This window comes from Mesocricetus auratus, unplaced genomic scaffold (assembly GCF_017639785.1).
Source record: "Mesocricetus auratus isolate SY011 unplaced genomic scaffold, BCM_Maur_2.0 Super-Scaffold_100011, whole genome shotgun sequence".
NCBI lineage: Eukaryota > Metazoa > Chordata > Mammalia > Rodentia > Cricetidae > Mesocricetus > Mesocricetus auratus.
In genome coordinates, this window is record NW_024429195.1 from 27,654,100 (window position 1) to 27,798,278 (window position 144,179).

Below are 144,179 nucleotides of genomic sequence, written 5' to 3' on the forward strand. Positions count from 1 at the left end.
TCTCTCTCTCTCTCTCTCTCTCTCTCTCTCTGTCTCTTTCTTTCTTTCTTCCTTCCTTTACCCAGGGGTGATGCAATTGAGCATTGTTCAAATTTCCATGAGTTTGTGATGTTTCTGCAATTTGTGTTGACATTGAATTCTAATTTTAAGCCGTGGTGGTCCGAAAGAGTACAGGGGTTTATTCCAATTTTTTTTTATCTGTTGAGGTTTGCTTTACTGCCAACTATGAGGTCAATTTTAGAGAAGGTTCCGTGTGGTGCTTTTGTTAGTTTCATTGTTTCTTTGTTAAGTTTCTGTCTGGTGGACCTGTCCAGTGGTGTAAGTGGGGTGTTAAAATCTCCCACTATAAGTGTGTGGGGTTTAATGTGTGATTTGAGCGGTAGTAATGTTTCTTTTATGAATGTGGGTGACTTTATATTTGGGACATATATGTTCAGAATTGAGACTTCTTCCTGATGGGCTTTTCCTATGGTAAATATGAAGTGACTTTCTTCATCTCTTTTGATTAATTTTAGTTTGAAGTCTATTTTGTTAGATATTAGGATAGCTACACCCGCTTGCTTCTTATGTTCATTTTATTGGAAAGTGTTTTTCCAACCCTTAATCTTGAGGTAGCGTCTGTCTTTGAAATTGAGGTGTGTTTCTTGTATGCAGTAGAAGGATGGATTCTGTCTTCATATCCATTCTGTTAGCCTGTGTCTTTTTATAGATGAGTTAAGACCATTGATATTCAGGGATATTAATGACCATTGATTGTTGATTCTTGTTTGCTTTGGATTCGTTTTTGGTGGTGGTTTTATGTGTAAGTTTTTCTCCTATTTCTGATTTCTGGTAAAGTTAGTTTATCTATTGCCCTTGTTATTTTGAGTGCAGTTAACTTCCTTGGGTCAGAGTTTTCCTTCTAGAACTTTCTGTAGGATTGGATTTGTGGATACTTATTGCATAGATCTGATTTTGTCATGGAATATCTTGTTTTCTCCATCTATAGTGATTGAGAGTTTTGCTGGGAATAGCAGTCTGGGCTGGCCTTGGTGGTCTCTTGGGGTTGGTAGGATATCTATCCAGGACTTTCTGGCTTTCATAGTTTCCATGGAAAAGTCAGGTGTGATTCTGATAGTTTTGCCTTTATATGTTACTTGGCCTTTTTCCTTTGCTGCCTTTAGTATTCGTTCTTTATTCTGTATGTTTGGTGTTTTGATTATTATGTGGCAAGGGGACATTTTTTTTTTGGTCCAGTCTATTTGGTGTTCGGTAAGTTTCTTGTACTTTCATAGTCATCTCCTTTTTCAGGTTGGGAAATTTTTCTTCTATGATTGTATTGAATATGTTTTCTGTACCATTGAGCTGGGCTTTTTCGCCTTCTATACCTATTATTCTTAGATTTGGTCTTTTCATGGTGTCCCATATTTCCTGAATATTTTGTGTTAAGGATTTGTTAGATTTAAGACTTTCTTTTGTCAATGAATCTCTTTCCTCTAGTTTATCTTCAGTGCATGAGACTCTGTCTTCCATCTCTTATATTCTGTTAGTTATGCTTGCATCTGTAGTTCCTGATTGCTTTTTCAGCCTTTCGAATTCCAGCATTACTTAGTTTGTGTTTTTCTTATTGTCTCCATTTCAGTTTTCAGGTCTTGAACTGTTTGAATTGTTTCCTTCATCTGTTTGATTGTTTTTTCTTGGGTTTCCTTGCTTTCTTTAAAAGGTTTGTTGATTTCTTGCATTTTTTTGGTTTGTATTTTCTTCCATTTCTTTAAGGGATTGTCTCATATCCTCTTTGAGGGCCTCTACCACTTTCAGGACATTGTTTCGAAGGTCATTCTTTTCTCTTTCATCTGTGTTGATATGTTCAGGTCTTGCTGGTTTAGAGTTTCTAGACCCTGGTGGTGTTATACTTGTTCCTCTGTTGTTGGCTGTGCTTTTATATTGCCTTCTTCCTATCCTTTCTTTCAGTGGGAGCTTGTGTGGTCTCTTCCTCTCCTTAAGTACTGGGAAAGGACTGGAAGACACAGGTGTGGGCAGACTCAGGGTGAACCTTCCTGGAGGCACAGGTCTTCGCTAGGTGCAACAAACGTCCAGGGAGCCAGAGCCGGGGATGTAGGGAGTTGGGGCTCAGAGCAGGGCCCCCATTCACCTGAAGCACAGGAAAGGACCAGAAGACATTGAAGACTGATGTGTGGGCAGACTCAGGGTGGTCCTTTTGGGAGGGGAAGGTCTTCTCTAGGTGCAGAAAATACCCAGGAAGATGGAGCCAAGGGATGTAGGGAGTTGGGGCTTAGAGCGGGACCCCCACTCACCTTAAGCACCCAACATCATGGAAAAGAAGCTAGAACTGCAGTGACCACAGCTGCTGCCTTGGTTCAAATTCGCCCCGGGGTACCCTTGCAAAGAGCCCTGAAAAACAAAATGTCTTCACCTTATTCTATACCTATTGTTCTTAGGTTTAGCCTTTTCATGGTGTCCCATATTTCCTGGATAGTTTGTGTTAGGGATTTGTTGTACTTAAGATTTTCTTTGGTTGATGAATCTATTTCTCCTAGTGTATCTTCAACACCTGAGATTCTCTCTTCCATCTCTTGTATTCTGTTGGTTATGCTTGCATCTTTAGTTCCTGATTGTTGACCTATATTTTCTATTTCCAGCATTCCCTCAGACTGTAGTTGTGCTTTTTTTTAAAATTGTCTCTGTTTCAGCTTTCATTCCTTGAACTGTTTGAATTGTTTCCTTCACTTGTTTGGTTGTTTTTTTCTTGACTTTCCTTGTTTTCTTTGATTTGTTTATTTCTTGCATTTTTTCGGTTTGTCTTTTCCTCCATTTCTTGAATTATTTTGTTTTTTCTTCCATTTCTTTAAGGGATTTTTCTCATTTCCTCTTTGAGAGTCTCTGTCATCTTCATAAAGTTGTTTTTAAGGTCTTTCTCTTCTGCTTCATCTGTGTTCAGGTCTTGCTGATGTAGAGTCCCTAGACTCTGGTGGTGTCCCATTGGTCTTTCTGTTGTTGAAAGTATTAATATATTGTCATCTTCCAATCCCTTCTTCCAGTGGGTGCAGGTGGGGGCTCTCCCTCTCCTGGTGGGTACTGGTCCAAGGTTCTCTTCTGGTGGGTGCAAGCAGGTCCAATACTCTGATGGCTTTCCTGTTGGGTGCAGGCAGGTCTGAGACACTCCCTCTCTTGGTGCGTGTAGGCAGGACTAGCACTTCGATGTTGGCAGACTCTGGATGGCTTAGCCTACCTAGAAGGATCCACCTGTGTGCAGTCCCCAGGAAAGAAGACTTCAAGAAGGGTAAGTGGGAGGCAGTCCAGAGACAGGTCCATACTCACCTCTTCTCGTGTGTTGAGGCTGGATTAGTACCACAATATGGTAGACTCTGGATGGCTGGGTCTCCAGGGGCAGGTTCACCTGTGCACAGTCCCCAGGTCAGGAGACTCTAAGGGGTTGTTTTCTTGGTACATAGTTTTTTTTGAGTTCTTAATGCATTTCAGATGTGTAGGTGATGATAATATTTCCCCCATTCTGTAGGCTGCTGCTTTGTCTAAATGGCAATGGCCTTTGCCATACAGAAGCTTTTCAGTTTCATGAGGTCCTATTTATTGTCTATCTTAGTGTCCGTGCTATCAGTGTTTTGTCCAGAAAGTCTTTTCCTGTGTCAATGGGTTCAAGGATATTCTTCACCTTCTGTACTATCAGGTTCAAGGTATCTGGCTTATGGTGAAGTCTTTGGTACATATTGAGTTTTGTGCTGGGTGCTAAGTATGAATCTATTTGGAGTCTTCTACATGCAGCTACTTGTTGAAGATGCTGTCTGTTTTTTTCCTGCGTATTTCTGGCTTATCAAAAATCAGGTGTCCATAGGGATTTATGTGTGGGTATTAAATTTGATTGACATGCCTGTTTTTGTGTCAATGCCATGCTGTTTTTATAGCTCTATATAGCAACTTGAATCAGGGATAGTTCAAGTTCCTTCTGCAGTTCTTTTATTGTTCAGGATTTTTTTTTAGCTCTCCTGTTTTGCTTTGTTTTTTAATTCTTTTCTCATACAATGTATCCTGACCACAATTTCCCTCTGTGTCCCAGATCCACTCCTCCATTTCCCTTCAGATAAGAGTAGGCTTCCCAGGGATGTCAACTGAATACAGCATTACAGGTTATAATAAAACTAGGCACAAACTCTATCAGGGCTGGGTGAGGCAATCTAGTATAAAAACAGTCCCAAGAACAGGCAAAAGAGTCAGAGACACCCCACTCCCAATGTTAGGAGTCCCACAAAACACAAAGCTAAAGCCATATTTACAGAGGACCTAGTGCAGACCCAAGCAAGCTGTGAGCCCCCATGAGCCCTGCTTTGTTGATTCTGTAGGCTGTTCTCAACCCATCTGGCTCCTACAATTCATCCTTGTCCTCTGGTGGGGAGTGGGTCGCTGAGATTATTTATAAAAAAACCGGTGTTCATAGGTTGTGAATTTACACCTGGATCTTTGATTCGATTTCATTGATTAATCAGTCTGGTCTTAAGCCAATATCACAGTGGATTTTTTTATATACTATAACTCTGTAGCACAGCTTGAAATCAGAGATGGTATTACCATCTCTGATTTTTTTTATTGTATAGGATTCTTAACTATCCTGTTTTATTTTTTAATGTTAAGTTGCATGTTGTTCTTTCAAGGTAATTATGTAGGAATTTTGATTGTATTGAATCTATAGATTGCTTTTGGTAAGTGGCTATTTTTTACTGTGTTAACCCTACCAATCCATGAGCATGGGGAATCTTCCCATCTTAAGGTATCTTCTTCAATTTCCTTCTTCAAAGACTAAGTTTTTATCATACTGGCGGTTCACTTGCTTGATTAGTTACTCCAAGACATTTTATATTAATTGTGGCCATTGTGAAGGGTGCTGTTTCTTAACCCATTTTTCATTTGTATGTAAGAGGGCTACTGTTTTGTTGTTTTTGTTATCTTGTATCCAACCACTTCAATTGGTGTAATTTTTTGGGTTGCTTATTTTTACTATCATATCATCTGCAAATAGCGATACTTTGGCTTCTTCCTTCCCAATTTGTATCTACTTGATCGCCTTTAGTTGTTTTATTGCTCTAGCTAGAATTTCTTTTGTTTTATTGCTCTAGCTAGAATTTCAAGTACTATATTGAATAGCTATGGAGAGAGTGGGCAGCTTTGTTTTGTGCCTGACTTTAGTGGAATTGCTTTGGGTTTCTCTCCATTTAATTTGATGTTGGTTACGCTTGCTGTATATTGCTTTTATTATGATTAGGTCTATCCCTTATATCCCTGATCTCTCCAAGACTTTTATCATGAAGAGATGTTAGATTTTGTCAAAGGCTTTTTAGCATTTAATGAGATGATCGTGTGGCTTTTTTTTTTTCATTTCAGTTTGTTTGTATGGTGGATTACACTGATAGATTTTCATATGTTGAATCTTCCCTGCATCTCTGGGATGAAGCCTACTTGACCATAGTCTGCATTCTCTTTGTTGAATCTTGTGTGGTTTGGGTATCAAGATGATTGTGGCTTCATAAATGAATTTGGCAATGTTCCTTTCATTTTTATTTTGTGGAATAATTTGAGTATTGGCATTAACTTTTTTTTGAAAATCTGGTAGAATTAAGTACTAAAACCCTCTTGCTTCGGGGGCTTTGATTGGGAGACTTTTAATGACTGCTTCTATTTCCTTAGGGGTCATCGGTCTATTGGTTTAACTTTGCTAAGTTGTATGCATTGAGAAAATTATCCATTTGTGTGTGTGTTCCCATATGAAGGTGACAATTTTCAAGATCTATATAGAATTGTATTGTAATTTTGATGGGGATTACACTGAATTGCTTTTGGTAAGGTAGCCATTTTTACTATGTTAACCTTATTAATTCATGAGCATGGGAGAGCTTTCCATTTTCTAATATCTTCAATTCCTTTCTTCAATATCTTGAAGTATTTGTCTTTCACTTGCTTCATTAGTTAGTTCAAGGTATTTTATATTACTTGAGGCTGTTGTGAAAGTTATTTCCCAGACTTTTTCTTCATTTGTCATCTATGACATTTGCCATATATGACTACTAATTTTGGTGAGTTAATTTTGTATCCAGCTACTTTGCTGAAAGCGTTTTATCAGTTGTTGTTTCCCAGTGGAATTCTTAGGGTCACTTATGTATACTGTTAAATCATCTGCAAATAAAGATACGTTGACTTCTTCCCTTCCCCTTTGTGTTCCTTGATATCCTGGAGTTGTTTTATTGCTTTGGGTACTATATTCAATAGGTGTGGAGATGGTGGACAACTTTGTCTTGTTCTTGGTTTTGGTGGAATTCCTTTGCATTTCTCTCCATTTAAGTTGGTGTTGGTATTTATTTAATTTTTTTGTAAGCTGCCTGGTTTTCTACTTTGCTTAAGACAGGGCCTCTGATATTTGCATTTGCATATATAAGGCTACCTGGCCTTTAAGTTTTTAGGGATTCTGCTGCCTCTGTCTCCCATCTCATCAATAGGAACGCTTGGATTACAGTCAACAGGCTTGTCTTGAATGCAGATTCTGGTGATCTCAACGTAGATACTCACACTTAAAAGTGCTTTACTCAAAGAGCCATGTCCCGATCTCTTTACTCTTTTTAAAAGCATTTGATGCATACCCTTACTCAGAAGGCAGACACAGATGAGTTCCAGACCAGCCAGGGCTATAGAGTAAGACCCTATGTCAAAAAAGCAAGCTCCCTGCCTCCCACCCCCAGCAGCAAAAGCCTTGACATTCCTATATAATAATGGAGGATTAACTTGGGAAACTAACCTGAAGCAAGCTAGCTAGGCACTGCTGGATCTGATGAGAAGACAAAGGATGAATCCGAATAATAAACACTCAAATATAGGGAAATCTTTATTTGATAAATTTCAGAAACTTTAAAAAACTAGAGCTGTACAGTATCAGTATGGTTACTGATAATGCAGAAAACTGAATGGATGACACTAGACAGGTACAGTGCTTGAGGCCACTAAACACTGCTGCAATGTCTCTAACTATTCACCCACATACGAACCTAGCAGTCACCACAACAAAGACAGCATCAGTGATGGTTTTTTAAATTTAATTTTTTTATTTAATTTAAATTAGAAACAAGTTTGCTCCACATGTCAAACCCAGCTCCCTCCCCTCCTCTCCCGTCCCACTTCAGCCCTCCCCCAACCTGATGGCTTATTTTTGAGAATATCATTCAAGTTATTTTGTATCAAACAGCAGTTTAATAATGCATTTTGTGAAAATAATTCACTTTAAGATAGAAATAAAATGTCTATAAAGGGAAGCCCAAATTAATACAACATGCATCTCTTTGGTTGGTTAATTTGTACCTGCTTATATTAGATTCCAAAGTGATTTCTACAGGGTATACAAAAACACAGAAGACTCCTTTTCCCTCAGGCTCCAAACTTATTTTGGAGACTCTCTGGTTTTAGTTGTAAAGTTTGTAGTAGCTTTAACCACTGTCCAACAAGAGTCTCAAGCATCTCAGAAAAGGTCAGTTCCTGAATATTCTGTAATAGAAATAACATCAGTTCTCATACTAATGACAGGGCTAACTACAGCTTTTTCAATAGGGTGATTTGTCTCAGTTACATTTCTCAGGAGATTGATGGGGTTTGGGTCAACTCTGGAAACTTTTCTGTATTCTAGAGTTTCAGACCCAAAGAAAATGCACAGGTAACAAAACCATAAATTCTGCACCTCTCCTTATCTCACAGCAAACACAGACAGTAGCAGTTTTTCACTGGCTAACAGCTGACTCTGTCCTGTGTGAGCCTGTACTGTTAAAGCTGAGCGGGTGCTGATGGGCAACTGTGCCAGCTAATTTGGTGCTTGCCATTATCTTCAGGTCTACAGCCTTGAGATGAAGAAAACAAATTTGAGACACTGATAAACTAACAGTAACATTTGGCATTGTACTCTCCTTTGACTGATAAAAGAAGTTGGTTATTAGTGTTGAACTATCCAAAGACTTGGACAGAAATACACAAGGGGGGGGTCTTCTGGCTTATTGTAGTAAGTCTTATATGAACATTAGCACCAGAATACTACAAAAATAAAAGCAAAACACCTGCACTGCATTATTATTCTTACATAAATGCAAGAAAATCACGCTCTTCAAAGTAGAAACTACTTTTCCCTTAAAAAGTTGTTCTGAGCTACAAGGCAGAATAAATATACTAGCGGATATCTTATTTGTTTACTGTGCTGCTGGGGATGGAATCCAGGACTTTGAACATGTGATCCAAACATTCACTGAACTGTGCCCCAGCCCTATTCACTGTTCTGTGGGATATATGTTGCAGGTGTGGGTTTATGCTGGCATTTGACCATTTCCTTAGCATACACAAAGTCATGAATTTGATCCTTAGCACCAAAAAAAAAAAAAAAAAAAAGATGGCTCAGTAGTTAAGAGCACTGACTTCTCTCCTAGAGGACCTGGGTTCAAGTATCAGCACCTACATGGCAGCTCACAACTGTCTGTAACTTCAGTTCCAGGAAATCCAATACCCTCACAGACATACAGGCAAAATACCAGTGCACACAAAATTTAAGAAAAAAATTGTTAAAAAAATAATACAAGGAAGGGCTGGAGAGATGGCTCAGTGGTTAAGAGTACTTGACTGCTTTTCCAGAGGTACTGAGTTCAATTCCCAGCAACCCACATGGTGGCTCACAACCATCTGTAATGGGGTCAGATTCCTTCTTTTGGTGTGCATGAAGCCCTCAAATACATAAAACAGATAAAAATTAATAAAATAATACAAGGAAGTCTTCTTAACAATAAAAATGGTGAATTGTCAAAATTACTAAGCCATTTGTAGGCCAGCTGAACTCTAGTCTTCTCTTGGTGATTTTGTAGTCCTTTTTCAATCAATGCCAGGCCAGCTGAACTTTGTAGTCTTTTGTCAACAATCAAAACCTAAGACAGCTATATCATGGCTATTCATTGCCACATTGTTGCATGTATACTCTATAAGACATTCTAAGGGATAAAGCATTTATTTTCTTTCTATCAACTATTCTACTGAATGTGTATGAAATATTTCATCTCTAGAAAATGAGTAAGAGTAATATCCCTTTTAAGGTACGTCCAGAATAATAGGCCATCTTAAATATAATTCTGTAATGTCTAAGTTAAGGAAGGGCTGTTTATAGAAATCAATACTCAGATAACATGGATACTATCCCTGCACTAGTGAAACAGATAAGCAAACAGATTCTTCATCTTTACTCTGCGATTCTTGCCTTACCAGCACAGCCAGAAGACCCACTCATGTGAGGAGGAACAAGTGGAGAGCTGCAGAACAAATCTGCAAGCAATTCCATCTTCCCAAGAGAAACTGATGAAGTGTCACTGCACTGTTTTCTATGACTTCATGTGTGTACAGAACCACATGGTTAGTGTAGGTGGAATTCATCAGTCACAAATCTTAAGACACTAGTTCTACATGAAGAAAAAAATAAGTCTCAGTGACAGATCATCTGCAAACTAAAATTTGAGATTCAAGGAATTAAGAATAATATGTATCTGACTAATCATCCATAGCATATTAATTTATTGCTGACGAAAAAAATTAGCATTTTGACTTTGTTTCATTTTCATTAAACAACCATACCCGACAATATACCTTACAATGAAACTGTAATAATTCACTTTATTGGGGCAGTTTGCTTTAAATATAATAACATAAAAATAACAACATTCTTAACAAAAATTATTTATTCTATAGGCTGGTTTACAGAAAGTCAAGTGGGCCATAGAAAGATTTTATGGCATATATTTTGATTTATATAATTAAATGTATTTGCAATATTTAAATACTGTTCAAACTTGTTTTTTTATTGATACAATTGAACTTTACAACATTGTCATAAAATTATGAACAGAGTCTTTGGAGAGGGCATGGATAACAAGGGGAGGGGGTAGTTTAAATATATTAGCCAGGTTGAGGCATGCAAAAAATAAGACAGGTTCAGTAAATTAATGTGATAATGGTATCTAATTTACCCACTACAGATTTTACATACTTGGCCACAAAATACTAGCAAACACCAATTTGAAATCTAGTGAATGGTTCTAACTCTGAAGTAAACAAACTATCTTTGCACTTGTGGGATTAGCTTCACTGGCTGTACTACAGCATCGTTAAAGAACTCTGGTGTCATACAAGCCTACTATCCACACTGAAGAAGAAAATGGTTAGAAACGTGCTCTCTTCATTTGCTCTGTTACTTAAAAAGCACTAATGAATTAACACAGGTCACTGAAGGACCAAAATTCCTTAATATTCACATTAACTTTCCCCATGAAAAGCTTCAAATATAATCTAATAAAAAAAATAGAGTTCTCAAGGCAAATCTTTAGCATAATTTACAGAAGCATATTTAAATAGAAGAGTCCCGAACCACACTAGTCCTAAAAATACATATACCTAGAAATTACCCCTTTCTTCTATCTTTATATTAAAGTATAGTGGCCCCAGCAAAGGCCGTGATGCCACCAGGAGTCCCATGAGCAGAAGGGACAAACCAGACAAAGAGATTGCAAGTATCTCTTTATTCCAACTTTTAGTATGCTCACATTCAAATTAAAAAGAATGGAGAGGGTTCATGTAACTGTCTGTTTCTTGTGGAACTCCAAGACGGTCTCAACTCTTCAGACAATAACTTCAGAGCCACTGTGGCCTTTTATAGGATGATGACCCCAAATCTGAGGAAGGTGAACTTCTCCCCAGAGTCCTACTGTCCCTTTAACAAGTAGATGAGTCCATTGGGGAGAGAGTCAAGATGCTCCTGTCATTGGTATAGAAAGGATCTGAAGCACTCCACAACCTTAAAGTAACAATAAGAGAAAAGTTTGTCTCACCATAATCTCTGGTTAGTTGAAAACCAACCAACCAACCAACCAACCAACCAACCAACCAACCAACCAACCAAAAAGTATAAACCAGAACCTAAAATGTACAACCAAAATGCAATTTAAATTTTAAAATAATCACTGATTCATTCCTAAATGCTAAAGAGTTCTTCAAATTAGCATTGAACCCTACTCTAGATTATACAAACCCTTGAGAAAAATTATGCTATATTGCTAGTTAGTTATCATACAGAAATTAGCCCAAATCTACACACTGATTTTCAGTATCAGTTTGTGCAGATAGTAACCATAAGGTGCTTCTGAAATCTCAGTAACTTGGTAAGAAGTAAGTACACAATTAAGAATTATACACATCCAGTTGCTAGATAGATAGATTCTGGGGAGTGTGGATAAAGAGTCTTCAGTGCAAACACAGAACTTAAGTTTGGAACCCCAGCACCTACATAAAAAGCTGAGCATGGCTGTGATGCTGGCACTGGGCAGAAATAAGCAGGTCACTGCTGAGAAATCCTACAAAATTGGTGAAATCTGGGTTCGGTGAGAGACCTGTCTCAATAAACATGGTTGAGAACAACTGAGGAAGGCACTGATACCTGCCTCTGGTTTCCACATGCATGCCTGCACACACACACACACTCACACACACACACAATGTACACATACACCACACACACATACACACACACTGTACATATACACCACACACACAGACACATACACAATGCACACAGACACCACACACACAGACACACACACTGCACACATACACCACACACACACATGCACACACACACTGTACATATACACCACACACACAGACACACACACAATGCACACAGACACCACACACACAGATGCACACAGACACCACACACACAGACACACACAATGCACATATACACCACACACACACACATGCACACACACACACACACTGTACATATACACCACACACACACAATGCACACAGACACCACACACACAGATACACACAATGCACATATACACCACACACACAGATACACACAATGCACATATACACCACACACACACATGCACACACACACACTGTACATATACACCACACACACAGACACACACACAATGCACACAGACACCACACACACAGACACACACACAATGCACACAGACACCACACACACAGACACACACAATGCACATATACACCACACACACACACACATGCACACACACACACTGTACATATACACCACACACACAGACACACACACAATGCACACAGACACCACACACACAGACACACACAATGCACATATACACCACACACACACACACATACACGCACACACACACACAATGTACATATACACCACACACACAGACACACACAATGTACACATACACCATACACACACACACACAATGTACACACACACCACACACACACAAATGGCAAAAAGTAAAAAAAAAACAAAACCAGCAACAATAAAAACTCATACCTTCAGTTTTACTGAACATCAAATCAGCTTGGATTTTGACATTACAGAAAAAAGTTCTTACCAAAAGTCTTGGAATTAAAAATTCATATTATTGGTCACTTTTGGATATAAATTCTACTCTAAGAATTTCATCTAAATTAGCATTAGTGTCACATAAATGTTTAGCATCAGAAAGGTATCAAAGACACTTGCAGATTCTTTACTAGTCTGAAAAGGCAACTACTGGCTGACTGACAAAGCCTTAAGCTAAGTAATTCAATATATAACAGTTCACTTGTAGCTGTCTCTTTGAATTAGCTGGATTTAACTTAAGATGAAGCAACAACTCCACAAGCAATCTGCCATGTTTAAAACACATGCCCTTAGTCTAAGGACAGGATCAAAATGACCACGTAATTTTATAAAAACTGAAAGTGTGTAACTTTAAATATATAGCACGCAGCTCCTACCACAGTCTCCATCCCTGTCCCCCAGACAGGGAGGGTTACAGCTAGATGCCCTGACTCCTTTATATACAGAATCCTGTTTCCCAGTGACTCTCTGTATGTAACTTAAGCTTAAGTCAGTGACCCCGCAAACACAGACAAGAAGGAAGCATCAATGCTAACAGTAATCTCCTCTTCGTGGTTTTCAGAGAAACCTAAGCCCCTCCACCTTGATTTAAGGAAAGTCTTGTTTACAACTCTCAAGCACTGAGAACTGCATCTGGCAGGTATTAGGCAGCCAACAATTATAAAGTAAACGAATAAAAGTGAGAATATTTCTTGCTGAGTATGAGGGAAACAGTATTGTTTTCATTGTAACTCCGTACACTCCAATGTCCAATTATAATCTGCAAGAATCCCACATTAGTTTTTCCTCTTTCCAGACACTGCTTATAGAGAAAAAAATTATCAGGTAATATATCTTTTGTTTTTCATCTTTTTAAAGTACACATGCACTCACTTTGACAGAATATTAAACACCTGAAACACCTATGGACTAACAATTTCTTCTTTCCCCTCACTCTCCTCTCCCAGGGCCTCCCAAATGCTAGGCAAGTGCTTTGAAATTACTACACCCCTATCCCTCTATTACATTTGATTTTTGAGACAAGATCTGTCTAAGTTATCTAGGCAGGCCTTGAACTTAAATCCTTCTGCCCAGGCCTCCCAAGTGCTAGGATTATCAGTGTATACTATATACTGCCATGATGATTAGTATCAATGATCAACTTGATGATCTAGAATTATCAAGGAGATGGCCTATGGGCACGTCTGTAGGATTATCCTGATTACATTAATTGATGGAAGACCCAAATTTTGTGTGGAAGCATAGCTTTCAGCAGGGGATTCTGGATTGTGTAAAATGGAAAACAAATGAGCTAAGCACTAGCATGCATTAGTCTCTCTACAGACTAGGGGTACAGTGTGATTGGTTGCTTTAAGCTGCTTTTCCCTTGATGCCCCTTAACACAGTCCCTGGACTATGCCCTTAACCAAAGACGCAGAATACACACTTTCTTCCTAAAGCTGCTTTTGTCACAGAGGCTATCATATCAACAAGATATGAAACCAAGATAATCACAATACTAGTCCCCTACCCGTGTGTGTGTGTGTGTGTGTGTGTGTGTGTGTCTCATGAAATGGTTTAAGATCTTTCTGTCCCAAACTCCCAAGTACTTGTGATGACAAGTAGGAAACTCATTTATACCTGCAAGTGAAGTACACATGGAATGTCAGTCATTGCTTAAGTATAGCTCTTGGTATAGAATGTGGCATGTCCTATTTAGCACCATGATGTTCCCTTGGAAACTGAGCTTGCCATAGGATATGTTCCCTTAACAACATCAGTTAAAAAATATACAAAGTTTTTGTGTCTGGATGGCAGAACTCAGCAGGCAGGCCATGGACCATATGGAAATTGTTTTACCCCTAGAGATGATCAACATTGGTAACTGTAAAGCAGCCCTGAGCTGCCTCATTTTACACTGGAGGGTTCAGCCTTGCTTCAAAACTGGACATGAAGCACAAATGAAGAATGAAGGCTGTTTCATATCTAAACAGAAATGCTAAAATTGTTTCATACGAATAGGGAGAAACTATGACTGTTAGGAATTTGACACAATGCTGATAGGCTTCAGCAACTGTCATCCAGCTCTTTGAGAAACACCAACCAACTCTGTACTACAGGATCATCTGCACAAACTTTTTGGATTGCTTCGCTACAAAGAGGAGAAAATGACAACAGTAGCCAATGGTATAATCCAAGATGCTGATGGCACTGTGCCTGGAAAACAAAGAACTACTAAAGTGAACATTTTATTAGAAAAACCAACTTAGCAAAAGAATGTGGAATAATTCTGTTTTTTTTCTTTTCTTTTTTTTTTTTTATGAGACAGGGTTTCTCTGTATTGTTTTGGAGGCTATCGGCCTTGAACTCACAGAGATCCACCTGCCTCTGCCTCTGTGGAATAATTCTGAGTGAACAGAAATACACCACCTTAAGGAAGACATGCTGAAATAAATCCAATAACTCCCAGGCAGACAGATTTCCAGTGGGGACAGTTAGAAAAATAGTGGTACAAAGAATGGGGACACAGAATGTACACAGGTGAGAGGAAGAAAACAAGAGCATACAGAAAACAGGGGGAAGACTCATTTAAAATTAATTCTAGTCTTTTTAATCACTAGCAAGTATGTGTACCATCATTAACGATAATTTTTTATTAAAGTAAAAACTACACAGAAGTTCTGTTACACTATCTTAATCTAAACCCCACTTGGTTCCAAGCAAGAAGGAATGCCAATAGATAAAATAGCAGTAAAAGACCCTTCTGAAATATGTTTTGGTAAAACTATTACCTAGTAATATTATAGAACTATCTTACAATTTTTAAATGTCTGTATGTAAGATACCAATACTCTGATACATTTACCTGCTCATAGCAGTCCGTTTATGTTGGATGAAAGCACTACTACATTACAGAAACATTTTTGGATCCTATGTTCTAGTCAAGTCAAGATTAGTGATGGTGAATCCATAGGCAGTGCACCAGAGTCACAGAACAGCCAAAGGTGAAGTAAGTTGAGAACATGTTCACATGAGACTATTTCATGTTATATGAATGATATCATCCCTATTAGTTTTCAAGATATAAACCTAAGTGATTTTACCAAAAGGCAAGAACAATGCCTCCTCACTCACTTCATTTATCCCTTAGGGTATGCTCAGGCTCTCCTAGGTCATTGATTTACTATTCCAAGCACATACTGGGGAGAATGGGAATTAGCATCTGTCTGCATCAATCACAACCTTTATCAATACCCAGTGTGTTGCTGCTTTGACTTGGGGAAGCAGTGTGAGACCAAACAAAGAGATTTCACTCTCTAGTACCTAATAATCCTCTACATCTTGGGTAAACACACAACGAAACAAAGAAGAACTTAAATGTAATTTACCCCAAAATAGAAATAGCCCAATATGATTCATAAAAAAGCTGTGATAAATAAAATTAAGAAATAGACTTGAGAATAGATAAAAAACCCTCCAGATTCTTCTGATCCATAATTTATCAAAGAAAATATCAGAAGCACTGTAAAAACATGTACTAACAAAACTTCTAATTGGACAATAAATGCCAAATAAAAGAAACTTACAAATCCAAACTCATTTTAAAACTTCACTACAAACATCTTAGGGAAGGAACATGGAACAGAGCAGCCTTTCCTGAGTAACCTGAAATCAAAGGTGAATAAGGAAAGCAAAGATGTTGGACACTGAGTGTGCAAGTTATTTTTGTAATGACAAAAAGCAGTAGAAAAAACAACAAAAACTGAACACGTAGCGGAGGACAAAACAGGAACATCCATAAAATAATAGTGAATAAAGTAGAGCATCAGGGAAAAGTGCCATACACACACTCCTATTCACTTTAGTCTTAGGAAGACTAAAACCAGCATTCTGTCCACTGGATGAAAAGTCTCCTCAAGGATGCCTTCTCTCGTTTTGAGTCAAAGGATCATACCAGAAAGCCACAAAGAGTGTTAAATCAACAGCAAGTTCCCTGTTTCACTGGGTAAAACCAGTGGACTCATCGGTATCTGCAGTGCAGATTCTTTCTGTCCCTTTACAGGGCACTCATTTGCAGCAAAAGCTACCTAGTGAAATGTCACACCTGCTGATATGGTTGGGACCACACCTTCCTATGACTCGCTCCAGCATTCTTCCAACAGATGTGCATGGGGTCTCTCCTGGGAAACAGCACATGGAGTCCAAGCACTTGACACTTGAATGTGCTTCAGTAAGCTGCAGAAGAATGAAAAGTTAGTTACTCATAGATTCAGACTGCATAAAACCATTAAGATATCAAAACAAGCATTTGATACAAACATACATGTTTCACTACAATATGGAATGTACAGAGCTCTTTGGAATTCTATCATATATTTAAAAATTTAAAGCCTTGTGTTCTAATTAGAAACCTAGTTAAATAATGGCATAGAGATGAATGGATAGGTATTTAAGTCTGCTTTATTATTTTGCCACTTAATAATTTGCTATGGTGAAGTTGACTCATGTCAACTACAACTTTAATTCATCTTGAAGTTTTGCTTAGGTGAAATGTTCCTGCAATTATGATTAAATAACAAATGTCTAGCAAATGAGAACAGTGGAGTATAAACTATCTTGCAGACTGAAAAATAACAACCTGGAAGGATGTACGTTGTAAGAATAAGATCAGGAACATGGATCTAAATTTGTCAAGCAAGTTAGTAGTACCATTAAGATTTAAAGTTGAATTTATCAAATTTCTAAGATTTATATTGATTCAGACATAAATAGGTTCAGCAAGATAATTCAATCCCATATTACTAACAACTTTAATTATTAAAATGATGTAAAATGGTCTGACCATATGGCCGAATGAATCCCAACCCTGGTTGTGCTAGTCAAGAGTATTTTTGTTTTGTTTATTGTCTGAGAGAGGATCTTGCTAGGTAGTCCTGGTTGGCTTGGAACTCAGTGAGTAGACCAGGCTAGCCTTGAAATCACAAAATCCATCTACCTCTATCTTCTGAGTGTAAGTAAAAAAAAATAGTTGAATTTATTTTCCTTTATGTACATAATTTCCTGCATGAGGAAGAAGAATGAAATAAATTAGGTAAAGTTCACATCTACAAGGTTGGGAATCACCATGTGCCACGTGAGGCATGGTAACAGAAGACACTGTGGAAACTCACAATGGACAGAGACACACATGTGAAATGTAAATAACCCGATATTCTGAAAGCAAGCAAATGGTGGAGTCCTACAATATCCGTGTATGGAGCCCCTGCTCATTCCAAGCAGTGGGCACAGAACAGGGTTTCTTGTTTGGCAAGTGTCTGTCTGGTCACACCCAACCCTGGGCTCTGCTAAGCACTGAGAAAGCAAACCCCACATATTCCTTAATTAATACATTGTGGGTTAGGACTTACTTCAGTGCTTTAGTTGTGTTTGTGAGATGTTTATATAAACATTCATTCTAAAAAGGAGAGGGGTTTCTATGGTCAAATAGATAGCTTGGGAAATGCTAACCCAACAAAGCTTCAAACTGACGTTAGAGTATCAGGAATGTGCTTAAGCCCCAACTGGTGGAGCCTGAACCCACCATTCTATAATCTATTTAATTTTTAATACAATTTATTTTGATCATGTTCTTTCTCCTCCCCCAACTCCTCATAGATCTTCCCTATCTCCCTACCCACCCAACTTCATGTTATCACTCATTCTCTCTCTTTCTCTCTCAAGAAAAAAACGACAAAAAAAAAAAATCTCACAAACAAAAACCCAGTAGGACAAAAAAAAAAAAAACCAAAACAACACAAAAAATGCAGACGCACACGCATGCACGCACACACGCGCGCGCACACACACACACACACACACCATGGAATCAGTTTTGTGTTGATCAACTATTTAAGAAACTGATCCCTTACCCCACCTAATGGTCTAAGAACTAGGAACCATTTACTACTACAGAAGTAATCAACTGTACAACAAAGGAATCTGGGTAATGCTGGCTTAGGCAATAGGTTCTCATCAGTTCCCAGTTAGGCTTTGCTGACTCCTGTGTTCCCCTATCTGCTCAATACCAGCCAATGATGGGGGTGTTGTTCATACCTGTGGGCCTGGGTAAATGCTATTATCTCAGTACAACCGGAAGGAATTTCTCTGGAGTCTGTCTATGGCTTTGGAGCATCCCTCCAATGGTAGGAGTCCTAAAAGACATCTGAGAAAAGGCACTGTGGCCATTCTCAGATGAAACAACCCTGCACTCACCTATCGAGGTGAGGATAAGGAAAAGGTAAAAGGTCAGAGTAGCAATGTGGGCCACAGGGAGATTGGTGGCTCAATGCTAACTTCCAAAGACTGTCACTGGGTATGAAGGAAGTGTTTCTGGTTTGGGAGAGACAGAGTTCAGAAAAACTTCAGAATAATTTGACAAACTAATCCTGTAACTGTTAAATCTAACAACTATTTAAAAATCAGGAATTATTTTCCATATATAGTTATATATTTTAATAACTCATTTTTATCACAAACATGAGAGTATTGGTACTTGAAGGCCAGGATATTAAAAAGAGGAACATAAAGCCTTATCTTTCACATCTTTATTTAGGAACTAACTAAGCCATCCCAAGAACTAGAGAGGAAGAAGGGTCTTGTCTGGAACTTCAAGTTTAACGTTCTATACTTTGCTCACAGTTGCTATTCAGTCAACTGACAAGGATTCCCTGAAAGTCACACCCACAGGTGATCTGCATGTTAGTGTCCATCTATGTGCAGAATAATGTTTGAGTCTATATCTGGTTTCAGGTCGCTAGCGGTCTTACATCACATAAACCTATGGCCAAATGTTAAATCCTAGACACCCAATAGAGTAAGCATTTCAAAACTATTATCTATAATGTCTTCTTTCAGATCATCTAATCAATGAAATAAAAGTACCCCCCCCCAAAGAAACAGGACAAATAGTTATAAGGAAAATTCAGGTGCATTGTAAATGCTGAATACTGCACAGCTATCTACAGAAACCCTTCTGATTGCCAGCAAACCACCACTTTCCTAGAGGTGCATCACCTTCCCTAATACTCAGAAGTAACAGCTCAGGCAGAGAACCTAGAGCCACAGCAGTCAGTGTAATGGGGTGGGATGCAGCTTCAGTTCATTCAGAGGATTAGAGGGGGGATTATATTTTTTAGGATTTATGACACTACAAAATTAATGGTGTGAGATCTCATCTGGTTGTATCAGGAATTAACTTTGAATATAGCAGACATTTTGATAATTACTATTAATGATCACTACTGCACCTAATTCCAGGTTCTTAGGCAACATCTCTCGAACTTCACCCCATGGATACTCAACATGGCTATGGCTGGCTAGTGAAAAATATCCATTTTTATAGATTTTGACTTCTGATATAAATGCTGACTTACTGGGCTTGTTTCCACATCAATGGAGGAATGCTGAGTTGCTGTTAGTTACCAAACAGTTTACTTAAATCTTGTATTAGAAAACTGTTTAACATTTTAAATGTTTTCACTACAATGTCATCAACTAAAGACTTTCTTAACTTTAAATGAGAATTGTCAAATTCTTAAATATTAGGGCTTCTGCTCATACGCTCTCTGTCTCTGTCCTCAATATGAGTACCTTGTCTAGACTTAAGGTTTGCTTTTAGAGAAATGTTTTCTTTTTGATGTGAAATCAAAGATCACAAATTATTGCTGAATTTCAAATTTTGTTAAGAATCACAAATTCTGTAGAATAAGCAAGAGCTGTATCTCCTCACACAGCAGTTAGGGATGGTTCAGGATGGGTGGCCATCTTATTCCAAAACTCCTGTTTCCAGCTTTATCAATCATCCTTCTGTTCTCTTCCCCTCTAACTGAAACAAACAATTCTAAAATGATAAAACTTTGAAAGACATTTACAAACATGAATGAAATATCTCCATGTTGGTTTGGAAGCTTTCTATATATGCTGTTTCATTTCAACACAAAAATAAGCACATAGTGAAAAACTGCATTGGCTGGAGCTGGGGAGAGAGCACAGCAGGCAAAGCGCTTGCTGGTGGGCATGAAACTGCACTGGAGCCCCAGAACCCATAGCAAAGTCCCCAATGTGGCACCTGTCTGTAACTCCAGTAGTGGGAGGTGCAGAAGGGCTCCTTTTCCTACAGTAACCTGGCTGGCTAAACCAGTTAGAACAGGGAGTGCCAGATTAAATAGAGAGGGAGACCCTGCTAGATAAAGTGGACAGGGACTGAGGAAGACCCCAGGATTGGCCTGTGGCCTCCACAAACAAACATCCTAGCCACCCCATTCACAAGTACACAAACTCCACATACACACACATATACAAAAAAATAAATGAAAAATTGTATTATATAACATTTCAATAACTGACTTATTCCTAGTTTCAAAGGAGACTGGAGAGCCCTTTTATATAAATGATATATTTATTCAACTTTAACGATATATTCTGGGACTTTCTAGTTTGGGTAAGGAAGAGCATCAGTATTTGTTAAACATTAAAATCCCCAATATATTGGAAAGGGTAAGTTCATATCCTAGGTCAAAAGGAGGAACCTGACTTGTAAATTTCAGGGTCCCATGCATCCCAGGCTGACCTTGAGCTTGTGATATAGTCAAGAATGACCTTGAACCCCTTCCTGATCTTTCTGACCCCATATTCTGAGTGTTAAGATTGAAGATGTCACTAGTTTATGCAGTGGTGGGACTGAACTCAAGGCTTTGTGCAGGCTAGGCAAGCACTCTACCAACTGAGCTACATCAGCCACCGAACCACAATCTTTTGAAACATATCAAATAAAAATGAAAATTCAGAACTTATTTTCTGAATTACTACTGCTACTACTAATAATAATTGAGAATCAATTAACTGCCCTCATTGAGGGCAATCCACTAAAAGAATCTAACTTATATGTCTCACAGAATAAGTCACAGTTTTCAAATTATTGTAAATGTTTCATGATCTGACTTATAGTAAAACTGAAAGAATTATTCTCTAAGTGGCTTTGTCTTCAAGTTTCTCTATTTGCTTATTCTAGATGAGACTACAGTATCTTCTTAAACAGAAATCACAATAAAATAACATGGAAAAATAGAAGTACTGGCAGTAGGACTTATCAGTACTACGAACCAAAATGATGCTTACACCTCAATTATATCTAGAAGTGGCTTGGATTTATTCTTCCAAAGAGGATTAAACTATTCCCATAACAATATTTTTTAGATTTACTTATTTCATGTGAGTGTTTTGCCTGCATCTATGTATGTGTACCATATACACATCTGGGGATGCTTGTGAGTCACCAAATCCAGGTCCTCTGCAAGAACAGCAAGTGTTCTTAACCACTGATCCATCTGCAGCCCCAAAATTAATATTTCTATAGAGATACAACTATTAAAATGTATGAAAAAGACAAGTCTGCTAAAAGCCACTCAATGTAAAACTAGTCTAAGCACACTTGCTCATTTGATTATCCAACTCCAAAGATAGAACTTCAGTAATTCAGTGTCTACATTAAGATATATACAACTATTCACGATTACAACTTCAAAGTGGATAATGATTTCAAAATGATAAGGCATGACATACTTTCAAAAGAAGTGGAAAGGAATAACTTCTTGAATGTAAGAAAACAGGCTGTGAAAACACCTTACAATGATAGAATCGGAAGTGAAGCATGATTTACCACTGTAAGTCCAAAGAAACATGAATAAGAAATTCAGGGATAAACATAAAAACATTAAGGGATATAAACAAGGAAAAGAACTAAGCCAAACAACATATGAGGAACAGTGAAGAATCAGTACAGTGAAATGGAAACGTGAGGCTGATTCTCAATGGCATACCCCAAGCATGAGAATGCAGTGTAGGAGTCCCCAAGAAGGCCCAGCAAAGTACTACCTAGTGCACGCAACAACTGTCCTGCTGGCTGCAAGCCTCAGCTAGCAGGTGCCTACTGTCCTCCCCTCTGTGCTGGCTTTCAGCAAATTCATATGCTGAGCCGACTGAACCCTTATCTTCTTCCATCTAGAAGGACAGAAAAGCAGTGAGTCTTATATTCCGAACAATACTCTTACAGTACATAGTTTAAAATCAAAGCAGTAGGTTGGGTTTACAATCTGTGAGGCACAGACCGAAGTTCACATAACAGCACAGGTACTGTCACAGGACAGAGAGCCAAGGAACTTCTTGAAGACAGCAAAGCATATCACACGAAGAGCCAGGAGTGCAAAGCTCTTAGAAGCACACAGCCTAGTAAAAACAAATGTCCTTTAGTCAAACACTACTTCTTCCGTAAAATTCAGTGCCACCAAGACTTGGCATCTGTCTTCTCACCCACTCTCTTTCCTCAGGACACTGCTCTACTTGTAACTCAACTGGAGAGCAGAAGGGCCACATGGCTCATAAATAGCACATGTGGAAAGAGGCATGATTTACTTGTTAATAAAATTAAGTTGAAATATTTCTTTAGGGAATGTCAGCTTTATTATTTTTTTAAATGTGTATGAGTGTTTTTACCTGTGTGTATGTATGAGCCTGATGCCTGTGGAGACCAGAAGGGGGTGTTGGATCCCCTGGAACTAGAGTTATAAACAGTTGTGAGACACCATTTGGGTGCTGGGAACTGAAATCAAGTCCTCTGAAAAAACAGCCACTGCTCTTAACCACTGAGCCATCTCTGCAGCCCAGGGAAGGTCAACTTATTTCTGTCTGGTTTTGGCTAAGAATGCTATCCTTTTGTTTTTCTTTGTTGCTGATTTTAAGAGTATTAAAACATCTATGTGTTATGTAGCAAACTCAGACTTCTAGGAAGGTGGGTATGGTGGGATGTGTATGGTACAACACACTAGAAGGACTAGAGTGTGGTAGCAGCACTCAGGCCAGCTGTGAGGACAGCAGTAGTCCTTCCTCTACAACAAGTAATCAAAGACTCTGCTTTCATGGTAATCTTTCAGAAGGTTCACTAATTTATTACAATATTCTAATACCTGGGATCTCTTTCTAACTTTCTTTCTTCATTCTTTTATGTCTAGTATTCTTTTAAAAATGTACTTGTTTTAAGCTAAAATATGTAAACATTATGATTAATCACAATACAAGTCATCTTCCCTTACCAAGAGTTGTCCAGTGTTCTTTCATATAATAAACTCTCCTATTGGCAGATCGTCAAACAGAAGATAGCTGATAATAGGAAACCAGCTATTGATGAAGTGGGACATATGTATTTGCCTCAACCAAAAGTAAAAATAGAACCTTCACATTTTGGATCTTGTAAATATGCAAAATGGTTTACCAACTCATTTGCTATACATAATTATTGTAGTTATCATTCAAAGTAAAACATCTGAAAAAAATTAAAGCCAATAATAAAAACACAAAAGGTTAGTAAAACTTTAGAATACCATTTAAATTATAAACTCATACTATATCACCTGAAGGTTAAATGATGTTATGTCAAAGCTATTCATTTGATCAAGTGAATAAACACAAATTAGAAATTTTGAGAATAAAAATAATTTAAAATATACATAATTGCCAGGATGGTGGCATATGCCTTATAATCCCAGCATTCACAAAGCATACACAGGTAGATTTCTGTGAGTTTGAGGCCAGCCTGGTCTACATACTGAGTTCCAGTATAGCCAGAGACCCTGTTTCAAAGCAAATAAAAACCCCAAATAAATAAATAAATAATATTATTAAAAGTTCTAGGATTTCAGTTTTCATTTCTTTCTATCAAAAGAGTTCTTGAGACTAGTGGTTATTTTTTGTAAACTTCCAAATTGGTATGGCTGTGGAGATAAGAGTTAAATATAAGACATATAATACATATTATTATGGATGCACTAAAGAACAGCAAAGATATGGGATAACTTATCCAGCCACTGTAGTATACAAAGACACACAGGCACATGTATTTAGATATGGGATACTTATCCAGCCACTATAGTATACAAAGACACACAGGCACATGTATTTATATCATGATTAAGGCAAGACAAAAAATATGGGCATCTCTCACTTCCAAGTAATTATAACTTAAGTTTAAGCTTTGTGATGACTTTTTAATTACCCAACATGCAGGAGCATTCTTACATATGACTATGACAAGCAGAAGCATTAGAATTATGCTAGAAAAGATAGGTATAAAGATATGAAACCAGGTACAGTTCTCTGTCCTCATGTTCAATTTCCATCTGAATTTTCAAAGAAGAGTGGATATCATTTTTATATGTTAATATATGTATTAATTAAGGTCAAATTAGAGACAGAGCTGTGCTAATAAAAATGCTCGACTCTTTATTGATGCATCTGCCCATCTTTTGAATATTACTTAATTGACCTTTGGCATGCATAAGGGTTACAAGGTTCTACTCCTACTCTACCTAAGTTTGCTCAGCTGATTCCTTGCCCTCGACAAAGGCTGCAGTGCGATGAACTCGTCACTTAAAGCAACTGTGTTGGAGTACATCTACAGGTGGACAGAAAAGGAATGGGACACACACAAGTCAGTGAGATGCATTCATCATCTGGGAGACAGACACAGGACACGCTTTGTAAATACCGAACACCTGTTCCCACAAGAGCAGGAAATATGCATGGCACACACACAACTGACATTTGTAAGATGCAGGTCTTAAAAACCAATCTTATTCTGAAGAGAAACACTCAAAGTGAATGCTGGCAGCCCTCCCTTTGATGTGACTTTTCTTGTAATCTTTGATAAATAATGAGGCATTCTGACAGTAGAAACAGAAATGATTACTGCTTACAGCAAAGGAATAATATCACATTTGTGATATAAATAAGATATACTATCTCAGTATAAAATGAGAAGAAAATCACTAAATGACAGCAACAGGCTACAAGACCCTTGAATGGAAGTAAAACTTTCCTTCCTTTCCCAAATGGGAACAGCCAGAATATCTCATTAATCACTGGATACTAATTTACATAGGAAAAAGGGAGAATTATTCTGACTTCACATATGATAAAATGTAAATTCCCTTTTTAATAAATTTTAACTTACATTAAAACAAATATATGGAGTATTTTTTAACATAAGTAACATCATACCTTTTGGATCAATAAGCAATCCCTATGAAAATGCACTGGAAGCTTTAAAACCATAGCGCAATTAGAGACAAATGGAAATAAACGTTAATATGTTGTTACTCTAATTTTGGGGGGAAATATAATATAGACCACAGGGTGAGAAAAACTATCCTTCACAAAGTCTAGACAAGTGAAGCTGGATCCATAGTTAAGCACACATACTTCTCGTTCTGAGAAAGAGTTCCGTTCCAGCACCCACTGTGGGTAGTTCCCAAACACCATTTATTCCATCTCCAGGGATCCAATGCCCTCTTCTGGCCTCCCATCACACCTGAACTCGGGTGCACATACCCCATGTCCCCAGACATATACATACAATTGAAAATTAGGAACAAAATTTTTTATTTGAAAAGCCTAAACAAATATAATAAACGTTTCGAAAGTAATACTTTGACTATAAATATTTATGTCTGAAGACCAAAAATAAATCTTTCCAATAAAGATTGAAATAATATATTGTAGAATGGAATTCTGTCCCTGCTAATGCACCTATACACACAATGAGACACAAAAATCATGTGACTTTTTTATGACCATTTAGAAGTTATGACAGAGTAATATTCTCATCCTCACCATTTTATATTGCATCAAATACACATTCACTAGAATTATATTGCCAAACTAAGCAAATGATAAATAAATGCTGATGTGACCAATGGAACCATTTCTTTAGCATTCACTATGCTTAAACATTCTTTCATTTAATCCTCACTGCAAAGGGCATGGAAGATATTTCTATCATAATTTCATCAATGAGGAAATCAAGGCTTGAAGCCTTAGTGATACCATGTGGCATAGCTGGTAGCTAAAGTAGAGTCAGTCCCCAAATGTCTTATCCCTAAGCATTAGCATAGTGTTAATGTCTGCTGTAGCTTAACAACATGGATATGTACCTTAGTCATAGCTAGCTGATGCAATACTGTGGCATTTGAAGCAAATTTAGTATCAGCTGGATAAAACTTCTAGTTTGATATTTAAATTTTAAATTGTAATTACTAGCAGCCATAAAAATTAATAGAAAAAGAAAAGTTAGAAGTATCACACTTAAAATACTGAAAAACTATTTGATATAGGAGTAAGTATTTTCCAAGAAAATAAATTTGTAATTGTAGTTACTCATCACTAACTGTTTTAACTAAGGAGTTACTGAGTATGAAAAGTGCCTACCTGTGCCTTTTCTGTACTTGTTGGATGAAGCTGCCGATCAAACACTTTCTTCACAACATCAAGAACCAGACAAGTAACAACCATTAGGAATATGGCAAACCACACTGGCCCACTTGACAGGAGCTGAATAAATACAAAGTACATATTCTGGGATCCCAAGAATGGCCTGCAAAGAAAGACAGCAGATTCATTAAAACGAACACTGGCTGCACACAGTATCACATGCCAGTAATCTCAATACCTGGAAGGCTAGGCAGAACCTTGGGTTTGAGGCCTACATAGGGAGACGTTGCTTTAGAAACAAACAATTGAAATAAAAATTTAAAGAGTTAAACCAAGACATCAACAAAACTCAAATAACTGAAAATAACAATTTTAAGAGTGCCTGAAATTTTTTCTAAATTGAAACTGGAAGAACTTAAATAAACTCATGAAATAGAATGTGTTAAAATGTAAAATCCAGTTTAATTATCTTTAACAATTATACCTTTCTATTAATAGGGGAATGGCAAGCTATTAATTAGATAACCATAGTTTCCTGGCAAGTTATAAAAAGAATAATGAAAAACAGACTAATGTAGGCTATAGAAGTAAGAGACCAAGAAACAGTGTGTAAAGAAATACTTTCTATTAATTACAAAGAAAAAAACTGGGCTGATGAGATGGCTTAGTCAGATAAAGCACTTGCTGCCTAACCCTGACAACTTGAGTTCTCTCCCTGGAACCCAGTAAAGGTAAAATGTGACAGCTGTTGCTGCAAAGCTGTCCTCTGACATCCACATGGGTATTATTACAATAATAGTGACAATGACAACAACAACTTCTCGATTATTCAAGTCTCAGACTGAAAGCTAGGTTTTTCTTTATAAACACACTCAAAGATGCTAGATCATGGTATTATGAAGGTATTCTTTTTGTTTTTTGTATATATCAACTTCAAGAGACTATGGGCAATATAGAAACAAATAGGGAAAGGTTCACCGACAAACAGTATTCTTAAGGGTATCTTTTTGGATTCCTTTTATGGAAGATAATTATCAGTCAATTCAAGTTCTTTGTGCTTACCTTTACAAAGTTTTGCCTGGTAAGTGAACCTAAGGTACAACAGACACATGCAATATGTATGCTCTCCAAAGGAAAGGTATCAGTCAACCATCACTTACCATATTATTAATCTTTCAAAAAGCCTACTAATGATCTACATTTAATGAAGATGAAGCATACTATTAACCTTTGAGAGAGATGTTACCAATAAGAGCTAATGGGTTTCTATGACTTGTTACATACATGAGAAAATAAAAGTAATATGGTTAGTATAAGAACACTTCTTATGAAGTCAGACACATGGTTTACAGCCTAGTTTTCATCTTTGTGACCAAGAGGCTCAGTGTTCATGTAGAAAAACGAGCCTTTGAAGATAAATTCAAAGGAATGAACTTACTAGTACAGTGTCTAAAAACTATTAGGAGCAGAATTTGGTCATCAAGGAATCCATCACAATAAATGTTCACTGTAATTCAATCAACATAATTAAGACAATGCAATCACTCACCAGAGAATCCCGCCATAAAACAAAGAAAATATAAAATAAAATATAATAGATCCCCAGGTAACAAGATGGTTGATCCAAGTCCAGAAATGAGTTTCCAAAGCCATCTAAAAGAAAAAAATGTGTCTTAGCACTATTAAATAGTTTACTTTAACTTCTAGATAAAACTTAAGAATTACACATATCAATTGTAGATATCTACAAGTTCCTGTCCCCTTACAAGATACAATATTAAAAAAAGAATCTAAATAGGAAATAGCGTAATATGTTTCTTCAGAAGGAAAGCAGTATTTGAATATCATGTGATGACATTACCTCAACTCTAAGGCACAAAATAAACTAGTTTAGATGATACACAGTGAAGCAAAATTTCAGTGATTTGCAACCAAAACCATATGAAGCTTTAGAATAGGAAGGAGAATTTACAGTGAAATCTAAATGATTAAAATTTAGTGAAACCATGTACTGGTTGAAAACAAAAAGGGAAACTATATATGACAGCTAAAAGATGAAGTAAATAAGATATAGAGACAAAGTGTGTACAGGTTTCTAATATGGTAGCATACCTTTACCGTGACTGTAATAACCATGACTGTGAAGACCAAAGTACCAAATGTCCAGTTTCCAAACATCTAAACACAAGAAACAGACTTATAGGTTATATATATATACTAATGTAATATATGTCATATTAATTACACTGTAAGGTGTAAGTAATTTTACTCTTTACAAAAATTATCTGAATTATTTAAGACAGATATACACATGAATGCTGATAATATTAATAAAGTTACAAGTATGAGAACAAAAATTACAAAGCTGTATTATGGTAACTATTCTGGATAACGGGCCTTTGGAAAATACCAGAAACCCAAAGATGGTTCAGAATTCAGAACTGTATACAACACACTGTGTTTACTTAGGATGATACAGTTGTGATTGCTTTATTCCTGTCCCCCTGCAAAAATGATAAAACCTTGCTTGACCACAGTTATTTTCTGAAACATTTCCAACTAGAAGTTATAGTAGAACATTTGCTACCATGTATCTGGATAGAAAATCTTAGTAAGCAAAAAGAGAAAAAAATTTAAACTTAAAGCCACTATCTGAAGAAAAAAGAAGTGAACTGTTCTTCCAATGATTCCACATAAAAAAATGGAATGTGGCTGCAAGTAATGTCAGTCGTAAGTATTTTTTGGTCTTTACAGTCCAAACTTAGAAAATCCATCACACATACACAGAATTCCCAAAGAATATCATCATCTTATTTCTATATTCAGACCATAAGTATGCAGCTTATATAAATTTAGTTTACAAAGTAGCCATAATCTTGACATTCATTTAGACTTTTATGTAAAAGGCTGATTTGTTTAATGTATACATTTTTAACAGTGATTATAAGACAAATTATTTAAGTTCCCTGACACTCACATCATTTGTAAAATGGACATTTACATCATATACAAAATGACAGTAAGTCTTACAGATGTTAGTAAAATGCAAAGTATGAAAAAAGAGTAGGTTTTTGGTATATAAAAAGTGAATGGCAGCCAGGTGTTGGTGGTGCACGCCTTTAATATCAGCACTCGGGAGGCAGAGGCAGGCAGATCTCTGTGAGTTGAGACCAGTCTGGTCTATAGAACAAGTTCCAGGACAGGCTCCAAAACTACATAGAAAAACCCTGCCTCAAACAAAACAAAACAAAACAAAACAAAACAAAACAAAAAAAACCAACCAACCAAACAAACAAAGAAAAACAAAAAACCCCAAACAAACAAATAAACAAAACAAAACCAAAAAGAGTGAATGGTAAATACATGTAATTATTAACAAAGGAAGAACAATATTAACATTCCTTTATTAGAGGGCACCTTGTAGTCTACCAAGAAGATACAAAATGTAAAAATCATACTTAGTCAATGCTTATTTCTCAATCTTTTAAATATGCAGACTCAGAAATTCCAAAAGTCAGTGGGTATCAACTGAAATCCTGGAGTGCCAGTCTCTTCAGGGATATGGGGGCAAGTACTCTACATGGCAACTTAGACCTTTGTTTTGTAAAACTACATGTCCTAATCCTGAGGATCTAGTTTTACTTAAGATATGCTACGTTATATTTCCCTAGAAAGAAGGGAGGCAGCATTTTGTTCGTCCAAGTCACATTTGGTAACTTCTTTTTGAGGGTGATTAGTTAGTTCATAAAGACCAGCTCTCTCCACGCTGATATCTTCTTCAGCTACAGGTGAGAAAGAGGGCATTTGGACATTATGCTAAGGAGAAGTGATTTAAGCTTACATTTTTTTTCAGCAGTGCTAACATTTTAAAAGCATTCTTCATTTATTTTTTACCTGGCCATTTCCAAGCAGAGATGTATCTTTCCCCACAAGAAAATAGGATCCAAAAAAGAAAATGAAGGCATGGCTGAATCCCAGGGTGGTCCAGTACAGAAATGCTTTAATGCTCAAGAGACGGTTTTTACTAATGTCCCTACAACCGTGTTTATAAAGAAAAAGGAATAGATGAGGTTCATTTTTTAATCTTCTGGGCAATTAGTTTAAACTGCTAGAATTTTATGATGGCTAAAAACATCAGAAGAAAGAATAAACCTAAATTTGCAAACAAGCATTTCTAATAATAGCATGTATCTTTATAATAGCTCAGTGTTCATATAATAGATTCCAGTATCTTTTCATTTGATAATAAAACACAATACAGGCATAGTACTTCAGTGTAATTGTAAAATATTGATTATCTGCATTATATCCTCTTCTTATTCAGTCACTCTGCCATGATAATCTCTTTAGTGAGATATAAGCTGGAGACAGCACCAAGGCTTCTCATTATCTTCATTTTAGAAAGTAACCGTTAATGAGAACAACAGACTGTCCTAGGTATCCTGGTACACTAGAGCATGCCACTCCACACCATAATGGGCTATGTCTGTAACTGGCACCTCCACAGCTTCCACAACAGTTTATAAGGATCATCAGTTGGGCCTGACAGGCTCGACATCTCTAGGACTACTTGGTTTAGGGGGAATTCTGGAAAAAGCAGGAACTATTCTACTTCACTTGCACTTAACTTTGATTAACACTAATAAATTAACGTAGAACATAAACAATTTTTAGGAACTCTAGGTACTATTAACAAATGAGTAACTTTGCTTATGTTCATGAGATAGAATACTATGTACACAGTAAAAGGATGGAAATGTTTACTCCTCAACACAAGAAATTTATGGGAAATCTCTCTTTAATATTGAAAAACTTTAAACCATGAAACAATAATGCTTTAGTATTTATACCAAGATACTACCTATACACATCCAATATTGGAAAATACATACCGATAGAGGGTAGGCTTGCTCTGTAATACATGAGGGTCTATATGTTGTTCCAAAAGACTATATATGAGAACAGGTAGGGAAGTAAAACAGATATTGTATAAAGTCAGGTACACGCTGTCATACAGTGTCTAAAAAGAAATAAATTGGAGGAATTTTCAGATTCTAAATGAAATATTTTGACTGCACATATAACAATGGAGAAATATTAAAAATAAGTACCTTATCTTTTCAATTTATACTAAAATTCATTTTAAAGTGTTTTAATTAATAAATGTGATTTGTTTTAGTATAGAACTTATACTGTTTCTAGATCTATATTGTCTGTGGGACTGAAATACTTTTCTGTTAGGCTTATTTGTTTTCTCATAATGTAGCAAATTGAATCTCCATCTCATGACACTCCAGTTTGGTCAGTCTGATGCAGTTTTACAGTCCTCCTATATGCATTCTAGGATCCTGATGGGCTGTACATCATTTTCTTGTCCTTTCATTTTCCCACCTACCTTCTTCTGTACTGCCTGTAATACTGAGCCCTCTTTTTTCCCATGGGAGCTATTTTTTTAAAAAAGTGGATTAAGTCCCTGATGATATCACTTCCTCTCAAGTGTTCTAGTTGCTACTGCTGGTACCAATGCTTTAGCTCTTTGCCTGTGGTCTATACTCAGCTCCTAAGGTCATTGTGCCAACTGGTTTTTGTCAACATAACACAAACCAGACATATCTTGGAAAAGGGAATCTTAATTGAAAAATGCCTCCAAAATAATGACCTGTAGGCAGTACTGCCTTGATTAACGATTGATGGGGGAGGGCTCAGGCTACTGTGGGTGGTGCCATCCCTGGACAGGTGGTCCTGGGTTGTCTTAGAAAGCAGACTGAGCAACCATGAGTGGACAAGCCAATAAGCAGTGTTCCTCCAAGTTCTGTTTCACTTATTGCCACAGGTTCCCACCTTGAGTTCCTGCCCTGACTTCTCTCACAGATGGAGTATGGCCTAAGAGCTATAAAATGAAATGAACACTTTTCTTCCCAAGTTGCTTTTGGTCATGATGTCTTATCACAATAATAAACACCTTAATGAAGACACTTATTAAATACTATCTCTTTGAAAACTCAGTCAAATATATCAGGTTCCTGTTGTCATATGGTCTTAATGTATTTAATTCTGGGAAGCTATTACTAGTAATCAATGTCTATGAAGCCATTTAAACAAAGCTCTGTATTGTAAATAGTCTCGAGAAGGAAGCAACTATGAAAAGGAACTCACAAACTTAACTCATAATTGAAGACCAGAAAAAAATGTAGCAATCATTTTAAGATACATAGTGAACTATGTGAAAGGATAATTATGTAAAGTCAGGTTTTTCTCCTTTTTTAAATTTAAATTAGAAACAAGTTTGCTTCACATGTCAATCACAGCTCCTTCTTCCTCCCTTCCTCCCCTGTCCCCTCCCACCAAGCCTCACCCTCCCAATCCCCACTCAGTTCCCCAGGGAGGGTGAGGCCCTCCATGGGGGATCTCCAGGGTCTGTCATTTTGTTCAGGGCAGGGCCTAGACCCTCCAGCAAGAGTCCAGGCTGGGAGAGCATCCCTCATTGTGGGATAGGCACCCAAAGTCCATTTGTATGCCTGTGATAAATACCGATATTTGGGATAAATACCCAAGGACCCATAGATTGCTTAGGCCTCCTCACTGATACCTGTGATCCCTGAACCAAATCACTAAGGCTCTCACCAAAAATTTAAAATTTCAGGATCAGGAATAAAAATAATGAAGTGAACCTTTATTAATTCCTTGGTCTGACTTGCTGTGGATTCTACGGAAATACCACAAATAGGTAAAAGCAGTTATCAAGGTCAGGAAGGTGAGTTGGTTATTAAGAGTACTTGATGGAGTTAACACTTAGCAACACATAAACTGGATGTGGTGCTGGGTGGTGGTAGCAACTCTCACTTGTTATCCTACCACTTTGGAAGTAGAGGCAAGCGTGCCACCAGCTCAAAATCATCCCTGACTACATAGTAAGAGGCCAGCTGAAGCATATACAACCTTGCATAAATAAGCAAACAAATACACAAATAAATGAGAATTAATGTCAGTTTGAAAAATAAGAGTTCACAATTAACATATATTTTGGTAGTTAACAGTAAAAAAAAAAGCCAGAGTAAATATTATGAATGTTAGGTGGATTAAGTTATACTTAGTTACTTACATAATAACAACAAAATGAAGTCTGTTTAAATATTTGTCAACATTTGAACACATCACTTTTCTAAAAAGACAAACACAAATTTCTATTTTACTTACTTGTTGAGAAAACAAACAGTAGAACTGATATAAAAACTGGGGTGTGATAAAGCACACATTCTGAAAAACAAGGCAAAATGGGAAGTAATTCAAATATTTACAATTAAAGTGAAAGAAGTCTTAAAATGGTTACTAAAGTATATAGAAATAGAACCTCAGTTGATAATGTAAGATACATTTTCTCTAAAGACACACTCATGGAAAATTAGAGCATACAACTCTCATTTTACTAAATCATGTCTAGAAACTGCTTAAGGAGTTATATGGGTATTATAATGAATATTCTTAGTTTCCAGCAGTTCCAAGCAGTAAAAATTACATTTTTAACTCTTATATCATAGATATTACAGTATGTAATAGTTGTTTATATTTCAGTGCTGTAAGCATTTGATATTTCCAAACTATTTATAGCACATAAGTGGAACTGTCATAACATCTTTCTATCTCAATATTTTTCTTATTACAAGTGAAGATAGAACAAGGACGAATAGCCCCACCTCCAATCACTCTACAGAAACATACAATCTACTCATGTCATACATGAAAGCTAGAACAGTAGGCTAGAAGAAACTGTCATATCATCTCATAGTAATACACATGTTTGTGTTCTATCACTTGCAACTATTAATTCAGAATACATACAACATAAGATATGCTGGTGTGGTAAATGTTTATTAGCAAGGTCTCAACATGGCTTCCAATGAGTCTCACCTTCCTTGAAAGGGTCCAATGAGACACATTATTTCAACATTATAATCTGTTTTCTTATACAAATAAACCCTCTGTAACTGAGAGGCTTATGCATTTACTAGTTTACCACAGGCTTACCGTCGAAACTTAAAAGATTAAGGAACTCTGCTAGGAATCCATGAAATTAGAGGTCCAATGAAATTTATCAGGCCAACGCAAATAGCTTTAAGCAAATTTCATTTTTGCAGCTGAATTTGCACAGAATAATACATTTAAGTGTAAATTTCTATGCTTGATACATTTACATATGGTAAGATTAGAGAACTTTCTGAATAGCTGTGTTTGTGTACTCTCATTTTTGATATTTATTGTGTGTGTGTGTAAGAGATAGAGATGATGGGAGAAGACAAATGGGAGACAGAAAGAACGTGCAAGTTCACACCATGGCACATATGTGAAAGTCAAAGGACAACTTACAGGAGTTCTCTCTTTCTACCATGGGGGTCCTTGGTTTGAAACTGGGATGTCAGGCTTTTTGACAAGTACCTTCACCCACTGAGCCCTCTCACTGGCTCAAAAATGCCTCAATAGTCCTTTCAAGCAATCCTACCCATGTCCTAGTGGCACAGACAACCATTGATCTGTAGTTGGCAAGCAATCAATTTATTATGAGATAGTTATTTTTGCTTAAAGAAAGTATTTTAAGAATAATTTGGATGCTGGAAACATTCTTAAGTTGGAATTTCAAGTTAAAATATCAATAACTGATTCTTATAATCCAATGAAACTCACCTTATAAAAAAAATACTGTACAAGAGTAGCTATTCTAATGTAATAAAAATGACCATGAACAAAAAGCAATTTGGAGAGGAATTTAAACCTAGCTACTGCATAGTCACTGTTTCTTGCAGCTTGTCTTCCTTCTTTACCCATGATTCCTGCAATAAAGGAGACAAAAAGGTATGCTCACTGATAATCAATATGTAACTTCCACAATATACGTCACTTCGATCTATTTATAGTTGTTGTAACACTGAATTCTAATATACAGCAGCTAGCAGCCATCCAAAGGGCTGTTCTAATTAAATATGCTCATAATAAGCTAAATATATGAAAGCTAACTACATAGCAGGCATGTAACATTAATTTTCAAAGAATCAGAAGAAAATAAAGATAAAAGCAATACTGAAAAGTTCAGCTCTAGCAGAGGCATCACACATACACTGATGAGTACAAAGTGCTAAACTTATGATGGACAGGTGGCTCTAGGACATCTTTCAATTCACCAGCTCCAAAGATTATAAAAAGATTAAATTTCAGATCAGAAATATGAAATCCATAAAAATAAGCGTATTTTTGTGATTTTTAAGCTATGGTATATAACTGAATGTGTTTTTTTAAAGTAAAAAATAGTTTTTCTATAACTTTTCAATAAAGTAGGTAAAAAAACGTACATCCTGAAAACAATGCATCATTTTACCTGGAAAATAAAAGTCTTCTTTTAAAAATATTCATTTTTATAATATTTTATTTTAAAATAATGAGTGACTAACCATAACAAACATTCAAGTGTGTGTGTGTGTGTGTGTGTGTGTGTGTGTGTGTGTGTGTGTGTGTGTGTGTGTAGTACTTGGCTTATTTGTTTAAAAAAGAAACCAATAGGTCTTACATACAAAACTACAAAGCAAGATGTTTTTTGTTCTCAAGAGTAAAAACTCTTTTTAAAAATTTGCAGTGGGGACTGTGGTGGTGGCACACACTTTAATCGCAGCAAATTAAGTATTTTCTTTGTTATATACTAAGCAATGTTGCCTTGTATATGTGTACCTGGGTATATCCACTTGCTCATGTACAACATGTGCATGTAAATAGTAGAAAAACACGGATACAAATCACCCTTCTCTGGCATGATATCATGCGTTTTGGCAAAGGGTCTCTCACTGCACCTGGAGCTTGTTATTTCAGTTAAACTAAGCTGTCCAGAAAACCCCTAGTGTCGGTCTGTGTCTACACCACATGCGGATGCGGGGTCACAGATACACACTGTGGCTGGCTTTTACGTGGGTACTAGAGATCCGAACTCAGCGGCTGACTGCCTAGGAAGAAGCACATTACCCTCTATATCATCTCCACAGCCCCTAAGTAAGTTTTATATGCTTAATTTATAGGATAAAATTAGCTAAAAATTATAGTTGAGATAGTTTAGAAACTACAAAGAAAGTTAATAAAGTTGAAATTTCAAAATGGCTATTATCCCAAACAGGGATGGTTGATTTTAAGACAAATAAAACTATCAGCCCTCAACTCTACCCATCACAAACATATCATGAAGACTTTTCCTGGACAAGGCTAATTCTCCTCTATGCTGGGAGTTTAAAGCTCAGTGGAGTCACACATATACTACTAACACTTCCCTTTCTTGTTCTTCATTTATAAAATAATGCTGACAGATCAGAGTAGGGTAAATAGTTCATTGGTGAACCACTTACAGTACAATAACAGTACACTGAATGCAATAAAATGATTCTATAATAATAATGGGAGCAAGGAAAATATTTTTGAGGGGTAACTACAGTATGGTTTTACAAATATAGAAAATGATAAACTATTAAAATCAGAAAAGTATTAGAATTTTTTGTTTTTATCAATGTTTGGTATAATTCTGTTCTCTAAAACTTTCTCAAAGTGTACAGACTAATCTTTAGTTTCACAAATAAAAGTAATAATAATTACAAAATAAGAATTTAAAACCTTGATAAGAACTATATAAGTTAGAATTTTAGAGTTTAAAGTGAAAGTTCTTTGTTAGGTATAAAATGGGATGTAAAAATAAAATTACTTTCACTATTAAGGGGATTAAGCAAAGAAAAATTCACAATTGTGATACCTTTAATTAAATATTAAATAATTAAAGTAATGTAAGTAGTAGATAAATAACAAATTTATTGTGTATGTATGCTAAATAACAATTGGTTTCTTATGGTGATATACTATCATGTACTGTCATACTGTATTTGTTTTCATTCAAACACTAGACATTGTAGTACTTTACAAAAAGGAAAATTCAAAACTAACAAGTAATTATACCACTTAAAAATTCAAGAAAAAAGTCAATCACCTATGCCAACATGTGCCTCTTGTATCATGCTTACATCATTAGCACCGTCACCAACAGCCAATGTGATCGGTTTCTCGGGTGAGATTTTTATCAGTCTTATTACCTGAAAAACATACAATGAGTTCATTCTTTGTGGTCAAGTTTCAACTTTCTTGTATTTGTGTAACTTTTTTCATATGAAGTTTTCTGCAGTAGTTTAGTGGTGAAGACAGCATTTGAGTTCACACTGGACAGTAATACAGTAAACTTCACTCTTTGAGGGGTATGGAGACTAAGGGTTTAAGAATGTCTTTCACAAGTGTTGTAACAAAATAGTTATTTTTTCAGATTTTAGGAATATATTCTAAAATTTTATAAAACTAACAACTTATTTGAATAAATAACTATACTTCACTGAGTTTTCAAACCAAAATTCTCAAGAAAGAAAATACCTGATAGAAAGAAAAGACACATTTAGTCTGATTAGTTAAGTCTCAAGATTTAAGAAAATATTATATTAGCCGGGCGGTGGTGGCGCACGCCTTTAATCCCAGCACTTGGGAGGCAGAGGCAGGAGGATCTCTGTTCAAGGCCAGGCTGGACCAACAGCCTCCAAAATAATACAGAGAAACCCTGTCTCGTAAAACCAAAATAAAAAAAATTATATTAAGTGAAATTAAAACAAGTTTATCTGGAATTCTTTAAAAATATTTTTAAACCTGTGTGTGTATGGGTGGGGGCAGTGTTGATACACATGGGACAGCCAGCATTTGGAGGTCAGAGAACAACTTTGTGGAGTTGGTTCTCTCCTTATACTTTTATGTGAGTTCCAGGTACTGAATCAACGTCATTGAACTTACTTGACAATATCTTTACCCACTGACCTTGTTCTGGGATTCTTGGATTTTATAAGAGCAGAGACATATCAGCTCTAGTTTTAATCTCCACACACTGTGACATATAAGTACTGTAACAAAATTACATGAATCTAAATAAACCTGGATGTCTGTGTGCAAAACATCCAGTACTTATATTTGTATTGCTAAGTATAAGATATTCCTTCAAAAATGTTATGAGATTATATTTATTTGTGTGTGTATGCATATGTGTCTATATGTTTGGGTGCCTAAAGAGAAGTCGAGGAACAACTTGTGGGAGTCTGTTCTTTCTTTCTTCCATGTGGGGCATGGGCTGGAACTCAGGCAGTTAAGCGTAGCAGCAGGTGCCTTTACCTGAGGAGCAGACTATCAGGTAAAATCTTAGACCTCAAAGTATTCCAAACAGTAGATTTATAAAAATTGTTTGAGTGGGTTTTCAGTTGAACCCTAGGCACCTGAAATTTAAACATTTCTTGTATACAGCTTTACATATACGGATGATTGGATTTCAGCTTTCCTAATTTATAACTGACAGCGAATCCTCCTCTTCTCTCTCTGACACTTTGTTAGTTGAGGCTGGCCTCAAACTTGCAATCCTCTTGCCTCAGACGCTTGAATGCTAGGATTTACAGGTGTATACCACTATGCTGAAGCTGATAACTTTTAACAAAGAATTGTCTTGTTTGTTCTGAACTTGCTTCTTTTTCTCCCCTTCCTTCCTCCTTTGAAGATGGTTTTTACAGAACTTTTTATGATATACACTTACTTTTGCCTTCTGTAAAGGTGCCATACGACAACACAATACAGCTGAACAGTTTCTGCAGACTTCCATAAATAGCTTTTCATGCTCCCTGAGTGCAAGAGATAAGCTGGTCCCATCCACTACCAGCCCATGCTGAATCACATGGTCTTCTGTAATTCTAGAAAAGAATACAGTTATATCCTCTATGTCACACTCTGAAGCCAGATTATTTACTTAATAAAATAAGAGTCTTAGTGAAAGATAGACAGTTCAACCAGACTACTATTGAATGACTCATGTCAGAAAACTCAATTGTATTGCCTAAAAGGAAGATAAAACATAGCTTTTGTACAAAAAGAGAAATGAGTACTACTAATGGTTAAAATATGCATACCAAAAAAGTACACAGAAGATCTAAAGAAAACATAATTAATAAGCTTTACATACTTGTAGTGTTATCAGCACTGTATCTTTATAATTTTTAGTATTTTAAGTAGACATTAAATTTTTGTTTGTTTGTTTTTTGAGATATGTTTTGTCTGTGGCTTTGGAGGCTGTCCTGGAACTCACTCTGTGTACCAGGCTGATCTCAAACTCACAGAGATCTACCTGCCTCTGTATCCCAAGTGCTGGAATTAAAGGCATGTGCCACCACTGCCTGGCTAGACTATTAATTTTTAAATATTTTACTATGTTTTAATTGACTTATTGTTTGTATATATGCGTATGTACTCATGTGGAAGTCAGAGGACAACTGAAAGAGATGGTGCTCTCTTGGAATCTCAGGGATGAACTCACGCAGTCAGGCTTGGTAACAGGCACATTTACCCACTAATTCATCTCACTGGCACAACGTAACTTTTAAAAACGAAGAAATAATTTTAGAAGGCATATATGAAGTAAATTATTTTGAGTAGTTAGTTTCTCCCTGATATTCTTCTTCTTAACTACCAACTCACCACAATGGGGTTCACATGATCCCAATAACACAATTTCCAAGATGAAGTGCCTCTATATCCAAGCAAAGAAGTTATACTGTCTTTTAAAACTCTCTCTCACTCTCAAGTTCCATGGTGGCAGTAAAGGATGTGAGCTCTCAGCTTCCTGCTACCATGCTGTTCTTGTATGGACTCTAATCCTCTGGAACCATAAACCCAAACAATGTGGTTCTTCTGTAAGGTATCTTGGCCATGACCCTTCATCACAGCAATAGAAAAAGAACAAATACTAAAGTTGGTGCAGGAGTGTGGGCTGTTGCTATGAAGAACATGACCATGTTGGGGTTTTTTGAAGTGATGTGAAAGACTTTGGAACTCTGGACTAGAAAAGCAGTTCAATGCTGTAATCAGAGCTCAGAAGGCCATCTTGTAAGATGGTACTACGGAAAGAAAGCGAAGCAGATAGAGGCCTGAATCAAGAGGTTTCAGAGGGACGCAAGGACTTTAACAGCAACAGGGATAGAGGATATGCCTGTGTTATTTTGGCAAAGAACCTGGCTGCCTTCTGTTTGTGTCCTAAGAAATTATCTGGGGCTAAATTAAAAAGTCACGGACTACTTTCTTTGTTGGGGAAATATCAGGATTGCATAGCATTGAGTATGTAGTATGGTTATTAATGATAACGCCTATACAAGACTACAATGAAAAAGAGCCAAGTAGGTAAGAAAGTAATAAAAAAATATAGATTTTGGAGAAAACACTAGGAAGCTTAATGTTACAGCCAAGACACTTAATAGAAGAGAGGCTACAGTTGTTAAGGAGATTAATGTCATTAATGAGAGGCCTGTTATGCACTGAAATAGAAAAGGCTGCTCTCAGGGCGTGGACAAATAAACTTCCAACTTGTAAAACACAGCCTGGAGTACTTTCTGGTTTCTGGCTATGGAACTTGGCAGTGTAGTCCATGTAGTGCTAGCTACAGAGGAACAAAGCATGCAAGAATGAAATTATATTCTTTCTCCATGGTTTCAGAGAGCCCTTAAGGCCAGACAAAATGTGGCCTTACCTGCAAAAAGGCCCCGAGAGGTAAGAGGACATAAGATGTCACTGATGTGGAAGCAAAACCGGGATTGTATTGGAGACCCCAAGATTTTGGAGGTACCAGGGACATGGGATATCTACCAAGGGGAGTTGTATAAGGGGATCAGAACCAGCCACACAGAGAGATTTATGCTGCATGGAGCAAAGCTGGAGGGGTGGAGCCATCTAAGCCCTTTGACATCAGAACAGAGCTACAGGACTTGGAGTTTGTCCTACTGGGTTTCAGTCTTGCTTTGATCCAGTTTCTCCTCACTGTGCTCCATCCCACCCTTTTAGAATAGAAATGTATATTCTTGTCACATGTTAGACATATGTAACTTGCTTTTTGAGTTTTACAGAGGCTTACAATTAAAAAGTGTTCTTGAAGTGTCTCAGAAGAAGGTTAAGATTATGAAAGACTGTAGGGACTTTTGCAGTGGGACTAAATGCATTTTGCATTGTGGATACAGGGACAGGGAGGAGAATGTGTTAGTTTGAATAAGTGTCTGCCATAGGCTTGGGTATTTATAAACTTGGTGCTCAGATGGTGACCCTATTTGGGGAGGCTTGGGGGTTCAGGAAGTCTGTCACTGGAGACAAGTTTGAGAGATTACTGATAGGCACCATTTCCAGTTTTCTCTTCCTTCACACTTGCAGACAAGGAGGTGAATGCTCAGCTTCCTGCTCTGATGGTCATGCTGTCCCTATCATTATGATTCACCCTCTGACACTGTAAGCCAAAATACCGACCCCCCCCATTCAAAAAAGAAAAGGGAAATCTCTTTAAGAAACCATCCTGAACTGACCTGAAAACTTCCTCCCTGCTGCCTAGTTTTCATAGTGCCAGAAGGTACCCTGTAGGCCAGTAGGGGAGAAAAGCCATTAGTGGAATTTCCCACTTGCATACTTTTAATACTGACAGACCAAGCAAGATGTGTCCCCTGGTAGAAGAGTGGCATGACACTTACGGGGTTAACCAACCAGTTTTGGACTAGAGTTGAGGACTGTTCCACAAGATGGAATTCATGCTTTGTACTATAAACTTGGTCAAAACCCCACAGCTAGGGAGGTCAAACTGTCTTCTACATATCTATGTTTACACCCTTAGATTAATACTGCATTCAACTGTGACCAGGGAAAGTTATCTCTGCAGTGGTCAGCAGTTAATACAGATACTCATAACTGGCTGAAGTGCTGAGAAGAAGGGACACTGAATGCTCAGCCCTAACTAAGATACCTGTATCAATCCCTCCATCCCCACTTAAGGAACAAAGAACACTGTGAAAGATGAGATAAAAAGAATGTATGAGTTTGGAGGATGGGGAAGAGAGGTGTGAAATGGTTTTCTAGACATGACATGAACATACAGAACTATAGTTAGCTAAATAAGACACAAGATCAATCAGCATTCCAGCAGACAGCACTAATTAGTAGTTTACAAAATTAAAAATAAAAGTAAAAATAAAAAGGACATGAACAGGGAGGAAGACATGCTGAGGTTACCTGGTAGTGGGAATAAGGAGTCTGGAATGCATGTGATCAAGATTCATTGTTTGCATGTATGAGTTTGTCAAAGAATAAATGAAAGGTATTCTGTTAATAATGTATCTCTTTAAAGTTGTTCTTTGATGAGATCTAGAATGCATTGATGCCTATATAACAAACATAAATAAAGTAATAAATGTATATTAACAACCACAGCTTTGCCTTTTGGGGATCATTTTCAAGGGTTAGTATCATAGACTGCAAATGAGAAATTACTGTGCAGACCTACACTGAAGTATTCAATTTGTTATTAAAAATTTGACTATAGGCCGGGTGTTGGTGGCGCACACACTTGAGAGGCAGAGGCAGGCGGATCTCTGTGAGTTCAAGGCCAGCCTGGTCTACAGTGTGAGTTCCAGGACAGCCTCTAAAACAATACAGAGAAACCTTGTCTGGAAATCCCCCCACAAAATTTGACTGTAATAATTGGGGACAGAAAAATAAATTTGATATGCTTAGAATAATAGATTTACAGAATAGACATAATTTAGAATATAAATTATTATGAAATAATCTTTGAACTGTGATATGTAGATTAACAGTTTGGTTATATAAAATAATCCAGGGGCTATCAAATGTTTTCTGTAAAGGGTCAAGAAACAATATGTCTTAGGGTCTGTGGGCCAAAAGGCAAAATTCAGGATGCTATATAGGTACTGAGAAAGAATCTAAATTTTGCCAAGTTTAAAATGCAGTGATAATTTAGTATATTTTGCTTGCCTTAATGAATTTATTCATTCAAAACCAAAAGCATTGTTCTTACATATCAATCTCTGAACCATACACAATACAAAGGTTAGAAATTAATGTCCTCACTTTCAGCAAAATGTCAGGTTGCAAAATCAACACCAACAAATCAGCAGTTTTCTTATACACCAAAGACAGACTAAGAAACCAGGGTAACAATCTCATGTACGATAGCCTCAAACAGCAACAAAAAATTAAAAAGACTAAGACCTATAGAAAGAAAACTTAAAAAAAAAAACTCAAGAAAGAAAACAGCAGATGATCAACAGACCCCCATAACATGAATCAGTATGATTAACATTGTGAAAAATGGCTATCCTACTAAAAGCAAATTCCACAAAATTCAAATGCAATTCTTTACAGAAATTGAAAGACAATCTTAAAATTCATAAGGAAGCATAAAGGACCCCAGAAGCTAAAACACTCCTGAACAATGAAAATACTACTGGAAGTATCAACATTACTGATTTCAAGTTAAATTACAGAGCCATAGTGGTAAAAGCACCATGGTACTGGCACAAAAACACAGTGATCAATGGAATGGAATCGAGGACCCAAAGTTCAAGCACTTATATATACTTTACTTTTGACAAAGACGCAAAAACATACATTGGAAAAAAGACAGTATCTTTAACCAACAGTGTTGGAAAACTGGTTCTCTCCATGTAGAAGAGTGAAATGTGATCCTTCTCTCTTGCTAAATGGATCAAAGTTCTCAATGTTATACCTGAAACTTCTAGAAGAAAGTGTAGGGAGTACAATCCAGCAGCTTTCTTATACACCAAAGACAGACTAAGAAATAAGATTTGGTAATGACTTTCTGATAGGATTCTAGCCATCCAGGAAATAAGATCAACAATCAACACATGGAACTTCATGAAATGATAGAGCTTCTGTATTGCAAAGCAAACTGAGGAAGCAGGCTACACAATGGGAAAAGATCTTTGCTAGCTGTACATTTGATGGAGGATTAATATCTATAAATTGTATGAATTCCAGAAACTAAAATATCTGTTTCTCAAAAAGACACATAGCTAAGAAACATTTTAAAGTATTTAGCATAATTAGGTATTAGGAAAATATAAATTAAAACACATGATCATTTCACTAGATGCTGAAAAAGCCTTTGACAAAACCCAACACTTCTTCATGATGAAGGTCCTGGAGAGATCAGGGATAACAGGTACATACCTAAGCATAATAAAAGCAATATACAGCAAACTAACAGCCAACATCAAACTAAATGGAGAGAAACTCAACATGATTCCTCTAAAATCAGGAACAAGACAAGGCTGTCAACTCTCTTCATATCTCTTCAATATTGCACTTGAAGTTCTAGCTAGAGCAATAAGACAAAAAAAGGAGATCAAGGGGATACAAATTGGAAAGGAAGAGGTCAACCTTTCACTATTTGCAGAAGATATGATAGTTTACATAAGTGACCCGAAAAACTCTACCAGGGAACTCCTACAGCTGATGAACACCTTCAGCAAAGTGTCAAGATACAAGATTAACTAAAAAAAAAAAATCAGTAGCCCTACTATATATAGACAATAAAGGGCACGAGAAAGAAATCAGAGAAACATCACCCTTTACAATAGCCACAAATGCCATAAAATATCTTGGGATAATGCTAACAAAACAAGTGAAAGACCTGTATAATAAGAACTTTGAGTCTTTAAAGAAAGAAATTAAAAAAGATACCAGAAAATGAAAAGATTTTCCTTGCTTTGGATAGGTAGAATCAACACAGTAAAAATGACAATCTTGTGAAAAGCAATCTACAGATTCAATGCAATCCCCATCAAAATCCCAACACAATTCTTCATAGATATTGAAAGAACAATACTCAACTTTATATGGAAAAACAAAAGACCCAGGATAGCCAAAGAAACACTGTACAATAAAGGAACTTCCGGAGGTATCACCATCCCTGACTTCAAGCTCTATTATAGAGCTATAGTCCTGAAAGTAGTGTGGTATTGGCATAAAAATAGACAGGTAGAACAATGGAATCAAACTGAAAACCTGATATTAACCCACACACCTATGAACACCTGATTTTTGACAAAGAAGCTAATGGTATACAATGGAAAAAAGAAAGCATCTTCAACAAATGGTGCTGCATAATTGGATACTGACATGTAGAAGACTGCAGATAGATCCATGTCTATCACCATGCAGAAAACTTAAGTCCAAATGGATCAAAGACCTCAATATAAATCCAGCCACACCGAACCTCTTAGAAGAAGAGAAAATGGAAGGTACCCTTGAATGAATTGGTACCGGAGACCACTTCCTGAACAGAACACTAGTAGCACAGACACTGAGATGGGCAATTAACAAATGGGACCTCCTGAAACTGAGAAGCTTCTGTAAAGCAAAGGACACACTCAACAAGATAAAATAGCAGCCCACAAAATAGTGAAAGATTTTCACCAACCCCACATCTGATAGAGGGCTAACTTCCAAAATATACAAAGAACTCAAAAAGTTAGTCACCAAGACACCTAACAATCCAACTAAAAAGGAGGGTATAGAACTAAATAGAGAATTCTCAATAGAGGAATCTAAAATGGCTGAAAGACACTTAAGAAATTGCTCAACATCCTTAGCCATCAGGGAAATGCAACTCAAAACAACACTGAGATAGCATTTTGCTCCTGTCAGAATGGATAGAATAAATAACACCAATGACAGTCTATGCTGGAGAGGATGTGGAGAAAGGGGGAACACACTCCTCCATTGCTGGTGGGAGTACAAACATGTATGACCAATTTGGAAATCAGAATGGCTGTTTCTCAGCAAAGTGGGAATCATTCTACCTCAAGATCCAGCAATTCCACTCTTGGGCATGTATCCAAAGGACGCACATTCATACAACAAGGACATATGTTCAACTATGTTCATAGTAGCGTTGTTAGTAATAGCCAGAACCTGGAAGCAACCTAGATGCCCCCCAACTGAACAGTGGATAGAGAAAATGTGGTACATTTACACAATAGAGTACTACTCAGTGGAAAAAAACAAATGGAATCTTGAAATCTGCAAGCAAATGAATGAAACTGGAAGAGGCCATCTTAAGTGAGGTAACCCAGTCACAGAAAGAGAAGCATGGTATGTATTCACTCATATATGGATATTAGACATAGAGCAAAGGATTACTAGCCTACAATCCACACCACCAGAGAAGCTAGGAAACAAGGAGGACCCTAAGAGAGAAACACATGATCCCTCGAAGAAGGGGAAAGGGACAATAACTCCTGAGCAAACCGGGAGCTATTCTCATAGATCCGTGTCTTATTCAGTCATTATCAGAGACATTTCCTTCTGCAACAGATGTAGAGACCCAGGACAAATGCTGCTTGTTTTCTTTCAGTGCAGATATCAGTTTTGGATCTTTAGATATCTGTGTTTCATTTGGAATACCCAAAAAGGTCAGGAAATTACCAAGGATTCATGAGGAGTGGATTTTGTGGGAGGAGAAATAGAATGTACTAGTATGAAGAATAAAGGGGAAAAATTTGGGTGACAGAAGGCAAAGTAAAAGAAGGGAAACTGGAAGGGATAATAATACTAAGGAATTTTCAGAAAAGTCCTATAGAAACCTACTACTCTAGAAACTTCTTAAGATATATCTGTACATGTATATATACATATATAGTGTTACCCTATAACAGGGCAGCAACACCCCTACTGGATACCAGAGGCTAATAAATAAAGAGTCCAGTCCCAGTAAAAGATTACTTCTTTTGGAATTGTTAGCCAGTAGGTCCCAGTTTGATTTCTCCATGTATGTATACTCATGTATCTTTAGTCATGGAGTCTTTGTTTGCCTTTCCATCAAGTTCTAGAGGATAACCAAGTACATTAGCAATACCAATTTTTGGGACCTCACCATCCAATAATTCCAGAAGTAATCCATTTTGTTTTGGTCAATGAACTTCAGTCTGACAATAGAAAATATTAAATGTCACAGTCTGATGTCATGTGTTGTGCTAAAAGCCCCATCATGTCACTCTTATAATGCACCAAGCAGCAGTGTAAAGAGATGAGAGAGGACCTTGTAAGGCTCAGTTGTAAATAGATAACTCAGACGGTACAATGGCAACATATATAGATATCACAGAAACAGGTGTATATGGCTATTAAACTCTCAGACAATAAATTCCCAGTTTCATATCATTTTTGTATCATTTAATAATTTGGGTTGCTCCTTATCTATCAAAATATTTAAAAATATGTATGGAGATATGGCTCAGTTATTAAGAGCACTGGCTGCTCTTCCAGAAGATTCGAGTTCAATTCCCTGCACCCATCTGGCAGCATACAACTGTCTCTATCTCTAGTCCCACGGGACCCAATATTCTCTTCTACCCTCAGTGGATATCAGGTATACAAATGGTAACACAGACATATATGCATACAAAATGGCCATATACATAAAATCAAACTTTAAAAGTGCTTTTAAGTTCAAATAAAATAAATAAAAAACCAAAACAACTTAGGTATGGGCTGATAAAAGTGAGCAGTGGCAAGTGGGCCCCCAGACATGCTATCTTACCTCCTGGCAAGCTGCCTCAATTGTTCTGCACATCCACTGTCTGATTTCTGGTTGATAAGTTCGAGGATATTCATAGCTCTATGAAAATGTCCACATGATAAACTCACACTAACAGCTGTTTCATGTTTGTCTCCTGTAAGTACCCATACTTTGATACCAGCCATTCTCAATGCTTCAATAGTTTCTCGAACTTTATCTTGTAGTCTAAAATTAAAAGACAAAAACTGGCAGAGGAAAATACTCCTATAGTATATGTTAAGTATAACATTTAAATTATAATCTTTATAGGAATATTACAGTGTATCAACATAACGGAACTTTTCTGTCATTATGCAGGAAACAAGAACAAACTACTAGCAGCCATCTAGTTCAAAGAAAACCAATGAATTACAATTTACAACCCTGTGTTTTAAGGGTATTATCATCAAAGTTGGTTTTTATGAACCCAACTAACCCGATAGCCTTCACAAACCTATCTTACTGGGAAGTGGTATAGGCGGAGGGAGTGAATTGAGGCTTGGTGTGTGGTAGGCAAGAAATGTGCCACTAGCAAGTCTAAACTTTCAAGCACAGATCTCTCCTCACCCAGCCCAGGGACAGAGGTAGGTAAGGAGAGGGAGGTAAGGTGCAGCACACATACAAGTCTAGGCATGAGAGATCCTGAATTCAGGTTTTCTGCTTTTGGATGAAGTCTCCTATAGTTTTTCTTTTAAATTAAACATCAGACTGTAGGAAATACAAGCCTATATAAGTTTAAGAAATCAAATGAAAATCCACATTTAAAATATACATGCCTTTGTAGATATAAGGAACAGAAGAAACCAGGCTTAATTTATGAAAATCAATTTGACTTACAAAATTCAATTTAAGATGCAAAATTGACATATATGCTGGGTTTAAAAAATGAACAAACTGTAAGGAGTTTATATGCTAACAGAGGAGAAAACCTTTAATCAAACAATTTAGTATAGCATAAAACATCAATAAGCAGAATGTTCAAAAAGAAGAGCATTTTCAATTAGGTTAGTTGTCAGAAAAGGATAGGGGTTAGTTATGAGTACATTTTATTCATAGGAAAGAGAAGAATCATTCAGGTAGAAGGCAAAGCCTTGCCAAGGAACACAGCCACGAACACAACAATTTGAGCCACAGCTGGTGTCCAGGAGACAACAGCCAGTGTGGCATTACTGAAGCATGAAGCAGATTGGGTAGTGGTAGAAGGTGAGGATGGAAAGGGATGTGAATGTCTGATGATGGCAAGACAACTGACTAAGGAATAGAAAAATGGAACAATAATACAGGTAAGTGTTTCCTTATTAGATATTTCAAATATCTAATGCTGGAATAAAACAGCATTATTCTCGGTAGAAAAATTAAAGTTTTAGTTTTCTATTTTGTTACAGAATGTTAATTAACAGTATTTTAGTATATTAGAAACTGTTGACTAAAATGGTCTTAAAAAAAAGACACTGACTACTGCTGATACTTGCCTGTCTTCCACTGCTGTGGCTCCCAGTAATATCAGGTCTTTCTCAATGTACTGGAAGACATCAGCCAGTTTCTCTTCCCGTCGCTGCAAGGCAGTCCTGGCCTCAAACAGGCGCCTATCTATATCGTCATACTCTTTAGTTGTAAACTGTCGATAAGCTATGCACAGTGTCCTCAGTCCTTTCTAAAGGAAAAGAAAAGACAGGCACACACCTCTAAGAGCCACATTTGCAACCCAACTTTAAATACCATCATTTTACCTTCACTTGGGAATTGGAACTACACAAACTTAGGAATCTGTATTTGAATATTTGATTATATGGACTTCAGATTTTCTTAATCTCTGAAAATTAGCATCCGAATCTAAGTATTTCTTACTATATGTTTTCCTTAGAAAAACCAAAAATAAATGTTCTAGCAATAGAACTTGAAAAGAGCAGACTTTAAAATACCAAATGACCACATATAGCAAATTTCTAAATAGTGTCACTTCCTGATTTGTAAATAATACACATAATTAACATTTAAGGCACCATCAGATATTAATATATGTACTAATTAATTCACTCTACACTAACTATATGTGGGTACTGTTCTAGATAATAAAGTCTTTTGCTGTGAGATATTAGGAGGTAGATTACAGTAACTGAAAACCAGTACAGAAGTAGGTAAGGAGAGAGGTAAACAATGTAGACATGGAAGTCCAGGCATGAGACATGCAGAATTCAAGTTTTCTGCTTTTGGATGAGTCTCCTATAGCTTTCCTCTTAAATTAGAGTCACATTACATAAAATTAACTCTCTTAATTAAAGAGTGCTGTGCAATGTTGTTAGTATGCTCACAAAATTGATCATCACCACTACAAGAGTATTTTACCCAGAGATTCCCTATCCATTAGTAAATACTCCCTTCTCTTTCCTTTGTCCAGTAGCCTTTGGCTACTACACCTGTTTTGTATGAATCTGCCTACCTGGGATCTTTTATATGAATATAATGTGTAGTCTCTTATGGTTGGTTTCTTTTAGCAATCTTTTCAATGTTCATTCATGTTGTAGCATACTTCATTTCTCTTAATGACTAAGTAATATTCCATTACAAGGCTGTATCATATTTTAACCGCTCAACAGTTGGGCACCTAGGCTTTGAGTATCCATTTATTATATCATGTGTGGATATACCTTTTCTCTTTGGTGTACTGTACACCTAGGTACATAGCTAGATCAGATTAACTTAATTTTTACCGATTAATTTAATTTTTACCTTTTGAAGAGTTTCCAAACTATTCAAAGGCTACATGATTTATACAGTGTGTACAATCTCTGGCTTCTCCGTATCCCTGGAATAACTCCATATTATTTTACTAACCCTTTCTGTCATGCTAGTTAGTATGTCCTCTATCACTGCGCCACACCTTCACATATTTTTCTTTATAAGTCAGGGACCAATGAAGTTGCCCCAGTTGCTCTTGAATTTTTGGGCTCAAACACTTGTGTGGTTTTTGCCTTCACACCACTGGCCCAGGATAAACTGAGGGCAAGGGGAAGGAAAGAAGAGGGAAGGTAAGGATGGAGAGAAGAAAAGAGAAAGAATAGACACACAGCCATTCAGAGATAAACCCCAAGGATTTGTGCCTCACTCTAAATCCCAAATACTCATATTCACAGTTTGTGTGGTACACACAACCAGAAGTCCCTTCTACAACAGGTTGAAAGAGAGTTACATGCTGCCAGATTAAAAATCAGGTTTTACAACAAGAATAAAGAGCCAACATTTAATGCAAAAGAACTAAGAACTACAGAATTCCCAAAACTTGGATAATCTATTAAAAAGACAAAACCTCAACTGTTTCACAAATATATTTTTGAAGTTTGTTTTTATTCCTTTTTTTAAAATAATAGTTATCTATACTTACCAAAGCAAATTCATCTACATGAACTCTGGTTTTTGCTATTTCTCCACCTATACATTTAGGAAGAATTGAAGATTCTGCTCCTTTAGCAAATAAAAGCTTCTCACCTAAAAGGAAAAAAATAATTAGTTATCAAGCTCATTATTATGTAAATAAATATTCATAAAAGCTTAGATTGGTTACCTGAAGGCGCCTGAACAATTACACTCATTCTTCTACGATCTGAATCAAATTCCAGAATGTGAAGCAATTTGTACCTAAAAATTAAGAAAAATAATCCTTAATTTTTAGAGTAATCATGTGAATATTTGGAAAGAATAAAAGATAAAACACAAGTATAAAGTAAGAGACCAGAACTGCATTAGCATGAGGATAGGCTCTAAATTATCAATAACAGTATTAGACACAAGGGAGATGGCATTAAGTTCTCAATAACTAACATATATGTTATAGACCTTGGGTCATTTAATTTCCACAGACACCAAGATGAAGACTACTAGAGAGATTAATGTTCAACAAGGTGTGTGCAGTAGAGAAGGACTGGAGCCCAGCTCTGCCCAGTTGGCTGATTCACCATCATTTCCCGTCCTAGCACATCTTAGCAATTTGGGGAGCAAATGCCTCTTTAGATACCTGAGAGAAAACTTAGGAGGATAACTGATGGGGGGCTTGAAAACATTCCCAGGAGTGAATGCTATAGTGATATGTAAGTAACGAATGTTCTAAGTTGACACCAAGTTCCCTCATGAAAGTAGCTTTAGAGTAAGCCTGATTTCTTTAGTATGGAAAGGGACAGCAAGGATTGATGTACATAAGCATCAAGCATTGACTAACTTAAATACAGTAGGAAAAGGATGAGTAGACTTGTGATCCTGAGTGCTTGAGCATCAATTCATAGACACCCATGTGCTGGGGTATAGTTTATGGCACAGCATTTACCTAACATTTCTGAGACATTTGTTTTGATCCCCAGTACTACAAAAAACAAGATTAAAAAAAGGAAGCATCCAATGACCTATGGAATCTCAACCCAAGAGTGTTTAATATAAATATATTAGCATATTCACTAAATAGCAAACTAAAATACAGCATATAAAACTGACAGTACTCTAGAGAAGAGGGTAACAAGTGTTTTACAGAGAATCAGATAGTATTTTAGACATTAAAGACATCTGCTGTATATTAGGACTTATTCTTGCATGCAAGGCAAGTGTTCTACTATTAAACTAAACCCCTGGCGTTTCTTTTCCTTTTTAATTTTGAGATAGGGTTTTACTAAATTTCTTGGGCTAGCCTCACTCTAGGGCCTAGGCAGGTCTTTAATTTGTGATCATCTGGATATAGCCTCCATGCTACCAGAATTAGTTAATATTTCTCCTTGTCTCCCTTACTCTTTTTCTTTCTTAAACAACTCTAAATGCAATCCGACATACCTCATAAGCTACGTACAGAAACAGACTGGAGGGCAGAACTGAACTATATGCCATAATTTGCTGATTTTTATTCTATACTTATACTTAGTATGGACTACAACATATTTGGAAGAATTTACCTTTCCAGTTTTCCAAGTACTTTAACCTCCATAGTTTCTTCAGAAATGCCTACAAATATAATACCAGCTCTAGGAATAAGAGGAACAGAGAATTAACAATATTTAAAGGAAGATATTTCATATTTCACACTATACCTTTATAACTTGAACAAAGTTATAAACACATTAATTGATAAGATGTATTTACAGCAATGCCTTTGAATAATATGACACTATTCTTAAGAACTTGACAGGTCAGACTACATCTAAAACAATGCAAAGTATTTTCACAAGTTCTATCACACAAAATTCATACTAAACACTTTTTAAAAGATCATTACAAGCAGGGTGTTGGTGGCGCACGCCTTTAATCCCAGCACTCGGGAGGCAGAGGCAGGAGGATCTCTGTGAGTTTGAGACCAGCCTGGTCTACAAGAGCTAGTTCCAGGACACAGCCTCCAAAGCCACAGAGAAACCCTGTCTTGAAGAACCGAAAAAAAAAATCATTACAAAAACTTAAATTTACATTTGAGAACTTTATATGACAGTTCTCTAAAGCTCTAACATTTATTTCAAGAGTATTCTCCGAGGATCAGAAAAACCAGTCTCAATCACCTTGCTGCAGCTTCCACGAGAGCCTTTTCATCTGGTGAAGATGCATAGTACTCCAGCTGTGCAGGTGCTAGGTTGGACTGCCAGGGACCATCACCGATGCCATCAGTTTGAACATTGCTGATCTGTACAGTATGGCAAAGACTGACTGCTTTAAAGAAGAGGTCATGTTCTTTGACCTGTAGAAACATAACATTCATGATCGAAGCACATTCCCAACACCATATAGGAAACCAGACATAAGACCCTGAGAGCTAAAACAATAGTGCTAATGACCTGGAGTGCCTGAGTAAGAGATGCAAATTTTGGATTTCAACTTCTTATTATTTTAGGAGCCTTTGGTATAACTGCATTTTTTGAAAGTCTAAACAAACTGCAAGCTAGGGAGGCTATGTTCTTGTGAAGAAGTAAGGTCTTAAACATAACAAAATATGTACTTTTTCTCTTTTCCACTTCAAGACAGTAACGGCATTTACTAACTAGTGAGCCAAGTCATTTAAGATGCTAAAGACGAGGTAAACTGGGCTTGAACTATAGTCTCAGAATAATATTTTGTGACAACAAATCAAGACATTTATTTCAAATACATGCTTCTTGCTTCACTGATAGGAATTTCCTGAGTCCATCTATTGAAGAGAATTCATAGGAAAACCATAATAACTAATTTGAAAATTGCTTACTAGTTCAGTTTCACTTTCAGGACTGGTTCTAAAAGAAGAACTGGCTGTGACATGTGCTGAGTTGTTGAGATGGGATAAACTACCAAGAAAAGGTAAGTTTCCTTCTGTGGAGTCTGGGGTTGGTCCTTCAGGTACAAGTCTACCATTGATTTCTTGGTATTTCATGCCATTAATTGAACACTCTCGAAATTGCATCTCATTTTCTGTCAGTGTTCCAGTTTTATCTGTAAACACATATTCCACCTAGAGAAACAGAAAACAAAAGAAACCTTTGTGATCATGGGTCAGTATTGAACAAGAAAAACTTTCTCCTGTTTTCTAATGTCTAGTCTATTAACATCAATATACCAAGGCTGAGAGTCTTACAATCTAATAAGTTATTATTGATGTAATAAAAATAAAACAATAAAAATATTCAAAATTTACATACATCTTTTGGTACATGTTAATTTATAAGATATTTCATGTCTATCTCTTGGTTATTTAAAATAGTATAATTTGACACTCATCATTGAAGTAAGGGTAGAAGGAAGGCTTACTAACTTAGAAAGTGAATAGGGGCCAGGAGAGAGGGTATAAAAACAGGGAAAGAAACAAAATAATGACAACAACAGAAGACATTAGGGATGAAAAGTAGTCAATAAAGGACAGAGGAAGTTAAGCTGAGGGCAGGAAACAAATACAGAGAAAAAATGTTTAAAATAATGTGTTTTAAATCCAAGAAAATTAACTCTGAAAGAGAAGGATACAACAGTGAAGTTGATAACAACACTAAGATGAGGATTTGATGACTGTAAGGACGTGGGAGAAGCCTTTTTTAAAAAGGGAGGCAGTGGGACAGGAGACAAGAACAACTGCTGTGCCAGCAGGAAGAGCAGGCCCGCGCCCTGAGCGAGCAGGGAAGATCCATGGGGCTTGCTGCTGCCTGCCAACCAGCTGAAAACTTCAAGCTCCAGGTTCACAGAAAAGTTCTGTCTCAAAAGGAACAAAGTAGAGATTGACAGAGAAGGACCCTCGCTGGTCTCCACAAATATGCAAACAGAATGCACCCCCCAACATCTCTCTCTTTCTCACAGACACATACACAATAAATATACACACATACACTTGTATACAAAACAAAAATACAACTAAAAAAAGGAAAGGACAATAGCCATCACAAGAAAAGCAAAACAAGCTACAGATCAGTATTTCTCATGAATATGCACATAATGAATACTAAGTCCAAAATACATACAAAAGATTATTTATCATTGAGTATATGAGACATCTCAGGAATCCAATTATTAACTTTCTGTGCACAAATTACCAGACTGAAACATGTCCTTTATTCTATTAGTAAAATGACCATCTCAACAGATATAGAAGAATCAATTGATAAAAATTCAATAATATTTATGATAAAACCACTTAGCACACTATAATAAAAGCTTCTTCAAAACTTGGTAATATCACAGAGTGATTTCCTCTTATAAGAAGAGATAGAAGACAAGATTGTCTGTTCTCATATGTTTTATTCAACATTGTACTGAAATTTCTAGATAGAAAAAAGAAAGCCAATTATCCGGACTGGAGATCAAAGAGACAAAGTTATCTCCATTTGCATACCAAAATACCTTGTATATATATCATCCAAGGGAATCCACTTAAAAATATATTAGCACTAATAAGTTCAGTGAGATTCCATGATAAAAGATCAATATGCAAAATCGAAGAATTAAAGTTGGATAATTGTTCTAACCAAGAAATAAAGAGGGTTAAGAAATTGTATTTTAAGGTCCATACTCTAGGGGACAATACTTGAGACACAGTAGGTCTACTATGTAAAATAATAACTTATTGCATGAGACCCAACATCAGCCTACACATGTAGCCTTAGCTATTGGGATGGCTGAGACAGGAAAATCACTTGAGCTCAGGTTTTTTTGTTATTGTTGAGACAGGGTCTCAATATGTAGCTCTGGCTGTCCTAGAACTCACTATGGAGAACAGGTTGGCCTTGAACTCACAGAGATCCACCTGCCTCTGTCTCCCAAATGCTGCTATTAAGTGTGTGTGCCACCATACCTGGGTCAGTTCAGAAGCTTAAGCATAGCTTGGGCAACAAAAAAAAAGGGCCCCATCTCAAAAAGAAAACAAAAATGGCCAATAAACTACTTACACATGGGGTTGGGGTGGGCAGATCCTAGATTAACTGTAGTGTTTGAATACACAGAGAGATGGTGAATATATTTATGAAGACTTGTTTGAGGCATATAAAACTAAGCAAGAAACAGAATTAACCCCAGGGGAAATAAAATGCATAAAGAAAATATAATTATGGTATTATGAAGAACAAATGAGGAAGTAAGAGTTTGGAAACAATATTATGAGTTTATATTAACACATATATTAATACAGACTCATAATATATATATTATATGTTATTATGTTTTATATATATATATATATATTTATTTATTTATTAGATGTCAAATTATAACACCACCAGAGTAGGCAAAGTGGGAAGTTTTGGGGTATATGTACAAAATGGTAAGGAAATAGTTGCTCCCCCACTTTTAATAGTTACTTTATGTTTTGAAAATTATGTGCTTGCCTGTGTGTCTCTGAGTGGGTAGTGCACACGAGTAAAGCTGTTTGTAGAAGCCAATGGCATTAGAGCTCCTGGAGCTAGAGGGAGAGGTAGTTTTGATTCACACCCAATGTGAGTGCTAAGAACCGAACTGAAGTTCGCTTAAAGTATGCACTCTTGACCTCTGAGTCATCTCTCTAGCCCCAGCTATAGCTTTATATTCCATAACTGATACTGTCTAAAAATTTTAAATCATGATAAAATATCATAAAGAAATATAGTGGTAAATATTGTATAATGGTAAATAATGGAAAAAAGACATTAATAAATAACATGAAAATAAGAGCTGAAGGAAAGTAAAAGGTGTTTTGGTATAAGCTTTATAATATTTTCAATTATATCAGTCTCTTTACATGTAATTCTCTGATAAAAAGACAATATCAGGATCATCTTCACCTGTCCAAGCTCTTCATTTAGATCAGAAGTATTGACTTGAGCTTTCTGATCTGACTCTTCATGATACAGATCAAGATCCCAGCCAATAAAAAACGATCCAAGAAATTTCTGCATTTCAACTGTCACATACAGAGAAATTGGAATGATGAAATTGTAGAGTACCAAAAAAGCAAGGAAATCAGAAATAAATCTCAGAATCTAGAAAAAAAGAGAGAGAAATGATTATTTGATGACAAAATACATGAAAATTATCAGAAAGTTCTTGTCTAAACTATCAACTATATTCTCAGGTAAACTAATATCATGACTTGAAATTCCTTGATTAAACTGTTTTAGTATTGCATTTCCTCTGCTTACTTATTCCCACAGCTCAATTTGTTACTTTTCGGAAGTTACCTAGCATGACGAAAACACCAAATTATAACCAGTCTCTGTGAAGTGTGCCAGCCACCCTACTACTCTTCAAAGGTCACAGCTGACTAAGCCATGAGTACAACCTAAGACATACTGGAACGCAATTTCAGGGAGAACGGTTAAGGAGCAGAACTGAAGAACACAGACTATATGGATAGACTATAGCAATAGTACAGCATAGCTGCCTTTTAATATGCATTCTGTGGAGCTTAAATGATACTGGTAATAGGGTCCTATACTGATCTGCTTTCTGTGGAGCTTAAATGACACTGGTAATAGGGTCCTATACTGATCTGCTTTCTGTGGAGCTTAAATGACACTGGTAATAGGGTCCTATACTGATCTGCTTTCTGTGGAGCTTAAATGACACTGGTAATAGGGTCCTATACTGATCTGCTTTCTGTGGAGCTTAAATGACACTGGTAATAGGGTCCTATACTGATCTGCTTTCTGTGGAGCTTAAATGACACTGGTAATGGGGTCCTATACTGATCTGCTTTCTGTGGAGCTTAAATGACACTGGTAATGGGGTCCTATACTGATCTGCTTTCTGTGGAGCTTAAATGACACTGGTAATAGGGTCCTATACTGATCTGCTTTCTGTGGAGCTTAAATGACACTGGTAATGGGGTCCTATACTGATCTGCTTTCTGTGGAGCTTAAATGACACTGGTAATGGGGTCCTATACTGATCTGCTTTGTTGTCTCCTGAGATTAAATGTTTTCTACTACATACATTTTAATTCAAATGGAAATTTAGAGAATGATTTTTTACCAAAATTGCAGGTTAAATTCTTGGTACATCAAAACTGTTAAGACTTCTTGAATTATTCAGACATGAATGAAAATAAAGATTTTCTTTAATTCATTTATAAGGTACAATAAATTATTTTTAAAGCCCTGAATTTGTAATACTGAAGTGGAACGCACATGTACTGACATATAAATTTTTGTGATCTAATTATTCAAGCCACGCTACTAGGAACACACAAAACTGTTGTCCCTAAACTGAAAGTACACCACTGCTAACACATTGATTGCTCTTCTGGAAAGACATCTTGCCAATACCAATGTTGTGATAAGACGACAGTGGTCCTTTGCATCAAATTAGCAACTATCCCCAAGTTTCCATAAGGTTAAATTACAATAACACAAAATACCTTACTACTATTTCTTTGATGTTCTGTTTTTTGGTTATACCAAGGTTCATCCCATTTTTCTTCAGCTTGCCAGGTATATTTCAAGATAGTACTGATGATGGCCTCAGAAACAAGGATTATTAGATAAATTATTAAAAATGTGTTCATTGATCTAAAACAAGGAAAAGAATATAAACATATCAGTACATTCTATGCTCATTTGATTAGAAATTAATACATATATTAAATATATCAAAACATATAATAGTTTATTATAGCTGTTTTAAAAGACAGTTTTTATTCCTTTTGTGATGGCCATTAAATAAACATAATTACCAGCAACCCAGTTGTAAAACCTATGAATCATACAGACAGCAAGATACATTCTAAAGTACAATGATGGCACTTCTATCTTGGGGGTTACCAGCAACCATCTTAATTGGACTTATGGCCTGCTCAACAGGAGGGAATTCATATCTGGTACTACACACATTGCCATCTGTAGCTTATTAGGTCATGACCCTAGAGAAGAACCATTTTCCTAAACCAGTATTATTTCCAGCTTCATTCTAAATACCTATCCTTACACGCACAGTAAGTGTAGCTCTCACCTCTCATCAAAGATGCTTTTTTTTTTTTGCAGCAGACAGAGAGAGTAACAGAAACCCACAACTGGTCAAAATGCAAAGAACAACTGACCATGAGATGGCCCAGCTCCATTTGGTACATTTACAACACAACTCCTATGTCTAAAGCTCAGGGACACATTGCAGAAGGCAGAAAAAATGTTAAGAGCCAGAGGACCAGGACATCCACTGTGAGACAGTGTTGGATAACAGTTTACTTTGAGACTGAGAGATTCCAAACTGCAAGGAAGTTCCTTAAGCAGAAAAGGAAACAACTTAAGACAACATGTGCCTTTGCCTACATCTTCATGAGACACTCTCCTTCTTGAATACATTATATCGTATTAAATCTTTCATCAATACTACTACTACTACCATTGTGTGTGTGTGTGTGTGTGTGTGTGTGTGTGTGTGTGTGTGTGTGTGTGTGTGTGTGGTGTGTCTGGAATCAAACCAAGACACAGCACTTCCTAGGTGAGTGTTTCAACACTGAACTAAATTGCCAACCCTTTGCTCTATTTTCAAATGTTTAATTGAAAAACCGCTCCTTCCTGTCTTAACTGCTTTAGTTTATATTCAACATTCTCTTATTTAAATCTAAAATTAGTATCACAGTCCCAACTATCAGCAGTTAGACAACAACTCCAAATCATTACCCCTAGCATTCTGAGGAGTTTCCTCTATCTGTTAGGAACATTAGCTCAAGCCAAACTGGGATTCTTAGCTTTGACACTAAAAATAATTCAAGACTAGCCAGTATAAAAGGAAATCTGGAGATTTTATTATATTTATTAAAGTCTTTACCCTGTCTTGAAAAACCAAAAACAAACAAAAAAAGACTTCAAACACAAACGTGAAAACAAGAGTGTTCAGAAAGAAAGTCTTAATATAGAATTTTTCATTGTTGACTGGAAAGTCTAAAGGGAGAAGAACTGCATCTCAGAAAACCTAATGCATAACAGATATACACTTAATATATATTTATAGACTGAGTCTTCTCAAGCAGAAATCAGTATATAGTTTCAAAGTGTCTTACAGCTCATGACTAAGACTTTATAATAATACCCTGGTGAACTTTTATAAATAGTAATACCCTGGCAAATTCTGATTATGATGGTATTAACTCATAGATACTCCCTCCTCCATGTCTATTATTATAACAAGCTTTCTATTTCAAGTTTCATACATCAAAAGTATGCACTCCTTCAGGTTTTGATGCTAGTTTCACCTGTGTACTACAAGGCTCAGTAGGTACTGCTGAAGCAACAGATTCAACTTTAAATTTTAAATCTTAAATTTGAAAACATAAATTTGATATGAAGAAATGTTTTATCACCAAAAACTCCAGACTACTATAGAGATTCACAATTATATCAACTGATACATCTGCAAACTGATCTCTACACATAAGGCTCAGGGAACACTGAAGGTGGGGGGGGTGGAAAAGTTCAAAGAGCCAGGGACCAGGATGTCTGCTGCTAGATAGTGGCCCCAAGACATGACATGGAAAATGCACCCATGAACTCTCAATAATATGACTGCCTGAACAAGACTGCATAATAACATTAGTTGCCATTCCAACATGGATGAGGAGAGTTCCCATGGATCTGCTCCTACCTGGTCAATGGCTGTTGAGAGGGGAGAATCAGTTTCTTGCAGAGCTAGGACCCCATATAGGTTATCGAGTTGCAAATGGTCAGCCCTGCACACGTGCACATACAGGCCACACTAAATGGGCTCAATAGGTAAATGCATGCGTATAATCTAAAAAGAGGCATTCGCAATAAACAAAGAAACTTCAAACATAAAGTGAACGCAATATGAATCTTCATGTGCACCACACACCTTCACCAACTGTCAACATGCTACCATTCTTATTCCATTTATACGCTTCCATTCCAATTACACATTTAATTTTTTTCTGTGGTTCTTTTATCTTGCCATTTCATAAATAGCTTTTTAAAGAACTCCCTGACTTGTAATATTTGAAATTTCGGACTCACAAAGAGCTGTAAAATCAGTGCAAAGAATTCCATAAACTCTCAGTATTTTTCCCACCTCCTGCCTCCTCCCCACCTTTTTAAAGAGTAATGATAGGGATCACACCCAGACACTTATGCTATGCCATGTACTCTACCACTGGGCTACATCCCCAATTCAATGGTGGCATCTTATGCAGCTGTGGCACATTATCAGAACCAGAAAAGTAACATTGGGATGTTCCAGGAAATAAGATCTGATTAAGATTAAAATTTACAAAACCTCATCTTACTGGTATGAAATCAATTCCACATACAGATTAACTGTCATTATAAAGAACTGTCCCATCATCACTTTTTAATAATACTTTAAGGACCAGCATGGTAGCACATGCATTTAACCCCAGCACTTGGAAGGCAGAGGCAGGTAAATTTCTGAGAGTACAAGGTTAGCCTGGTCTGCATAGTGAGTTCCAGGTTATCCAGGGCTACATAGACTCTGCCTCAAAAAAATAAACACTTCTATGCATATGAGTGTTTTGCATGCATATTATGTGTGTACACCACATGTGTGCCTGAAGTCCGTGGAGGTCAGAAGAGGGCGTCAGATCCCCTAGAACTAGAGTTATAAATGGCATGTGGGTGCCAAGAACCAAACCAAGTCCTCTGCAGTATCAACAAGTATTCTTAACCACTGAGCTGACTCTCCAGCTCCCATCACTCTTCACCTTTTCACTCACCCCATACTGAATCTGTCCCCTGGCAGCAGTAATTCATCCCCAACCTATACAGTTTTACAATTTTGAAAATGTTCTGCAACTGGAAACGTACAGCTATGCAATCTTTGAACTTGGCTTTTCCACCAAGCATACAATTTTGTAGCTTCTTCTGGATGATGCATATACTAGAACTTTTTCTTGCTGAATAGTGAGCTATGTCATAGTTGTACCAGACTTTCTGTTCAACTATTACCCATGTATGAACAATGGGATGCTTTCCCAGACTTTTGCTGTAATAAATAAAGCTGCTAGGGAAAGAAACTGTAAAATTATCTTCCAAATTGGGAACACCATCATTTGACATTCTTACTAACAATGTATGGGATCTAGTTTCTCTACCTCCTCCTAGCACTTATTATTTCTACTCTTTCGGTCTTGTTCCTTAAACAGTGAGGTAGCCTTACTGTGGTTGTGATATGATATTTAGACAATTTGATGTTGATTAGATTTGATTAGACGTGAACATCTCTCATCTGCTCACCTGACACCTATAGCTCCTCTGATAAAATGTGATTCGTGTTTTGGTCCCATCTAACTGAATGTCTGTTACTGTTTGGTTTAAGTTTGTGACATTTTCCCCCAGTCTATAACCTCTCTTCATACTTTCAAGTGAGTTTGAGAGCATTTTTAATTTAGATGAAGTTTAATTCATTAATTTCTTTATTCAGGAGTTATGCTTTTTGTCTAACAATTATTGCTTGCTTAAGTCCAGATCCTAGAGATTTGTATGAATAAAGTCTTTACAATTCTGTTTCATATTTAATTCAATCATCATTTTTGGATGGTAGAGACTGAGCCCATGGCCTGGTACATGCCCTCTAATTAGCAAAAACTCTCTGTTCCCTCACCTTTATTCAAAAGTTCCCCCTGGGTATTATAAATAATGGGTTTCAGAGTTTATAGCTTTCCACATTCCTCAGAAGAGTGTTGATTTTTGTTTTAGTGAGCAGTTAACTTTAAGCACCTAATGTCACTGCAATTTGGTCAAAGTAAAATTCTCTCTTCTTCCAGAATTCTCTGAATTCTATTGTTTGTTTCTTGTCAACTTGAACCTACAGTTTTATCAGTCATACAAGAAAATCTGGATAGCTTCTATGTACACATTTTCAAGTCAAGTCCATTATTTCCTATGCTGTCTTACATATCTTCCCCCAACTTTCTAGGTTCTCGTCTAGCTTCAACCCAGTAAAGAAAGAAAACATTTTCCCCATCTTATTTCTTCTACTTCCCTCCATTTGTCTTCAGGATGGGACTTCCAGTTTTGACCTGCTTTTGGTCATTCTCTATTACCAGTAGCCCAGGGTAGCCTCAAACTCATGATTTTTCTGTCTTTGCCTTCCTTCCTAGTATTAGAATTACTGGGGTGCTCTTACCATGCATAGTCCAACATTACTCGTGTGGTTGGGTGTGTGTGCCTGTATGTGGGTTTGCATGCCTACATAAACAGGTATGTATTATATACAAGTTTAAGGTTGGTATGTTCCTCTCTTGATCTGCACTTTATATTTCTGCTAGAGTGGCTGACAGGGATCTACGTGTTTCTACCCAGGAGGTTACAGGTTCACGCTACCACAACCAACCAGTTTTCTAAGTGGGTGATAAGGATAGGAACTCAGGTCCTAATGCTTGTACAGCAAGTATTTTACTCAGAGCTACTTACTTCCTCATACCCTACACTATATTTAGTCATATTTTAGTACTTACTAATAGTACTTACTAATGCTAAGTATACAAAACATAAGACATTATCCTTATCCAGTAAGAATATCATTTTGTGTATGCAATATGAAATACCTTTTTAAAGGATTTATTTATTTTAATTTTATGTATATGAGTGTTTTGCCTGCATGTGTGTAACTGCACTGTGTGTATACCTAATACCCATGGAGATCCCTTGAAACTGGGATTATAAATGGTTGTGAGCCACCATGTGGGTGCAGGGAACCAAACCTGGGTCCTCTGGAAGAGCAACAGCACTCTTAACCACTGAGTCATCTCTCTAGCTCCTGAAATATCTATTATTATATGTAGGAGTAAGGCACATATATAATTATGTGAAAAGAATTTTCTTACTTTTCTACTGCAGATCGTTTCTGTGACTTGCTCTTGTAATTTAATGCCATCTTAGTTTCCATTCCGGTGTATACAGCCACACCTAGAAAATAAAACTGCTATTTTAAATGCACTCACTAGCACTGTCTCAGTTTGTGTAATCTGTTTTGTTCTTGAGTCTTTTCACAGCTCTTATACACCTGCTAAGCCTAAAATTTTGGTGATCTAGGCATTCAACCTGCACCAAGTCTTGTTTCTCAGTTACAACAAATATTTGGATGAAAGGTATTAAGAGTTGATACTAATGGAATAAAGGGGTAGGAATAATAGATGACCATTGCATACGGTGCTAATGGTGTTAATAACAGTAAAAACAGAAAAACACTTCTGTTAAACTAGAAACCGTGAACCCAGAATGCCAGAATCTGGAGTCTACATGTCTCCGTAAGTACTGAAGAGTAACATCAATGTCTTTCAGAGTAAACCAAGTAAGCGCAGAGAAATGCCATGTGAGACCCTGAGATGATAGAGTGTGGTCATAATAGTGGGACTAAACCTATGATCCAAAACAAATTAGGCAAGATAAAACTGTAAATGTTCCTTCAAATTCCTAGAAATAACATAGGACCGATCAATTGCACCATTTTAGTTAGCATTTGACCTGGAATTTTGAAGACAAAAATCAAAATGGCACTAAAATTATGCAATTTTGAAAAAAAAAAACCTCAGAATGTAATGACAGAGAACAGGATGCTGACACAAACAATAGATTCAGCTAAAAGCATCCAAAGACCCAAATGCTTCTAAAACTACATAATTTGGACCCCTACTTTAAAGTAATAAGAACAAAAAGCATTATTCCTGCAAAGTCATATAAGATTCAGTGTCCCATGAGAAAATTTAAAAATCATGGAGGTTTAGTATGATTTCTGATATCAGAACATTGTTATAATTTTTTAAAAATGGTGGCAAAATTCATGTAACATACAATTTACCAGCTAACCATTTAACATGTATAGTTCAGTGGTGATAACACATTCACAATTTTGTGAAGTCATCTCTTCTATCTAACTAGAGAATTCTTTAATCCCTTTTTTGAAAAATGCTGGACCCATTAAGTATCTATCCTACTTTCTATTCTCTAACCCATGGAAGTCATTTAGTGCATCATCACTATGGATATACCCATGTGAAGTATCTCAAATGAAGGGAGAATATAATCTGTGGCCCTTTCTGCCTGGTTTCTACAGGGCAAGAACACCATTAGAGCTCTTCTTTTTGAGAAATAAAGTGTATTTCCCCAATAGTACCGGTTCCACATTCAGAGCTCAGTAAGAATTTGTTGGATACATAACTATGTGACTGAACGAGTCTGCAATTATTAATTCAATTGAAGAATAACATAACAGAATTGAAGAAGTGTTGACTTCCACCATGATACCAAAAAGCATTGACTTGTATCCAAGTTACTTGAAGTACACAAGAATTGTTTTCTTTGTATTCAGCTTCACAAGAATCCATAAACACAGTAAGGGGAGATTCTAGCACTACTCAAAAGGAAAGATCAACAACAACAAAACAATATTAAAACAAACTTTAAAAGAAAATTATTATATATTACATCGATTAAGTAATATTATGCAAATGACCATGAAATGCTATGCTTTTAAAGCTGCTTTACAGAGGCTGGGGATGCTGTTTAGTGCTATACAATGTGCATGCCTACTGTGTGTTACATCCTGAGTTCAGTACCCAGTACCTCAGAAGTAAGAGCAAAGCTTCATCTAAAGCACCAATACAAACCATACAAACAATTAAAAAAAACTTAAGTATGTACAAACCAAAAATTTCTTTTGTATTTTTTAATCTGGCTCCACGAAGCAAGAGACTCTCTGGTCCCAGAGGTCTAAAGAAAAAAGAAACCCAAAAGGCACTAAATATATTAAATTTTCAATTAAATTAAAAGGCATCTTCATTCAGAGGTACTTAACCTATAATTACAACAGTTTTCATACAAAATCAAAATCCCAGCTACTATAATACTTCCTGGGCTAATAATGTTAGTTACTATAACAACCAACATCTGCTTTAGCATTTCAGTAATTTTAATATTAATGGCAGGGTTAAAAAGATTGCTCAGCAGTTAAGAAAGCTGGCTGTTTTTTGCAAAGGACCCCAGTTTGATTCCCAGCACTGATATGGCAGCTCACAACCATATGTAACTCCAGTTCCAAGGGATCTGATATCCACTTCTGACCTCCGTAGGCACTAGGCACTTAAGTGGTGCACAGATACACACTGGCAAAACAGCCATACACATAAAAGGAAAAGTTTTAAATTAAGGCTTGTGACTTAAAAACAAAATTATATATTTAAATACACTCACAAAACAATCAATGTAAAAATTTAAACACAAAATAAAATTAAAAATTAAGCAGTGATTTAAGAAAACTTAGCAGAAGACAAAATTTAAATTTTGTTAGCAAAATTAACTACAGTGCAATCATAAAATTATCATGATATCTGCACAATATAAATGCATGAGTTCTACATAATTAAAATTATGTTATATTACAAAATATAATGTATAAAATATGTTAGTGTTTTATAGGCAAGATCACAAAACACTATCTGACTTCTTGTACTGTACACTTTTCAGGTACAAGCCTTCTTGCTGTTTGAATTTCTCTCCATAAAGGAGATATAAAATGACAAGCAATAACTGCAAAGGAAATTTTATTTTTTCAATGGTAACAAGATGATTAAGAGTTTGTCATGGATAAAAGATCTTTATTTTGTTGAGAGTCCTTAAACTTTCTGAAATGTACAAAAACTATTCAAATCAAATAAAACCTGAATCATTTATAAAAATATCAGCAAACCCAAATACTGTGGGGAAAAAATGTACTGAACAGGAAGGCCAGGCATTTGGGACATGTTTCCCAGGTACCTTTTACTAAAGAGTCCTGCTTGGGAATACTCATCTTTGCTATCCCAGAACTAGTATGGCAGCTAACTACTCAGCAGCTATAAAATACCTGTTTCACTGAAACTGCCCATTCAACATTCATTCCCTTTTCTACTCCCTAGCATGGTATTGGTTCTAACAATAAAAAGAAATGTATAAGAAACTGGAAGATCATGACAGCTTTCAAATAAATGACAATTCAGTAGTTAGCTGCAGTTGTTTCAGTAAACAACACACTTCATTCTTTCAGCCACACAGGAGTGGGTGTCCATACTGCTACGCTCCTTTACCAGACACAATATGTTAGAACACAATTCAGACAATGTATTCACAAAATTTTTGCCATTTCAATATAGAAATAAAAATAATGTAGCCAATACACAATGAATATGTCCCTAGAAAAGAGCTGGCAAAGCCAGATTAAAATAAAAGTTTAATAGCTAATTCTAAGATTGATTTTAAAGTAAGCTTTCAGATCAAAAGTAAAAATGTAATCTCATCCTATTAACAAATCTTTAAACTGACTCAAAGCCTCATATTTAAATGCCAAATTATACTGGGAAAACAGATAAAAAAGACCCCACTAAGAAAAAAAAAAAAACAACAGAAAAATGAGTATAGCAGTTCAGAATTAGTCACTAAGTATTTTAGCCTGTACTCAGTAAAACTTTGAAAGAAAGCCAGCCACAGGACTTACACTTGCTAAACATTACATAAAACATGTATCTTAAAAAAACGAAAACATTTTTGTAGTATGAGGACTGGACCCTGGACTTCACACATGGTACACTTGCTGTACCATATAACTGAACCCCAACTCACTTGACTTTGAGTATTGCAGCTTAGATGTTTAAGCATCTGAATTAAATCTGCAGTGCTTCATTTAAAAGTTGCTACCAAGGGCTATCAAAAAATACAAATATATAAAGCTACATAATTAGTATTATGTCATTATAGGGAGTGTTTCATCTTCACTTGTTACTGCTAAAACTTACTAGCTGGTGGCATGTTTCATGCTTTCCTGTGACATGCTATTTACTTACCTAATCATCTGTTACTTTTGGTCCCTCTATCAGTTTCCAATGACAATAATTAGATAATGTAATTTATTCTTACCTTACAATTTCTTCCATTTGTTGAGTTATTATCATTCGTCCCATAAATCTGTAAGAGAATGTGTCATATCACAAAGATGGATAACATGAAATCAATGGGCAGGATACATTTAGCATTGTTATTCAAATGAAATAAAATCGCTATGTGCGCATGCTTGTGCAGACCTGTGTGCACTCTAGCACTGTCTTATTCTTCTAAGGCAGGGTTCTTCTCCAAGCTTGAAGCCTTCAGTGTTTTAAGCAGGCTACCACCAACCTTCTACCCTCCTGGCTCTGTCCCTCACAGTACTGGTGCTACAGCACAAGAGCTTGTTGCTTGTTCTAGGACACAAATTGCAGTCCTCACCATTGCACCGCAAGCACCAGTTCCTAACCAAACTTGTATGGAAATTTCGTTGTTGTTATTTTTGTGCTGGGGACAAAAGCTAGGTCTTACAGATGCTAGGAAAGCACAAACTAATTGAGCCACAGCTCCAGTACATTCTTTATATAAACAAATCATCCAGTATTAGTACCAAAGTATTTTTTAAGTTAAATTGTAAATTTTAAAAATAAATTTTTATTGTCATCTCTATTCTAGCTATGAAGTAACAAATGAAATCTTTTCTAATTGTCCATGTAAATGTCACACGACATTATTACTATTATTAATCTACTCATCATAACATAAAATACTACATTAAAATGCATACATAAGCCGGGCGGTGGTGGCGCACGCCTTTAATCCCAGCACTCGGGAGGCAGAGGCAGGCGGATCTCTGTGAGTTCGAGGCTGGGCTGGACCGACAGCCTCCAAAACAATACGGAGAAACCCTGTCTCGTAAAAACGAAAAAAAACAACAACAAAACAAAAACAAAAAAATAAAATGCATACATAACTTAGCCAACATTGAATGTTTATGTATTTCTCTATAGTATACTAGTAATGTTCCCTGTGATCTTCAGATCCCTGGAACCAGATGAAATATTTATTAAATCCATTCAACAAATATCCAATGAGCAATTACTCTGTAATAGATAAGTAGTGGAGGTAAAGTAGCAAGTTTAAGCCTGTAGTAAAATCCTGATTTGTTTTAGTTTTATAATGTTTTGTGGTTAAAAGCTAGGATGAATGGCCTATTCCCATAGTGCACTTCCATAGTCTAGATTTTCGGCTCCATTCCACAACTAAAAATACCATAAAGTATACAGTTGATGCAACTACTTCACAGTCAAAAGCAATGAACAAAGCTTCAAGTTAATCTTTAGGTAAAGAGATTTCTAAAAAACATTTGTTATTTTTTGTGTTATGTACATGGGTGCTTTGCCTGCACGTATGTCTACGTACTATATTCATGCATGCCTGATGCCCAAGGAGTAGATGAATTATAGCATTCTCTTGCAAATGTTCCCTAGTGCCCTTCCCATTCCAGGTCCAAATCTTTTATCTGCTGAAGAACTTGACTTCATATTTCTTTCTGATTTCTCATTTTTACTTTCATCAGGTCCTTATATCAGGGAGTGTTGTTTTTATTCTCCTTGTTTCAGAGAAGTTAATGTATCCTGACTCCAGCCTAGACTTTAAATTTAGACCTAATTCAGCAGGTGTTTCCCTGAACACCTTTAAGAAATGATCCAGTTTTTTTGTTTTTGTTACCAGGCTAAAGCCAGGAAGGACTTTGCTGTCTTTTCCCACACGCGTCATTCCGGCATTGCAGCATGTGTCCAGCGAGTTCTGCCACATCACCCTTCTTGCAGTCCCTCATCCTTTCCTTCAATTCGTTTTTTCCAAAGTACAAACAACTGTGCCATTCTTATTTTCTGATCAGAAATATGAGCTATACACTGGCACACACATACATATTTTACAAACTCATTCTGCTAAAATAAGATGGCAAAAAGGAAATAACAGCTTTGTTGGTTAGGTTTTTATAATATGGATACCAGCTAGAGTCATCTGGGAGGGAAGAGAAACTCAACTGAGGACACGCCTTCATCTGACTGGCCTAAGGCAAATCTGTGGGGCATTTTCTAGATTGTGGACTGATATGGGAGGGCCCAACAGGCTGTGGACAGTTGGTACTTAGCTGTATAAAAAAGCAAACTGGGAAAGCCATGGGGAGCAAGCCCGTAAACACTGTTCCACCATGGCCTCTGCTCCAATTCTGGCCACCAGGTTCCTGCTCTGACTACCCTTCATGACAGACTATAAACTGCAAGATGAAATAAACCCTTTCCTCTCCAAGTTGCTTTTGATCATAGTGTTTATCAGAGAAACAGAGAAGCAAACTAAGGAAACAACCATTAGGAATCTCACTATTTAATACTGTTAATGCTTGGGCGTATATATGTACTCTAGGCTTCACATACATATATTTGAGCCATTAAACCCAAAACAGGGTCATGACATAGGTGTTGCTGGTAACATTTCCTCTCAACTTAATATATCCTATCAAAAGTTATTTACTGGGCTGAGGAGATGGCTTAATAGAGATTGCTATCAAGCATGAGAATCAAACTCCATACTTAATACCTAATAAATCTAGGTCCAGCAGTGCACACCTGTAAGCCCAATGCTGAAGAGACAGGACAGGCAGAACCCTGGAGCTCATTGGCCAGCCAGTCTTGTGCAATTTATGAACTCCAGTTTCAGTAACAGATTCTGTCTCAAGAAATAAGGTGGAAAATGACTGAGGAAGACATTGCACGTTGACCTTTGGTCTCTATAGGCGTGCATACAGGTGCACACACCAACATGAGCACATACATAAGTGCTCGCTCTTTCTTACACACACACATGCATACACAATCTAATATAACATTTTTAATTGGTACCTTTTGCTTATAATGCCATCAAATTTTGCATTCTGTTTCTGACTTTAACTGAAGGCCTCACAAATATTACTACCACATCAGATAAGAGTTTCATTTTAAGGGCCAACACAAATGTGTTATGAGAAAAGGCACTTGCTGCGAAGTTTGATAACTTGAGTTTCTTTCTTTCTTTCTTTCTTTCTTTCTTTCTTTCTTTCTTTCTTTCTTTCTTTCTTTCTTTCTTTTTGAGACAGGGTTTCTCTGTATTGTTTTGGAGGCTGTCCTGGAACTTGCTCTGTAGACCAGGCTGGCCTTGAACTCAGAGATCCGCCTGCCTCTGCCTCCCGAGTGCTGGGATTAAAGGCATGTGACACCAACCCCCAGCGATAACTTCAGTTTCTTAACACTCACATGTTAGAAGGAGAGAACAGACTGCTGAAAGTTGTCCTCTGATCTTCATAAACACACAGTGGCATGCACATCCCAAATACATAGTCACATGCACACAAAATATATAAGATGTAATAAAAATTTTAAGGAATTATTTTTATGTTTATTGGTTACAAAAACCAGGTCTTGTTAATAGAAGCTGAGCTTCTATTAGGATTTTATATAAAATTAATAGATTTTATAAAAGTTAATAAAATAAGTTTTATTATTAAAAATTTAATGAGACTCTATTAACATTTTACTTCTAATAGAAGCTGTTATGTGAAGATGAACTCACCAAATAACACTCCGTACCTGTATAAGTCTGCTTCTGGCTGCTGGCATTCTATCACAGCTATGAGACTGTCCAAGTTGGCAACTGTTTGTAATACTGCTGTTTCTGGAACTGACACATGTGTCTGAAAAAAATAATTAAAAGGATTAACATCCACCTAGATGTGACCTCAAATATCTTCTAGATGAAAAATAGACTGGAGATCACTTGCTAAGACAACAGAGGAGAAACAATTAGAAATAAGCAGGGACAAATGGATTACTGCATTTACTGGGATATGGAATCCATTATCAGACACAACTGTCTAAAGATTCAATATATCCTATTTAGTAGGAGAAATGTGCATTTATCACCCCTCCTTATTAGACTCTGAAAACTGGGCAAATTTATATTTGTTTCTTGACTAAAGATATATCAAGCTGGGCATGGTGGTTCATATCTATAATCATAGTATTTGGGATTTAGTATTGCCAGAATTTGAGGCCAGCCTGGGCTTAAAAAGGGGGGGCATCAAAATTATTAAAAGATTTTATTTTTCTTAAAACATTTTCCATTTCCACTTCCAATATGAACAAAGCCAGGATTAGATTTGTCCTTAAACACATAGTAACATTTTTTTTACTTTATAACTTTTTAAATTTTAAAGCTTACTTGCATACATGCGTATGCATGTCTGTGTATCCATTTGTGCAGATGAGAACAAAGATATCAGATAAGCATGTAATGGAGCCCAGCGTTGACCTGCTGAAATGGGGTCTCTTGCTGAACATAAAGCTTCCCATTTTGGTCTGACTGACTCACCATCAAGCTCCAGGGATCCCCATCCAAACCTCCCCAATGCTAGATCACAAGCATGTGCTGTTGTGCCTAACTTTTTATTGAGTAGATGCTAGGATCCAAACTCAGATGTTCCTACTGTGTAACAAGTACTCTACCAACAAAGTCACTGTCTCAATCCAACAACTTTTGTAATTTTAAAAAAGTTTCAGTAACTTAGAAAAACAGCCAGAACCTGGAAACAACTTAGATGCCCCTCAACAGAAGAATGAAAAAGAAAATGTGGTACATTTACACAATGGAGTAAAAACAATGACATCATGAAATTTCCAAGCAATGGATGGAACCATCCTGAGTGAGGTAATCCAGACTCATAAAGACAAACACAGTATGTACTTTCTTATAAGCGGATGTTAGATGTAAAGCTCCAGAGAAGCTAGGTAAGAAGGGAGATCCTGAGAGGGACACATGTATTGCCCTGGGAAGGGGAATTAGATGAGATCTCCTGGGTAAGGTGGGGTGAGGGAGTGGCGGTAAAGGTGAGGGGATGGGTGGTGAGAACAGGAGAGAAAGGCATGATCAAGGAGGAGAGGGACGGAGTGGGAGAGCAATGAAAGAGATATGTTGGTAGAGAGCTACTATGGGGTTAGGGAGAAACCTGGTGCTAGGGAAACTCCTAAGAATCCACAGGATGACCCCAGCTAAGACTCCTAGCAATAGTGGAGAGGGTGCCTGAACTGGCCTTCCCCTATCATCAGATTGGTAAATATCCAACTACCATCATAGAGATGCACAACCAAGCACCAGGCCAAGCTCCAGGAATCCAGTTAGAGAGAGAGGAGGGAATATATGAGCAAGGGAGGTCAAAATCATGATGGAGAACTCTACAGAGACAACTGAACCAAGTTCATGGAAACTCATGAACTCTAGACTAACAGTTGTTGAGCCTTCATGGAACGGAACTAGGCCCTCCATATGTGGGAGTCACTTGTGAAGCCTGGGCTACCTGATGGGCCCTTGGCAGTAGGACCAGGATCTATTTATTTCTGGTACATGAACTGGCTTGTTGGGGCCCATTCTCTATGGTGGGAAACCATGCTCAGACTTAATGCAGGGGGGGCTTTGTTCTACCCCAACTTAACATGCCTGACTTCGTTGACTCTCATGGGAGCCCTTGCCCATAAGGAGTAGATGGTCTGGGGGTAGGAGGAAGGGTGGGAAGGGTAACTATGGTTGGAATATAAAATGAAATTAAAGTAAAGAAAAAGAACACAACCAATAAAAACAAAAAAAAAACCACTTTATCACAACAAACTTAATAACATCACCAACAGGAAATACAAGAAACATTAAGCATTATAATCATCCAGAGCCATATGAAAACATATACACGAACAAACCTTCAGGTTTGTCTCTCCATCCAAACTAGCAGTTGTAACATGACATGACCCATCAAGTCGATCTGAGGACAGAAGCACCAAATCTGCAGGAAAAATTTCATCTTTGGCTATACGAACAATATCACCCACCTACAAGAAAATAGGAGAAAAGTGATTATACACACTTTAAAAGGCAAGGATTTGTTTTCATTCTGTTCTAGATAGGTGGCTTATCACAACATATTTTAGTTTGCGTGTATTTTTTGCAAAAACTCAGGGGCTCGAGCATGTGAAGCACACAGGTGTTTGACATACACAATACACACAGAGAAATTTATAATATATATAAAAATACATATAGAAAATCAAGACTAAAACTATGAATCCAAAATGCAATTTCATATGATTTTCCATATACATACCCGAATGTTTTTCGATCTAGTCTTTACAAGTCCACCACTTCTAACAACATAAACAGGAGCTCCATTGACTTCATTATCTGAGTTATGGCGCAACCAGTCTTCATAGCCCTATAAATAAAGAAGAAAAATTATCATACCAGAATATTTTTAAAGATACTTTATCAAATAAGAAAACACACACACACACACACACACACATACACAAACACACAATATAGTTTCCTAGTCACTTTCACCGTCCTCTCAACAAGTCCACTCCTCTGTGATGTCCTCTGTGTATGACCCACTCCCTTTAATTCTGGTTGCTGGCATGGGCATGAATGTGTCTTTGTGTGTGGGGGGGGGTGAAATAAACATCTGTCCTTATATCCATGGATAAACATCACCTCACCCCTCATCAAGAGAAGAACCTTTCTTTACAACAGAGACCACTACAAAAAACCAAAACCAATTAAAATGCAGAGCTGTGGAGCCCAGTCCCAATGGAGCTACAGAATACCCACCTACCTAACACTTAGGGAACATTGCAGAAGAGGAGGCAGAGAGAGAGTAAGAGCCAGAGGTTCAGGAAATTTGCTTGACATTGTGTCTGCTAAGCAACTTCACAAGCAAACCCATAAAGTCTCACCAGCATGACTGACCAAACATCAGCTGAACATGCCAAACTGCATGGGGAAAAAAAGGCTATGAGGTCGCAACAAAGAACTACAAGCAGGAGAAATTGTCCTCCCCAGGGAAGAGCACACCAGGTAAGAGCTGATTGTCCAGTGACGAACAGTCAACCCTGAAAACATACAAACAAGTACCATCACATGGACTCAAACAGATTATATTTAGAAACATATGTATGCATATATGAATGCAATGACAATGGATGAAAAAGTGGTCATGAATTTGAAGGAGAGTCGGGAGGCATATATGTACGTTTTGGAGGGAGGAAAGGGAAGGATGAAATGTTGTAATTAAAATACAATCTTTTTTTTTTTTTTTTGGTTTTTATGAGACAGGGTTTCTCTGTATTGTTTCGGAGGCTATCGGTCCAGCCAGGCCTCGAACTCACAGAGATCCGCCTGCCTCTGCCTCCCAAGTGCTGGGATTAAAGGTGTGCACCACCACCGCCTGGCAAAATACAATCTTTAAAAAAATGGAGGAAAATAAAGAAAAAAGAGGTAGAAATTATTATTGCACAAAATTATCTTCAGGGTAAGTACCTAAAGTGTAATAGGGTACCCCAGCCCCCCAAAAAAAATCACACCTATTGCTAAGGTTGTTGTTTGCTCTTCACAAACTGATGGTAAGGCCCTAAAGACAAAATTTATGACACTGAACTCAAAGAAGTAGAGTTGGTATCTAATTAGGTCCTCACTCCTACTCACTTACTAGAGTTTATGGTACATGAAAATACTTTGCAATCATCAATATTGCCCAGTTACAAACCCTAAGACATACAACAGACCTGCCTAAAAGATATACTGGTACAACAATGGCACAAATGTTATAAGAATAAGCAACAACATTCTGATTGGATTTAAGGCACACTCAATGAAGTGGAACCTATGCCCTACACTGCTAAAGTAGCCAAGAACCTGACTATAATAACAGCAACAAAATGATTCCTAATGACATACTGCTCTAGCCATGTATCACTGACTTGCTCAGCCTTCATCAATAAAGTTTCTGCTTGCAGTATATGTGAACCAACAGACACTGGACAATGTACAAAGCATGAAAGACTGTGGAGCACTAAATTCTAAATGGGATGTCTTCATCAAAGCCCTCCTGCCAAGGCTCAGGGAGTTTTACAGAAGAACAGGCAGAAACATAGTTAGAGCTGGAGGTGACAAATCAAAACATTGATATCTGTTTTTTGAAGCTCCTCTTCTTTGGAGGAAACATTTTGAGAAAGCACTCTAATATAATATAAGCTATATTATATTGGTCTACTTTAAACTGTAATATGTCAATTTTAGAAAAAGCTGAGAGTTAAGATATCATTTCTGAAGCTATGAAAAAGTTTACTTCCTTTTATAATTCAGATAACTAATAGCAAATCAGTAACAATAAATGTATTATCCTTTTAATGTCAGTTCATAAATTCTAATTCATTTTGCATTTTACTGCTAGACTCATTCAATTCATTGTTTTCATTGAGTAGCTGCTCATTTCACTGACTCTCAATGCTTACAGCAAAGGATCTTTCAGTTACCTTAGTATCATCATTTCAAAAAGTATCTAAGCACTCTTCTAAAACAGACTCAAACGGATGATCCTCCTTGATCATCTTTCAAATTTACCAGAGCAATGTATCTCACAATACATGATTAGAGAAAACACAATATACAATACAGCTGGAAAAGATGAAATTCAACAAGTGAGAAAAGAGCATTTGCCTACTGTAATGCAAAAGCAAAGGACAAACCAGATAAAAGAAGAGAACAAATGAACATTTACTTGGATAATTTCTCTCCAAATTGCATCCTATTGATTCATAGTGATGGACACGTAAACCTGAACAATATATGAAGCCCTTGTGTGTTTATTAAATGATTAAAACTCAGAGACTCTTATTACAAGAATAAATTTGGGGTCCTGAAATCTAGACAGACCAAAAGAAAGAGAATGAATAAATTGCATCAGAACAGATATTCACTTTGAACATTTGCATTTTACTCCTCTTGTCTTTACTGCCTGGCTTTTATTTAAATTTAGTGCTCATCTGCAGCAATGCTACTAACAGAAGTGTGAGGTACTTGCATCCTCTCTTTAGATTATATGTATTTTTTAACCAATTTTGGAAGGTGAAATGTGGTCAATTATTATTATTAAACTTATTTTGAAACTATCCATCCATCATGAGTTTTTCAATTCAGTTAATGGTATCATTTTCTAGTTAAATGCAGTCTACAGTTAGTTAAATATTTATTGGGAGTTAAGGACAAAAAACATTATATTTTATATTTTACTTTGCTTTAATAAATACTCAGTGGGCTTACTCATTCATTTTCTCAGTAAATGTTTATCAAAGCCCTCACACATGAATGGTTGCAGTCTATCACTGACTGAAAACACAAGTCAGTCTCTGCCCTGGGTGTGCTAAATATTTGAATAAAAATGATATGAACAAAGCATATTTAAAAAGGAAATGGAAGATGGTAAACAGCCAGGAAAAGCCAAAGCGTAAGTATTTGAAAAAAAAACAGAAGCTGATTTATGAAATTACCTGGAAGAACCTTTCAAGAAAAGGAGACAGCAAGTCATAAGGCTTTTGTGATAGGAGCATGCTTACTGAGTTTGATGATGAGGTGAGGTGAGAGTGTGGTTAGAAGACATTGAGTACAAGTAAAAATTGTAGGAAGTTAGTTAGGAAGCTGGGCTACACTGGGCATGTCTCCATAGACAACTAAAGACACTGACATTTGATGAGAATTCCCTGAACAGCTTTAAACAGAAGGGTAGCATGAGCCAATGTTAGGAGATCAATTCAACTACTGTATAGAAAGAGAGAGGCTAAAAATAGAAGTAAAGAACTATCAAGAGAATAAATAGCACAATGATCTAGGCAAGGAATGCCAGTCACTTAAACTAATTAGGTACATCTTAAAGGCAGAGACAGAAGCAAAGAACAATACTACCATTAATAAGCTAGGGAACATTAGGAGTAGCATGACTTCACAGGGAAAATACTATGAGTTTTATGTAAGATTTTTGTGAGGTGTTTAAATGGAAATGTACAAATGAGTGTGTGTGTATGTGTGTGTGTGTGTATGTGTGTTTATATGGAATTTTATAATGTAAACTTGAGAACATCAACATAGAGACTGACAAGAAATCACCTAGTGAAAATATAGAAGATAGGCCTAAAGGACAAGTATATGTTACTCTGATGAAATAAATGACAGTTGTAAAACTAAGAAAATATGTAACTGTATGTAGTGATTTGGATGCTTACTGAATTACACAAACAGATCCTAGTCTCCAATAGAAGAGAGAAGAAAGGGAAATTAAATTTGGTGAGCACTAACACTCACATTATCTATGTAACATTAATTCATAGTCTATAGACCCTTATCCTTTATCTTTTCAACCAAAATAAAGCAGGGTTGGTAGAACGCCTCAACAGGTAAAGGCACCTGCTACTTACTAAGCCTGATAACTTAAGCTCAATACTTGGAATCTACATGGTAGAAGGAAGAACAGACTCCAGTGAGTTGTCCTGATTTTTACCAGCACATAAAGGTGTGCACACACATGTACACACATATACACACTGTAACTAATTTTACATAAACAATAGGGAAAACTAAAAGTAATTAATACATCATCACAGATCTGCTAATTATTTATTAATTTCATTTCTCCACCAATCAACATGCCATCCTTAAATATTACAAAGCAGAGGGTTTTAATGTTGTTTAGGTAAGAAATGTAATGACCTCTAGGTCTAGTGAGGGGAATCATCTATCACTGAGACTGGATGTTTTGGGAAGTGGTAACAATATCAATTTGACATTTTAAGGAATTTATTTCTTAATTAACATGCTGGTCCAATATTCTATTTCTCTTATCCTTAATCTTAACGTCAATATATAATCTGGCTCACACACACACACACACACACACACACACATACACACACAAATCAAGAAAACTTGTAAAATTTAGAGGAAGTTCACATCAAAAGCAAATGCTCCACTATATAAACTTACATCCTTTTAACTATACTTCTTTTTAAACATCATTAAAATTACAAAAAAAATACTAATTTACTTCATAAATTAGCCTGTACATATATTTGTTTTTAGGATGGTTCCCATTCAAGACAATAATATATTTTAAATACTGAACTCATTCATGAGTCACAAAGTAAATCTGACACTTTCTTATGTAAACTGTTTCACAACAATTTTAATTTGGAGTGGAAATATTTAAGATTTCGGAGTGAATTTTGGAAGACCTAAGGCAGGAAGTATTAACATACCTGTTTTATGGCGGTTACTGTTATCACAAAGAATAATGGAAGTCCACTGGTAATTGGACTGGTAGGTGTATCAATCATAAGCTACATTTAAAGAAAGAATGAAGAAAATTACATATATTACATTAATACTTAAAGTATTATACTATTGTACAATGTATATAGTTTAGTTTACAACTTCACTTCTTGGCTACTTCAAAGGTGTGGTAGAGTCTTTCAATTGTATACTTATATACTGCTACACTAACTCAGTTACTATCTTTTATTTTCTGAGACAGGATTTTGCTACATGCACCCCTGCAAAATTGAACTACTGTTGATCCCCTGTCTTTGATGCTCAAGTACTGGGATTATAAAGGATGTACCACCATGTATAGGCATGTTGCTTTAACAGTTCTTAAGTTCTTCAATATTGCCTATGAGTAGAGCCACAAATGGATCTTATCTCATTTCATATTTCTTTGCACATCCTACTAACTATATGCTGAAAAGTCTACCAGCAATTTTAACCCAGGATTTAGGATGAACTGAACCCCAGAGAAAGAGAACTAGGAACAGAACATGGAAAATGATTTTTCCTACAAGTGGCTTTGTTAGACCCAAAAGAATCGGAGGAAGAGAGCTAGGAAACCGGTGCTGTGGTTATAAGTCATAATGAAGTTTCTACAAGTTGCTGAAGAAGTACTTGCAGTAATTACATAGGTTAGTAAGAACACAAATCTTATGATTTATTAATTTCCCTTAACTCTGACTCAGCCAATTAAATTTGCTCCATTCTATATGTATGTTGATTTTAGCAATTTGACAACTGCATACATTGCACGTGAATACAGTTAGCATAGTTTCATTTTCCAAGAAAACCACTAGATGCTCTAGTGATATAAAATTAGAAGTTCCTTCTCCATTCATTAAGAAAAGCATTTTAAACTAAATGTTTCCTAAAGCTTTAAAATGATTATTTGAGTAATTTTAACTTTTCTTTTGAAATCCTGGGTTCTAACAAAATTTTAATACTAAAGAAAATTCTAAGGTTTTATCAGAAAATAGTAACTGTAAGGAAATGATAATCACTATATTTACAAATTGACTTAAACTCGAGCTTCAATTTACATTTTGATATATATATTAAAAGCAAAGAAAAACATTTAGATTAAGAAGCTACAGAACAGTTTATAATAAACTTGTAAGTAAATCTAGAAAGGTACTCTTGTGAATACTTGAAAAATGAAGACTATTGTCTGGATATGGTAGTAAACATCTGTAATTACAGAAGGGCAGACACAGACAGATAGTGAGTTCATAGTCAGTCTAGACTACGTAGTAAGACTCTAAGTACATAGTAAGCATTACAGCTGGGATGGAAAGGTATCTGGGCAGTTGGGAGCCAAGGAATTCCACAAAGTCATATTGCATAACAAACCTTACATGAGAGATTTACTGGAAGGGAAAAAAATGGAAGTGTGGATGCCTCTGTCTGGGCAAGAAACAGTGGAGTACTAAACAAGATACAGGGCTTATATAAAGTTTCTTGGAGAGTGGGGTGGAACTTTTCATGGTGGAGCTTTCCAGGGTAAAGACTGGGATTTCATGTCCAGAGACTGGGCTTTTTACTCTGTAGAATGGGGGCAGGGTCCAGCAGTTAGTGCAGTTAAGAATGACTGTCCTGTGGCCTGGCCTCTAGTATGGTTTGAGGGGCTTACATTCCCTTCAGAGCTGTAGTTATTCATTGGTTTCAACTGCTAAGGATACCTTTCTTTCAGAGATGTAACACTTACACACACACACACACACACACACTCTTGTATGATGATGGTTCCATGGGCAGACATGTTCCAATAATGAACTGTGTATCAATAGCCAAAGCATTTATAATGAGGCAGGTATCTGAAAATTATAAGCAGTATTCCTGGCTTAGATTACAGTTATCAGTACTATGGCACACACTAGTAAAGAAACACAATGAAACTGATCTTAAAATTTATAGCTTATGTTGTAGAAATGTTGTTTGATTTAGATAATTTATTAAATACAATGGGGAAGCTGCAGAAGAAAAAAATCATAGTTAAACAACTAAGAATACATTGTAATTTTTCCCTACTGTAAAATATGTGCTTAGGCAGCAAGTTTATAAATAATCCACTGAGTGATAACACTTACCTGAACCAAAAATATAATAAGAAAATAAAAGTTTGCCACTCTTCTGAATTGTTCAAATAAATTTTTTGGTACAAAATTCCACACAGTATACTAAGGGGGAAAAAAAGAGAAATCAATAAAGAATATTTTAAAACAATATATACTACATAGATGCAAATACAAGAAAAGTAAAGTTGAACTTACTAATCTTACTCAAATTAATATAACATGATGCTACAGAAACTTTCTGGTTTCCAGAATTTAAGACTTTTGGGCTACTTCCTTTTTCCCTCCATTATTTATTGGCAATTTTATTATACTTTCAAAAATAAGATATGAAAACCATTAATTTTGCCATCTAGTTGTTGATATGTTTTAGAAGCTAGAGAAAATGTCTAAACGCTTAAACAACATATTTTGAATTTGTAACATAAAACTAAAGTAATAAAGACAAGAAAGCATTAATAGAAATGCTGACAAGATTAAAAACATTTTACTTAACTCAATGTCAGAACCAAATGAAATGACCTAATCAATTATTCTCTTTTTACATGAAATATAGAAAAATGACCTAGAATGTTAACGAAATAATTAGACAAGCAATCAATGGGCTAACCACCAAAACAATTTACAGAGGATGCAAAGCTGCCCTAGTGTCCTGAAGGCAAGACAGCTGAGGATAATGATCTAAAGCACAGGTGGACGGGAGCTAAAATCCTGTGTGCATATTGCTCTTACAGAGGACTTAATTCTCAGCACCTAAATCAGATGGTTCACAACTGGCTTAGGTGAGCCGCTCTAAGAAGATCTGAAGTCTCTAGTCTCCACAGGCACCTTCACTCGTATGTTTATATTCATACAGATACACAGAAAAATAATAATAAATACTTTAAAAAGTATGTATAAGTCTTTCATATATGTGTGGACCATATGTAACTGGTACCTGTGAGTGCTGAAGGCACTAGATCCCCTAGAACTGGATTACAGACAGTTGTGGGCTGTCGGGTGTATGCTGGATACTGAACCCAGGTCCTTTGCAAGAGCAGTAAGGGTTCTTAACCATCTCTCCAGTCCCAGAAAATCAATTTTAAAAGAAGAGATTTCCTGTGGCTAGCTCATAAAAACAAGGCAAAACTTAAAACAGAATTATTATTAGGATGCTTAAAAGTAAAGCAAAGAGATTCAGAGCTAAGTATTAACAGTTGTAGTCAAAGATGAAATAAATAAATGAAAACATAAAACAAAGAAAAAGCAGGAAAGGTCCTTGTGGTTTTGTAGAAAATGTCTCCGAGAATAATACAGGGCTCAAAAAGAGAATAACATCATGCCAGCCTCACTGAAGCTGGAGAGAATAGTGTCAGCAAATGTCTACACTCTTAATTGACACGAACTCAACATCTTAAAAGAGCAAACCTACATACTTCTCAGACTTTTATATGTTAAAAGTCAGGAGGGAAACAAGAAATCCAGCCAAGGTTCCATGGGAAGAGTCCACTGTGAGCTAGGAGACAGCCAGCAATACAGTTATGAGGTTCCAGAAACAACAGAGATACAATCGTAGGACACAATATAAGGAAACTTCTACTTACGCTAAAAGGTTTTAAAGAAAGTACTTATTTAAATATCTACACTTCTGCAACTCTGGTCAAAAACATTAAACCTAAACTTCTGTAAAAGAAAACAGCAATATAAAAGAACTTATTTAATCACAACATATTTTAGGACTCTCAGTTTCCAACACCAGCTAAAATGTTTTATGTGGACTTGTGAAATCCTAGCAGATAAGAATTTTAAATATTAGAATTTAACAGGACTCAGAGGATGTGATCTGAAAACCTCCTCCATGAAGGCTAGCTTCCATAGTATTGGAAAGTGGTATATAAGCTGCCAACAGAGGGCATATTGGCCACAACAATGACCAGCATGGTAAACTATTCCTAAAACTGTATCTTTATCAGTGGTAAATTCATATCTATATAAGTGGAGTTCATATCTTGGCAGTAACCAACATCTTTTTAATTGATCACAAGGTCCACTCAACAGGAGGGAAATCTTGCCTGGTACTGGAAACCTAGCCAGCTAGCTACCAAGGGCCAGGGAGATCATGGAACTTAGAGGAGAACCCAATACCACCACCTTCCTAAACCAGCATTAATTCCTAACTGTATCCTAAATTCTTTTCTTTGTATCCATAAATAATTGTAGCTCTCACTTATCATCAAGGAAGCATCTCTTTGTAACAGACAGAGATCACTGCAGAAAGCCACTGTGGGGTTTCCAGTCCCAAAGGATGTATCTATAACACAGATGTAAACCTAAGACTCAGGAAATAACATAGAAGAGGGGGTAGAAAGGCTTACAAGAGCCAAAGAACCAGGATATCAGCTGTGAGAGTGTTACAGGGAAACATGACTCAAGACACTGCAATAGTATGAATGCCTAAACAAGATCAGAACAAGGAAAAAAGCAACAACAGCAGCAGCAAACATGCTAACACACAAGGAGGAAATCTCAATGGCTCAATGATCCTACACCTAGACAAAGGCAGGTAATTAAGGAAAGCTAAGAGCAGTAGAATTAGTCTTCCCCAAGGGTCAGCCCTGAAGTCATAAAAATACAAGCAACATTAAATGGACTCAACAGGTTGTACTTATCCATGTAAAAGTAACAAAGAAAAATAGGTTGTAAATCTGAGAGGGAGTGAAGGTTGAGAGTAGAACATGAGACGAGCTGGGAAGAGGAATGGAAAGGGAGAAATGACTAAAATTCTATTTTAAACACAAAAATTAGACTTTAAATAACTTTAAAAAGCTATAAAGCATCCACAATACAGATGACTATTGGGGCATTGCACAACTGATCTACTAGCACTGTAGATAGAAGTTTCTGTCGCACCTGGTCCCACAGCCATTTAGCCTCAAATAAACATATAGAGACTTACATAATTATAAACTGATCGTCATTACACAGGAATAATATGACAGCAGAAAGAAAGAGAGGGAAAGTGGACTTTTGAACTAAGGTGACAGCTTAGGAAAGATGAAATCAGTGTTTGAGGGAAAGCATTAGTGTTGCAGAATAGTATTTTAATATGTGTTATATTTGTTTACACTGTGGAACATTTGTTTAATGATGCAAAGATGTGCTGCATTCTTTTATGTTGCATTTGTTTAACTCATGAAGCTGTGTTACTGTGCCTGTCTAAAATACCTGATAGTCTGTCTAATAAAGGGCTGAATGATCAATAGCGAGGAAGAAAGGATAGGTGGGGCTGGCATGCAGAGTGATAAATAGGAGAAATCTGGGCGAAGGGAAATCAAGGAATGAGAAAAGGAGAGGAAAAATCCAGGGACCAGTCACCCAGCTACACAGCTAGTCATGGAGTAAGAGTGAAAGTAAGATTACAGAAGTAAGAGAAAGATAAAAGCCCAGAGGCAAAAGGTAAACGGGATACTTTAAGAAAAGCTGTTTAGAAATCACCGAAGCTAAAGACAGGCGTTCATAAGTAAGAATGAGACTCCATGTACATTTATTTGGGAGCTGGGTGGTAGGCTCCCCCCAAAGATTAAAGAGTCCAAAGAGTATAAAAACAATCAACAACACATTAGTGTCTCTGGAAGGCAAGGAAAGAGCATACCAAGGTGTTTCTTGTGAAACCCTACAAGCAAAGACCAGGGTCTAAGTAAGAACTTTACCTGAAGTCTCTCTGATTAATATCCTCAATAAGTGCATGGTTTAATAAGGAGTCACTAGTCACATCTGGCTTCGACATTTCAATTAAAATACATTTTAAATGTTCAGGTCTTCAATTATACCAGTGCTATTTCCAACAGTCCTATGTGCTCTCTTACTAAACACTGTAACACATTTCTATCACAAAAAAGTGAATTCGGCAGCAATTCTCTATAATCTGCTTTAACAAACAAGACCTCTTCAAAAGACAAAGGAAAAAACAAGTAAGAATGAAGTACTACCTACATTAAAATATTTATAGGAGACACTAATAAATGAAACAAAGAAGTTTTAAAGTCACATGGAACAATTTGGGGAAAATTATTCAATTTCCAAGCACTAGAATCAAAGACTTGTGATAATATAAAAATGGCACTTTGTAAATGAGATTTAATAGTTAATCCACATAGGCTGTTGCAAAGGGTAAATGACATACTATGAGGAGAAACAGGTTCAGCAGATGGCCATCCAGTACAGTTGCAGTTGAAGACAATGGTCAACTGGTACCAACTAGCAGCCTCTTTTCTTTCACACATCGTGCTGAGTGAGATAAATCTATCAACCTTCAGTTTCTTGGCTTTTTAAAAGTATAAATGTATACTTGCACACATTCAGTAAATCATCTACCTTTTTGTTTTAGTTATCTGAGACAGAGGATCCCAAGCTGACTTCAATCTTGTTATATAGCTAAAGATGACCTTAAATTTAAGAGTGCTGGAATTACAGGCATACATCATAATGTTCAGTTTATGTGAAACTGAGGACTGAACTCAGAGCTTTGCACATGATAGGTAAACATTCTACCAAATGAGGTACAAATATATCCCCCACCCTACATCTGTAGTATAATAATAAAATTGTTTTTTCTTACCTTAGATGAAACGATCCGATTATCTATAAATTTCTGAGGCGTGTAAAGGCCATTCTGAGGAAATCTGTTGGCTATGTAAATAGTTCTTGTGTCACTTTGATGCGGTGGGTCAAAACCCTAAGACCAAACAACAGAAAAAGAATACTAGTCAACAAGCTAGCTGGTATAATATTTTACCATTGGTTCTAAATAACTGATCAGAATTACACATATTATTGGCCTTAAACTGAACATAGGCTGAATCCATTTAATTAGAACAGTTAAGCCAATGCTTTTCTTCAAAGGTAAGTAGGTATATTACCTTCAGAAATAAATTAGCTAAGTTACACCTTTAATAATGGAAAATAATTCAGTCTCAAACATGCTAGAGGAAAAAAAAATCATATGAGAGCTACCGATGTGTTCTTTACTGCATCCCTTGCTTTTCATTCCTGTGAATACCTTGCTTTCTCCTGTGATAAATTCTTAATGAGAGAAATAGATAATGTCTAACTAATATGTGACTACCATGCCTGATAGAAGTTTTATGCTTATTTTTAACCTCTTCTATATCCAGATCAACTTAGTTTCAAAAAGTTTTACTTTCAAAAGACTAAGATTCATGTGATGGATTTATGCCACCAATCATTTCTTTGAACCAGTTAATAGGTACAACTTTCTGAAATATAGACAGAAATATGTTTATAATATTCCCGGAGGGACATATACTCTGCTTAACATTCAGAAGACCATCTGTGTTGGTTAGTGTTTTGTTGACTTGGCGCAAGCTAGAGATAACAGGGTGGAGGGAAGCTCAACTAAGAAAATGCTCTCTGACTGATCTGTAGGTAAGTCATTTCCTTGATAAATGATTGATGAGCCTGGGTGAGACAGACATGGAGAGCAAGCCACAGGGAGTAAACCAGTAAGCATTGCTCCGCCATGGCTTCTGACTCAGTTCCTGCCTCCAGCTTCCTGCCATGACTTCCTTTCATGAATGATGGACTATACACTCTAAGATGAAATAAACCCTTTCCAAGTTGCTTTTGGTAATGGTGTTTATCACAGCAGTAGAAAGCAAACCAGAACACCATCTCTCCAAACATAGTAGTAAAAATAATCTCAGTATAGTGTCTTAATTACTTTTGTATAGTTGTGACCAAGGAAAGCAACTTATAAAAGAAAGTATTTAATTTGGAGCTTGCAGGTTTAGAAGGTTAGACCCATGATGGCAGAGCAAAAACATGGTGGCAGGAAAAGCTGAGAGCTTGTTCTGTAAATTGGAGGCAGAAAGAGAGAGAAAGCTAACTAGGAATGAAGTGGGTCTTTTAAACTTCAAAGTTGGGGCCCCAGTGACACACCTCCTCCTCCTAGGCCACACCTCCTACAAACAGTTCCACCAAATGGGAAACAAGACATTAATTAACACTGGCAAGTAACTAGTGCATCAACTCCCTTTAAGTCTGCATTAAAGAACTTAAAGTTTGGGTGGGTAGGGAGGGGAAGAGGTTCCAGAACAGTGGTTGTCAACTTGTAGGCCACAACTCCTTTGGGGTTTAACAACCATTTCACAGGAGTCACCAAAGACCACTGGAAAACACAGATATTTACATTACTATTCCTAACAGTAGCAAAATTGCAGTTATGAAGTAGCAGTGAAAGTAATTTTATGGTTCAAGTAATCACAACATGAGGAACTGTATTAAATGGTTGTAGCATTAGGAAGTGGTTCCAGGACACCCAGGGATACATGGAGAAACCTGTCTTGAAAACAAACAAACAAACAAAGAACACAAGCATACTCAAATAACTATAGACATGACTAGAAAGACAAAACCATATAGTTTATAGCTATAAATTTTTTTGAAATTTACTTTATTTTTACTTTGTGTTTCCCCCTGGGGGAGGGTGTCAGCATGCCATGGCATGCATGTGGAGGTCAGTGATCAATTTTAACAACTAGTTCTCACTTTCTACCATGAAGGTTAGGTACCAAGACTGTCAGTGTTGGTGGCAGATGCCTACCTGCTGAGCCATCTTGCAGGCCCAGTTGTAAATATAAGACACTCAGCACTGAGGAGATAACTTGATGGTGAAAGTGCTAGCCACCCAAGCCTAACCACTCAAGTTTCATTCTAGAACCCACATAAAGAAGCCAAATGCAGTGGTGCACATCTTTAAGACCAGTACACTTAAAGCTAGTCGGAATGCAGCCATAGAAGCATCAAGGTGAGAGGTGAGAACCAACTCCTGAGAGCTGCCCTCTGATCTCCACACACGTCCTCACACTCACTCTCTCACATGAAATCAAGTTTTAATGCAAAGTCAATCAAAATCCTTGATTCCCCCCACCAAGAATAAAAAAAACTGCTTATAGGTCATAAAATGAAAGAATAACAAAACAAAACGTGGGGAAGGATGATGGATCACTGGTACACCACTAGAGAAGTGAAACAGGAAAAAAAGAACAGAGGGAATTAAGAATGCCATTCATAACAGAAAAGGAAAACACATGTGTTAGACATCAAAGATGGCTAATTCAATAAACTGAGAGAGGAAACAATTAACTTTCCAATGGGAAAACACAATTTACCTTATTCTATATACAAAAATCAATCCCACTTATATTTAATTTGAATACTGAAAAGCTACATTTTAAGACAACTTGAAGAAAACAATAATAAAACAACTCTCTGATTTTAATAGAGGAAAGAAATTGTTAGGTAACAATGCAGAAATCAAATTTTCTGCAAAGAAACTTAAAATTTCCATATCAGAATAACAAACTTAAATAGAGGGCAAAGAATGGAAGATGATATTTATACCACATATAATGAAGAAGTGGCATCCACTATACAAAAGGAACAAAGAACAGAGGAACTACTTATGATGTTAATGAAAGCTGGAGCTACAAGTGGTTGTGAGCCACCCAACATGGGTGCTGGTGACCAAACACTCTGGTCCTCCACATGGGCAGCAAGTGGCTGTAATGGCTATTTCTCTGGGCTCCTGATGTCAACCTTTACTATCAATTTGATTTAGAATTACGATGAAAATAATCTCTGCCCATGCCTACAAAGGACTGTCTAGACTGGGTGAACTGGTGTGAGAAGACCCACCCTTAGTGTGGGCAGCACCATTCTTAGACTGGGGTCCTGCACTGAGTAAGAGGAGAATGGGAGCAGTCTTCCGTTTCCTAAATGCACATGGGACCAGCTGCCTCAAGCTCCTATCACTATGACTGAGCTGCCATGACCAAACACACCCTTCCTTACCTAAGCTGTTTTGCTACATTATTTTATCACACCAACAAGTAACTAATATATTATTCTTCAAAAATGGGAAATTTATCCATATGAATGAAATAGAGGTATAAACATTGCTCACCAACAATCAGGAGAATGCAAATGAGATTTTTTTTCATACCCATCAGAACACACACACACGCACGCACGCACGCACGCACGCACGCACGCACGCTTTTAATCCCAGTACTTAGGAGGCAGAAGCTGAGGCAGGTGGATCTCTGGAGTTCAGGTTAGCTTGGTTAGAGCCACCTGTCTCCCAGGTTTGGGAGTGGGAGAGAAAGACAGCAAATTGCTAGCAAGGATGTCAGGAAAGTGGAACATTTATTCACTCCTGGTGGGAACGCAAACTGGTACGGCCACTATGGAAATCAGTGTGCAAGTTACTCAAAATGCTGAAAACAGATCTACCATAATATCCAGTTACACCATTCTTATACCCAAAGACTGTATCTCACTACAGAAATACTTGTTTAACCATGGCTGCTGTATTCACAATAGTCAGGAAATGGAAACAGCTTAGATGTCCATTAAGTGATAAATGAATAATGAAAGTGTGGCACATTTATACAATAGAGCATTATTCAGCTGTTTAGACAACAAGACTATGAAAACTGCAGGTAAATGCAGGGGACTGAAAACAAACATCCTGCATGGGATAAGGGGAACCAAGATATACAAACACTGCAATTTTTCCTCCTATGCTGATGCTAACTTTTAAGCTTTACATATGTGCATTGCATTTGGAATACTCAGGTTAGATATCTAGTGAGTGGTCATGGGGGGTCCTTTCAAGGATTAAAAAAAGAAGAAGAATGTAGTACTATAAAGGGAGAAGGGGGGAATGGAACAGGAAAGATGAAATGGTTTGAGGGCTGAAAGGACAGGGTACAAGCGGGACTATGGGGAGGTGTAACTGACACTGAAGACCTTTTGAAAAAGTCACATAGAGACATACTATTGTGGAAGTTTCCAGCTTAAACTGAGCTTCTCTATAGTGAGATGACAGTATCTCAACTAGATAATCCATTACTAAATAAAGCCCCCAGTAGCGGGGATGGGTTACCTCTTTTTGAGTTGTTTGCCAATAGGGTCACCGACCCCCTCCCTCAATTACAGGCTATTGCCACTGCTATCAGTTACTCTCAAAAACTTGACAGTAAAACCCTACTGCTGAAAAAAACCAAACTTGAGTTATAGGACATATAAACATCCAGCTAGCACTCATCTGGAAACTTCATCTCTACTGGTTAGAGTTCACAGTGCTGCACACCACCAGAAGATCAAAGTAATCAGCAGCCCCACCCAGCTATGATCACTGAGAACTACAGTCACAACCTGCCTGGCAAGATATGCCGACTGGAGCAACAGCAGTGAATGTTAAGGGAGTAACCGACTGAATTTGCTTTAAGGCTCCATGAGATATGCGACACCGTTAATGAGGCCAAGAACCTGTGGCTAGTTAGATCATGAGCCACAGGGAAAAACCTACTTCTAACATGCTAAATGGACATGTCAATAAACGACTCTTAATTACTTGTTGCTATATCCATAGATCACTGTCCTCCCCACCCCCATCAGCAATTAGCACAGAGACCCACAACTGGCCAACATGTGCAGATAAAAGACCTCAGAGAGCTCAGCCCTGATTGAATGTCTACATAAAACCTTTCCCCTCAAGGTTCAGGGATCTAAGTAGAAAAGGTTGGACAGATTTTAAGAATGAGAGGTCATAGATGACTTCAAATAAACTTTTTCAGACACAACAAGGTAGACACTCATACAAATCATAGCGATTGTGAAAATATATACAAGACCAGCAAGATATCAAGCTACAGAAAACACAATCTCAGTATGGAGGAGGTGAGATATGTATGAAATCATGCCCTTGGCTAAAGAGCCGTCATTTGATTGCTGCCAGGAGAGGGAAAATAGGCTTGTTTCAATGGTGTGACACCTGGTGTACTGACCTCACTCTGGGGAAGGCCTTACACCAAGGTGTAAACTGTCAACACAAATTGCCTCCATGTGCTTTTTTTAAGAATGAGAAAGAGGAGAGGGAGGGGAGGAGAGAGAGAGAGAGATAACAGAAGGAGAGAGGGAGAGAGGAAAGCAAGGGAGAACAAGGGAGGGAAGCAGGAGAGGATGGAGAAAGTATGAATGAATGAATGAATGAATGAATGAATGAATGGAAAGTTGGTGGATGGGGAGGTAAGGGAGGATCTGGGAGGAGTTGAGGGAATGAATTTGAGCAAAATATATGTAATTCTCAAAAGAATTAATAAAAAACATTGTTAGGAAAAGAAAGTAGATTGGAAGTGAGAAGTGATCTAGAGAACAGGATGGAACACAGACCAAGAAGAAGGCAAGCAGGGCCCTGGGGAGGTTGCAAACACAGGAATTACATGCATGTCTAAAGTGTAAGATCGTTCTGGCTATTAACTGACAGACTGCAGGAAAACAAAGCAAACCAGGAAGCAGGAAAGAGGCAAGACTGCTTTAGCCTAAAGGAGGGAAGAGGAGGGAGAGAAGGGGTTTGGGTCATCATTTGCAGCAAGGAAGACAAGCATGATTAGCTCCCTCAAAATTAAAAGTGCACAAATTCTTTTCATCTTTCACGTCATAAGTATTTTATTTAAGTGACAAATAAAAACTGCACGTTTAGGACATACAATGTGACATTCTGAAGCAAACTATTCTTAAGATTCATTTGATCTCTCTATGATTTCCTCTCCTTAGACACTAATGCAAGAAAAAGGCAGTATACTTTAAGAAACTGCTTTCTAAAATTTGAGGAGGAAAGAAAGGAAAATAGAAATACATAGACTAATAGAGTAGTCACATTTTTATACTTAAAAGTATTTATCTTTGGAGACAGAAACATCATGATGGGGAAAATTAAATAATGTCTAAGGTTTGCTTTAAAATCAGTCAGGAGGTAGAGATACTATGAGAGGGATCCAGTAACACTGGTTTGAGCTAATTACCAAGTTGACTAAAGGGTAAAAGGGGGGGCTCATTATAGCATTTTCTATGCTTTTATTTATACTTGAAATTTCCCCTAGTATAGAGCATAAGAAACATATCACAAACATTGGCTTCATATAAGCATTAACTACATATGTACTGCATACATACATATAACATGTTTTGTTCCTAATTTTTGTAAAATATAAGATAAAATATAAGAGAATGACTCAACTAATGGTACTATGTACATTATCCTATTTATTCCTTTCTTGATGGCATTCTACTTCTAAATTAAATGTGGAAATATTAAAACCTTAGTGAAACTGGCATGTGATCTAAATTTTTCAGGTGCAAAGACAAATCACAACTTAGGATTTTCTGCAGAGGCTAACTCTTACTGTTAACTCAGACAGAATGTGGTACTACTGTGGTCCATATGTAGTTCAACCAACTTAAAACAGTAAGCTGGGAATGGTGTTACATGCTTATAATCCCAGAATTTTCGAGGTTGAAGTAGGAAGATAGTGAGTTCCAGACCAGTCTGGGCAACACAAGCAAGACGCTGTCTCAAAAACAAAAACAAACAAAACCAAAAATATCCACTAAAAAATGGTGTCTCTGCTGCATATTGTCATAGTCTCTAAGTTTTCTTTTTCTGTTTTCAATACAAGATCTTATTATATAATCCTGGAATTTTTTTATATAAGCCTGAAACTCTCAATCCTCCTGCCTCAACTTCCCAGATTCTGAAATGCCACACCTACAGCAGACTTTATTCTTGTTGTTGTGTTGTTCCCTAAATAATTCAGTATAACAACCATTTATACTACATTTGCACGGAAATATAGAGATAATTTTAAGTGAGCTACTCAATATAAAAAAATAAAACAGTATCCCAACTGTCTCTCTTAAGACAGTTCCCTCAGCCATTTTAACTGATTGGAAGCAAAATAAGTTTGTTGCATGACTTATTCACAACACTGGGGAAAGCTTACTTGATCCATTATAACCAAATATATAGAAGAATTAAATAAAAACACTTAACAATCCCCAAAACTAGAGTAAAAATAAGTCTTAATATTTCCCACACAGATATAATAAATATGCACTTCTTACTTTTCCACTTTAGATATATGTGATTTATTCTGTGAGCAGTAGCTCAACACAGCTATTACAAGCACATTTTCATGATTAATATATCTATTATTTTGAAAAACACAAGGTCATCCTTTTGTACCTGGAAAGGTATTTATATAATTGACTAAAACAGGAAAAACTACTGACTTTTTACATTTCATCTTCTGAAACTGCCAGCATCAACCCAAAATACTCGGATAAGTCAAAAATGTGTTTATTTTCCAAATCTTGAACTAGTTTTACTTCAAAAAAAGTAAACATACTAAAATTATATTTTTGCAGTGGCTGAGTGGGAAAGTTATTCTAAAATAACACCTATGGCCCCAAAATACAAGGATACCCTATACTGAGTTTGATAAAGAAAGTCCAGGAGAAAAAAGCAAAATAAAGAAATGACATCTACGATGTACATGAACTCAATTTTTAAAACGTTAGCATTTTAAAAAATAAGGCATTCCTTTCATTATAGCTATTTATTGTTGGGGAGTGGGCACATGCCACCACACAAATGTAAAAGTCAGAGAACAACTCTCAGGAGATAATTCTTCTACCATGTGGATCCAAGAGATCACACTGAGCTCATCAGGCTAGGAGACAAATACTTTTCCTACTAAATAGATATAACTGAGATATGTCACATTTTTCTTCTGTTTTTAAAAGTCATTATGTTTTAGAGTTACGAAAATTTAAACCTGAACCAGTCACATTTCAAGTATATTAGATAGAACTGTTAAGTAGGATAATCCTTTTTAAAATTTTATTCAACTAAGGAACATTTGGCAGTTAGGTACAGTGCAGGGAAAATTAAGATAACACAGGGAAGCTTAATTGCGTTTATAGACTAAAGGTAAAGAGAAAGGACACATATTCTCATGATAATTGAAGGGAAGTATAAAGAACAGTATCAAAACAACAAGTGAACTTGTTAACTTGGAAAAAGAGGACTTCGCTTTCTGTGACAGCAGAAAGAAGAGAAGAATTAAGCACAGACACAAGCAAGTGTGGAGAAGCACTCGATACTAAAATTGATGGACTTTTGGTTAAGGGCTTGCCAACTTTCTCAGTGAAGCAGAAGACAGTCTTCAGCCTCCATTCACAATCACCAGCACAAATCTGAAAGGACATTTATGAACAACTCAAGAACTGCACCCTACCCCCAGCTCTCAATCCTCCTTCTTCCACCTCCCAGACGCTGGGATTGCAAGCCTGGTCACCAGTTAAAGAAGCACCTGCCTGCTAGGTGGTGCTTGTGTGTAGTTACAGTCATTTTCTATGTTCTTCTGGGTTGGTCAGACTTAAATCTTATCACTATATTGTGATCACTATATATAAAACACAGAAATAATATTCATTATTTCCCCATCTATTCATAAAACATACTCAAGACTAATGTAGGGTTCTCATGAGTAAAAGCCTCATCATTTTCACATGAATCACCAGGATTTAGCATATACCTATACACAGTAAGTTCTATGAAAATATGGTGTTATATTGTCCTGTAAAGAAACCTTGTATATCATCAAAATATATTTGTTGACAAGGACTTTTGTTTAACAGTAGAAATCAGCACTGTACAAATAAATATGCTATTCAAAATACTATTCTCTAAATATAAACTTTTTTTTTTTTTGGTTTTATGAGACAGGGTTTCTCTGTTTTGGAGGTTATTGGTCCAGCCCAGCCTCGAACTCACAGAGATCCGCCTGCCTTTGCCTCCAGAGTGCTGGGATTAAAGGCGTGCGCCACCACCGCCTGGCTAAACATAAACTTTAATGGCTGCATGTGGAGAGCAGCTACCACTAACATGTCTAAAGCTTTGGGTTTGACTGGCAGCACTGGCAAGATAATAATTAATAATAATAATAGTAATAACAATACAGCAGGCACCTAATGATTCTATGCTATTATAACTGAGATGCTGTTAATGATATAATAATGGGTTCATATAGCATGCTATTGAAAAGGGGCACACTATGAATGCAGAGAACACCAGAAAGACATATGGCTTTTAACATAAAATAATTTGAACACCGTGTGTGTGTGAAATAAAAACAAAAAAAAGGATATTCCACATATTTTCATAAAGGGAAAATATCAGTTTTTGTCATGATTTTCATCATGCCATGCAGCAAAAATATTTTGGAGAGATAAGAAATCAATCACCTTTCAATTGCAATTAAATAAGAACACAAAACTGTCTCTGTAATAAAATGACAGTATGGTAAGTGAGATGTCTCAGGAAGCAAATGAGAGTGTCATCAAATCTGGGGACCGGAGTTGGATTCCTGGGACCCACAGGGTAGGAAAGAAATGACTCCCACAAGTTGTACTGATTTACTTACTTACATACTTTTACACACACACTCACAAAATAAGCAGTAATAAAAAACTTAAAAAACAAAAAGTATATTTTTGTTGGTGGAAGTATTAGTTGAAAGTCAGGATTCATATAGTGTTCTGTAATTGCTAAACAACCTATTCTTGTGACTTAGCGATTTACTCAAATTTTTCCATTTATCAATTTTACAATCAACCCAGTGAGTACTTATTAGAATAGCCTAAACTGGACTTTTTGAACTGAATTATTGGTGTAGCAACTAGAATGGCCATTTATTACTGAGTCGGTATAATAAACTTTCATTACTCTGCACACACCATCCTTCATTTGTAATTTAAGTGATTACACAACCTTAGTCAGCAATACAAAGTCCTGCTTTGGCACAGGTCTTAAAGACCTGATTATCTTAAAAGTGAAACCAGTGACAGGCAGCTAAATATCAGTGATAGTATTTTTTTATGTGTAGCAACTTGTTCAACTTATTTTGTTAAACAGTCCAGTAAGACAGCTGATTTATAAATGACCACATAGCGACTGGTTTTTCCTTCATCTGTGAACATGTAAAAGTCATTTTCCCCAACATTACCAGACTTCGGTCTGGAAAATGGGACTTCATTTAGGCCAACTAACACAAGTACCTCACATTGATACACAATGTCTTAACATACTGCAAAAATCTTGAAGAGACTCAGTTAACAATGATCTTCCTGCCACACAAAGCACCATCAGATAAACGTTGTTAAACCAAGCTTTCTTCACACGAAGTCTGAACAATCAAAAGCACACCAGATTTGTAATAATTAACTTCCATACTGTACTGCCGGTTTACCGAAAGAAAGGCAAGGTAGTCTAACAGTGTGGATCAAATGACATCATTAGCTTGGATTCCCAATAAAGCTGGGATACTTCAATTTGCAACAGTTGCTAAAAATAAAGGCCCACCATTTGTATGAGGGAGTGGCAGGCAGCTCTAGTTTTATTTAGAAGATTGCTTTATTTAAGAATGATGCCTACTGTAAAATAAACAAGAAGCTGGCTGAAATACATAGTTGTTAGTTTTTACATGAAAAGCTGTTCTACCGCAGGTGGAAAGAAAGAAGAAAGACTATTTTGGTCTCAAAGCAGTAAGTTTCTGCTTCGTTAAGATTCAGTACTGCCTTGAAACCTAGTAAACAAAAACACTGCAATTGATACAGTTTCGAAATTTTCCTCAGACTGAAGTGATGCCTGTCCTGTCACTGTTGCCTCCGCGTTGCATGTCCTAGGCTGCAGGTGCCAAGAGGCATGAGAGGTTTTCATCTGTGAATCATTTCTGGGAAAGGCGACGCTTTTTAGACACCTAAGTCACCCTGAGGTTTTTCTCTTTCTTTCTACAGGTAACCCAGTAATGTTCAAAAGTAACCACTGGTTCCAAGCCCGAGCGTTCTAACCGCCTTGAGGAGGGGTGACAGATTCGCAGAGAAGTTGCAGGGGTGTGCGGTGAGGACCTTCCGGCGTTCCTTCCTCCTAGGCCCAGGGGCCGGCTTCCGCCAGGAGGCCCAGAAGGACCTAGACCTCCTCGGAACCTGCACGAGCCTAGTTCGGGGTCCCGGATGGCCGCCTACCGTGCTCCCGGAGCCGCTGCCTCGGTTTCCTCGGGGCCCGCGCCATTCTCGGCCCGCAGCGGCCGCAGGCAGCAGCGCATCCCCGCGCGGTGGGGAGCCGGGGCCGAGGGAGAGCCGCGCTCCCCCGCCGCGGCCTAGCCCGCGCCGCCCAGCCCCAGCCCTCACTTACCAGCTGCTGCCGGACCCAGCGCCACATGCCCCCGCCGTCGCCGACGCCGTCGTGGCCCGCCGGACGCGGGGCCCAGCGGCAGCAGGTGGAGGAGGACGCCGAGTCTGACCGGAGCAGGCGAGCCCCTCTGGCCGAAGTTCCCGCTCGCCGCCGTCTCACTAGCCAAGTCGGGTCCCCATCCCGCCACCCGGGCCCCGAGGTCCTACAGGCGCGGCCCGGCTGCCAACCGCTCCCGGCGCAGCTGAGCCTCCCGCTGCGCCGCGGCCACCTTCATCTCTGACCGTTGTCACCCGAAGCACCGCCGCCCCCACAGCGCCGCCCCGCCCTCGCCGCCATGGCCCCGCCCCCAAGCCCTACGTCCCGCCTCGCCAACATGACCCGCCCCCAAGCCGTGCGCCCCACCCTCATTTGCTATGGATCCGCCTCCTACGCTGCCTCTCCGAGGCCAGACCCTGGCTATTTCCGGAAAGGTTTGTCTTCCCTCATTTGGGTACCCGGTACGTGACAAAAACCTGATTGCGAGCGCGGCTACACCCGCTCTCGCTGAGGTCCTTTTCTGAGTCCCTGTCAGCTGGCGGGCGAGGCTGCTGCAACTCCTCGCCTGCCCGGGAGTTGAGCAGGAAGTTCTCTACCCTGTTGCTGATCGGTGTCCGCAACGCGCATCCGCACCTGCGAATGTATGTGACCAGAAGTTCGTCCCCAGAAGCCATTAAATTGCCAAAGGCTTTCATTTATGGGACAAATATGGTCGAAATAAATTGTATAACGTTCTCAAAGAATTGGTGAAAAGATTTATTTTAATTGTCAAAGGCATGTAATTGCTGCATACATAACTCAGCGAGTCACCACAGCTGGCTAATGCTGGGAACTGGTTGAGATTTCTCTATGAGAGTTCAGCCGGCACCTTGGTTTCTGGAGGTACTGCTGAGATCCTGCCCCGATGAGCTAAATTTGGAAGGTTAAGAGAAAAAGCTTTCTGTAGAAAGCTAATTTCCCTGATCGCCAAACATGCGATGAAAACTACCTTGGAAGTACCCTGACCTAGCTAACAAGGGTGGGCATAACTGGTAAGAAGGAAAAGCAACTAGAACAAGTTTATAATGTTCAAAAGCAGCTCATGCCTTCTGTCGATGTGTCTACACCATGTGCTCTATTTTTTTTTTCCTAAATCAAAATATTTCACCAGCCGGGAATTGGAGGCACATGCCTTTAATCCCAGCACTTGGGAAGCAGAGGCAGGCGGATCTCTGTGAGTTCGAGGTCAGCCTCGTCTGCAAGAGAGTTCCAGGACAGCCTCCAAAACAATACAGAGAACCCTGTCTCAAAAAAACAAGAAAAAGAAAACACTTCACCATCATAGGTTTGTAATTTGAAAAGTAACATTGCACAAAACCCTTAATCTAAGCTACCGTGATTAGGTAATCGTTTTTTTTTTTCATTTCAGTAGGCATTCCTTATATAATCCAACATTGCCATTAGAAACTTTCTTCCCGATATCCATGGCCTATAAAATCAGCAGTGGAATTTTTACATTATAAATTATCCAACTTCAGAATATAGATACTTAAAGAGAAAAAGGAATCTTTTTTTTTTGTCCCAGAGCCTACTGAATACTATAGTTCTAATTCTTTAATGGAGGTAAAAACCCTCCACATGTATAATTATCAGTGACTTTTTATTGCATGTCTTTATTGGAGACAGGAATGCATGCTGTGGTGAGTGTCTACAGGGCAGAGGAAAACTTTTAGAGACCAGTTCTGTCCTTCCACCACTTGGGGCCCAGGGATTGAACTCTGGTCATCAGGCTTGGCTGCAGGTGCCATTACCTGCTGAGCCACCTTGCTAGCCCTGTGGGTATTTTCATTGTTATTTGTTTTAACAGTTAGAAAACATCAGGTTGTATTGGACAGTGTAAGTAATAACTGCTATGTGAAATCGTGGTTTCTGTTGTACATATACACATATGCCTCCACACAATGGAAAAGGAATTCCATCCTGTTGCTAGTGATTGGGAAGGTTTGGAGGGACACATGAGTTAAGGAGTCAGATACCAGGTATAAAAAGAAAATGTTTGGAGTTAGTAATATCCATTTATTCCGTGACTGCTTCTTCAGTGTCTCAGCATCAAACTGTTGTGTGAAAACTGCCTAAAACTATGAAAGGGCACAAAGCCCACTTTAGAGTGGCCTCCTCTGCTCTGGATGGAGTTTATAATCTAGTTGGAAAGAGAAGCCACAGAGTCAAGTCATTCAAGGAACACTAATTAAATCCTTGAAGTATTGATGATAGCCAACAATTTTGGAAAATTGATGTGAGCAATAGCAATTGGGGAATGTGTTAGGAAAAACTTATAACAAATCATCAGTTTGTTTGCTTGTTTGTTTATTTATTTATCTCTGATTCTAGGCAAACACTTTACCACTGGACCACATCTGAATTTAACCTGAATTTTAAATAGGAGGCTAAAGAAGGAATAGGCTTTGCAACCAGATGAACTGCGCATGACTGAGTGAAGAAAGCTCTGGATGCATAAGACTCTGTAACTAATTCAGGATAAAAAGTGGGGCTGGATGAGTAAAGTGAAGTCTAGTATACAGAAAAGCCTTCCCTTGGGGGGATGAGAGCTTCCCAGGTAGCCATAATGAGGGAAACCCTCCTCTCTAGTCTTCACTTTATCTAGCTATCCCAGAGTTCATAGGTATTTGAGACAGAGTTGTAGACAACGAGAAGGGAGCAGCTGGATGCTCAGGACAAGGTCCTTCAGTCCTCTCCAACCCTTCTTTTGAGGTGGAAACAATCAACAAACCCAGCTGAGGTGATCTTTTGCAAGTAGGGAAAGTTGAACATTCCAAGATGGCAGTTGCTTGGCTCAGAAAAAGTCACTCAGAGCACTGGAGAATTCCTAGAGTTTCCTAAATAAGAAAACAGTAGGATTTTTCTCTAGAGTGTTGCTCCACAAGCATTTTATGTGGTAGGCTGGAGGGGGAAAAGGAGGCCGGACAGGAAATTATGCACTGGTAGAATAAAGCATGTGTAGAAAATGCTACACTGGCAAAGGGTCAGAAGTAAAGCCTGTCACAGACCGCTGTGCATGTGTACCCTGGAAACCTGAAATTTGAGCCATTTCAATGAGGTGGCAGACACTCCAACAGTGATTGTCAGCATCATTTAACAGTTGTTACATTAATGATGTATATGGTTCCTTCATATTCATGTTAGCATAATTATGCACTAGTTATGCTTGTGGGATGTGTTCATTCTCAAGAGAAAAAAAAGCCAAATATCTCCTAACTTGGTATAATAGGCATTCTTAGGTATAACAGGCAAAGGCATTTTTCTTGTACAGACCATCTTGGTTGAAAGTCATAGCTCATTCATTTTGGTACTCATGGTGTCGAAAGAGTATTCAGTAATTGTTCGTTCAGTGGACCAGTGACACCAATGATGAGTAATTGAGGAAAGAAATATCTAGAATCATAATAACAATCAAAACAATACAGAGTAAAGCATAGTGAATGACTTAAGTAGACCCTAAGCTATGGGAGACCAATGATCTCTATCCTTTTAGGTTAAGGGCAATTTCTATAGTGTGCCTCCCTGACTCTTCCAGGGTCATATCCCATGAAGGACACCGAGTCTATTCATTGTGTTGCCTCAATTATTTCTATAGCAACAGACTCTTTAATATGATAGGAAAATATTTTTAAATCTTATTTTTGAAAACAGCAGCTTACAGTTTTCCTCATAATCACAAATCCACATTTGACAGGATGGTTCTAAGGGTAAAGGTACTTGTGTCCAAACCTGATGACCTACCTGACTTCAATCCTGGGAATTGAGGAAAGGAGAAAGAGAACTGACTGCTGCAACCTGTCCCCTGATGTCCATGCATGCACTGTGGCACATGTGCTTACACCACACACACACACACACACACACACACACACACACACACACACACACAACACACACACACAAGATAAAGATAAATAAGAGATTACAGAGTAGTTCACTTAGGAAAAAGTCCTTCTGACTAATTATTATTCTAGGAGTTCTAGACAAGACTTTATACAGAGAAAAAAAAAAGAAACGGTGCAAGCTTTTCCTGACCTGCATAGGGTTAGACCCATTATGACCTTGTGAAGACCTGCTCAGAGCAGCTGAATACAACACAGTTGTATCCTTCCTTGTGTTGGAAGAGGAAAGGACATTCTCCAGCTTGTTGAACTGCCTGCAGTGTGCTCCAGGCTCCCAGCTTTGTGAGCTGTCACCCATGCTTGGGTGGGCTTTGGTGGTGCAGCTGTCTTTGAGTTAATTCTGCTTCTGTAAGTAGTCCCTCACTCATACTCCTGGAAGTAACTCCAATAAAACTCACTGATTCACTAGATTGGACTTCCATGCTACTTTGGTCTGTACCGCCCTCCCAACCTGGGGTGAATAGATGTGTGTGTTGCATATTTCCAGGAAACGTCTTGCTGTATGACACCCCAAACAGCCCTTAGATATCTGCAGTGAACTATGTGATAAGAACTCCGTTTCAACTTTTTGGACTACTTGTACAAACACATACTGAATTTCAAAGCTACTGTGAGAATTAGAATTCATAAAAATGATCTCTTGAAAGGCAAGAAAACAGGAAAGCATAAATATATTTGCACCTCATTTCTTCCTGACTTTAAGTTGCCCTTTAATAACATGATACTACTTTCGGACTCACTGGCCATGGCATTCATGATTTATTAAAACAAACACAAAACCAAAACCCAGAATGAAAACAGGTTTATGTATATTTGCTTAGAGCAGGAACTATGATGAATTGTGAGCAACAGTTTCAGTGGCATTAAATCAAGTTGCAATAATACTGGAATCTGTAAAACTGTTATTGTTAAGGTTGCCTCCAACACTTAGCAACTTCCAGCACTGCACAGCTGAGCCAACCAAACAACCTTCCAAAGATACTGCTTTTGCAACGTCTTGATTTTCAGCTGCTACAAGACACTTTCCTTGCTTCAACTTACATAGTTTAGTTTGAGATTTTGGGTTTCTGTTTGTTTTTATCAAAATGACTGCATTAGGTAGGAATTCCTAGTAATTGCTATATAAATTTTTTCTGGGCTAAAATTGTTTTTTATTATTTTTTTATTTAGGTTAGAAACAATCTTGTTTCACATGCCAATCCCAGCTCCCTCTTCCTCCCCTCCTCCCCTGCCCTCCTCACCAGGTCCCCCAGTCCCCCACCCAATCTCTACTTTGATCCCCAAGGAGGGTGAGGCCCTCCATGGTGGATCTCCAGTAACTGTCATTTCATCCAGGGCAAGAGTCCCAGCTGAGAGAGCCTCCCATATTGTGGCATGGGTTTTTTAAGGAAAAAAAATATCTTGGATAAGCCAACAAATATTTTCAGTTTTCTTAAATTTTACAAGACATTACTGCACCTGTATTTTGTCTACTGGAGCAAATGAATGTGCTGCAAGTTGACAGCACAGGTCTGCTTTGCCAAACTTAAAGGCTCAGTTGAAAGAAGGGATGTTGATGGGGGATTGCTGAACATGTGCTCCCCCCTTTTTTTCCCAAAGTCTAGGTTTTACCTTTAGGTTTTAGAAGCTCTATCAAAATGCAATCTTTGCTACTCTTGTGACTCTTCTGGTTATTGTCACAGAGCACACAAATAGTCTTAAGTACATGGACTGTAAAGAGAAGCGGCCTAAGGATCCCATAACTTTGTTTTTATTGGGGGAGGGGTACTGCTCAAAATACCACTTTTTCATCAGCTGTGTTCCTATACCAGATACCCAAAGAAATTCATTGATGGCACAAATAACTGTACCACTGTTTGAGCAACTCATTTGTTTTGCAACCTCGTGGGTATTTTGAAGTTTGTAAGCCAGTGTGCTTCCTGTCATTGCTGCTTTGGTGGCTTATCAGATCCCATGGTGTACATTTGTAATTTTTTTTACCTCAATTTATTATTTTGTCTGCTCTTGGTTTGACTGATGATTGCCTTTGTTTGTGGTCTCTTGTACTACTCACACTATTTACATCCTAAAAGCAACCTTCAGTCTTCCTGAATAGAGAGAATAAAGGAGAATATACAGTAATCATTTATGAGTACAGATCATAAAGATTGATCTTGAGATTAGAGAGAGCCCTGGATCAAGAAGTCTAAAGATCATATGATTTCGTTTACTTCTGTCACAATTACAAGCTTTTCCTTCATCACAGTGATTCTAAATGTTAATCTGTAAAAATAATGTTATGAGAAGATCAAATGAAAACAAAATGATGAGTTAAGACTGTAGCTAGGCCACTAAATCCCCAGAGATCTGGAGGCTGCCCCAAACTATCCAGGGCCAGGAGAGGTGAGTGCAGGGCCTTAGCCTACCCTTGGAAGTCCTTAACTGGGGCATGGGAATGTTGCACCACCATCCTGCCTACCGAAACCCAGAGACCTGGGGACAGCCCCAAACTATCCAGCACTGCATCTGCCACCATTGGAGCCTTGGCCCCACCTCCACTGGGAGAGGAAGAGCAACCATCTAAGTCACAGGCCCCACCTATACGATGGGAGGAAAAGAGACCCCCTGAATCACAGGCCTCACCTGTCCTCACTGGAGGAAGAGATGGGTAGATGACAGTACAAGGTCACAGTCAACAACATGAAGAGTAACATGACACCACCAGAGACTAGGGATTCTACACCAGTAAGACCTGAACATCCTAACGCAGATGAAGCAGAAGAAAATAACTTTAAAAATAACTTTATGAAGATGACAGAGGCCCTTAAAGAGGAAATGAGAAACTCCCTTAAAGAAATGAAAGAAAAGACAAACGCAAAAATGGAAGAAATGGAGGAAAAGACAAATAAAAAATGCAAGAAATCAACAAATCTTGTTTTTTTAATTTTTTATAATAACTTTGTAGTTAAATTAGAAACAATCTTATTTTACATATTAATCCCAGTTCCCTCACTCTCTCATCCCCCCATGCTCCCCTCAACCAATTTCTTAAAGAAAGGAAGGAAAGCCAGGAAAAAAACAATCAAATAGGTGAAGGAAACAATTCAAACAGTTCAAGACTTGAAAACAGAATGAATACAAAGACACAATGCATCCTACTTCTACAAACAAGAAACATACCTCAACTTCAAAGACAGACATTACCTCAGAGTAAAGGGTTGGGAAATGATTTTACAATCAAATGGGCCTAAGAAGCAAGCTGGTATAGCTATCCTAATATCTAACAAACTAGACTTCAAACTAAAATTAATCAAAAGACATAAAGAAGGGTATTTCATACTCATCACAGGAAAATCCATCAAGATAAAGTCTCAATTCTGAACATTTATTCCCCAATTACAAGGTCACCCTCATTTGTAAAAGAAACATTCCTAAAGCTTAAATCACACATCAAGCTCCCGACATTAATAGTGGGAGACTTCAACACCCCACTCTCACCACTGGACAGGACTACCAGACAGAAACTTAACAAGAATTAAATTATTACTAAAATTTTGGCGACTAATTATTTTGATATCATTTCTAATCTTACATTGGAAGTAGAAGATTTGAAGCACCTGAAAATAGAGTACACCAGTCACATGCTTAAAATGAGACTTTACTACTGCCCAAGCAATTGACAGATTCAATAGGCTGGGTGGGATGGTGCACACCTGAAGTTACAGCACTCGGGAGGAAATTTTAAAGAAAATCTGGGCTACATAGAGAGTTCCAAGTCAGACAGAACTACAGCAAGAGTCTGTCTTTCAGAAAGAAAGAGCGTTAATTCACAAACTCTTCCATCTACAATGGTGACCTCTCTGAATGACGTGCTGGTGCCATAGTGGCCCAAAAGCTGTGGGCGTCACCTATCACTCTCTGATTGGATATAAGGCCCACTCCATGAGATGAAACCCATGCCTGACATTTGTCAGTTAGCCAAGAATCTGAGACTAGGTAGGCTATGGATGCAGGGGGAAAACCAAGCACTATTGTTCTGCTAAAGGAACACAACAGTAAAATGACTCCTAATGACATTCTGCTGTACTTATAGGCCAGTGTCCTGTCCAGCCATCATCAGATAAGCTTCTTGCAGTAGATGGGAACTAACACAGAGATAACTGTGCAATGTGCAGAGAAAGAGACTTTGGAACATTCAATTCTAAATGCAATGCCTTCATTAAACCCCTCGTTTCAGGAATCAGGGAGTCATGCAGAAGAGGAGACAGAAGGATTTTAAAAGCAGCAAGGATGGAAGACAACAAGCAAACAGTGCCTTCCAAACAGGAATAACAGTACGGCACTCCTGTGACCTCAGAAAGATGGTGGCAGCATGCAAGGGCCTGCGTAGGTTCAAGCCAGATGAGGTGCTGAGAGGGAAACTGGACACTAGCTCCCATCTCTGATGAGAAGATTATTTCCGATGGAAACCACTTGCAAGAAAAAATGTAGTTTTGTCCAATTTAGTCTCACTGGGTATATTATCGACACTTAAGATAGGCCCCATGATCAGCAGCAGATGGCCAACACAAAATAAACTCAATGGTGTTTTTGGAGATCTTTTGACTCACAATGCTTTGTTTGAGAATTTCTTATCTTACAGGACTTTTGCTTATATATTATGGTTTCTGGTTTTGTGTTTTATGAAGGGTGGGTGTGCGTGCACGCGTGTGTACATGCGTGTGTGTGTGTGTGTGTGTGTGTTTCTTGTGCTTTTTCCTTTGTTTGTTGTATCCTGGTTTGTTTGGTTGTTTTTTTAATTTCCTATTGCTTTTTAAAGAGAAAGAAGGCATGAAGTTGGAGGAGAGCGAGGTGGAGGAATGTGGGAGATGAGGGAGGGGAAACCATGATCAGAATGAATTATATGAAAAATTATTTTCAATAAAAATCCAAGTGATATATTAAAATGTAAAAAATAAAAATGTTAATTCTGTATTATTACTGCTATTTAATTAGCACAGTTACATTAGACAGAACTTAGAATCCAAATATCGCTGAAATAAGAGAATGCCAGGTACATACACAAAACTAGCAGTATCCTGTGGTGATACCTTGCTTGTACAAATAAAGCCTGTCTGGGGGTCAGAGAATGGAGCTTGCCACTAACTAGCCATAGAAGTCTGCAGGTCTTTACAGATAGACATGAAGTGAGGTAACTGAAGAAACAGGATATAATCAGAGAGAAACAGGAAGTCACTGTCTTGTCTGCTGAGACTCTAAGGTGGTATGGTGTGCTGTGGCTTGCTCATTCTTTCCAATCTCTCAGCATTTTTCTCTATATCTGACTCCAGCTTTTTATTATCTAGACCAATTAAGAACTCCATTTACAGTATCCAACTTCATTATTTCCTTCAGACATTACTAAGCAGAGTAATAGTCAATAAACAGCATACAGAGACCTTGCCACAAAAAGGCTGGCACAGTTAATATGTGTTTAATAGTCAAAGAGGAATCTGAGTGCTTCTTCAATGGTGCTTTTAGGTAAGACCAGCATTTTAATTGGTAGACTAAAGCATGTTGACCTGTACAACATGGATAAGCCTTGTCCAATAAGTGTGAGGCTAAAATAGAAGAAAATAGAAGAGAAAGACCTTGCAATGGTAAGAGGAAATTCTCCAGTAGACTGCATTTGGACTTTGTTATCCCCTTTTTCCCTGCTGACTGGTTCATATTGTAGACTTGTACTTACCAGCCTCAACAATCACATAAGCCAGTTGCTTATAATAGATTTCTTTAGCTAAATGATAGCTAGATAGATAGTAGCTGATCGATAGATATACAGATGATAGCTAGTGGTTGATGGATAGATAATAAGTGATAGGTGATAGAGAGATGATGCACGTATCTCATTAGCTGTTCTCTGCAGAACCCTAAATAATATGAATTGATTTCAAGATACAGATTTCAAGGAGAAAGAAGGAATATTCAAAATACCACAGAACTTTGCAACACTGACAAACATTTTACACGAATGTGGCCTTTTTTTCCCCCATGAATCATGTTCCTAAAATAACATGCTTCTAAAAATCATGGACAGATGATTCGACCTGCTTTATTTTTATCTTGAAGAAAAGATCAAAAGAAACAGGTTTTACATTGCCATAACCAACTTCTTTCTGTGTCATCCGTTGGAAATATAGACTACTCTTTTACTCCCTTAAGGGATAAAATTAATTACTTTATTTATTAAAACAAATTGGCAGGCCCCATGCTAGACACTGCACCTATGCCCTGACTCTAAGGAACTAGGTTGGGAACCAGACAAGTTGAAACCATTGTCTGACGTATTTGAGGCACACCCCATGTTTAAAAGGTACAAAGCATTGATGTCTAAACCTACAGAAGAATAAGGAAGATGAGGTGCATATTGGATCGGCACAAAAGGAATCTATCTTCCTCTTTCTCTCTTCTTCTTATTCCAGAATCCCCACAAGAAACTCATGTGTTCCTAGGTAAATTCATATTCCTTTCCCTTGCCTTTGCAGGATTCTTGAAGGGTTGTCAAGTGACAGCATGAATGGCCCAAATGCAGATGCACCCTTTGCTCTTAGGGATTCCAGATTACTAATGTGTCTTTAATTCCAGTAGCAAACTTGCAGACAAAGAGTAATTTACATCTCCATTAGATTTCCACACTCAATTGTGGAGCATGAAATTGTAGCAAACTCTCCCACTCTCCTCTTCATTGGATTAGTTTTTCTTGTGAGTCATCCCTGAGAAGCTACATTTATAACTTGTTCTTCATTGACACTACTGAAATTAGTTGATATTGTACAGACCCTTTACGTCTATTTTATCAGTCAAAACCAAATTTAATTATTTCAGTGCCTACAAGAACTTAGTGCTCAAACTGGACTCCAAGGGCAAGTTCAAGTTTTCATGAAAGGCCTTCCGCCATTAGTTCTTTTACTTTTCATCACAGAATCTGGATGACAATACTAGGGAAGCAGATATTTTGAGCCAAGATAGACATGCAACTAACTGCCCAGGGCTATGCTGACAACAGTATAACCCAGTTATGCTGTAACATAGTGTATAACAACAGTACAGTGCAGTGTTTTACTGTTCGGGAAGGTTTAGCAGCTTGAGTGCTGGAGAGGTGGCATGGGACCAGGTTCAGATGTTTTTTATGTGGGGGTCGGTAGCCAAGGGGGATCAGATTTGAAGAGACAGAGTGTACACTTCTTAGTCGGGGGCATTTTAAGACTACATTGTAAACAGATGTGTTTTGAAGAAAGACATACCATACTAAGACCCTGGAGAGGAGGCAAGCCAGGAGACAGTGAGGCTCCACAAGCTTGCTGAAGTTCTGAGCTGGAGTCCAGTCTCCTAGAGATTCTCACTGAGATGTGAGCAGGCAGCCAGGGCAGGCTGCAAACCTGGCCAGCATCAGTGATGGTCAATAGAACAGTGGCGCCTTGGTGTTAATTTGGGTTTCTGGGTTGGCTTTTCATCACATGGTGTTAGAGGAGCAGATACTCTTCACTCCCAGAGGAGAAGCAGGAGGCTCTAGCTGTCAAAGGGCAAAGCTTCCAGCTAGTTTTGATATAATTCACAGCCAGAGATCATGGCTGATAACCAAGAACCAGAGACTGAGAATAGCCACCTATGGGAAAAGCTGTTAATATATTCTATACTCCCATGTCATGGTTCTACTGATTTCTTGTTCAGAATTCAGTCACATGGTCACAAGAAATCTTCAAGAAAGGCTGGGGGTTATTACTCAGATAAAAATAAAAGTTCTGGGATTGGAGAGATGGCTCACAGATGAAAGGCAAAAATCTCAAAGTAGTTTTGATTTGTGGTTCTCTGATGGCTAAGAATGTTGAACATTTCTTTTAAGTGTTTCTCAGCCATTTGTATTTCCTCTTTTGAAAACAGTTTAGATCGGCACCAGATTTTTAATTTGGGCTGTTTTCTTAATGTCCAATTTTTAAAAATTCTTTATATATTTTTGAAAAACTATGAAATGATTCATTAATTTGCATCTCATTTTTACACAGGGGCCAAGCTAATCATCTTCGTATCTTTCCAATTTTAGTATGCGTGTTGTCAAAGCGGAGCTGATTTCCTTTTACTTTGAATACAAGTTATTCTAAAAAAAGAGGAGATCTCATTCAGGATCAGCTAACCCTTTCTATCAGAATCACCTTATTCCCTGTAAAAACGCTGTCTTAAAAACCCTGCTAGACATGGCAATGTATGTTTCTAATGCCAGCACTTGGGGAGACCAAAGGTCATACTATGCCAGAACAAAGATCTTCATGTCATAATCAGAGCACAAGGGACTTGTAGCAGTGAAAATGAGGTAGTTGTTTTAGGGTTGTGCAAAGAACAAGCTTTGCAGTTCTGAGCACACGCCCTTTCTCCACTTCCTCATTGACTGAGGAATCAGGAGGGTTCAGCCTCACATGCCATCCAGGGCTTATCTCTCTGCCAGCTTAGATTTATCTTTTTCTAAAAACAAACAAAGCCAAACAAAAGCCTGTGAGTAGGTTCATCTCTACACCTTCTACACTGTTTTAAATCTTACCAAACACTTAACCTCCTCGTCAAGAGTCAGCTGTTGTCACCAACAGCTGTATTCCATACCCACAGTGTCTACACTGAGCATCAGCTTTGAAATTTCCTATAGGAGCTAGAACACCCGATTCTTAGTTTCATCTTGCATTTCATGAAAATAAACCTGATTTCTCTGAGTTATTTTCTGGACAAATAAAGTTATAAAAGGAGGATGCATTTGTGTCTGCATTTCTAGGCATACAGTAGACATTCTTTAAAATGTTGGCTAGCTTTCCTCCCTACTAATCACCCTCTGTCCATTTCATTGTTTTTCTATTCTGTTTTGTTTTGTCTTTTCAGACACAGCTGTGTAACCAAAACTGGGTTTAAACTTAAAATTCTGCTTTGTTCTCCTAATTTCTCTTTTTGGCAATGATAGGCACTCATCACCACAGTCAGATTTCCAGGTTCTTTTTTTAAAAAAATGTTTTATTTAGATTGCTTAGTGTGTGTGTGTGTGTGTGTGTGTGTGTGTGTGCACATATGAGTGCAGGTAACCATGGAGAGCAAAAGGAGGTGTTAAATCCTCTGCAGCTGAATTTACAGGTAGTCGTGAGCCACCTGGCATGCGGGCTGGGAAGTGAACTCAGCTCCCCTGAGTAAGCACTCACACCTAACTGCTTCAGCCCCTCCATATTCTTTGTATTTTTAAAACTATACTTGTCAATATGTGGTGTCATACTAGCTACACCAAAAAAGGTCAAATCTTAAGTCCTAATTGAAATTCTCTTGACATTCTAACTCAAAATTAATTTGATAATTTTTAAAATGAAGTTTAAGTCAACAACTAAATGGCAATTTAAAAAATCATTCTAACATAATATAATGCAGAGATAGACCAGTTTGATACTTATACTGAAGAATGAAATTAGGAAACATGAACGTCTGTTTTCTATAGTTAAGCCATTATTTTTCTACAGGGTCAAAAAAACCTTTGCATGGACAGTAAGAGACAATCTACGTCACACTATGCCAATAGTTTTAAATGTTGAGCCGGGGCATCTCAGGCAGGATACACTGGCATGGCTTAGCATGATGCTTCAAACTGGGGAGGAGATATGTGTTCAGGATCAAGTCTGCAGTGGAACTGAGGTGCAACAGTAGCAAGCACTGCTGGAGATGCCTTGGATCCATCACATTTGACTCGAAGTACGTTTTTTATCGTTGATTAGTCAGAGAAGCCTTTTACTGTTGCCAAGATTTTCATGACCGTGAAGATTCACAGTTTGATCAGGGGGGATGAGCTGACTCTGGGTAAGGATACTCATGGGCATGTCTGAAACCCTGTGGTGGAAGCAGAGAATTGACTCCTGTGGTGGCTATTCTTGTTTATCAACTTGACTGCATCTGAAATGAAGTAAAACCCAAGTGACTGGTGTGAGGGATGTTATTTATTAATTAAAGCGTTTGAAGTGGGAAGACCCACTTCTAATCCAGATCTTGGAGATGGGAAGATCTGCTTTTAATCTAGATCACATCTGCTGGCAGCCTATACAAAGGGTGTGGCAGAAGGAAGCTTGCTCTCTCTCTTTGCCTGCTTGCTCTCAGTCTGGCTAGCAAGTTCATTCCTTCACTGGCATTACAGCTCACTTCTTCGGGATTCCAGCACACTGAGGACCAACTGAGACATCCAGGCTTATGGACTGCACAACTACTGGATTCTTGAACCATCTATTCATGGGCAATCATTGTTAGATTAGCTGGATCACAGTTTGTATGCCATCTTTGCATATCTCTAGCTGTCCTGGAACTCGCTCTGTAGATCAGGCTGTTCTTGAACTCACAGAGATCCACCTGCCTCTGCCTTCCAAGTGCTGGAATTAAAGGTGTGGGTCACCACTATCTAGCACCGTACTCTTTTTGTATATAGAGAGATCCACTCTGTAAATTCTGTTTTTCTAAAGAACCCAAACTAATATGGGTCACATGAAAGTTTTCCTGTGACCTTCACACACACGCCATCGCACATACATGCATATATACATGTAATAAATAAAAACTACAACATAATTTATTTCAAAAATCTCCATCTAGAAAGAAGAATTATGGAATATTAGTTTAAGTTATGTTACATTCATTTATGCTGTGGAATATTTGTTTAAGTATGCAAAGATGCGTTGCTTTATTTTATGTTGCATTTGTTTAACTCTATAAAGCTGTGATACTTTGCCTGCCTAAAATACCTGATTGGTCAAATAAAGAGCTGAATGGCCAATAGCTAGGTTGGAGAGTGACAGGCAGAGAGAATAAATATGAGGAGAAATCTAAAGAAAGAATAAGGAGAAATGAGAAAAGGAGAAGGAGAGGAGGATGCCAGGGACCAGCCACCCAGCCACACAGCCAGGCAAGGAGTAAGGAAGGAAGGCATATAGAATAAAGAAAGGTAAAAAGCCCAGCGTCAAAACATAGTTAAAAAGAAATGGGATAATTTAAGTTAGAAAAACTGGCTAGAAACAAGCTAAGCTAAGGCCGGGCATTCATAGGTAACAATAAGTTTCCATGTATTTATTTGGGAGCTGGGTGGTGGGCCCCCAAAGAATAAAATAAAAATAAAACAGCTATAAAGAATGTCCCACTTACACGTTTTTTCCAGGAGGGACAGGCTGAGGGAAGCTGTGGATGGAGTGCCTGCTCTTCCAACTGCTGGTTTTCTGACTACATATTTGTCTCTGTGTTCTGAGATGAGCATGGCTTGAAGAATGGGGACCAAAACAAGTTTATCAACCAGCCCACAACTGAGTAGGAAGAATGGTAAATGTGAGCCTTGAATTTAAGTCCTTTACCTTGAACACTATCCCACAAATACTAGGTTTTATAGTTGTGAAAGAAGTTAGGAGAAAGGTAAAGAAAATTAAAATGAAATGGCCCCTAAATCTGGAGGTTTATATATAAGAACAATAGCCAGGTGCTGAAGTAAAAGTCAATGGAGACCACACCATGGGTGACTGACTCCAGCTGCTTCAGCCTTGCTCCAGGTTCCGTGTCTTTTAGGTGATATTGATATGCGTTTTGGCAGCTAATGAATGATAATAAAACATCCCATGTATTCACAATAACTGCTTCATTTTCTGCCTGTTTGCTGGTGTGGTGTATCCGTGATGGTGAGTGCTTTGTTTGGCTCTTGAGTTTCGTCAGACGTATCTTTTCCTCCCAGTTAGATTGTAATATTATTGAAACGTCCTCCCTTCTCTCTCTCTTCCTCTTCACTCCTTCTCTTTCTTCTTGTTTTCCCTTCACTTTACTTGTTTCTCCTTCCTTTCCACATAATTTTGTAATGGCAAGGGGGAAAACTACACTGATGTTTGTGTTTCTGAACTGACTGGTAAATAAAATTTAATTTCAGATTATGTAGTAATTTTAGCCTATTTGCAATCTATAATTATGTATTATTAATGAGTTTCCCAGTTTGGGCAAGAATCTATACAAATCAGTTTCATTTTCAGTTAAGAGATACTGGCTTACATTTTTTTCTTTTGCACTAATCTCAATGTCTTAAATTTGTCATGCTACAAATGGTCTCTGGCATAGAGCAAAGGAGTACCAGCCTACAATCCACACTGCCAGAGAAGCTAGGAAGCAAGGAGAACCCTAAGACAGACATACATGGTCCCCTGGAGAAGGGGAAAGGGAAAGGATCTCCTGAGTTAATTGGGAGCTTGGTGAGAGGGGAGAGGGAGTTAGAAGAAAGTGAAGGGGAGAAGAGGAGGGGAGAGGAGGGCAGGAAGATTGAGTCAGGGAAGAATAGAGGAGAGCAAGAAAAGAGATACCATAACAGAGGGAGCTGTTATAGGTTTAAAGAGAAATCTGGCACTGGGGAAATTTCCAGAGATCTACAAGGATGATACCAACTAACAATCTAAGCAATAGTGAAGAGGCTACCTTAAATACCCTTCCCCAATAATGAGATTGAGGGACTACCTTATGTGCCATCCTAAAGCCTTCATCCAGTAGCTGATGGAAGCAGAAGCGGACACCCACAGCTAAACACTGAGCTGAACTGCTGGAATCCAGTTGCAGAGAGGGAGGAGTGATGAGCAAAGGGGTCAAGACCATGCTGGTGAAACCAATAGAAACATCTGACCTGAACAAGAGGGAGCTCATGGTCCCAGACTGATGGGAAACCAGCGTAGGACTGTTCCAGACCCCCAGAATGAGGATGTCAGTTTGGAGGTCTGGTTAATCTATGGGGCCTCTGGTAGTGGATCAGTATTTATCCCTAGTACACAAATGGACTTTGGGTGCCCATTCTACATAGAGGGAAACTCTCTCAGCCTAGACACATGGGGGAGGGCCTAGGCCCTGCTCCAAAGGATATGACAGTTTTTGAAGATCCCCCAGGGAAGGCCTCACTCTCCCTGGGGATCAGAAAGGGGATGGGATGGGGGGGTTGGTGGGGAGCAGGGGAGGAGGGGAGGGAGAAGGAACTGGAATTGACATGGAAAGCAAGTTTGTTTCTAATTTAAATAAAAGACAGAGGGGGAGAAAGGTCTCTGGGGTTGTGGTGCTGCTTTCTAACTTGAGATTGGCCCTTGCTCAGCCTTCCTCAGCCTTCTGACAGCAGCAGGTAGTAGCAGTGCAGAAACCCAGAACTGGCAAAGGGCTGGCAGTGATGGTGGAGTGCTTGGCCTTAAATGGGGTATCTGTGTCAACCACGTTAAACCCCAGGAAACATCTCAGGGGGGAAAAAAATAAAAGAGCCAGAGGATGGGGCTGTGCAGCAAAATGATGTATTCTGGATGTAACAGAGTGCTTGTACTCATGAACTCATGGCAGTTGTAGTTATCTTAACAAGACCCACACAGATTGAGCCCTTTCAAGTTCTGTCATAGGTGGAAGAAGACACCACGAGCCCCCATCCCTACCTGAAAGATGATTGGCAGTTAATGGCTTCTGGGATATGGGACTGTCATTTTCTTCAGTAATGTAGTCACTGACAAGTTGCCCACACTTTAATTAATAACCCCACCCATGCTCATATAAGCAACTCCTGGCCACATAGAAAAGGAAATGGGAGGAGGAATTTTGACGCAGAAGAAGAAGGGAGAGGACCTGGAGTCCAGGAGCCTGGGTTCGGTGCTAGGGGCACAGCAGGCCTCCCTTGAGTCCTCACCCCCTCTTTTGGGCACAGTTGTCAGGTGGTGCAGGTCCCCAACATTCTCCTGAATCCATCTGCTCAGTGTCCCAGACCTCCACTTTCTCTCTCTTCTGCTTTAAAATACTTTACTCTGGGGGGAGAGGGAGTCTGCTCCAACCCCCCTGGGCTGTGTCTTCTAAGACTTGACTTTCAAAAGCTTCGATGGTACTGTGTAGTACCTGGGGCAACAATTACAAAGGAAATCCCCTGTTTGCTAAAACTAGAAGAAACAAAACAGGGAGCAGGGATTTGGTGAACTTCAATTGAAATAAAAATCATTGTCTTTTTAAAAAATACCCACTTATTTATTGTTTATTTATATGTGTATGACTGACTGTCTTGGGGCATGTATGCCTGTATGGAATTGAACCCAGGTCCTCTGCAGAAGCCGTGGTTGCTCACAACCACTCAGCCATCTCTCTGGCCCCCACCTTGTGTTTTGAGACCAGGTCTCTTCTTGGCCTGGGGTCCACTCATTTTCCTAGACTTCTGGACCACTGAGCCTGAGGGATCTGCCTGTCTCTGCCTTCCTTGCCAGTATATATGTTGCCTATTGACATTTATCTCTTCTTTGGGGCCACCAAAAGTGAATTCATTTTTCCCCTACAATTAAGCAGAGACTATTATATGTATCTGTATTTTCCATTGAAGATAAAAGAATTAAAGATTATAGGTTTCTTCAAGCACCCCCATACTTCTTGGAATTGAACAGTTTAATCCATTTATTCTCTCCCTTCCCTCCCTCCTTCCTTTCCTCCCTTCCTCCCTCCCTCGTTCCCTCCCTCGTTCTCTCTCTCTCTCCTTCTCCCCTCTGTGTGCATGTGTGTGTTTTGAGTGTATACATGCATGTGTGGAGGTCAGAAGACAACTTGGGGGAGTTTGTTATTTCCTTCTACCGTGTGTGTTCTGAGGATGGCACAAAGATTACCAATAAGATTACCAGGTTTACCCTAGGCAGTAGATCAGTATTTATCCCTGGCATACAAATGGACTTCGTGTGTCCATAACACAAAGAGGGATGCTCTCTCAGCCCGGAATCTTAGGGGAGTACCTGGACCCTGCCCTGAGAGAAATGACAGACCCTGGATATCCCCTATGTGGAAGGAAGTGGGGATAGGGTGGGAGGGTGGGGGGATGGCAGAGGGTGCAGGAGGAGGGGAGGGAGAGGGAACTGGGATTGACATGTGAAGCAAGCTATTTAAAATTAAAGTAATAAAAAAGATTACCAGGTTTGTCAGCAAGCACCTTTACCCAGTGAGCTGTCTTGCTGCCCCCCTCCCTCTGCACTAGAGCTCAGACCTGGGGTTATATCTATAAAAGATAAGCCCACCTGTTCTACTACAAAACTGCATCTCTAGTCCAAAATATTCATTAGAAGCCAATAGGAGCCAAGATGCATTGAGTGTGTATTATATAACAGCAAAGTGTGTATGCCATTTCTGATCTTTATTTTTAAAAAATTAACCCATATGCATCCTTTACAGTCAATGCAACTAAAATTTGGCACACACCAGTAGGGAGATAATGATCGACACATAGTAACAGTCAATACATATGAATTTCCCATCTTATATTCAGTAGAATTTTGGAAGACTTTGACTCAATTCTTGTGTTCTTCTTTTGCACCCCCCAACTTCATATAATCAACTTAAGGAAATCATTTGGCTCCTGGTGAAACTTCTTTTCCAGCTTTGTATGAGGCATACATTTTGGTCATTAAAGCCATTCAAAAGAATCCTAAAGAATTAAGATAGAAGACTTCATTTTTTTCAAATCTTCAGACTATCCTGAACCATGCCTTTAAAAATGTGGTCATCGTCGTCATCATCATCATCACTATTACAGTTTTGAGGTCTGCTTCTCCCAGGGAAGAAGCACTGTTTCACATATGAAGAATGCACCTGAAAACTGAGTTTTATCTCTAGCTGAAGGGCACAAAAATGCAGCTCTATTTTAAGCTTCACACATCACAGTTTCTCTTGCAGTCAGTGCTACCTAACTTAGCAAGGGGAAGGGAAAGACAAAGTCCCTGTCTGAGTCGTGGTAGGGATGCTGACGGCAGCTGCCCTTTTCTCCCGAACACATGTATTTGGGGAGTTAGTAAACAGACATGTGCGGTTTGCACCTTGCTATTTAAGATGTACCACTTTAACTCAGACCCTTCAAGCACTAGCTTTGCCATTCTGGCTAGTCTCCTTGGGCTTGCACTTCTCTGCACAGGTTGCACTAGCACAGCATATCTCGGTGGTTCTCGAACTTTGAAGCAGATGCTGGTACCTGCCAACAGACAGCTCTTATCAGAAAGGGAAGATGGGAAGAATCTTGCATCTGTCCTCTTAAAGGGTAAAGACCAGCTTGATATGTTTTATGACCATTGGAGCTGAACCAAGTGCTCTAACTCTAAACCAAAGGACAGATGGACACACACACACACACACACACACTTTAAAAGACAAAATCATGGTGCCTATACAAGTAAACATCAACTATTTTATTTAGTAATTAATTAATGACAACCAATACAAAGTTACAAGCAGTACAGAGGAAGGCATAGGATTCATAGGTCAAGAACAGATATGTATTCCACAAGATAACACAGATTTCATGCTTATGGAAGCAGTTTTCTATGTTACTGTACGACTTTTGGAGCTATGGTTATCTTCCAGAGACATAAGTACTGCCGGATCTTACAGATTCATACAAGGTGTACCAGATAAAATATTCAATGTCTTACCTCCCCCACTCTCTCTGACACACACACACACACACATACATGCACACACACACACACACACACACACACACACACACACACACACACATACACACATTGGTCCATTTCAAAATCATTCGAATTTTAGAAGTCAACATGGTAATATTTTTATTATTGAGTTATTCATTTCCCCCCACACTCTTCCTTCCTTCCTTCTCCCCTTCCACCCCACATATTTCCCCCACATTCCCAATTCACTCAGGAGGTCCTGTCTTTTTCCATGTATGTCTCTCTTAGGGCCTTCTTTGTTACCTGGGTTCTCTGTGGTTGTAGTCTGTAGGCTGGTTGTCTTTTTTTTTTTTGGTTTTGTGAGACAGGGTTTCTCTGTATTGTTTTGGAGGCTGTCAGTCCAGCCCAGCCTCGAACTCACAGAGATCTGCCTGCCTCTGCCTCCCAAGTGCTGAGATTAAAGGCATGTGCCACCACCGCCTGGCTAGGCTGGTTGTCTTTTGCTTTATGCCTAATATCCACTTATGAGTGAGTATATATTATATTTGTCTTTCTGGGTCTGGGTTACCCCACTCAGGATGGCTTTTTTCTAGATCTATCCAATTGCCTGCAAATTTCAAGATGTCATCATTTTTTTTCTGGTGAGTAGTACTCCATTGTGTAAATGTACCATGTTTTCTTTATCCGTTCTTTGGTTGAGGGGCATCTGGATTGTTTCCAAGTTCTGACTTTTATGAATAATAGTGCTATGAACATAGTTATGCAAATATCCTTGTGGTGTGAGTGTGCCTCCTTTGGGTATATGTCCAAAAGTGGTATTCCTGGGTCTTAGGATAGACTGATTCCCAATTTTCTGAGGAACTGACATACTGATTTCCAAAGTGGCTGTACGAGTTTGCACTTCTACCAGCAATGGAAGAGTGTTCCCCTTAATCCACATTCTCTCCAGCAAAAGCTTTCATCAGAATTTTTGATATTGGCCATTCTAACAGGTGTAATGTGGTATCTCAGAGATGCCTGGATTTGCATTTCTCTAATGACTAAGGATGTTGAGCATTTCCTTAAGTGTCTTTTAGCCATTTGAGATTTCTCTGTTGAGAGTTCTCTGTTTAGATCTGTACCCCATTTTTTAAATTGGATTATTTGGTCTTTTGCTGTCTAGTTTCTTTAGCTCATTGTGTATTTTGGAGATCAGGCCTCTGTCAGTTATGGAGCTGGTAAAGATAATTTCCCATTCTGTAGGCTGTCCTTTTGTCATGTTGACCATGTCCTTTGCTTTACAGAAGCTTCTTAGTTTCAGGAGGTCCCATTCTTAATTGTCTATCTCAGTGTCTGTGCTACTGGTGTTATGTTTAAGAAAGTGATCTCCTGTGCCATTGCATTTAAGGGTACCTCCCATTTTCTCTTCTATGAGATTCAGTGTAGGAACTTAAGGCCTACCAGACCTAGAAAGACAACCTGGAGTTTAACAGTCGCTGTCAGTTGTTCTGATCTTGCCCAGCCAATCAGGGGCAACTACATAAAGTCAACGGAACAGAACGCCTGGGTCTTGGGATCTATGTAAGCTTGTATCCATTGTTTATGCTTGCATCTGTAGTTCTTATCATTTACCCAGATTTCCCATTTCCAGACTTCTCTTGGTTTGTTTTCTTTATTTCCCCTATTTCAGTTTTCAATTCTTGAACCATTTCTTTCACCTGTTTGATTGCTTTTTCTTGGTTTTCTTTAAGGGATTTGTTGATTGCTTCCAATTTTTCTCCCTTCATTTCTTTAAGGGAATTTTTCATTTCCTCTTTAAAAGTCCTGAATCATCTTCATAAAGTTATCTTTAATGTTGTTTTCTTCTCCTTCATCTGAATTGGGATGTTCAGGTCTTGCTGTTGTAGCACCACTGGTTTCTGGTGGTGCTGTATTGTTCTTTGTCTTGTGTGTGTATTCTCACCTTGTTGTCTGCCCATCTCTTCCAATTGGTACAGGTGGAGCCTGTGCTTCCGGGAGTCCCTCTTCCTCTAATTGGTGTAGTTGGGAGTTGAGACTGTTGAATGTTCCTTCAGGTGCAGGCAGGACTGAGCCTTTGGTGATTACTCCTCCAGGCATAGATGGGCCCAAGGCTCAGGTGGTTGTTTCTCTTGCTGCAGGCAGATCCGTGTCTCTGGTGGTTACTCCTTCAACTCTCGGTGGAGACTCCGTGATCGCTGGTTTAGGTGCAGTGGGGACTGAGGGTGAGGGTCAGGTTCTGGTGATTGAATAGCTTCTGCTGCTGTCTCCTGGCTCGGTCTGGGGCCCATGGCGTGGCTTCTGCTGTTTCCGTGGCATGGGCCGGTAATGTGTTTTTATGAATTCTTTCCATGCCTTGGAGCAGGCATCAGTGCTCTGGACTCCAGGTAAGGGGTCAGCTGAGCTGTAAACAGCTTTAGTGGGATTTGCCCAGAAGAGTTCACATAGTTTACTGCTTGCTAGCCATTCTGGTGTAGCTAAAAGAGAACAAAATTCTTACTATGACTGTGTCCACAGCACCAAGTACTAAAGCAATAGGCTGAGAAGAATTGTGAGGGCTAAAGTTATGTTTTAAGTTTAAATTACTGTGCTTAGGAGATATTTAAAATAAAAATGCCTCTAACCTATAAACCCCACTTGCCCAAGGACAAAAAACTTCCTGGAATACTGGGAGCTAGTGTTCAGGTAAGTAAATAAGCCATGATTTTAGCTTCTGTAAATAAGCATGGTTGCCCCAACTGCTCAAGATGAGCTTGATCACACCTATAGGTTAGGATGTATGTTTGCCCCTGTTGGATGAAGGTGGGAGGCATGTACCTTGTGGGCTTTGCCTTTATAAAGCCCAGGCTAATTAATTTGTGGCCATAGTCTGGGAATCCTAGGTGTGGACCTGGCCAGTGTCTATCATTCTGGTCAATGTCTAATAAAGCTTGCTTCAAATTTGGCTAAAAATTGTTGTAGTTGTATTCTCATAGATGTAATTAACAGAAGCAACATACTCTACAATATGAGAAGACAGAGAATAGTCTATTTTAAAAGCAACAACTTCATTTAGATATTTATTTAAATATTACTAAATATGAATTGCAAAGATGGAGTAAATTTTGAACTGAACCACTGATAATAACCAGAAATCAAAATATTGAATTGTTTCTCAATTAATAGGAACATTAAAGAATGTCTTTCAAATGAATGGATTAAGGAATATATAGCACACACAAATGAATGGATTAAAGCATGTAGGAGACACATACTATGTTATGGGAGATATCAGGCAGTTAATGATTAAAAACATTACTGTATTTCTGATTTTGTAATGTTTATGATGTTTTTCAAAATTTATAATTAGTTTTTATTTATTTTCTCATTATAAATAGTAATGTCAATACAGTTTCTATCTTTTCCAAGCTTTCTTTATTTGGATTGTCTACAATGTAATGGTAGCCACTGCCTACTATGTCTGTCTGTTCTATGCAATGAAGCATGGAATCAATACAGTCCCTGCTGGTGAGGTGAACTAATAAGAAGGATGGGGTGAAACTGAGAAGTGATATAGGCAGTGGCATTAGCAAAGATACACAGGATGGGAAGACCTGGGAGAAATGGAGGGACAGAAAATAATTAAGAGTGAATCAGACAAAAGGTTTATGTTGAGTAAAAAAGGAATTTTAGGCTACCTTGGGTAGGAGACTGGAGTGTCAGACTGGGAGACTGGAGTGTCAGACTGAGGGAATTTAACTTCGTCATAGTCATAGGAGAGTGCTTTGGACATCTGTTGCTTTGCCTGCTCAGAATAGATGCTCTATTCTGGAATAGCACCCTTATGTTCTCTGGCAACCCTGCTTTCCTATTCTTACTCTGTGTAATTCGGGAGCACCCTCCTGACTCCTTGGTCACTCCCATGATTTGGATATTGTAAATCAGAGAGTCTTGGGAATTCTGCTGAACAACTGACAGAGTGCTCCCTTGAATAATGTCTCATTTCTGCTGTACCATTGTACCTGTGGAGACTTAGGAGGAACTACCTGAAGATGGAAGGAGGCTGATATTTGGTAGCATTGGTTGTCTTGATGTCATTACTTCTGCAGGTACTTATCCTTGCCATTTGGGTGTGCAGCAACACATTTCCTTTTTTCTTTTTCATTTGATTTTTTTCAGCACTTGGGTTTGAACCCAAAGCCTTGCATATGTTAGGCAACCACTCTACCACTGATCTATACTCCCAACCATCGAACTGTGTGGCTAAAAGTTTGATCAGTATAGGCAACACATGATTGTGAACAGGATTTTATGAAGATTAACACAATGGCAGATGGAACATAGAAAACAAGGTGTTAATCATAGAAATAAAAAGAAAAGAAAAGGGAAGAATATTAAAAGAATGAAGAGAAATTGGTAGTAGGGAGAAGTGGCATGTGATGTAACCCCAGATGCTTGGGAGGTTCAAGCAGGAGGATCCCCTGAGATCAAAAGAGTTTGGGGTCAGAATGGGCAACAAAGAAAAACAGTCTCAAAATTTAAATAAGAGATAGTAGGTAGAACAGGAAGAAGAAATAACCTTTGCTGAGTGAGTAATAGTGCCACTGATAATAATTTGTGAGTGAGAAAGGGTGCCAGGTAGTTAACAGGGCATTTGATGGAGGAGCCTACAGTCCACACCTTTGCTGGGTAGGGTGCAATGTATGTTTTAGTGGTGTTCCCATTGGTGCCCATGCAAATAACCCATAACCTGTATTCATATAAGGAAGTCTCATCACATGCACGCGCACACACACACACACACATGCAAGTTAGGAGGAGGAAGGGGATCAGAATAGGTATTGGAAGGGGTAAAAAGGAGGTAATAGGGGTAAATATGATCAAAATACATAATATATATGCATATAATATGAGGTTCATTATTATGAATAATTAATATATGCTAGTAAAACTGAAATAAAGTAGGTGTTGAGTTTTCTTACAGGGGTAAGACTTTGAGATGATAACAGGAAAATCAAATGGAAATATTTCAGAGATAGATAAATATAGAATAAAAGCCCAGAAGGAAACTCAGGATCCAAGTTATATATATCCAATATATAACTGTATGGCCAAAATGAATCAGAGTGTCAATCCGAGTGTGTGTGTTCCAAGTGAACAACATAGTGAAGTAACAGGCAGGACCATTAAAAATGATGGGGTGAGGAATAAACCATGTCTCTGCTAGACATCTGGTCTACCTTAAGTGATTCAGGAAGCCAAGTCATCAGATTGAAACAGGCCAATGAGTTAGTACAGCTGTCAAATACCATGTAGCCTGAGGTAAGCAGATGAAAGACTCAGATGTAGGTGAGATTTATCTCCAAGTGGGCGTGGAGAGGAAAAGGGTGGGGAGCAAAGGAAACAGGTGGAAAATCAATGAGAAACATCACTTGGAATTCAAAGATAGAGAACATTTCAAATGGAAGGGTCCCCAAGGGTAAAGATGGCCATGAGGCAATGTGTGTACTACAGGGCTGCCAGAACTCTGCAAGTGGAAACAGGTTCTGTTTGCAGTGAAGGTGACATAGAAGAGGAAGCTGTGGGTGGAGATCAATGGAACAGCTTAACCGGGCCTCTTTGTTTTATTTCTGAGTTATAGGAGGTAGGTAAAAGAGAGAGGTGTGTGTGGCTCAATAGAATAAGGAAGAAGGCAGGACCAACAGGGTGGAAACTGCAGATGGCAAAGGTAACAGCACTTTCCATCTGGGACTGACTAAAAATGGGAAAGAAAAGGTACAGAGGGATGTGGGAGGCCTGGAGAAGGGCCAATGGGCTGGTAATGTTGTCAGCACAGGTAGGCAGTGCCAGGAGGTGTCTGCTCCATTTACCTTACTCTGGGAGTCGTATTACTGTGGAACATCCAATTACTTTTCTCCCTGTGAGGCCTCACAGAAGATTGCATTGCTGTAGAGTGATGTTTGTAAAAGAAGAAAGAACAGAAGGAAAGAAAGCAGCGCGAAAAGGACCTAATCTGCTTCATGCTTTAGCCATGTAACCCTTGATGAAAATATGGTGACTCCTGATGTTGGTGTGACAAGAAAAGAAGAAGGCAGCCCCATCACAGCATAATCTATGCAGTGCAACCAGCACCACTTCTGTAGAGTAAAAGTACAAACGTAATAGAAGGTGGAACAACTTTCGTAATGTGCTGTGAAATATGTACTCTGTCTTCTGGGACCGTCCCCAGGGAAGCCAATTATCAAGTTTGGTAGGTGTGGTTTACTTCTGTTAGTAATAAATCACTTGACAAGAAGAAAGACCTGTTATGAGTCAGAGGCATGACAGAAGTTTCACTATCAGATCCAACTTCTCCGAAGCAGAACTGGAGAGACCTGTTTTTGAAGGAGCACTAACTTTATAGTAGTTGTCGCCTCCCTCTGTCCCCCATTATCCTTTAAGCCAGTGACTTTTGCCCTGGAAGAAACTTAACCCAACCAGTAGTGGAGGGGATGATGGCCTCACCTGTTTTCCACCCCCTTTTAAATCATTTGGTCAGCCAACTCCTCCAACTTGTTCCTTCCTGGCAATTCCTGTTCCTGGGCATACTCCTTTTCGGATCTCTGGAAGGAAGCCCTGTGGTGGCAGGACTGAGTAGGCTGGTGATAGATGTAGGGTAGGCATCTTTAAAGACAGTCACTTCAAAGAAGCGTGAGACCAAGGGAACTGCGGAAAGCCACGCTTACACTTGTAAACGCAAAAAGAGGATGGGGGCACATAACTACTTCTTACAAAACAGAATTTCTGGAACAATCTCAAATGCCCTGAACTTATAATGACATAATTGAATGAGAATCTATGAGTATAACATGAAATTATCCATAGACATGGGGTCCTAACAAACCGTGGATTGCTTTTTTGGAAAGGGCCAGTATTCCCTCTAGGGTGTTTGAAATGGGAGACTCTTTATTTGCTGAAATTGCTGGAGTGCTACAGGCATTTAGAAAGTGTGGGGTATTTGAACAGCAGTGCTAAACTTCTTGCCTACAGAGAAAAAGCAACAGAGAGAGGGGCTATTCTGAGTGTTAGCACCACTTTGCTAGCAGAGATCTGGCACAACAGAATATTCCCTTTTAGCATTAAACCTCATGGTTTTTAACTTGATGAATCATTTTTTTAAAATACAGTCCAATTATGTTGGATTTTATATGTGTGAAAGAGATAGTCTCTCCACACATCTCAAGGTGGCCTCAAACTGACTATGTAGCTGAGGGTGACCATGAACATATGATTCTCATGTTGGGATTACAGGCATATACCATCATGCCCAATTATATGTGGTACTAAAGATTAAACTCAGGGCTTCCTGCATGCTAGACAAGCATTCTGCTGACTGAGTTACATCTCTAGACCTAAGTTTGTTCTTTCATTCTTTCCTTTCTTTCTTTCTTTTTCTTTCTTTTCTCCTCTTTTTTAATTTAAATTAGAAACAATCCTGTTCTACATGTCAATACCAGTTCCCCTTCCCTCCCCTCCTCCCCTGTCCCACACTAACCCCTTCCTATCCCCCCTCTGCTCACCAAGGAGGGTGTGGCCCTTCTTGTGGGACCCTCAAAGTCTGTCACATCACCTGGAGCAGGGCCTAGGCCCTCCCCCAAGTTGTTTATTTCTTTATTGATTAGTTTCAGTGTCATTTTCAAATGTGAAGGACAAAATAAATACCAAGGAATGGATCCAGCAGTCCTCCTCTCTCTCTGTTCCCCTAGACCCACTCCCTCAGACTGTAGGCTGCAGCCTTCCTTCCCACTGTGCCCTTGCCTGCATCTCCTGTGAATCCCATGGACCATCTCCTCCTAACCCCTCTCCCTACTATGTGTCCTTGCATCCCGGCCTCCAACACCAGCAGGCATTGCCTGTAAATACAGCAGCTGAGCAGGCCAGGAAAAAAAGGCAACACACAGCCATCACACTCACTGAAAATCCAGAGAGGGAACAGAAATCAAAAAAGAAAATACTGACCCAACAAAGACAAACCCAGAAATCAGACACCAGCATAAGAACACAATCTGTAAAAGCCAGGACACTATGTCTCTACCCAAGCCCAACTATCCTAAATATACCTGAAACACACACACACACACACACACACACACACACACACACCCCACACACACAATCTTAAAACCAACTGTGTGAAGACGGTAGAGATCCTTAAAACAGAAATGAGTAAATTCCTTAAAGAAATCTAGGAATACACAAATAATTGGAGGAAATTAACAAATCCCTCAAAGAAAGCCAATAAAATATAGTTGAAGGAAACAAGTAAAACTGTTCAATACGTGAAAATGGAAATAGAAGCAATAAAGAAGCAAAAACAGGGGGTTTTGGAAAGAAAAAATTTAGGAATTTGAATAGGAACTACAGAGGCAAACTTCACCAATAGAATACAAGAGATGAACGAAAGAATCTATGGTGTTGAAGATACAATAGAAGACATGGATATACAAGTTAAAGAAAATGTTAAATCTAAAAAATTTTCTGACATAAAATTTCTAGGAAATCTCGGAAACTATGAAAAGATCAAACCTAAGAAAAGTAGGAATAGAGGAAGGAGAATAAACCCAGGTCTAAGTTACAGAAAATACTTTCAACAAATCATAGAAGAAAAATTTTCTAACTTATGAAAGGTGATGCCTATTAAGGTACAGGAAGCTTATGAACATCAAATAGATTGGAGAAGAAAAGAAGGTCCTCCTATCACATAATAATAAAAACACTAAACATAAATAATAAAGAAAGAATATTAAAAACTACAAGAGAAAAACACTTAGTAGCATGTAAAGACAGGTCTTAGTTAGGGTCATCCTTGTGGATCCCTGGACATTTCCCTAGTGCAAGATTTCTCTTTAAACCTATAATATCTCCCTCTAGTAAGGCATCTCTTTTCTCGCTCTCTTTCTCTAATTTTTCCCTTGCCTCAATCTTTCTGATCCCTCATGTTCTCCTCCCCTTCCTCCCTCCCCCACCATGCTACCAATTTGCTCAGGAGATCTTGTCTCTTTCCCCTTCTCCAGGTGTTGATGTATGTCTCTCCTTGCTTCCTAGCTTCTTTGGGGTTGTGAATTGTAGGCTGATTATCCTTTGCTCTACATCTAATATCCACTTGTGAGTGAGTACACATCATGCTTTTCTTTCTGGGTCTGGGTTACCTCACTCAGTATGGTTTCTTCTAGTTCCATCCATTTTTTTCGCCTTTGAATTTCAAGATTTCATTGTTTTTTTTTTCCCGCTGAATGGTACTCCATTCTGTAAACGAATCATATTTTTTTAATCCATTCTTCTGTTGAGGGGAATCTTGGTTGCTTCCAGGTTCTGGCTACTACAAATAATGCTGCTATGAACATAGTTGAACATATGACCTTGTGGTATGAATGGGCGTCCTTTGGGTATATGCCTAAGAGTGGAATTGCTTTATCTTGAGGTAGATTGTTTCCTGGTTTTCTGAGTAACTGCCATACTGATTTCCAAAGTGGCTGTACAAGTTTGTCTTCCCAAGAGGAGGAGTGTTACCCTTTCTCCACATCCTCTCCAGCATAAGGTGTCCTTGGTATTTTTGGTTTTAGTCATTTTGACAGGAGTAAGATGGTATCTCAGAGTTGTTTTGATTTGCATTTCCCTGATGGCTAAGGATGTTAAGCAATTTCTTAAGTGCCTTTCAGTCATTTTAGATTCCTCTATTGAGAAATCTCTATTTAGTTCTGTACCCCACTTTTTAATTGGATTCTTTGGTGTTTTGGTGACTAGCTTCTTGAGTTCTTTATTTTGGAAATCAGCCCTCTGTCAGATGTGGGGTTGGTGAAGATCTTTTCCCATTCTGTGGGCTACCATTTTGCAAAAGTGGAGAGGCTACCTATAATGAGATTGATGACTACCTTAAATGCCATCCTAGAGCCTTCACCCAGTAGTTGATAGAAGCAGAACCAGAGATTCACAGCTAAACACTGAGCCGGACTACTGGAAACCAGATGTAGAGAGGGAGGAGCAATGAGCAAAGGGGTCAAGATCATGCTGGGGAAACCCACAGAAACAGCTGACCTGAGCATGTGTGAGCTCACTGGCACCAATCTGACAGCTGGGGAATCAGCATAGGACCAACCCAGGCCCCCTGAATGTGGGTGTCAGTTGTGAGTCCTGGGCAGTTTATGGGCCCTCTGGCAGTGTACCAGTATTTATCCCTAGTACACAGACTTTGGGAGCCCATTCCCTATGGAAGGATTTTCTCTCAGCCTATATACATGGGGGGAGCACCTAGGCCCTGTCCCAAATGATGTGACAGACTTTGATGACCCCATGGGAGGTCTCACCATCCCTGGGGAGGCCATGGGGGTAAGGTGGGGGATAGATGGAGGGTATGGAAGGATGGGAGGGAGAGGGAACTGGAATTGATATGTAAAATAAGATTGTTTTTAATTTAAATAAAAACAGAGAACAAAACAAAGCAAAAAAAAGAGTCAATGAAACAAATAATTGGTTCTTTGATAAACTCAACAAGATAGACAAACTCTTATCCAAATTAAGAAAATCAGAAATGGAAGGGATAATGTAGCAACAGACACTAAGGGGAATTACAAGGACATACTTTAAGAACTTATATTCAAGTAAATTGGAAAATGTGAAAGAAATGTATAATTTTCTCAAAACACACCACTTACCAAGGTTAAATCAAATTCAGACAAGCAATTTAAAGAGACCTATTCCCCTGGTGAAATAAAAGCAGTCACTAAAAGCCCCCCCCAAAAAAATCCTGGGGCCACATGTCTTTTCATAGACGTCTGTCAGACTTTCAAAGAAAAGTTAATGTCAATATGCCTCAAATTATTCCACGAAATAGAAATGAAAGGAACATTGCCCAATTCATTTTATGAGACTAGAGTTATCCTGATACCAAATCACATAAAGACAGAGAATCATAGACCAATTCCCCTTATGAACAAAGATACAAAAACCATCAATAAAATACTTGCAAACCAAATCTAAGAACACATCAAAAAGATTACCTGCCATGGTCAAGTAGGTTTTATCCTAGGACTGCAGGGATGGTTCAATATATGAAAATCAATAAATGTGATCCACCATATAAACAAACTGAAAGGAAAAAAACACATGGTCATCTCATTGGATGCACAAAGGGCCTTTGAAACAACTCAACACCACTTCTTAATAAAAAGTCCTGGAGAAATTAGGTCTGTAAGGGACATACCTCAACATAATAAGCAAAGTTTATAGCAACCCTGTAGCCAACATCAAATTGAATAGACAGAAATTCAGAAACAATTCCATTAAAATCAGGAACAAGAGAAGGTGTTCACTTTTTTCATATCTATTCAGTATAGTAGTTGAAGTTTTAGCCAGGTAATTAGACAACTGAAGGAGATCAAGGGAATACAAATTGGAAAGGAAGCAGTCAAAAACTATAGGATACTGGTAGGATACTGTACATAAGTGAACCTAAGAATTCCAGTAGGGAACTCCTATAACTGATACACACTTTCTGCAAAGTAACTGGATACAAAATTAACTCATAAGAGATCATTAGCCTTCCTATATGTAAACGACAAATGGACTGAGAAAGAAATCAAGAAAACAACACCATTCACAATAGCCTCAAATAATATAAAATACCTTGGGGGTAACTCTAACCAAGCAAATGAAAGACTTGTATGATTAAAACATCAGAAGAGGGAAAGATCTCCCATGCTCACGGATTGGTAGGAGTATCTTAGTGGTCATTTTACCAAAAGCAATCTGCATATTTAATACAATTCCAATCAAAATGCCAACACAATTCTTTACAGACCTTGAAAGGAAACTTCTCAACTTCGTGTGGGAAAACAGAAATCCAGGATATAGAACATTAAATAACTTCTGGGAGATATCACCACTCCTTATTACAAGTTGTGCTACAGAGCTACAGTTATGGAAGTCACATGCTATTGGCATAAAAAAAGACAAGTTAGACAATGGAATGGAATCAAAGACCCATATGTAAATCTAAACACATATGGGCATCTGATTTTTGATAAAGAAGGAGAACTACACACTGGAAAAAAAAAGATAGCATATTTAACAAATGGTGCTGGTCAAACAGGATGTCTGCATGTATAAGACTCCAAATATATCCATATTTAGCACCCTGTATAAAACTCATCTCCAAGTGGATAAAATAATTTAACATAAAGCTGACACACTAAACCCGACAGAACAGAAAGTGGAGAATAGTCTTGAACTCATTGGCACAGGAGACAACTTCCTAAACAGACATTCATAGCGCAGACACTAAGGTCAACAACTAATAAATCATACCTCATGAAACTGAAAAGCTTCTGCAAGGCAAAGGACACTGTAATTCAGACAAAGCACTAGCCTACAAAATGGGAAAAGGTGTTTGCCAACTCCACATCCCATAGAGGATTAATATACAAAATATATAAAGAACTCAAGAGACTAATTATAAAAAACAAATAATCTAATTTAAAAATGGGATATAGATCTAAACAGATTCTCAATAGAAGAATCTCAAATGGCTGAGAAACACTAAGAAACGTTCAACACCCTTAGCCATCAGGTAAGCACAAATCAAAAACTACTTTGAGATTCCATCTTACACCTGTCAGGATGACTAAGATACATAACACAATTGACAACTTATGCTGTCTAGGATGCAAAGCAAAAGGAACACTCCTCCATTGCTGCTGGGAGCGCCAGCTTGTACAGCCACAATGTAAAACAGCATGGCAGTTCCTTGTCCCTCAGGAAATTTGGGATCAACCTACCTCAAGATCCAATTATACCCAAGAGACACTCCATCCTGTCACAAGGACATTTGTTCAACCACATTCACAGCAGCTTTATTTGTAATAGCAGGAACCTGAAAACAACCTAGATGTCCCTCTAAAGAAAAATGGGAGTTTTTGCTTTATCTTTTTATTTTTTATTCTGTCATGTTTGGTTGTTATATCTTAGAAACCTGTTCTTTTCTAATGAGAGACAGAAAGGGAGTGGATCCAGCAAGGTGGGGAGGTAAAGAGGAGCTGGGAGGAGTCAAGTGTGAGAAAACTATATTCAGGATATATTATATGAGAAAAGACTCTATTTTCAATAACATAAATAAAACAATAAAATGAGGACAAAAGGAATAAACCCAAGTCCATAAAGAATGAATAAAAATATTGGCTGGGAACTGAAGTTCTCTGACAAGACACACCTATGCTCAAGATCCTCTATACCAATTGACTTGGACTTTGTGATTGTAGAGAGATGGAACATCGCAGAACAAAAGCCAAAATTATCATGTCATTGCTAGTCAATTTAATACATTTCCTACCAGCTCTTCTATCTGACATAGCATCTTTTTATACTATAAGGAAAACCTTATGGAATGCACCCTTAGCTGAACACTAGCCTCCAACTATGATACAGCTAAGAATGTCTTAAGATTACACTGAAAGCTAAAACAGTGATTTCCCCACTATATCCCACACCAGTGTTTCTGGTAAATGTATTAATTCATTGTTTTCTTTTGTTCTTTGACTAGAAAAGTTCATGTAGCCTCTTCCAAAGAGGGTCAGGCCATTCAGAACCATCTCAGTCTCTGTTCCTTGACTATAGTTGCATACATTTAGCTCAGAAGAAACCCCCTTTTATTCCATTTGGAATGAGAGCTATATTCTGTGGCAACAGGTGCTACCTTCCAAAGAAAATATAAATGGCCTAGTCGTTGGCTAGTTCCCTCATTGCAAACTTTTGAAACAGAAGTTGTGCATACCAAGGTTGGTGTAGACATGCCAGAGTAGAGGAGTTTATATCTGGGGTCTCTGAGTGGCATGCCTTTGCACTTTGATTTTCCTCTCTCTGCAGGAGTCCTGCCATCCTCTCAGGAAGCCTCATTGAAAATGGATCCCTAGTTTGTCACTGGGTACTGTGTCACTGCTGTTTTCGGTTTTCTTGACCCTTCATGCACCACCTCTGCAACTCACAGACGCCTTGTTTTCTCATCTCCACTTTCCTCTACTCCATTCTATTCAGGTTTCTTCCCGACTCTAAAAATGCTGTTCATACTCGTCCCTCCATGTCCTTTGTCTTTTCCCTCCCTCCAATCCCTTCTCTCCAAACAGCCCTAAACATTCCCTTTAACAGTTATTCCCATCGTCTCACTCCTCAGCTTCAAATGCTTCAAGGCACCCCTTTGCCTTACATGCCTCTCTTTCCCGCCTTTTGCCTCCTGTCCTCTGGTCACTGTGCTCTGTGGGAACACCAGACCTTGAGCAGAGACCCACTTCCCCTTCTGCCTGGGAGTAGGCAGCTGTAAGACAATGTTTAGTAAAAACATGTTTACTAAAAACGATACAATAAGTTCCTGGAAAAGGCCTTCCCACGGAAACCGCCCTGACCTCGACCTTGTCCAAAGACTAACCGCACCTTCAAAACCCACACACATCCACCTCTGGGGTCAGAGCAGAGCCAGCCAGGGGAGAGGAGAGAGCAGAAGCTTCTCTGGTGGGAGCTTTTTTTAGGAGGTTTTCTTGAACCTTTTTGGAGCCTGTTTAAAGTTTTCTTTATATCGTTGAACGAGTCTCTGTGTTGTCAATCCCCGACACCCTCCGCACGTTCTCGGACACAGGCTGCGCAGCAGACGTGACAGTGCTCCCCACAGGGTCCTTCTTTCTCTTCCTTAAACACACCCAGCTTCTCCCTAGGCCTGGGATGCTCTGCACATATCTGGTTCTCATGCTTTAGATCTCTGCTCCCATGCCCCACTTGGCAGATATTTTCCTGGTTCTCCTCTCTGTGATTCTTATCCAAAATAGATACTTGGGTGTCTTGTTTAGTGGGCTCTCAGTACTAACTCTGAAATTATCCTGTTGATATGTTTACATTCTGAAGTTTGTTTTCCTGTTACTAGAGAGTGAAATCCTTGGGGGACAGGGTCTTAGCTATTTTGCTTACATTTGATTACCAGTAACCAGAACTGAGTGATTCACATACCAGGCATTAACATATATTTACTCAATGGATAAATGGATGGATAAATGAAAGCCAACTTTACTTCCTAACAGGATTGTAATCTAACAGTTCACAAAGGATCATCTCTTGGTCCATCTCTGGGCCTATAATAAGACTGGGAGCATGTAAGAGTGAACCTGCTTACTTCATGGAATCAAGGAACCAAGGGTGGAGGCAGGGTTGATGTCCAGATGTCACCGCCATGGATGCACATCCAATGACCTGACTTGCATTACCTCTGCCACCAATGGTCCACTACCTTCCAATAGAGCTGCAAACTGCTGGCCAAACATTCAATACATGGCCTTCAGAGGAACATTTAAGATACTAGCCACAAACTGAGCCCAGTGGTACTAGCTACTTGAAATTTTCAATCAGGAAGATCAAAAGGTCAAGGACTCCCTAGGTAAGTGGTTCCCAACTTTTCTATTGCCGTGACTCTCCAATACAGTTTCTCATGTTGTGTTGACACCCAACCATGAAAACATTGTGTTGCTACTTCAAAACTGTAATTTTGCTACTGTTATGAGTCATAATGTAAATATCTGATATGCAGGACATCTGATATGAGACCCCAAAAGGGTCAGAAGCCACAGGTTGAGAACCACTCCCCTAGATGAATGAGAAAGTGCAAGGCTATCCTGTGCAACTTAGCAGTATCCTGTCTCAAAATAAAGCCTCCCAAAAAGTAAGGTCTGGAGAGATGGCTCAGCAGTTAAAAGTACTGACTGCTGTTCCAAAGGACCTAGGTTTGATTTCCAGCACCCACTTGTTAAGTCACACTCACATATAATTCCTGCTACGGGGCATGCAATAGCTTCTTCTGACCTCTGTGGACATCAGACAGGTATGAGTTACACAGACATACATGCAGGCAAAACATCCATACATATAAAATAAAACACTTTTTTAAAGTCAGGAGATAATGCAGTGGTAAAGTGTTCTAGCATGAACAAGGCCTTGGGTCTTATACCCAGGGCCTCACCCTTGAACTAGACTGTATCCTTACTGTCTGTGTCTCTTTCTGTTCACTGCTGACCTCAAAAGGCATGGAAGTAGCTGATCCCACCTTGATTTCCTTCTTGGCCAGTGTTCAAAGAAGAAGTTAGAGGGAGTCCCCCTGCGGTAGATAGGATTTCACAGACAGAGACAAGGCTTGTGTGGTCCTGGCATTCTCTCCTGGGCCGTGGGATTCCTTTCACTGAGAATCATTTGTGCCACATGTAAAATAAGGACAATAATAGCACTCTTTTCTTAGAGAAATCATAAGCTTGAATAAAATAACCCACAGTAAATCTGCTGCAGCACAACACTCAATAGAGATCTGTTTCTAAACTTGCATTAAATCTGATTGCAAAGTGACTTTTGTAAGGAAAGATAGTCTTGTTTACATATCACTGTGTGCCATACATAACATCCCACTACCGTTTGAAAAGTACAGCACACCTGATTCTTCAAAACCACATTGGCTACTACTGTATATTACAATCCAGAAGAGAAGTAAAAGACCAAAAATTGATTGGTAAATTGTTTCCCATCACACATGTTATGCTATAAAAGAAAACAAATGTATCTATAGTTTATCAAATGCAATGATAAATATATATATATGTATATAGTGAGCCACTGTGTCTAGGAGTTTAGTTCAGTGATAGAATATATGTTTAGTCATGAGTTCATCTTCAGTACTCTTCCCCAAAGACATAAAATACATTGAAATAAATTCTGCATAGTCAATATGTATAGAGTAAATATATAGGCAAAAATGGCCATAATGAGGCAAGAAAGATGACTTGGCAGTTAAGAGCACTGGCTGCTCTTCCAAAGGACTTGGGTTCGATTCTTAGCACCCACTGGGTGACTCACAACCATCTGTAGCTCCAGTTTCGGGGAATCTGATACTTTCTTTTGCCTTCTGCAGGCACTGCACATATGTGGTGCACTGATATACATGTGAGCAAAACTCCCATAAACATAAAAAGATAAACAAATTTGCCACAAAGTGTTGCACTCTTACCCCATGGGGGTCTGTTGACTGCTTGTTACTAGAGGCTTTTAGCAAAACGTTTCTCATCCCCTCCTCCCAGTAAGGCCTGCATGCAAGTTCCTGTTTATTGTCTAAAAGCTAATTCCTGTTTTTGGCCTACCCTTTGCTGGAGGGCCCTGGGAAGGTAGGCTTCTGAAGGTGGTGTTTTTCCACCATACCTGCCTTTGGTATATAAGGCTCCACCCTTGTAATAATAAATGCCATTTTCCTTGCAAGAATGAGCCACTGTCTTTGTCTTTATTTTCATCCTTAGCCCTTAGCCTCGATCGTTGTGAAGTATGGTAGCACCGTAGCCGTGAACACATCTGCAGCTCACTACAACAAAGCAGCAGCACAAAATAAATTTGGGTGGGTTTCTTTGTAAGTAGTGACAGCACAATAAGTCAAAGAAATAGTTCAGTAGAAACCAGTTTAGCACAGGAAGGCATAACAGCAGGCCAGCCACTCCTGCTATGAATCAGAGTTCACAGAACAGTAGAGACAGAAGGCAATGAGGCAACAGATTGAACCCCAATAGATGTGAGCTTTACGGTTAATTCTTGTCCCACAGCTGCACAAAAGTAAGACACAGAGAGAGCACCATGGAGATTTGTCTCTTCACTCTGAGAATTTAGGAAACTGGATTTGAACACCTGATGAGCCCCACCATTGCTGAATATTGATAGATGCCTCTGTCACTGGGTGTCACTGCACTTGAAGTAACGCCATCTCTCCTTCAGAGCAACACGCCTGTAGTTTGGATTGGTTTCAGCACTATCAACTTCAGCTCACTTCCTATCTCATCGTTTCTTTGGGGCTTTATGCTTTTTTTTCCTGGTTGTTATCAAATCTGAATAACCTTGACAGCTTTATGAAGGTTTTTTCCTCCGTTGTAAAACACTAAACTGACTAATGATAACATATTATCATGTGACTGAGAGAGTCAATGTGGAGACGCGTGCATGCTAGGCTCATGCTCACCACTGGGTTACACTCTTAACCTTGTATTGCTTATATTGCCGTTGAATCACAAATTACACCAAAACCTCAAAAACAAACAAAATAACCAAGCCTACATTCCCCCCCAACAAAACAAATAGGAATTATTGCAGTGCTAATTTATAAACTCCACCCTAAAGGTTGTGACCTGTAATATCATTTTTATACAATAACCCTAAAGGCTGTTGTATGTTGCTGCATCCTGCAATTAGGAAGCCGTCCTATTGTTCGCTACATCCCTTGCCTTCTAGGGCTGGGCTTTTATTGATAGTACTTAATTTGCTGTGGCATGACTGTTAGAGATGCCTTAAAATGGGAGCTAACACAGAGTACACACTAACTAATATGAGACACTAACTCACATAGGAGACACACACACACACACTATTTAAACTGGGGAATGCTTTGTCAATGGTAATCTGAGCATGACTATAACATTTCAATTCCTTTGAAAGGATGTGGCCATGGAATGTCTTCATCAGAGTCCCTTGGGTGCTTGTTAAAAATCCGAGACCATAGTCCTTATCCCCTGCTTTTCTCTGAAGTCTATGGAATTAGAATCTTATTTTTAACAAGGTCCCAAATTGATCTTAAGCCCGCTTGAGTTTGACACTCAGGGCACCTCACTTTAGAGTCTCCTTTCTGTCCTGGATTGTGAGCATGTAAAAGTCAGCATGGGGCACAGGGCTGCTCTTAGCTGTTCCCAGGTGATTCAACCAGAGCTTTGCTGGAATTCCCAGGTCTGGATACAAACTTTGATTTGTAGGATTTTCTGCAGACCCTCTTCCTTGAACTGCAGTCACCATTCTCTCATTCCCTGAAGCTTACACACCCCTGGGCTACTTGTCCAGCTCATCCCACTAATTGCAGCTTTTTTGGTTCAGGAGAGATATCCCTACCAGTGGGCCCTTGGTTTAGACAGTCTCTTCTTTCTACTTAGACACGGAGAAAAGTGCAGCCTGGAAAGATGCTGGGGGCTGCTTTACTGAGAAGGGCATGATTTTCTTTGAGGATAAACACAGGAGTGTACAGTGCTGACAGAAAACATGAATAGGACGTCAAGAGGTAGAGAAGCAGGGTTGCTTGTAGCTAAATAGCTTTCATTCTGCTTCTGCTCCCAGTTCAGGACAAGATCTTTATGGCCACGGTAAACAGAAGCCTGGGTTTCCGTTGCGTGCCCTTCAGTTCAGGCACACGTGACTGCTATAGTGTCAGTCAGATAAGAGATATCGGGAACCACACTGGGCATAAAAAGATCTGGTAGGGTTCTGATCCAAAGCGTGGAGTGTGCCCTAGAGTCATTGAATTCCTTGGATAGAAGGAGTATTCATTATCATCGCAGACATTTGGAACGATTGCTAATGTTTCTTAGATTTTGATAAAATATCTTTGTTTATACATGAGGCTCTTCCCGATGGTCTGTTCACACAAAGCAGAGGGCCAGCCAGTCTAGTTCATTCAAATGTGGAAAGAAGATATTGCCCTCATTCATTTGTGTGTGTGCATACATGTGTATATTGTGTGTATTTGTGCACAGGTGCATATTTGTGTGAATCCACGCATGCATATGTATGTACATATGTGTGCATGTGTACATGTGTGTATGCGTATGTGGGTATATATGTATCTGTACACAGGTACACAGAGGCCAGAGAAGGGCATCTGGTGTCCTATCACACTGCTGTATTCTTTTTGAGACAGGGTCTTTTACTGAACTCAGAGTTCCTGATGGTTTTGTTTTGTTTTTCTTTGGCTGGGCTGGCAGATTAGACATGTTAGTTTTAAGACAAAAATGAAATAACATAGTTTTAGCATCCATGGCAGTGCCTGACACATAGCCCTCCACTTGACAGGTGATGCTTCCTTTGCTGGCCTGATGATCCTCAGGCAGGAGGCACACAGAATGAAACTGGACCTGGCCTGTCTGAAACTTCAAAGCCCACCCCTAGTGACACACCTCCTCCAGAAAGGCCACATCCAATCCTTCCCTAACAGTTTCACAACTGGGAATTAAACATTCAAACATTTGAGTCTATGGAAACCATTCTCATTCAAGCCACCCTGCTTGTCAAAGTGAAAACAAAACAGGATCATTAATAATGAAAAGAGAACACGCCAGATGCTACCGCCACAAAGGAACTCTTGGCCTCTCCCAAGGGCTTTCTTCTCTACCCTAGCCAAGGATGTGCTGTTCCATCTCTGGTGCTAGCCTGCATTGCTTTCTCCCAAGGGATGAAAACCTATAGTGCGGTAGCTCTCACCTGTTGTAAAATAATCTTATTGTATACTGTGAAGATGTGTCATTCTGATTGGTTTAATAAAAAGGTGAACAGCCAATAGCTAGGCAGGATCTGGGGGCCAGAGAGAATGCTGGGAAGAAGCAGGGCTGAGTTGGGTGAAGATGCCAGGGACACAAAGCAAGCAACATGGGCTTTACAATGTAAAGATAACTGAGCCATGTAAAAGAATGTAGAATAAGAGACATTAATTTAAGTTGTAAGAACTTGTTAGAAACAAGTCTAAGTTATCAGAGGTTTCCATGCGGTTATTTGAGTCTGCCTACACTCAACCTTTCTAATGCTATGACTCTTTTATAGAGTTCCTCATGTTGTAATGACCCCGAATAATAAAATTATTTTCATTGTTACTTCATAACTGTGATGTTGCTGCTGTTATGGATTGTGATGTAAGTATCTGTGTTTTCCGATGGTCTTGGGAGATCCCTGTGAGAACTGCTGCTGTAGTGTCGTCTGTCTGTCTGTCTCTGCCTTGGTCTCTGTCTCTCTTTCTCTCTCTCTGTTGGAGTTGTGTAAGCATCTTGCACACACTGGCCAAAGGCAACAGGTAACAGAGAACCAGCGATGGAGGCTCTACTGTGCCAGCAGTGGCTTCTCTCCCTTGAAGAACATCGTGTTGCTGATGGTGAAGGCTGGTGTGGACACCAGGCTGCGATCTGGTCTCAGATTGCTCCAGTCTAAGCTATCCCATGGTATATGTGATAGTGGCTTCCGGGCTGTGCCTTTGCTGAGTGACTCCATTTAACAAAGTAGCTCCATCATGAGAACAAATGCAGAGACAGAATGAATTTGTATCATTTGTGCCCACAGATATAACAGCAGCACAGACAGACTGACAAATTTCTCAGGTAGATGAAAAGCACCTCCATGAACATAATGAAGTAGTGAGAAGCACATGGATATATTAAAACTACATCAAAACAACCAGAGCCATGAAATTACCAAATATTCCAGATCAATGAAGGACCAATTCTCTCCCTTGACTTACATAGGATGAGAGACACCTGACAATGAGGTGGTGATGGCCCACAATGACTTGTCCTCTAACCAAATCTGTTTTATATTATTGTGTGACCCTATTCCTGATGGCAGACCAAAGTTAGGAAGTCACCAAAGTCCAACTTGATGAACCAATGAGTTTAATTGGGTTACTTACAATAATATAGATGGGAGGTGTCCTATGGCCACAGACATGACCCAAATATAGCTGTAGCACCTAGATCCCGCCCCCAGCATTGCTGACAGTTCATGAATGCTGGAGACCTAGAGCATACTTCACAGCATACAGGTTGGAGTGTATCTTTTCTAGGCATCTCAGTTTGTGTGAGCCTCTCTCAGGCAGCTAGTCTATCGGTTTCAGGGACTTCCTGATGTTATTGAGTTTCTCCCTGATGCTTAGGGAGTTTCCCTGCAGTATGGAATGTTTCACCTCTTCTTAGAATACCCTATTGTTTCAATTCCCTTTATCACCCTGTTTCTTTATGGGCACCCCTCCAAGATGGAATGCTTTATCTCAGAGGAAGTTGCTATACAATGTATATGACACACGATTCATAGTCAGAGAATTTCTAACATTTCCAAGGGACTTTACACTTGACAAGGTCAATTTGCTGCAATGGGTCCACATGCTCAAATTACCTGTTTCTCAGTACACTTGAAACCTTTGGAGTTGCCCCTTGTTGAGTTGACTTACGTTGAACCACTACAGGCTTGGTTTTGATTGCCTCCAACTGGGTTTCACACTATCTAATGTAACACTTGCAGTGAGTCTGTTCATCCGTGTCAGCTATCTGCTTCTTTGAGCTCTGGAATCTCTTTAGCATGTTGGAGCCATTCTTTTTCCATTTTAAAAAGTCTTTTATTTCATTTTCTATTCCAACCACAGTTCTCTCTCCCACCCCTCCTCCCATGCCCCTTGCCTCCTTCTTTTACCCCCGCCCCAGCTCACCCCTAGTCTACTCCTCCTCACAGGTAAGGGCTCCTATGAGGAGTCAACCTAGTCTGTGGAGACATGAATTATGTGTGATCCTAGAGTTAGTACTTGTAATCAAGATTGTAATACAGTCTGTGATTGCCAACAGCCAAACTCTTAAGGGAAACTGAGATTAGTTGGAAATTGCAACTAAAAATCTAGCTTGTGAATTTATTGTTATTCAATGATTTCTAATATTGTGAAAGAATAAAATGTATCTACACACACACACACACACACACACACACACACACACACACATATCCTGGAAAGTCGAGGTAAGCCTCCAGTGTAATTCAAGTGTCCTAAATTCTGTCTCTGAGATACAGAAGAGGGCACAAGTTCACATCTGAAGTATAATCCTGATTTGTAGGAAGGAGGGGGCCTGGAAAGGAGTACCAGGGATGCTCTGGAGGCTGCAAAGAGCAAAGGAACCAGTACCACTCACAGGCATGTCTACCCTTTTGACCCAGCAACCCGGCCTTGTCAACTGCAAAGCCCATGCTCAAGAACTGCACAATTAGCGACAGAAAATGAAGTCTCATAGTGTTTTAAATACTTTACTCTGTCACGCATTTCTCCAGAGCTAAGATGCTGTTTCCCAGTAGAGAACTTGTTCCCTTTGTCATCTCCTTTTGGGCAGCCTCGCTTGGCAGTGTTGAGAGACAACACCGAGTCAGTTTCCTCAATGAACAGGTCCACCAGGATTTGGCTTTACTTGCTTTCCTACTGGAGAGTGATCTGATGCCCTGCAGAGCTGCATGCCCAGCACCAGCTGCTCAGTGTTCTTGATGAACGGTATGGAAACAGAACTGGGACCACAGAAACTTCTGTTCCCAGCAGCCATGTTTGGGTCGAGGTCCATGCTCCACGCAGGATTTTCAATTAGTTCTCTGATTTAATATGTTCTTTAGAGCCACCCACGTGGCTCCTGGGGCTTCCAAGTCCTCAGTTTCTCAACGATTCTGGTGGTCATGTTAGTTTCCTTCTGTTAGGGACCCCCTGTTCAGTTACAGTGTGTTGGCTTTACGGACACTGTAACGATACGCGACACACAATTACGGAAAGTGAAGCTAAGTATTTTATGTAGAAAATTACTCACAAGATACCAAACCCCGAGAAGCCCAGCAGATCTCCGCTAGCGACTGGACCGGAAGCCGAACTCCAGGAAAAGAGAGCGAGACTTCCTGTGCGCTGTCTTTTATGCCTTCCCCCCGTAACGCCCCTAGCCATGCCCAAAAGTGGGCCTGGCTAGTGACGTAGTTCCGCCTACGTACGTATACGTCTTTACGTCCAGCCGTATACGTCTTTAGTCCTGCCTAAAGTGGGTGTGGTTAGCGGTGTGGTAAACCGCCCTTTTATTACCTCATCTGTATGCGCCTCTAGTAAGTCACATGTTTAATGGCGGCATAGACTTAGTAAGTCACATGTTTAATGGCGGCATCAGACTTCCTCCTACAATTCCCCTTTTAGTCTAAAAAAGGACAACTAACTTGTGTCCATGAACAAAATGTATCAAACATCTATTCTATCTAAACCTAAACTTATCTTAAAGAAACACCCAAATATGAACACCTCCTTCCAATCCCAACTCTAAAATAATTGAAAACTAACAGGTGTAAACTTATAATATCAATAGTAGGGAGAGGGGGCGTGGAATTCTCAAAACTACTTCCTGCTGAGATGGGACGATGATAATCTCATGGGGACCTGTGAAAAGAAAATGTTAGTATAACAAAATCTCAGTAGATCAGACAGTCTCAGTATGGCAGGAGATGCTTGATTGAAGTTCCTGACTAGGGTTCTAGTGTTGATTGAAGCTCTTATCTTGAAGCTCTGGTCAGATTGTAGAAGATGTGCTGTTTCAGTTTCTTGGTCCGGAGATGTGTAGAGTGATGTAGTTTCAAGCCAGTTTCAGGATAGTGCTTGTCAGGTGGAGTCAACGATGTGGGGCAATTCAGATGCCTCCAGTCGAATCAGGTGCAGTCAAGGAAGTGGATCCTCATTCTCTTTCGGAAGCAGTTGAAGATTGCTGTCAGGAAATCCCTTGTTCTCTGGAAAACTCAAACATTACTGTTAACAAAGAAATATTTTAACTTTCATATGTATGCATACAGAAGAGGTGACAATAGGGAAGATGGAAAACCTGGAGGAAATTAGACTGTTCAGAAAAAGAAATCCACAGATAACAGTCCCTCATTTCATTTCTTCTGTCTTATATCAATGGCTCTTTGATATAATACAGAAATTCTGAATTGTATTTAAATAATATGCTTGGGTTTAGAGTAGGAGAGCCAATCCAACTCCAAAGCCAGCTTCAGTTAAATGAATGGGAACTGAGGTATGTGAAGAAATAAAGATAAAAGGATACTATGAAAAAACAATATAGAGAGATTTAGACTTTGATACCACACAGTGAGATACTGTTTGTTTGATGGTCCTCAGGGTAGCTATTCATTCTTCTACAGGAATCCATATGTCCAGTATTCTTTGCTGAGTTTACCTGTGAATACAAAAACAAAACACTTCTCTTTCCTTTTAGGAGGTCACTTTACCCATGGTGGACTATGAATTTGTAGATGGGCTGTTATCTTCCTCCTCCTGAGATGTTTTCTGTTCTGATCGAATTTTAATTAATTTTGATGGAACCCAAATCTTTTCTTCTCCTGTGGAAACAAAAGCATAACCCCTTCCCCAACGTAACACATATCCTGGTTTCCAGACTGAGGTCATAACATCCTTAAAATACACCGGTTGGTTCAGTTCAGAAGTCTTCTCTGTAGTCCAGTGTCTTTCTGCTGCAGTTTGTCCTTTTTCATCAGCATTAAGAAAATTCAACGTTAGTAAAGCATTGTGTAACCTGTGTCTAGGTGTCTTTGTTTTCCCTGGCTGTTTATGAAGCATCTCTTTTAAGGTTCGGTTAGACCTTTCAATTATTGCTTGTCCTGTGGGATTGTAAGGTATACCAGTTACATGTTTTATATTATAATATTTGAAGAATTGTTCCAATTTACTGGAGACATATGCTGGACCATTGTCAGTTTTTATTGTTTTAGGTATACCCATAACAGCCATTACCTCTAAGAGGTGTGTAATAACAGAGTCAGCTTTTTCAGAGCTGAGGGCAGTAGCCCATTGGAAGCCTGAGTACGTGTCTATAGTATGGTGTACATATTTCAAACTGCCAAATTCTGGGAAGTGAAATACATCCATTTGCAAAAGTTCATTTCTGTGAACACCTTTAGGATTACAACCTGCTGGTAATGGAGTTTGATTGTACAATGAGCAACTGGGACAATTTCTTACTATTTCTTTGGCTTGTTGCCAGGTGATAGAAAAATCCTTCTTTAAACCTTTGCTGTTAACATGGTGTTTCTTATGAAATTCTGAAGCTTCCAACACATTACCTACTAATAAACGATCAATTTCATCATTGCCTTGTGCCAGAGGACCTGGCAGACCTGTATGGGATCTGATGTGTGTTATATATATAGGATGAGTCCTGTTTCTGATGATTTCCTGCAATTGTAAAAACAATGAGGTTAATTCTGTATTATCAGGAACAAATTCTGCAGTCTCAATGTGCAGGACAACTCTTTCTGCATACT

The 144,179-nt window shown here is 38.3% G+C and overlaps 1 protein-coding gene and 1 pseudogene across 6 annotated transcripts; both read right to left on the minus strand.

The window, feature by feature from the left end:
• Window positions 1–9,848: 9,848 nt before the first annotated feature.
• Window positions 9,849–98,154, minus strand: Atp11b (ATPase phospholipid transporting 11B (putative)). 6 transcript variants are annotated; one of them, XR_005880395.1, is made up of 31 exons: window positions 97,847–98,154; window positions 86,345–86,461; window positions 81,763–81,852; window positions 79,609–79,689; window positions 74,631–74,738; window positions 74,230–74,358; window positions 72,073–72,176; window positions 68,537–68,584; window positions 66,294–66,358; window positions 64,474–64,555; window positions 59,038–59,188; window positions 57,464–57,661; window positions 54,436–54,678; window positions 53,759–53,934; window positions 53,165–53,233; window positions 51,796–51,869; window positions 51,616–51,719; window positions 49,706–49,887; window positions 48,216–48,419; window positions 39,366–39,519; window positions 37,743–37,845; window positions 35,417–35,562; window positions 33,935–33,994; window positions 31,630–31,757; window positions 30,632–30,770; window positions 28,850–28,915; window positions 28,287–28,390; window positions 26,735–26,900; window positions 24,838–24,923; window positions 22,297–22,477; window positions 16,544–16,675 (listed from the first exon to the last, which is right to left on the minus strand). XR_005880395.1 is itself a non-coding variant. In XM_013113089.3 (31 exons), the coding sequence occupies exons 1-30, from the start codon at window positions 97,871–97,873 to the stop codon at window positions 22,393–22,395; spliced, it is 3,489 nt and encodes a 1,162-aa protein (XP_012968543.1). In that variant the 5' UTR covers window positions 97,874–98,154; the 3' UTR covers window positions 16,569–16,675; window positions 22,352–22,392. The 6 variants fall into 6 exon arrangements, 4 of the variants coding, with proteins under 4 accessions (XP_021082571.1, XP_005069762.1, XP_012968544.1 ...); XM_013113089.3 differs by having other exon boundaries at window positions 16,569–16,675; window positions 22,352–22,477; XM_021226912.2 differs by lacking the exons at window positions 22,297–22,477; window positions 24,838–24,923 and adding an exon at window positions 9,849–10,861 and having other exon boundaries at window positions 16,569–16,675; window positions 97,847–98,153.
• An 11,645-nt stretch (window positions 98,155–109,799) lies between these two features.
• On the minus strand, window positions 109,800–109,900 carry LOC121143367 (annotated as a pseudogene).
• Window positions 109,901–144,179: the final 34,279 nt, after the last annotated feature.

What these genes read in the sequence shown, in the direction of transcription:
- Atp11b (XM_005069705.4), bottom strand. Translation starts at nt 97,873, where the DNA reads ATGTGGCGCTGGGTCCGGCAGCAGCTG. An exon ending in CAAATGGAAGAAATTGTAAG is followed by an intron (nt 66,359 to 68,536) that starts GTAAGAATAAAT and finishes TTTTTTCTTTAG; the next exon opens with ACCTCTGGGACCAGAGAGTC. An exon ending in GCCACAGCAGTGGAAGACAG is followed by an intron (nt 48,420 to 49,705) that starts GCAAGTATCAGC and finishes TTTTAATTTTAG; the next exon opens with ACTACAAGATAAAGTTCGAG.